The sequence below is a fragment of the Sceloporus occidentalis genome, unplaced genomic scaffold, assembly GCF_023333645.1.
Source record: "Sceloporus occidentalis isolate IW3139 unplaced genomic scaffold, rSceOcc1.0.p SCAF_1, whole genome shotgun sequence".
In the NCBI taxonomy this organism is placed as follows: Eukaryota; Metazoa; Chordata; class Lepidosauria; order Squamata; family Phrynosomatidae; genus Sceloporus; species Sceloporus occidentalis.
In genome coordinates, this window is record NW_028316981.1 from 18,643,225 (window position 1) to 18,787,403 (window position 144,179).

Consider the following 144,179-nt stretch of genomic DNA (forward strand, 5'->3'; position numbering starts at 1 on the left):
TTACGTTCCAAGATAGTAACCTAATTTTTTGTTAGCTTTGCCTTCTTTCCCTTAGTCTTCTTTGTTTCCCTTCTCCTGTTCTCTCTCCTCTTCACTATTGCAGCTCATGCTTTCCACTTCTATACTATGTCCTTCTCCTCCCGCTGCTCCATTTTCCAATTTCTTCTCCGATTAAATCTTCTTTAAAATCCACTCTTAATTCTCCCTTTTCTTCTTCCTTCCTTGTGTTTTCTTGTTCATTTCTGTTTTCTTGCCTAACCTTCTCGCTTTTTCCGGTGTGTCTATTTTATATTGTTTTTGTCTCCAAATAAAGGAAACTCCTTCCAGTGGTTCCCATCTATACCTCACATTTTTCATTTGGAGCATTTTCGGTAATGTTGCATATTCTCTTCTCCTCTGAAGTACCTGCACTGGGACATCCTTGAAAGTCTTAATTTCATTCCATTTATAGTCAATCTTTTTTCATAGTAAAGTCGAAGGCTTTCATGGCCGGCATCCATAGTTTTCTGTGGGTTTTTCGGGCTATATGGCCATGTTCTAGTAGAGTTTTTTTCTGACATTTCACCAGCATCTGTGGCTGGCAGCTTCAGAGAATGCTTTCCAGGCAAAGCATTCTCTGAAGATGCCAGCCACAGATGCTGGCAAAACGTCAGAAAGAAACTCTGCTAGAACATGGCCACATAGCCCAAAAAACCCACAGAATTTTTTTTTTCATAGCTTGCTTGGATTGTCTTGTCTATTATTCTTTCTCTCATAAAACAGACCACAATGTCCCTGGGCAGATTTTTATTTTTAGCTGCAGTGAAATTTATTCGAAAGATATTTATCCTCCTCCATATCCAGATACTCCTGTGAACATTCAATTTGCTATGGCTAGTACAATTTTTTCATATAGATTCTCATTACAGTGCGCCCGCATTATACATGGGCATGCCATAGGTGGCTTCCAGAATATGTTGAAAGCCTGCACCACAAGAAGCCTTGGCGCACCCAGAAGAAGTAATGGGGCGTGCCACGCAGCAAGCATTAGAAGTAATGGGGCTCCAGCATACATGTTTTTTCCTTTACGTGGGGGAGGGGGTCCCCCGCCTAAGGGAAGAGCGCACTGTATACTGTTATTTCAGTCCTCTTATTTTCATACATATCTTCCTGTCTTTTACGTCTTTCATTCTGTAAAGTTCTCTTTCCTGATCTTGTATTTGTGTCAGGCTGTTCGACACTTTTTCTACTTCCTCAGTTCTCATTTCCAACTCTCCAATTTTTTTACTCATATCGTTAACTTCATCTGCCATCCCTTTCATAGTCTCCTTTAAATCTATTATCTCTTCTTAAAAAAATTTCTGCAGCTCATTCCTTGATTCTTTAATTTCTTGCCTTATCTTTGTCTCAATCCTCTGCATGTTGGTCTCCATCCTCTGAAATGCTTCTAACACTTCAAGGTTAGGATCAGCTGTTTTTAACTCTATTGAAGGTTGTCTGACTATATTCTGTTTCTGATCTGTTAATTGTAACATCCTTCTTTCTTTTTCTCTTGATGTCATTGTTGTTGATGTATACATCTTACTCCTCTAGGTTTTCCCCTCCTTTGTTTTATTATTCTGAAAATTAGGTACTCTTGATACTTCTTCCTAAGTTTATATCTACACTTCCCCAAATCAAAGAAAAACAAAGGAAGGAAAGAAATACAATTTAGAGAACACCACAGAGAAAAGTATTAATTAATCTCCTACTCTACACCTTTTTCAGGCCTACAATATTAATATATCTTGTAATTTTGTAACTATGTCCTTTCCTATAGGTGTCGCTGTTGCTATTACTATATGCAAGTTCTCTGTTCTCTGTATTCTTACGTTCTGTCTCCCAACTACTGCAGTAGCTGAAAAAGTTCCAGTTTCTCTCTCTATCTCCAGCTTTACCCCTTTGTCCTGGCTTACTTCAATTGCTTCAGGCTGAGCTTCAAGTGCATAGGTACTCCATACTTCCCAGTACACTCAGGCAAAAGCAAGCACACTTCCCAGTATGCTCAGGAATAAGCAAACTGCTGCAGCCTTTCCGGGGTTTGTTCTTCCTCACTAACTTTGCCATTTTAACCACATTCTGATGTTGCTTGGCTATATGTGTCATGATTTCCAGTGGAGGGTGTGTGATTGCTATATATTTTCTTCAATGTAACAAACAATATGCTTCTGAATACTCGTTGCTGGGAAAGACAAGAAGTATGGTGGGAAGGTGCTCATGTGCTACACCTAGTTGGCCATTGTATAAACAGGGGCCTAGTCTGGACAGTTGGTCCAGTTGGTTTGATGCACCTTGGGCCTTCATGTATTTCTACACCTCACGTTTCACATGTTTTTTTTTTTTTAAATGGCTAATGAAATGGGAATATACTTTTAAAGCCTTCTTCTCTCTCCCCACTTTGCAAAGTCGAGGGACTTGTGTGTAATATATGCTCTTTCATTGATCTGGAATAGTGTAGAAAGCACAGTTATTCATGTGAGCCCAAGTTTGGGATGTTTTTGACAACAACCATTTATGACACAACTAAGATCTCTAGGTTTGCTTGATCTTCAGGAATAAGAACCTTAGAGTTTTTTGGGAGTGTTCTGTTGCAATCCAATAGTAGCATATCCTCCAACTGTCCCAGTTTTAGCACAGTCCCACTTTTCAGCTGCTTTGAAAATGTCTCAGTTTCTCTCTCCTTCTTCCACTTTGCCCTTTTGTCTTCCACTTACTTCAGTTGGTGCCAACTGAATTCAAAGTGCAAATGTAATTTGGACTCAACTCAGAGGGAAGGGAAGAGAGGAGAGGAGACGAGTAGGCAGAATCTTACCCTTCTCAGCAGACTCAGGCAAAAGCAAACTGCTGCAGCCTGTCTTAACATATGTTCTTCCCATTCAGAGCTTTTGCTATCTTGGCCACACTCTGATGTTGGTTGGCCACACATACCATGATTTTCATCCATGAAATGTTGGAAATAATGTAGTAGCCAGGTTTGTTTATGTCCACATTCTGTTCCACAACCATATCTGTGAGGGCAGCATTAGCTCTCTTCCTCCAGATTCAAAAGTGCAGCCCAGATATCTCCTTCCTTTTCCTGGACACCCGGGGGCCACAGCAGCATGCTCCTTGAAAACTGTCTTTCATGGGGGATTCAGGACTTAATGCTGTGCAAAGTGGGATAATAAGACATAAGCTCACCTAACTTGAGTTGCAGAAGCCTGTGTCACCAACAGGATTATGGACACTGAGGTTCAGGGGAGATAATATCTGTTGTGATGAAAATTATCTATTTAAATATCTACTTAATATATATTGTGGTTTTCTTCCAATATGAAACTTTAGGAATCTTGGAACATATGTTAAAACAAAATGAAATTAAAAATAATTAATTATATGGAACTTTAAAAAAATCAAATAAGCAACCCACATGGGCTCTGATTCTGCAAGTGCTTGGTCTGTGCTCTAGTCAAAGGCTCAAGGGCACTTCTGCTTCCAATCCATTTCCCCTTTCTGTACTCTATGCAATATTCTGTGCAAAATGCCATGATAGATTAATTTGCATGGCCATTTTTGAGCTAAGAAATGCATCACAGCCCCTGGATGAGTGCACATTTGGAAAGATGATTCTTACCTGATTGATATATTTACTGGGAAATGCAAGATTATATTTTTTCATTTAAGAATGCAACTGAAATAAAGTTCTTCCCATCCCCTGCTTGAGATTTTTACATGGCTGAAACCAAAGCAGCTGCACTATTGCCATATTCTTCTTCTGTGTCCATAGCTACACTGTCATCTGCATATCACAAACCTGTCCTAAATCCTCCCAGGAGTAGAAATAATAGGAACAAGGAGAACAAGGAGACAGAGAACTAAAAGAGAGTACACACACCTTTTTTCAACTCCAACTTCACACTCCCAAAATTCACAACCACTGTCACCATGTAATTGCCACACTCCTGTTCCTGAGTAGGAAAAGGGACCACTGAAGATCATCTAGTTGCCACTACTCACTGGTTTTACTCCATGAGACCCAACAACTCAGTGGAAAGTTACTGGGGGCTTTTAACTTACACTTTCCCTACTTCTCACTCTGCAGAGGCTTTCCCTCTTCCTCCTGCGTGGGAGATGACAATCCTAAACATATGCGTGCACACAAACTGAGCAAGGCATTTGAAAAGAATGTGGCAAAGTGGAGATCATTAAAGCTTTTATTCTAAGCAAGCAATCTACATTATCAAAAGAGTAGCTCATACATGAAGGTACTGTCCTTCAGGTGTTAGAGCAGTTAGAATGCTACAAACATATTCAGCCAATGTCAGCAAGAGCCATTATTCCCAACACAGTTAGCTAAACTTTACTATTATAGTGATGGAGTTCTAGGTCTTGGATGCTCATGCGAGGCAAGCTGTGAGTCTAGCGAGCTTTCCCTTTATGTCACACTGAAGATGGAGCAAGCTTGTTTTCTGCTGCTCCAGGGACTAGAACACAGAACAATGGATACAAGCTACAGGAAAAGAGATTCCACCTTAACATTAGGAGGAACATCCTGACAGTAAGGACTGTTTGACAGTGGAACATACTTCCTTGGGAAGTGGTGGAGTCTCCTTCTTTGGAGGTCTTTAAGCAGAGGCTGGATGGCCATCTTTCGGGGATGCTTTAATTTAGATTTCCTGCATGGCAGAATGGGGTTGGATTGGATGGCCCTTGTGGTCTCTTCCAACTCTATGATGTTTATCACACTATACTCTTAAAGTGCTACTAATCCACTTTGACTCCTCTAGCTGCCTCCTGTTTCATTCTGGGATTGGCAGTTTTAAGGAGGGGTATTTAGAATTCTCAGGCAGAATTGTTTGTCATGATCTCTTTGATGTTGACCCCAATAAAGGTAAATTAGCCCAAAACATCATTAACCCTTTGTCAACCTGGATCAGAGACTACTGCATTTGCCAATGCATCTGATGCTGTCCTATACACGGCCAAATTTACTACTCTCTATAGAATTTGTAGATCCTCCAGCAGGATTCTATGGCCAACATCCACCAGAGGTTGAGCACAGGATCACACTGGAGGACCTAGAAATGTCTAGACAAGTGTGTAAAGCACTAATGGAGTTTACAACCTTAAACACCAAAGTCAGGGTCATTCATGCCATAACATTTCTCATTTCTGTGTATGGATGTGAAAGCTGGGAAGAAGAAAGTTAACAGCAAGAAAACCAACTGATTTGAAATGAAGTGCTGAAGGAGAGTTCTGCTACTAAAAAGTACTTTAAAAGTACAATTAAAAGACCAATAGTTCTTAGAGCAAATGAACCCTGAATAGGGATGTGACAAAAGCTGTTCATTAATCATATGAGATTTGGGGTTTTCTCAATAGCTCAAGTATTTGGAAGCTCTGAAATCTGACACCTGCTTGACTGAGGTGTGGGAATTTGTGGACACCTTGTTTGTGAAAGAAGCAATGGGATAGCCATTTTATTCAGAAATTTGATGTTCAGGGCAGGGTTTGGGGAGAAGGTTACCTAAGTAATAGAAGTAACAGTGCCTCGGTCCTTCATTTTCATTGTGTGAGTCTCTGTAAAAGCATTTTGATGAGAGGGGGGATTTCATTGTGCTGATAAATACAAGCCATCCTTCCTCATTGGACCCTGTGAATGGAGTTTTATGATTCATGCCACCACTTGCAAGAAAAGTTAGAGAGGGAAAGCCAATAGAGTGTTTGATAGCCCTCATTCTTTGGGAATTTGTTAGGAATGGTTCACTTTTCTGTTTGGGGCAAACAAGCTGAAATATGTTATTCCCTATTGAGGAGCAAGAAGAATTACATGTTTTGCTTTCTTCAGGGATGGGAAGAATAAAGATATCTATTAATATCACTAATCCTAAACTCTCACTAGAAGCAATAATGACTTCACACATAATGCCCTACTTTAGAAGCATCATGAGATGATGAGACATGTTTTTAAAAGGACAATAATCCTTGATAAAGTGGAAAACAGTGAGACTCAGAGAGGTTTAGTACTCTGAGGACTCAACTAGGGCAATGGGAGACCAGGGTTCATATCCCCACTTGGCCATGGATATCCACTGGGTGACCTTGGGAAAATCACACTCCTTCAGGATCAAAGAAAGGCAACACCCCTCTGATCAAATTCTGCCAAGAAAACCCCATGATCATTTTGTCATATGGTCATCGTGAGTGTGAAATGACTACAAGACACACAATGAAGAGAGCAACAACAATGTGAGAGGCAGTCGGAAAAGAGGGAGATTGTACTACAAGTAGAGTGACTCAGTCCAGGACATCACTGTCCTGAGTGTGTAAGACCTCAGCAGGGATGCTGAAGGCTGTTGAAGACTGGAGCTTTTGGAAGTACTTCATCCATGGGGTCACTACATGTCAAAATCAACTTCATGAAACTTGATGACAATACAGAATTCATGGTAGTTTTTTTTATAAAGCAATATGTGTAAAAAAAAAAAAAATGAAACCCCTGTACCAAGATTACAGTCTAAATTTCAGCAGAGGGGTGGAGGAATGGAACAAAGTTGAAAGGGTAGAAAAATGAAGAAAAGGAAAAGGGAATGAAAGACATAAGACAGTCTTATCCTTTTTGGACTCACAGAGTTGTATCTCAAAAGTCATCCAGTCCCACCTGTTCTGTAGTGCTACAGAAAATATCCAACATCTGCTCGGTCAGAAATGAACTCTCATTTTAGTTTTAGAAGATAAATATAGGTCTGAACCAGTAACTTGACAAATCTAAGGCAGGAGTCTCACAAGTAATTCAGGTTGCATCTACACTGCAGAATTAATGCAGTTTGACACCGCTTTAAATGCTATGGCTTAGTGTTATGATGTTCTCAGAGTTGTCATTTTGGGAGATAGGTAACCCTTTCTGTAAGCAAGCTCTGGTGCCACAACAAACGACAAATCTCAAGAATCTACAGGATGGAATGGTGACAGTTAAAGTAGTGTCAGTAGCAGTAGCATTAATTCTGCAGTGTACCAGCATAGAATCATAGAATCATAGAATCATAGAGTTGGAAGATACCACAAGGGCCATCCAGTCCAACCCCATTCTGCCATGCAGGAACTCTCAGTCAAAGCATCTCTGACAGATGGCCAGACAGCCTCTGCTTAAAGACCTCCAAGGAGGGAGACTCCACTACACTCCAAGCAGCTTTAGAGGAAGAGAAATGGTACCAAGAAAGTGTTTCAAGAGGTCATTAGGCCAAATAATGAAAATAGGTACTTTAAATATAGATAGTGTCTACCAGAAGACATATTTATTAATATCCCATCACCAATTTACTTGTTCAGTCAAGCCTGGAAATGAGCCAGAAATGAGTTAGTGAAAGAGTTACAGATGTTTGGAAAGTTAAGAATACATAAAGACCAGAATGATGAGTTTCTCTGAGGAAGGTCTGCATGTGTCAGGTAAGAGGTCAGGTCAGATGCAGCATTTCACATGTCTCCTTTAGTCACTGCTCCTTCTGAAAAAATATGTGGGCTACTACCTAGAGTACTTGGATGGAGCTCCAGTATTACACTCGTCACGGTTGTTGCAGCAATAGGTGGTTTTTTTGGCCCCAAAAAATCCATTTAATGTATGGTTGCATTGAATATCTTCAGTGGTGCAACCAGCTTCCCAGTATACCCGTTCACCAACTGTGTGGAAAAAGTTTACAATGTTAAAAGAGAGCATCATCCCTCTTTAAGAGGAGCAAAAAGAACATCAGGGAAATATGGGGATGCAGGAGTGAAGGGCAAGGAAGAGAGCCCATGGTGTGATCCACCCATTGATTCTGGGCTACCTGGAACTTACAAGAATAAAAAGCAGTCCGGTAGCACTGCTGGTTCCCACATGCATAACAAGATGTCATGCCATGATATATTCCCAGATCAGGCCTCTGATGGCACCAGAGACCCTGGGCTGAAAAAAGAAAAAGAGAGAGAGAAATTATTATTGTACGTACCCAGGAACATCAAAACGTAATTTCTCTTGTTTTATACTATACAATAGTGGGTCAGAAAAGAACTATGAACTGTGTTTGTCAGGTATGGATTGGTAACCATATTCTAGGACACAATATTACAACGATTTGAAAAGGATTCTTTATTGTCCCCACCCCTTCCTTCACAATCACTATTTTTGACAGATTTTTTTCTGTGAAGGAAAATATGTTCCTTTGTGGTCTTCCTTTTCTGTGGTAGTTTCTGCTGCCACAAACTGTATCAGGGTACCTTAATTTACACAACTTTCTCTCTCCCAGTCTGTCTAGGTCTCTCTCTCTCTCTCTCTCTCTCTCTCTCTCTCTGTGTGTGTGTATGATAGACAGCACAGTGTAGTGGTTTGAGTGTTAGATTAGATCTTCAGATGCTCTGAATCAGGGGCTTTATGCACAGACCTAAGATTCCAGCTTTTTTTTTCTGCCCCCACCTCTAGGATGCCATCTTCCCTGCCCCTTTTCTCTGAATGTTTTCTTCACCCTGTACCTGGTATGTATGTATGTATGTATGTATGTATGTATGTATTTCTATGCCACCTTTCTCCCTGAAATGACCCAAGTCAGCTCACAAATAAAAACATTTTTTTAAAAATACAATAACATTTAAAGCAGTTAAAACTACATAAAATGTACAAAAGTTAAAAGCCATGACTAAAATACACATCTTACATAAAAATCACCCTGGCATTATTATACATTGAATGCCTACTTAAATAAAAACATCTTGGCTTGCTGACGCAAAGCAAGCAGGGGCACAGCCTAGCCTCCCATGGAAGGTCACTCCAGAGGATGGAAGCAGCCATCGAGAAGGCTTCCTCCAAGTGGTGGTGGGATCAAGAGAAAGCCTTCCCAGAAAAAATTTAGTGCTCTGGCAGATTCCTATGGGGAAAGCTCAGTTGAAAGTTCCTTAGTCATCCATCCTGATTTCTTGAGACATCTCCTATTTTTCTTCCGCATTGGAATTGTTTCAAATTGTGCCTTCAGTATCTCCCTTTTAAGAAACTCCCATCCATCTTGAACTCCCCTCTCTTTTAGCATTCCTGACCATGGGATCACCCTCAATACTTCTCTAAGTTTACTGAAATTCAATCTCCTAAAGTCTAGAATGTGTATCTGACTATGCCTGGCTTCTCCTTTCCACTGTATAACAAACTCCAGGAGAACATGGTCACTTCCACCTAAGGATCCCACCACTTGCACCCCATTAACCAAGTCATCCTTGTTGGTTAGGATCAGATCTAAAATAGCTGATCCCCTTGTTGCCTCTTCCACCTTTTGGACAATGAAATTGTCTTCCAGGCAAGTGAGGAATTTGCTAGACCTTGAGGGTTTTGCTGAGTTTGACTGCCAGCAAACATCAGGATAGTTGAAGTCACCCATCACTACTACATCTCTCTTTTCTGAGTGTGTGGTCATCTGTTCTAGAAAGGCATCATCCAATTCCTCCATCTGACTTGGGGGTCTGTAGTAGACTCCCACCATAACATCCTTGTTGTCCCCCCCCCCTTTAATTTTTATCCAGATGCTCTCCACCTGGCTTCCAGGATTGATGTCCTGGATCTCTTCACTGATGTAAATGTCCCTGACATATAATGCTATTCCTCCTCCTTTCCTGTTTGGCCTGTTTCTCTTGAAAAGGTTATATCCCTCTATTTCTTCATTCCAATTGTGAGATTAATCCCACCAGGTTTCAGTGATGCCTATTATGTCATATTTGCTTTGTTGTACTAGGAGTTGAAGTTCATCTTGCTCCTATGCTCTGTGCATTAGTGTAGAGACATCGCAGACCATGGTCTCCTTTACTTGCTGCCTGTGAAAGTTTTTTTGCCTTCCACTTTTGGGTCCTTGCACTGTTTGTCTTGTTCCCTCTATGACAGTTTGACTATTTTCTCCAGCCCTTTTGCCTTCCAGAATACTGTCTCCCTCCTCTACAGTTTAAAGCCCTCCTGATCAAATTCTTGAGACTATTGGAAAAACTGTTTTTGCCAACTGGTGTGAGATGCAACCCATCTCTTGCCAGAAATCCCTCCTCATGGAAACTCAGACTATGATCCAAAAATTCAAATTGTTCTTGGCAGCACCATCTGTGGAGCCAAATGTTTACATCTGCTATTTTCCTCTCCCTTCCTGGACCATGCCCTTCAATTGGGAGAAGAGATGAGATGACAACCTGTGCATCCACCTCTTTCAACTTCCTACTCAAAGCCTCATAATCCCTTATGATATTCTGAAGGCTGTGCCTTGCAGTGTCATTGGTTCCCACATGAACCAAAAGAAAGAGGTAATGGTCAGTAGGCTTGACAAGTCTTGTCAGCCTCTCTGTCACATCACAGATCTTTGCCACAAGGAGACAGCACACCTCCCGAGACATCTTGTCAGGCCCACAAACCACTGGTTCAGTACCTCTCAGCAAGGAGTCCCGCACCACCACCACACGCCTCCTCCGAGGCTTAGCAGCAGCTGTTCCCTTTGGTGGTACTCCCAGGGTCCCCTGCTGTGTCCCTGAAGTCTGTCCATGCTGCCCTTGCTCATCATCCTTGATAATAGAGAGAGATTCAAATTGATTCTGTAGCTGCAAGCTCACAGAAAGTTCCCTGTTTTCCCTACTTCTGTGTGTGACATTCCTCCAAGCATCTACTTCTGTTGTATGTGAAATGACTTCCTCCTCCCCATCAACCTCCTCTGAGTGTTTCCCATCCAAGATCCTTTGGTCTGTTCTATCAAGGAAAACCTCTTGCTCCCTAAGATGCTGAGGTGTAGCTACCTGGGTCTCCAGCTGCTGTACTTTCTCTTCTAAGAGGGCTACCAACTTGCACTTAGTGCAGGTGAAGTTCCCTACATCCCTAGGTAAGAAGACAAACATCCCACAAGTGTTGCAGGTGACTCCAGCAGGCCCTTCAGCGTCCATACTGAGAAGTCTTAAGGAGGCACTGAAATAAGACTGTGGGCTTCTCCAGCTAAACACCAGTGTAAAGAACCGCTACTAGCCTGGCCTTTCTCCCCAAGCTCTGTGAAAGAGCTCAATCAACTGGGACTATAGTTATGTAGAGAGTTTCTGGCTACTAGCTCCTTCCAGAGGTAAGTCTCTGACTCATTTCCTCTAAATACAAGTCCCCACAAGCCCCTTAAGGAAATGTTTTAAAAAGAAAATTTAAAGGAGCCCCTCTCCAACACTCTTCCGAGGCCACCTTCTCCTCTGTACCTTAAAACCTCCTTGACTATAAAAAAATAGAAGGAAAATTTGCACACCGTTCGGCTAGTTGGAGCTATTTAGAATTAGGCTTCTAGCTCCTCCTCTCAGTGACCCACAGAAATGGGTCACAATTTGAAAAGTTTGAAAACTCACCCCAGCAAAACGAACACAGAGAACTAGCCTTCCCTTTTTCCAAGAGAAGACTGGACTCATTAAAAAAAAATCTTCACACTGCACAAATTCTCAAAATTTCAGCATGGTATTCAGTATTCTCAGGGCAGGACACAAAATTTTCAGCACAGCAAATATTCTGTGCACAAATATTTTCTGTACAGAAATTATTGTTTCTTGTCCTGTTCTCACGCATGCACATGCATGCACGCACACGCACACACACCGTACTTAGGTTTTTGGAAAACTAGGCTTTCCAAACAGTATGGGTTCTATATCTCATTCTTCCTTTGTCTCCCTTGATGTGTTTGATTTACATTGACTTGGGTGGGGAATCTTAACAACTAGGGGTCAGCATGGTCAGGTATTGTGAAATTGATATTTTCGTTTGCTTGCTTGACTGTCTGTGATTCCGGAGTTCGAAGGCAACTTCCTCTTTGTCTAAAGTCTGTGTTATTGGTAGGGATTAATTCTCCCTTGGGAAGGTAAGCCCTCAACGCTTCTTCCCAAATCCGGACCAGACCTCACCAATACCACAATGCAAGGCCCTCTAAGCCATCCCCCAGCCTCCTTAGCTGCATTTTTCTAAAATTTTGGTGTGTGTGGTATTCCCTCATGATCTCAAATTGAGCTATCAGGCTGGTCTGCCATTATCCCCAGCAAGGGAACATGTACACATAAATCAGCCTCGCAAGACCCCCTTTGGAAATAATATCCTGCAGTTAGTTTGTAGTTTGAGAGTTGCTATCACCTCCAAGAATTAGGAAAATGTCATATTTGTTTAGAATCTCACACTTGATGAGCCGGTGATCAATTTAACTCCTTCCCTCGGCTGTTGTCAGACAGGACCCAAATAATCAGACACCTCTGTCTAGGTGTCATCCAAGCAATTACACACCTTTTGCCAAGGCTTAGGTTCTGCCTTTAAAATCTCCTAAATTTCCCCCCTCAGTGTGCTAGCCTAGATTGCAGGGGGAATCTATGTCTCTCTGACCTCTGGTCTAGCTCCCGGCCCAGTCATTCACTCCATGACTGAGTCTCATCTCCATCTCAACTAATTGGACTCTGGAAGAACCTCAACTTGTTTAAGTATGTCCTTAGTTCTGCCTCCATCTATTCAAACCTCCTCCCTGATTTCCTGAGCCTTGTATGAATGTGTGTGTGTTAGTGAATTGCTGTGTGATTTTCTCTTTTAATAAAAATAAGATTTTAATTGAAGAAGTCTGTCTCTGCTCCATTTCTTAGAAATTCCCCGATCTTCTCAGTATACAAATGGGAAGCGATTTTGCGGAATGCTTGTAGCCAGCCCCCTCTCAACTTTGAGCTAATTAAAATTTCCCCTAATTAGAACTTTGACTACAGCCTCCTGTTGCATTCTGGGATTTGAAGTTTAGGGAGGGGGCATTTAAAATTCTCAGCCAGAGAGTTCTTAGGCCTCACTCAGATACAAGCCCCAGAATGCAATAGGAGGCAGCCAGAGCAGTAAAAGTGGAATAGCAGCACTATAAGAGTGTAGTGCAGCAATCTACTACATAGGCTTTTGTGTTGGAATGCATCTTTCTTCTCTTAACAAAACAGGCCACCTCCATCACCAGATTCAGAGTACATTTTAATATGATGTGTTGTAGACATGGAAATGTCTACATGACATATCAGGCATGAAAATTCACTGGGTGACCTTGGGCAAGTCACACTCTCTCAGCCTCAGGGGAAGGCTATGGCAAACCTCCTCTAAACAAATCTTGCTCCAAAGGCTCCATGATAGGCTTGCCATAAGCCAGAAATGACTTGAAGACACACAACACACATACATGTTGTAGACAAGCAATTATGTTGTTGCTATTGTTGTTCTTGTTGTTTATTTGAATAGCGTCATAAATTTACATGGCTCTTTACAGATAGAATCAATTCAAAACATTTAAATCCTGCCAAAGGCATACAATCTAAGGATTATGTGGATAATTATGTGATCAAGCTTTTCTGTACAAATTTTTGTTTACTTATGTACAGTTTATATCCTTGTGTCTTTTCCGCCAAGCTCAGCTGATTTGCACTAGCAGAAATTCACATGCTTGCACAACAAGCTGGCAGGATGGGCAGATAGCTTCAGACTATAGGCAGAAGGCCCTATTTTAGTTCCCTCTCTTGATAAAATATAAAATATCATGCCAAATTGAAACTGCTGATTTTCACTTTTTCCAAGTCATTTTTAAAATGATGAAGAGTTTTCTGAATGAATAATCTCCAACGAAACCACTAACCCAAAGTACACTCCTATGCCAGCTTAGTTTCCATCATGCTAGTTATTTAATTGGTCATTATGTTAATTTGGCTGCTAAGGATGGGGGAAGATACTTATGAGATTCTCTGACATATTACTTGACTGGCTTTAACTACAGTGCACCTTGACCTGGGTGAAAGGGTACACCTTTTCCTGCTCTTGGGCTTCTCCAGAACGGGACCAGCCCCAGCCCCAGCCCAGGAGTCCACATGCCCTTGGTAAAACATATCGCTTCTCAGCCTTTTGGCTAAGATCAAGTGTAGTAAAACATTCTTGTCTCATGGGAGTTAACTTAAAAATTATCTTTGTCTTTAGAAATAGCCCATTCATACCATCTCCATCACATCCTTTTCTGTTTCCTTTCTTTTATGCCAGTTACTCACCCACAGAGCAGAGAAGCAGAGCAGAGAAGCCAAGCAGAAGAACTACATTCATCTTATTTTTGTATAGGTCTGACTTCATAGGAGAAGGAGGCTGAGATGTATTGAGGGAGGTGTGAGGTTTCAATTTATCCTCTGAGTTGGAGTGGTGTTGAGTAATGGCTGTGGGTGGGAGGTTGGCTCTACCTTCACTGATTCTTTGCTCCTCTTCTGCTGGAGTAGCCCTCCCCCTCACCAGGAAACATACAACTCTCTTTTGCAATATCTGACTGGCTCCCTGTTTGTTTTGAGGCACAATTCGAATTGATGACTATGACCTGATCAGCCCTATACAGTGATTCCATTGTAATTGCAATAGTTTCATCCTATGCAGTCCTAGAATTTGTAAGTTTGTGGAGGCACAGGAGCAATTTGGCATAAAAATTGCCAGTCTCAGGAGTCTACGGGATGGAACCCTGGCAGTTAAAGTGGAATAATAGTGATATAATTCTATAGTGTGAATAAGCTCACAGAGTTAGTGGCAAATTACAGGCTGAGTTTCCCTTATCTGGAATTCCATAATCCAAAATATTCCAAAATCCAAAATTGTCTGGATGGGTGGCAGAGATAATGAAATCTTTCTTATAGTTCAATGTACACAATTTTTTGTTTCACACACAAGATTATTTTAAATATTATGTATAAAATTACCTTCAGGCTCTGTTTATAAATTGTATATGAAGCATAAACATATTTCAGGTTTAGACTTTGGCCTCATCTCTAAAGCATCTCAAATATTCGCAAATATTACAAACCCACAAAACTCTGACATCCATTCACAGGGCTTCTCTTGGAAACTTCAAATTCCTGTTTCTTGGGAGCTGACCTTGGTGCGGAAAGTCCTGCTTACCTCCAGCTAGACCAGTGTAATTTGGGAAGTTGATGCAAGCTCTTTTTTGGGGAGGGGAACAAAACTAATTTTTCTTAAGAATTTGACATTTTGAGACCTTCTACCACTGACTTTCAGTGGCCTGTTCCTCAGCAAAGAAATTTCAAAGTCAGATTACAAAACAAAACAAAAAAATCAGTAGGCATCCCTGGAATTAGGATTAGTGTTGGAATTTTGTTCATTTCTTTATAGGGTATTATTTTTTCTCAGGTATTGAGTATAGCATTCTGTATTTAGAAAGAAATCAGGAACCTCAAGTAGGAGAGAAAAACTAACTTCAGGTAAGTACTTATGTAAAACAGGAGAAAGAGTCCCAATCGTGGGAAAGGAACAATACGACTGTGAGGTGAGGAGTGGAAGTGCTTTCCTTCTTTGAAGCTGGTTACTTCTGCTGGTGCCAAAACTACTTTTTGTGCAACTATAGCGAAGGGGCATGTCTGCCATAAACACTTGGGCAGATGGAGTGTGTGCCAAGATTTGAATGGACTATCCTTTCATAAATAATAAATAAACTGTTTATTTATAGCCCACTTTTCCTTTGCAGATCAAAGCGGGTTACACAGAAGTACAACAAATGTACAATAATGGCAGTGTGATTACAACAGCACACACACTAATGAAACGTTCCCAAGTAGACCTGTTCTGGGAAAGGATCTCAAAATTTGCTTTGCAACACTGTGTTCTCTTTTTCTTGGAATATCAGTAATCCTTATCATCCACATCGTGGTAGTCTTCCCAACAAAAACTTTATTGAAGAATTATGGGAACAATCAGTTTAGACAGCATTGGATTTCTTCCCAGAAAAACCAAATACCTCGCCTATGCACATTATGGGAAACCTATGCACTGTTAATGCTGATGTCGTTATACTGGATCAGTTTCAATCTGTAAGTACTAATGACATGGACAATTTCCTTGGTAGAGTGAGGAAAACAACTTGCCTTCTCGACCCTTGCCCTTCGTGGCTGACCATCCAGGGGGGAGATGCCTTGAGGGTGTTCTTAAGGGACATCATCAATGCATCCCTTAGAGAGGGTCATGTTCTATCCTGTTTAAAGGAAGCGGCGGTTAGGCCACTCCTGAAAAAACCTTCCCTTGACCCCCTGGATAGGAAGAACTACAGGCCAGTCTCTTTACTACCATTTCTGAGCAAGGTGATCGAGAGGGCGGTTGCTCTTCAACTCCAAGCTGTCTTGGAGGAAACTGATTATCTTGATCCATTTCAAACTGGCTTTAGGACGGGATTTGGGGTGGAGACTGCCATGGTTGCCTTAGCTGATGACCTTTGTCTGGGCATCAACAGGGGAAATGTGACCCTGCTGGTGCTACTGGACCTCTCAGCAGCGTTTGACACTATAGATCATAAACAAAGAGCAGCAAGCTTACACTGTAATAGTCCAAAAAGGAGGGGAACAACAATGATTGTATGTCGATGATTAGATAATTACAACAGAGACGTGTCTTATTTATCAAAACATATACATTTGTATTGACAATATTGTCTCTTCATAACACACATTGGAACAACTGTATATGCATATGTAACACTGTACTGTGTCCTTGTAATTGTCTCTAATGATCCAAGTCCATGTAATAAAGCTGCAGCAACCCAGTCCCATCAATCAAACTGAAAAAATCATCATTGGTGCTTGCAGCAACGAGGCATGAAAATATGGCATGTGGTCTTCACAGGTAGCAGACTCCTTCATTGATTCCACGTCTCCAGTTTGGCTTGACTGATAAAAAGATTGCTCAGTAAAAATTATCTGTCTCTCATTAGAGACAATTATAAGGACACAGTACAGTGTTACATATGCATATACAGTTGTTCTAATGTGTGTTATGAAGAGACAATATTGTCAATACAAATGTATATGTTTTGATAAATGAGACACGTCTCTGTTGTAATTATCTAATCATCCACATACAATAATTGTTGTTCCCCTCCTTTTTGGACACTATAGATCATGACATCATCTTGAATCGCCTGAGAAGGTTAGGAATAGTAGGCACTGCGCTTCAGTGGTTCCTTTCCTTCCTCTCGGGCAGATTCCAGAGAGTGGTGCTTGGGGACAGTTGCTCGGCAAGGAAAGAGCTTAATTGTGGAGTCCCACAAGCTGCCATCCTGTCCCTGATGCTTTTCAACATTTACATGAAGCCGCTGGGAGAGATCATCCGGAGGCATGGGGCGGGGTGTTATCAGTACGCTGATGACACCCAGATACACTTCTCCATGTCTCAGTCTTCAGCTTTGACTTCAGATGGCGTCTCATCTTTCAATGACTGTCTTAACGCAGTAATGGATTGGATGAGGGGAAACAAATTGAAGCTGAATCCAGACAAAATGGAGGTACTTATGGTATTGGCTCCGAACCCAGGTATTGGGATACAACCTCCAGTTCTAGAAGGGGTCACACTCTCCTCAAAGGACTGTGTTTGTAGTCTGGGGGTGCTCCTAGATTCGTCACTTCACATGACAAATCAGGTGAATGTGACGGTCAGAAGGGCCTGTTATCAGCTCCAGCTGATACGCCAGCTGCGCCCTTTCCTGGAAGTCAGGGACCTTGAGACTGTAGTACATGCGCTGGTAACCTCACGCCTTGATTTCTGCAATGCACTCTACATGGGGCTACCCTCGTGCTTGGTCCAGAAACTTCAATTAGTTCAGAACATGGCAGCCAGATTGGTCTCTGGTACATCCAGAAGAGACCATATAACACCAATCTTAAGATCACTTCACTGGCTGCCCATCAGTTTTCAGGACCAGTACAAGGTGTTTGTTATTACCTTTAAAGCCCTAAATGGCTGGGGTCCAACCTATCTTTGGGACCGCCTCCTTTCATATAATCCTCCTCGCACACTTACATCCTCAGGGGAAAAAATGTTACAGTCTTGTAAAACAAGGCTGTCTACGACCTCCCAGAGGACCTTCTCAGCTGTTGCTCCCAAATTGTGGAATGGCCTGCCAGATGAGATCCATCATATTACCACCCTAAATAGCTTTTAAAAAGCTATAAAGATGGATCTCTTCCGGCAGGCTTTTCCTGAATAGTTTTCCAGCTATCAGAAAGAAAATCTAATTGCAGACCTCTGACTTCACCACAGTTATTGTATTGTTTTTAAGTATGTTTTATGTTTTAAATTCTACATTGTTTAATTGTATTTTAGGGGGGGTTGAGGGTTTGGACTGTATATTTTAATCTTGTGAGCCGCCCCGATTGCATTTTGTAGAGAGGTGGGATATAAATAAATTTTATTATTATTATTATTATTATTATTATTATTATTATTATATGTTTGAATCACATGTTTAGCTATCATGCTTCTCTTTGTAATTTTCTGTGAAATAGTACCTCAGAGGTCAAATATGATTGAGGTTCTTTGGCAGCTGGATTTATTTTGGTATTTCCCACAATGCTTGCTAAGACCTGGGACCCTTTTATACTACACCTTTAGAGTACTAAAATTCCAGTTTAACTGCCATAGCCCCATTCTATGGGAAGGGATCTTGTAGCACCTTTGAGACTAACTATGAGATCCCTTTGCATACTGATTTTCCAAGCTAACATTGCTATACCTTTGCATTCAATCCTATAGAGTCTACAAAGCTGACACAAGGTTGATGACTGAGGGCCTCTTATTCATTGGGTCACCATAAGCCCAAGCTGACTGTGTGAAAAATAACAACATGCAATCATACAATATACGTATGTGTTCTGTTTCAGAAAAGAACCTTTGGCCTGTGCTGGATGCCCTCCTCCCTGTTTTTGTTCTGTTTACGAGAAATCAAGCAATATAATTGCTACCAATCTATTCCCAGAAGTTCATTATACCCCAAGGCATTAATTAGAAGCACCCCATTTGCACAACACTGTGTATCTTTCCAAAATGTAAGCATTGCCAAAATATCTATGCATTACTGCCAACCCATTGGCAAGTGTAGGGTCTTAGAGACAATAAATGGGAGGTACACTTCTACCTAGAATTACCTGAACAGCTCCACGTCTGTCAGGTATTCTGCTCTGTCTCTCAGTCTCCCTCCCTTCAGAAGCTGCAGATACTGATCAAGAATGAAGACGATCCTTCTTCATGGCATTTTTACTCTCCTCATCTACTCAGTTGGTAAGGTACTAGGTAAATGGATAATGAGAATATAGAGTGGGGGCTGGTGAAATTATCTTGTATCCCCAAGATGAGGAATAGGAAAGTTTTAATGCTTTGGACTGCATTTCCCATAATCCTCTGCCATTGGCCATCATAACTGGGACTTTGGGAAAGTGAACTCTAAAACATTTTAAAGACCAAATAGTCTCCTCCCTGCCAAGATTTAGGATGCAAGAAATTTTCATTTCAGTTCATTAAAAAAAACCCTACAGATTTCACAAATCTTGATTTTTTAAAAAAGTATTGATGGTAGAAAATGAAAGCATCTTCCTCTATGTTAATGCTGAACTAGAGTTGCATTTCATTTTCAGAAGGCCCTGCAGATTTAATACTGATCTGAGAAGCAAGTAGAGCATGGATACTTTGTTCTGGGAACAGCTTAAGTTCTTGAACAGGTCAGGTGGGTGGACATTTCATTTCCATGAATTTTTGAAGAATTTATCAACATTTTCAAATCACATATTTTGACATAAAATACTTGAATCTTTAAAAATGGCACTATAGATTTCCCAGTTCCTAGCCAAGATCCTCACTTGGTTGTCCCTACCTATAAGCTAACGGAAAAAAGCTGATGAGAGGCCATGCAAGTTCTGTGCTCTTTTTATTCTTCTTAGCCTTGATGCTGTGAATCCTAGCTGTGAGTAAGTAAGATATCAGAAAGCTCTAATGGGGGGCTAGAGATCAAAATGGAGGAGCTGCTGCTGGCTGGTTCCAGTAGGAGCTCAGTAAGCCTGGGCCTATGGCCTAGATAAAGGGTGACGAATGCCCTTAAATTTTGCTCATCCTTCTCAAGACAGCATATTTCTGAAACCAGTACTGTTTTAGGTTATTGCGTGCCTTCAGTGAATAAGGCGTATCTGATTAAGATGGGAGAAAAGTATGTCCTGCTTTGAACTGCAAAAAACTGCAATGTTTTGCTGATCACCCTGCCCTGAAGGAGACCTACCATATCACTGTGATTTCCTTGTCTGTAAAACATAGTTTGTCAACTTTAGGATGAGACACGGGGAGGCAGAGCTCTTTGCCTCAGGGTAGGTCCTGTATAGACCGGCACTTTGTGCCAACCTGTGGGCGGAGTCAGGGTGCAGCGTCATGATGCTGGACACCTTGACTCTGCTCCCAGGGTGTCATGATGCCACGCGGCATTCCAGATTGTGCGCGGAATCATCGCGTGACTCCGGCGCTGCATGCAGATGATGCGGTGCTGAAGGGGCACCATAGAGCTGCAACGCCACAGTTATGGAGCCCTCTGGAGAGCGCAAAAAGGAGCCACCAAAAGTGTGTGTGTGTGTGTGTGTGTGTGTGTGTGCGCGCGCGCGTGTCCACAAATGACTATTCCGAAAGATTGCCTGCAATTCTGAAATTTTCTTGCAAATCTCAACTCCTAGCATTTAACTTAAAACCTCAGTTGAGCACTTAGAAATGTAGTTTAGGTAGCCAAAGAAATGGGAGAAGCAGGGAAATGTGTACAAAGGAAATAAACAGTTTAAAAGTGTGGAATTTATTTATTTATTTATTTTCTGTCCCTTTTCACAATATGAGATTTAAGGAGACTTACAATAGTTAAAAGAAACATAGCTAAAAATATACCAAATACAAAAGTTTTTTTTAATTTAAAGAATCATTACATTAACCACAAATTAAACCAGTTTAAAAACACAGTAATTAAAAACCACCAATAAACACACACAGATAGGGAGTACAACCTAGTTCTCTAAGACCAAGTCCCCTTGAGTAGTAAGCCTCATTCTCTACAATGCTAGAAATTTGGAATCCAAAGGAAAATTTCATTGGGGAAACAGAATTCCTATGGGGAAAGGGTCAATGGACTCATTCGCCCACTCTGTAACTACTCCTTGCTTTCAATATGTCTTGGATCAGACAGATTCCAGCAGATCCAATTAGTCTGTCTGTCTGCCTGTCTAACCATACATATATATTCACAGACAAACACATAAATCTTGAATGGGATGTTCTGCAAATAATTTGGAAGCATTCTGTTTAGCTGTAAGTACTAGATGAAAAGGAAACTAGTTCTTTCGTTACTGGTCTCTTGACATACTGTGGACCTGGAGTATGGCTCAGTTTCAAAACAGTCTGGTTGCCAGCCATCATTTGAGAATTTTGTGGATGAAACTCTCTCCATCTGGTTTGCCAGGTAAAGCCCCCTTTTCTCTGTTGGATCAAATGCCTGAATTGATTGAAGGGCAAGGTGACACATACTTTAGGTTGAATATCCTTACATGGTTGGAGAATTAAGTACTGTTAAAGCATTTCGTTTTCTACAAGATAGTATAAACCTGAGTCAAGGGGTGATTATGCTGGCCATGAGGAACACAAAGCTAAGACACCAACCTTTCTACACTAAGGGGTCACCCTGAGACCCAGGGGGGAAAGGTCAGGGGGAATGTCAAGGTTGCTTAGGAGTTGAAACTGTGGACCAACCTGGAAGAAGGGATCTGTAACAGATATTTATTTACTTGACAGTTGGATGGGTCAAAAGAGAAAGTCAGTGTTGAATAATTGTGTATTGGGTGTTTGAACAGACTGGAGTGAAAGGTCTGACATAACTCAGATTGAATATTGCAATATCTGGAATTAAGAACTGGAATTTCTTCAAGTATTTACTATTCTACAGGATACAATTTGTTAAGTCTTTTTCTGACTGGCTTTTGTAACCCTAAATCAAGTGTGGGTCCCACTTACCAAAAAGAACACAAAGCCAACACACACACACACACACACACACACACACACGTCTCCAGTGAGGTTACCTGGATGCCCTGGAACAAGGGCAGGGTGGATTCACTAGGAGCTGGAGCTGCAAAACCAGCCTGGATAAAGGAATACGTCACAAAAATATTTTTGGTGATTCTAGTTGGTGGTTCTAGTACAGGGGACGGCAACCTCCGGCCTGCAGGCCGGATTCGGCCCCCGGAGGCCTTCGTTGCGGCCCCCGGGGGCGGTTGCTGCCGCCACCGCCAGGCAAAAAAATAACGGCGCCCAGAGCGGCAAAAAGCCATGCTGGGCGCCGCCATTTTTCGCCCAAAATGGCGCCGAACTCTCACGCGACCTTTGAGGTGGCGCGAAACTTCGGCGCCATTTAGGGCGAAAAAATGGAGGCGCCCAGAGCGGCAAAAAATGCACTGGGCGCCGCCATTTTTTTGCCCAAAATGACACCGAAGTCTCGCGCGACCTTCTTTGAGGTCGCATGAGAGTTCGGCGCCATTTTTTCGCCCAAAATGGCGGTGCCCAGAGGCGAAGTCTCGCGCGACCTCAAACAAGGTCGCGTGAGACTTCGGCCTCCAGGAAGCCCGATGCAGCTGAGGGAGCCCTCGAATAGGGCTCCGACGGCCGCATCGGGCCTCCTGGAGGCCCGATCCGGCCGTCGGAGCCCTGTTCGAGGGCCCCGGTGATGGCATCGGGCCTCCAGGAGGCCCGATGCCATCGTTGGCGCCCTCGAAGAGGGCTCCGATGGCCACATCGGGCCTCTGGAAGGCCCGCTGAAGCTGTCGGAGCCCTGTTTGAAGGCCCCAGCGACGGCATCAGGACTCCAGGAGGCCCGCTGCCGTCGCTGGCGCCCTCCAACAGGGCTCCAGCGGCAGCATCAGGAAGGCCCGATGCCACCGTCGCAGCCCTGTTCGAGAGCTCCGGCAGTGGCAGCGGGCCTCCTGGAAGCCCGATGCCGTCGGTGGCGCCCTCCAACAGGGTTCCAGCGGCGACAGCGGGCCTCCAGGAGGCCCGGTGCCATCACTGGGGTCCTCCAAGAGGCTTTTTTGCCGGCCTCTGACAGGGGCCTGCAAAGATGGGGAGGCCTGGCCCCCGGAGGGTGAAAGCTCCACCCCCGGCATGTGGCCTCACCCCGGAGGGTGGAAGCTCCACCCCCAGCATTCGGCCCCACCCCCAGAGGGTGGAAGCTCTACTTGCTTAATGAGACTACATGTGAAAGGGATCTAGGAGTCCTTCTAGACAACAAATGGAAAATGAGTCAACAGTGTGATATGGCACTGATTCTAAGCTGCATAAATAGAAGTATAGTGTCTAGATTAAGGGACATAATAGTGCTTCTATTCTGCTTTGGTCAGGACTCATCTGGAATTCTGTGTCCAGTTCTGGGCACCACAATTCACAAAGGATGTTGACAAGCTGGATTGTGTCCAAAGGAGGGCAAACTATGAGGAGAGACTTAGGGAGCTGGGTCTTTTTAGCCTGGAGAAGAGAGGTTTAAGAGGTAATGTGATATCCCTGTTTAAGTATTTGGAAGGGTGTCATATCGAGGAGGGAGCAAGTTTGTTTTCTGCTGCTCCAAAGAACAGGACCCGGAGGAAATGATGCAAGCTACAGGAAAAGAGATTCCACCTCAACATTAGGAGGAACTTCCTGACAGTAAGGGCTGTTTGACAGTGGAACACATTCCCTCGGAAAGTGATGGAGTCTCTTTCTTTGGAGGTTTTTAAAAAGAGTCTGGCCATCTGTTGGGGATGCCTGGATGGTGAGCTTTTGCATGGCAGGGGGTTGGACTGGGTGGCCCTTGTGGTCTCTTCCAACTCTTTGATTCTATTATTCTATTTCTCTCCCCAATTAAATACTAGTTGCCAGGAAAGACAAGGAGGAGAATGGGATGGTATTCATGTGTTGCATCTGGTTGGACACTGTGTAAACACGATCCTAGACTAGATAGGCCTCTGGTCTGATGCACCTTGGCTCTTGTATTAATAGACCTTGTGTATCACATTTGATTTTTTAAAATGGGCAATGAAATGTGAATATTCCTTTAAAGCCATCTTTTCTCTCCCCCCCCCCCCCATTTCTCATAGCCCAGGGACTCGTGTGTAACCACTGTGATTACATGAGTCTGGAATACTGTAAAGACCATACTAGAACATGTGAGCCCAGGTTTGGGTTGTGTATGACAACAACCATCTATAATGCAGGTAAAGTCCACTCGTGGGAAATTAGTAAGATGCTCAATTTGCCTAATTCACAGTCCTAAGAATTTAGGAGGTTTGTGGGAGTGCTCTGCTATAATATGATAGTACCATACCCAGCAACTGTTCCCAATTAGCAGAGACAATCTCACTTTTTAAGATGCTTTAAAAATGTCTCAGTTTCTCCCTCCTCTTTCCACTTCCTCCCTTTGTCCTCCATTTACTTTAGTTGTTGACAACTGAGTTCAAAGGGCAAATGTAGTTTGCATTCAAGAGGAAGAAAGGAAAGGAGAGGGGAAAACCTTGCCCTTCTCAAAGGGCTCAGACAAAAGCAATCTGTTGCAGCCTGTCCTAAGTTGTATGTTCTTCCTCATTCATAGTTTTTGCCATCTTGGCCACACTATGATGTTGTTTGGCCACACATGTCCTGGTTTTCATCTGTGACATGCTGGAGAGAATGTAGTACCCAGTTTCTTTCATGTCCACATTTAGGAAGGCAGTTTCCACTGTCTTGCTCCATATTCAAAAGTGCAGTCCAGATACCGCCTGCCCTTCTCTGGCCACCAGCTGGCCACAGCAGCATGCTCCAGCACTTGAAAGCTATCTTTCCAGGAGTGGGGAGGATGGAGAAATTAATGGTCTGCAAAGCAGGATAATTAAACATAACCTCACCAAATTCTGGTTGCAGAAGCCTGGGCCACCAAGAGGATTCTGCCCTTCAAGACTATGGGGAGATAATATTTGTTGTCACTAAAATATTTATTTAATTATCTGTTTACTTAATTTAAATTGTGGTTTTCTTCCAATGTGAAGCTCAAGGCACCTCAGATCATAGGTTAATACAAAATGCAATGCAAAATAATGTATGATACAGACCTTTTATAAATCAAATAAACAATCCAAATTTGAGCCCAGATTGTGCGAGCGCCTAGGTTGTGCACTACTGAAAGCTTCAATGGCACTTCTGCATACAATCCTTTCTCCCTTCCTGTAAGTTATGTGTTATTCTATGCAAACTTCCATTATAGATATATTTGTATTGCCATTTTTGAGCTCAATATGCGTCACAAAACCTGGTGAAGTACACAGACTACAAAATGATTATTATTTGATCCACATATTTGCTGGGAAGTGTAGACTAGATGTGTTCATTTATTAATGTGGGCTGAATCAAAGGTCTCCCCATCCCCTGTGTGAGACTTTTTCCTGGTAGAGACCAAAGCAGCTATTATCACTGCCATATTTATCTTCTATAACCATAACCATACAGGCTATGAATTGCCTCTCTTGATAAACTAGCCTAGAGGTACAAAGAGTGAAGCTACAATCTGGAATGTGATTCCATGGGAATAGGAACCAGTGAACTCAGTAGTTTGCATAAACATACATTAGATTTTGGAGTCATCCTGGTACCTGTGTGTAACTGCCACGGTTCCTGGTTTGAACTCACAGATTCTTCCTCATCAGTTGCTAAATATATCATCCCACAGCCTTTATGCTATTATGTGATAATATTCTCCATTTCCAGGGGGGGCGGGCGCTTTAAAATTCACATTGTCTTTCCCTCAGTGGACCCTTTGTGGAGTGGAAGTTAGACACATTGGTTAATATTTGGATTTGCCCTGGAAGGGAATCTTGTAGCTCCTTTGAAATGATGTTGAAGAAACAAATATTGACATTTCCTGTAAGAGCTTATGAAAGTTCCAGCAATGACTGGACTTCACTAAGGCACTTACAAATGCATAACCTAGAGTTTGCAGCACATAGGTATTGTGAAATTCCCCCAACTCCAACTTATCAGGTAGTAGATTCTGCTATAGATAGGGGTATTTTTCCCTGCCAATTGGGAAGCAACTGACTGGCATTCCTATCCATTTCTTGCCCAAATGATCTGCAGTATGAGGGAGGATTGCAAGAGGGATCCCATTTCTGCCTGTCACAATGAAGATCACTCACAGGAGGGATTGAAGACATCAGTCAGATGCTTTCTGATCAACAGGGGAACAGCCCCCCCCCATCGACTGCAGTACCTGTTCCCTGATAAGATGAATTGGTGGGTGGGAGTAGGCCAGGAGACACTATGGGGCTCGACAGACAGGTGGCTCAGTGTTGCTGCTTTTAAACCCGAATCGTTGCCATAGCAACCACATGCCACGGCAATGATCTGCTCCCTCTCAGGAGCAAAAAAAAAGGTGCTTTAAGCAGTTTCTTGGAAGGGGTGTCATAGTGGCACCCGTGCGCTTCCATGGAGCACCATTTGGGCATTGCACCTCCCATGCATCATAATGGTATGTCCTATGTGAGCGGGCATGCGCCATAATGGCACAAGTGCAGTGAAACTAGGGCTTCGAGCATTTGAATGCGCCTTCCTAGTTCAGCCCTATTCCTCCTGCAGGCTGGCACAAAGTGCTGGTCTGTACAGACTCTATGTACCTACCATGGTCATACAACTATGTAGCTGATAGAGAATTCCAGCTAACACTTTTCACTGTTGTTTTCACATCAGACCTTGGACGTCTTGATGGAGTTCAAATTGGATGTGCTGACGATCTGCATGACGAGCCAGAGTGTAACAGTGTAATGCTGATCGATACAAGCATTTTCATTACGAAGTGCTGCACAACTGACCGATGCAACAAACAAGAAGCTGCCCCTTTCCCACCTCCAGAATGTGATCGGCCATCCTTGGGAATGTGAGTGAGCAAGAGAAGCTGAAGGCAGTCAATCATTCAACATCTTCGACCCATTATTTCACTTCCTTTGAAAGAAGATTAAGGAAATATGCTCTTCTCTAGCTATCCTCTTTTATCTCACTTATGATAGTTATCATTATATTGAGAAAGTGAAAAGGTAAAACAATAAACATATGCCACAGGGAACACAATGTCTTTTCTTTTCTTGTAATTTTATAGATGAGTAAGTGGCTGTCTATCACTATCATCAACTGACATCCTACATCTGCTGGCATAACTATAATGAGGTGCCTCCATCATCATAGCTACGTCTGCTGATCCTACCCTCAAAAAATCTGCTAGGCCATGCCCCAACCAGAGGGTTTCTGTGGCACTGCAGATTGTGACACCGGGGCATGATGACAGCAGTGCTCTCTTGGTCACAGAGTGTATGGGGAGAGGCAGCTGGACAGACTGTTAGCCCAGGTCACAATTTCAGGCATTATCTTTATTACCAAAAGTGGCATCCAAGGTGGCTTAAAAGTTTCTCTCTGGCTTTGCTTCGTGAACGAAGATTCAGGAAGGACTCATCCCGCGCTTTGTACAGGCGCGTTGGTGACTAAAAAGGCCAATTCGGGATAGACAGGTCCAGCTGCAGAAAGCACAGCAGAAAGTCTGCTTGGGTGATGTTTCCAGGTTGCGGTTCTTTCTGCGTTGTTGTTTCTCTTCGAGGTTTGTTCGGCGTGAGCTTTCGAAGAAGGCTGCAGCATCATGTATAGTGCGTCTCCATGCCTCCCGATGCGAAGCCAGGGAGGACCATTGTTGGTGATCTATCTGGCCAAGCCTGAGATGTTGTTTCAGGGAGTCCTTGTATCTCTTCTTTAGGGCGCCCCTCTTACGCTGACCCGTGGCGAGTTCACCGTAGAATACTATTTTTGGGAGGCGATGGTCCTTCATCATAGAAACGTGTCCTGCCCAGCGCAGCTGCGTCCTCAATAGCATGGCCTCAATGCTGGTGATTCCTGCTTGCTCAAGGACAGCAACATTTGTCACATAGTCAGTCCAGTGTATGTTTAGAATTGTGCATAAACAGCGCTGATGAAAGCGTTCAAGGAGTCGTAGGTGTTGGCGATAGGTGACCCATGTTTCAGACCCATAGAGGAGAATAGACAGTACAATGGCTCTATACACGCTGATTTTTGTGCTTCGCCTCAAGTGTTTGTTACTCCAGACTCTTTTGTGAAGCCTTCTAAATGCGCTATATGCCTTTGCCAGTCTGTGATCGATCTCTTTATCAATCTTGGCGTCTGAGGAGATGATGCTTCCCTGGTAGGTGAACTGCTGGACGGACTTAAGCACAGATGTACCTACGGTGATGTGGGGATGGTAGTGTTCTTCCTGAGGTGCTGGCTGGTAAAGAACTTCCATTTTCTTCAGACTGACTTCCAGTCCAAAGAGCTCTGCAGCTGTAGCAAAACAAGATGTTAGGCGTTGCAGAGCTGCTTCCGTATGGGCAACGAGGGCAGCATCGTCAGCAAAAAGCAGCTCACGGACAAGATAGTTTAGAGTCTTAGTGCGGGCCCTCAGGCAGCTTAAGTTAAACAGGCTACCATCAGTATGGTAGCGTATATAAATGCCGTCTTCTTCTTTGAGATCTGCCGTAGCCCTTTGGAGCATCATGCTGAAGAAGATTGTAAATAAAGTCGGAGCAAGAACACAACCTTGTTTCACACCATTAGTTATTAGAAAGGGCTCCGAGAGAGCATCGCCATATCTGACTTGACCTTGCTGGCCTTCATGTAGCAGGATGATCATTTGGAGGAATTTGGGGGGGCATCCTAGTCCTTCCAGGATCTGCCACAGACCTTTTCTACTCACAGTGTCGAAGGCTTTGGTGAGGTCGACAAATGTTACATAGAGTCCTTTGTTCTGCTCTCTACATTTCTCTTGCAGTTGTCTGAGGGCAAATACCATGTCTGTAGTGCTCCATAGCAGGAACTAATCTGTTCAGCAGTATCCTTGCGAGGATTTTTCCAGCAATGGAGAGCAGTGTTATACCTCGGTAGTTCGAGCAATCAGATTTTGCTCCTTTTTTCTTGTACAGGGTGATGATGACTGCATCTCGGAGATCTGATGGCAGTTCGCCTTTTCCCCAGCAACTCACAAGGAGTTCATGGAGTTTAGCATGGAGTGCATGACCTCCATGTTTCCAAGCTTCAGGTGGAATTCCATCAATCCCGGCAGCCTTGCCATTCTTCATCTGCTGTATGGCCTTAATGATTTCTTCCAAAGTGGGAGCTATGTCCAATTTTTCTTCATCGGTTGTTGTGTCATCTGTTGAATAGCTGAGTCTTGGACTACTCGGTTGGCACCAAAGAGGCTTTGGAAATGTTCAGCCCATCGGTTCAGAATGGAAGCTTTATCTGTGATTAGTGTTTGACCATCTGTACTGTATAGGGAGCTTTGGGTCTGATATGTAGGTCCAAACACTGCTTTAAGAGCTTGGTAAAATCCTCTGGAATCACCCAGATCTGCACAATGTTGTGTCTTTTCTGCTAAATTGATCCACCACTTGTTCTGAATGTGTCTGAGTTTTTGTTGGAGTTGGCTACATGTGAGGCGAAAGGCTGCTTTTCTTACATGGCAGGATGGCTGGGCAAGGTGTGCCTGGTGAGCAGTTCTCCTCTTTGCCAACAGCTCCTGGATCTCTTGGTTGTTTTCATCAAACCAGTCTTGGTTTTTCTTGAGGGAGAACCCTAAGGATTCTTCCACAGACTGCAGGATGCTGTTTTTTATATGTTGCCAAAGCGCTGTAGGAGAAGAGTCTATAGGGTGGTCTTCAAGTTTTGTTTGCAAATTTGCCTGAAAGTTGTCTCTCATGGCAGCTTGTTGAAGATTGTTGACTTGGAGTCTCCTCTTTAGGATGCCACCCCTCTTAGGTTTAAACTTAAAATGAAGATTTAGTTTGCATCTTACGAGGCGATGATCTGTTTGACATTCTGCACTGGGCATCACTCGGGTATGACGGACATCGCGAATATTTCTCTGGCGCATTAGGATGTAGTCAATGAGGTGCCAGTGTTTGGATCTGGGGTGCATCCAGGTTGTCTTCAGGCTGTCTTTCTGCTGAAAGATGGTGTTTGTAATAGTCAGCTGCTGTTCTGCACAAAATTCTAGCAAGAGACGTCCGTTATCATTACAGTTTCCAACACCATGCTTGCCTAAAACACCTTTCCAGGCTTCGAAGTTCTTTCCCACTCTAGCATTGAAGTCACCTAGTATAATGATTTTGTCTTCTGCAGGGATTTTTTGTATAAGGTGGCTGGTGTGTGCCTTTGTCTCTTTGTCTTTGTTTGACCGCATCAGAAGATTCCCGTTGGCCGCGGCTAACCAACCGGGTTGTTGGGGATGAGCTTTCTTTAGGCCACCTTTTCTAGGCCCCTCTCCATATGGAGCAAGCAGTGCTCTCCTTAAAAAAGGCTGCTTGGTCATTCAGGATGCTGCCGAACAAGACTATCATCCCCGGTCAGTCTCGAGCGACCAAAGTCCTGAACCGCCTGCATGCAGGGTTGGGTCTGCGGCTTCCAGTGCATCTTTACACCTGCCGTTTCGTCCCTCGCCTATCGCTACAGGGCTTTTTCAGAGATTGGATGTGTCCTTCGAGCCAGTGCAATGGATTTTTCTGGTGGAGAGCAGCGTGCACAGAACTGGCCTCACCCTTTAAACCAGAGGTTCGTCTGCTGAGGCCTTGGCAAGCGTGGACAGTGGCAGCGAGGTCCTCGGGTCATAGGTTTGATTAGAGTTTCCTTCTCTGAGATGGTTGACATTGCAGGGTTAGACGAGCACCATCTGCCTGGGTTTGGGATTAGAGTTTTCCTTCTCCTAGGATGGTTGCCATAAGGCTAGAGAGCCCATCCTGCCCTTTGGCGCTCTTGGTCAGACCCTTTGGTTGTGACCTGTCTGGCATGGGGGGCCCTGCCGGTGGCTATTATACCACTGCCAGCATAGCTCACAGCTTCATTAGGGTATGCAAGCCTCTCCCCCACAACAAAGGGGCATCAATGGAGAGGGGCTTAAAAGTAAAACAAATACATTACAGTCAACTCTCCACATTCAGATTCTTTATCCATGGATTCAGCTGTCAATAGCATGAAAATATTTTGGAAATATATAAATTCCAAAAAACAATCCTTTATCTTGCCATTTTATACAAGTACTACTATTTTACTATGGCGTTGTATTAATCAGACCTGAACATCCACAGATTTTGATACCCTCAGTGCATCCTGGAACCAAACCCCCAAAGAACCATAGATCTTGAAGAGACTACAAGGACCATCCAGTCCAACTCCCTGCCATGCAGAAACCCACAATCAAAGCATCCCCAACAGATGGCCATCCAGCTGCTCTTTAAAAACCTCCAAAGAAGACGATTCCATGACTCTCTGAGGAAGTCTGTTCCACTGTTGAACAGCTCTTACTGTAGGGAGGTTCTACGTAATGTTGAGGTGGAATCTCTTTTCTTTTAGTTTGAATCCATTCCTCTGAGTCCTACTCTCTGGAGCAGCAGAAAACAAGCTTGCTCCATCCTCAGTATGACACCTAATGGAACATGGGCAAAAATATCCTGATGCACATCAGGCTCTACCAATGCACAATAGCACTCCTGAGCAGTTAGGGCAGTGGTTCTCAACCTGTGGGTTGTGACCACTTTGGAGATTGAACAATCCTTTCACAGGGGTCGCCCAAGCATGGCCTCGGGGGCTTGGAGGGGGCCTTCCCTCAGCCCGGGAGAAGTGAGCCAAGTGGTCACTTTGGTAGCTTCTGTACATAACGTAACACTAGCCCTTTATTGAACATGGACCATACATAACTGCCCAATTCTAATTCCTAGAGACACAAGTCCACTTAAAATGATGTAAGAGCCCAATGGGATTATTATCAATAATAATAATAATAATAATAATAATAATAATAATAATAAATATCCTGTAATAACAACCTGCCTTTTCTCCATTTGGGGACTCATGGCAAGTTACAAAAGAGTAAGTAAGAAAGAAAAAACCATGTTAAAACTCTACAAAGTGTTACATTAAGCTACCCCCAAAATTAAAACCAATTAAAAAAAAACCCATAAAAAGCACAACATAAATAATGAATATAAAATCCAGTACATTGTACAAGGCCCATCCCACCTAAACAGTCAGGTTTTTTCCTTTTAAAAAGATAATGACTGGTGTTTAATTTAAGACTGACTGAAAATTTCATATCCAGTGCCACATGACCCTTCTCCACTGTATAGAATACAGGAGGAGCACTTAATTGTTTTGTATTTCTGATATTAAAAAAGATCTTCCCTAGTTCATATCTTGAGAACTTTTTATGGGCTTCCAAGACAACGACAAAATAGAAAAGGGTTGGTATTTGGACACTTAATGATATATATCCAACACTGTTGGCTGTACAGGATTGTTGTTGTTATAATTATTATTATTTTACTCATTTATATCCTGTCTTTTTCCCAATAAGGAAACTCAGCATGGTTTACAGCTTATCATAAACAAAACAAAAAAAACCCCATAAATATAAAAGTTATTTAAAAATAATTAAATAATTTGCGAAGTCAGGGCCATTATAATTCATTTTAAAATCTATATTAAATGTGAGGTGTTCCAAAAATATTTCTCCAAAATTGGCATGATTCTTAAATGTTGGCATGTTACAGTAAACCTATTAAGCACAATATCATGGGGCTCGTACCTGGCAGAATTTTGGAACATAGAGATCTATTTATACTAAGTTTACTTTTGACTCCTACCTGTTTTGTATTCATGGTCCTTTGAAATAGAACAAGAGATTGCTTTGACATTGGGTTATATCCTGTGTGAGGTGCCAGTATTTTCTAATACCTTCCTGCAATTTATTGGCCACATAATTCATTGTTAGGTGACAGTTCCATGTTTTGAGAAGTTATATTATATGTTTGTTTACTGGACCTATATTCTGCCTTTCCTCCAAAACTGGCATTTAAGGCAGCATATTGCAATACTGAATAAAGAAGAGAATTAATACACAAAATAAGACCAAAGATAAAATAGAATTACATTAAAACAACATAGTCCAGCTTAAAGCATAATTTAAAAACAAATAATTAAAAAACCCATCACCCAACTAGTAACAAGTTCCTTCCTCAGCAAACAGTCAGTTATGAAAAGCCCACCAGCATTTAAATAAATAAATACATAAATAAGTTTTTCATGACAAGCTGAATGGCAAAGGGGAGGAATTCAAATTAAAACCAGCACAGAAGCGTGAATTCCCACAGAGTCTTGAGGGACCCTGACAAGAAAGTATATTTACATATATAGTGGGCCCTCCACATTCACTGGGAAAGAGGTGCAGGACCCCTGTGAAAGTGGGGAAAGCACAAATAATAAAACACTACTTTTTAAAATTCAAGAGAACACCTCTTTAGGAATCTCTAGATCTTCTAGCACAACTCTATGGTCCACATCCAACAGAAATTGACCATAAGGGCATGCTGAAGAACATAAAATATCTAGAGTTGTGTTTTCTCTAGGAATCTCTAGGTTTTCCATGTGACTCTATGGTAAACATCCAGCTGGAGAGCCTAGAGATTTCGAGAGAAAACATATTAATAAAATCCATGAATAATCAAATCTGCAAAAGCCAAAGCTGCAAATGGACGAGAATTTTGGCAACCCAAAAGAGGCTGCAGTAATTTGTTCTTGCCTGGGATCACTGGGAAGGGCAAGACTCTGTCCCATCGTGTCCCCTCCCTCCCCTCCGCCTCCAGATAAATTAAGTGGAAACTATATTTTCCATTTTGAAAGCAGTTTGCAACACCTGAAGTAAGACAAAGAGGGGAAGTAGGAAGAAGAGAGAGAAACTGTGACACTTTAAAAGCAGCTGGAAAAGTGGGATGATGGTGGATTAAATGGAAGCATCCCTGTCAAATAGGAACAGTTGGAGGATATGATATTACATTACACTGACATGATAATGTTAAAGGTTTAAACATCAAAACAGTTTACCAACCACCTGCATAGCATCTGAAGTAAACCAGTAAGTCCCAAATCCTCTAGTCATGAGCCATGTTTTTACTTGGCATCTAAGCAAAACCATCATTGCCACTAATTGGGCCTTGAAGGGGAGCACATTATACCATTGGGGTGCCACAGATGAGGAGGCCCTCTCTCACAAACTCACATAGTGTAATGATGACTTCACTGGTAGCACACAGCAGACCACAAATCTCAGGCAGGCCCATGCAGAGAGAGCTGCTCCCTCATGGAGAGAGTCCCAAGCTTCACTGTGTTGAAAAATTCTGGGGCCTCTCCTTTCTCCTCCCACTGAGCTTCACCCCACTCCCACCATCTGTTAAAGCATTTTAAAGGAAGCAGGTGAATGCCACAGCCCATTTCTGCCAAAAGGTAGGTATTTGAGGAACAGTGGTGTCACCCCTCCCTTAGGGTGTCACCTGGTGCAGACCGCAACCCCTGCACCCTCCGCAACCCCCTAGTGACACCACTGTCATCCACCATCCTGCTTAGATCTTGCAGACTCAGAGCCATGGCTTCTTTGGTTGAGTCTAGAAAAAACAGGTTATCTGACTGAAGGGGGTTGCAGCTTGAAGAAAATGTTCTAAATATATGAGCTTGTTGGTACAAAATGCAGGCCTGGATCCTATTCATAGTCCAAATTAAAGAAGAGCTGTTGAATGGTGATTTATGCAAATCTCATTGACTCAATGGGCCTACTCTAGAAAGAAAGAATATTAGAACTGGAAGGGATTACAAGGTATATCTAGTACAATCCCCTGTCAAGCAGGAATAGACAACTAAATCATTTACATGGGGCAACCCTTGTACCAAACTCGGAAGCTTCAATTAGTGCAGAATATGGCTGCTAGGCTGGTTACTGGATGTTCCAGGGCCAGCCATATAACACCAGTATTGAAAGATCTCCATTGGCTGCCTATTCACTTCCAGGCTGAATACAAGGTGTTGGTTATTACCTATAAAGCCCTAAATGGCTTGGGCCCAGGGTACTTGGAGGACTGCCTCTCCCCATACAGTCCGCCCTGCAGTCTCAGGTCGGGTGGGAAACATCTTTTGAGAGTTCCAGATGCTCGATTTAGTTCATCTCGGAGGGCATTTTCAGTTTCGGCCCCTCAGCTCTGGAACTCTCTCCCCCATGAGCTCCGTACAGTCACCACCCTTGATGGTTTTAAGAAGAACCTGAAGACCTTTTTATTTCACCAGGCTTTTCCCCCATGAGCCTGTTGTCATCTTTTCTCCCCTGGCAATGTAATTGGCAGATTCCATCTATCCAGCCATTTGTATGGGGTTGTTTAGTAGGGTTTTAATTGCTTTTAATTGTTAATTGTTGTATTTTTATGATATGATGTATGTTTTACTTGCTGTTGTACACTGCTGTGATCCCTGGAATAGTGGTATAGAAATAAAATTATTATTATTATTATTATTATTATTATTATCTCTGAAAGATATCCATCCAACCTCTGTTCAAAGACCTCCAAAGATGGAGAGTCCACCACCTTCTGAGGGAATCTATTCCAGTGTTGAACGATTCTTTGTAGTTGGAATTGAGAACTGAATTCAGAGCCCAGGAAGTTATATTTTTCTTCTCTAGAATAATCTCCCAGTGAAAGTGAAGTTTTCACACTGTCCTAAAAAAATTATGTTTATTCAGTTCTTTTTCCAGAACACATTCAGAGACAGACACCCCTTTTAAAATCAACTCCTTTTTATGATCAAAAAGAGAGTTAATGATATTCTGAACTAATTATCCTGCAGTTATATGACTCCCAGGAGAATATGGCTAAACTCCAGTAGAGTAAAGACATTCTGTAGATTAAATCTATACCTGCATAGCAATGTTGTGGGATGATTATGTTGCCCGTATACCGGACTGTGCAATTCTGCAACCAATTTTGCTTGCATTATATCACTAAATGCTCCCATTGTGCCATGGTAAACAGGGATCATGTTTATTCATTTATACCATTTCTTTAAAAGTACAACAATTTTTTAATGATTCAGGTAGTACAGTTCAGTTCAGGTAGTAAAGCAGGTGTTATCCCACATGTGGAAACATACTTTATATACTCAACTACAGTGTGCTCTTGCCTTACGTGGGGGATCCATTCTGGACCACCACTCCCGCATAAGGCAAATAGCGTGTATGTTTGAGCCCCATTGGATATAACGGGCTCATGCATGATGCGTGCGAGGAAGTCTTCTGCAAATACCATGTTGCGTACAACCAACACAAGTGTTCCTCTGCGTACAAAAAGGATGTGCTGGTTCCGATCTGTACTCTCTGCAACACTCCCATCCCAGTCAGAAAGGGGGAGATGCCAGACACTGTTGTTGGTGCCCATATGGACCGAGATTGTAAACCAGATTCTGCCCAACAGAAACAAAAGATCTTCACAAACAAGTGTTTCACAAACAAGTGTGCACCATTGTTTATCCTGTCACTCAGCTTTCAGTGTAAGCTGAAAGCCATGTAAAAGGCGCCCTGGTATGATGTGGGAGCACTGTATAAGTTGACCTCATGTATAAGTTGAGATCAAATTTGGGGGCCAAAATTATTGATTTTGCCATAACCTGTGCATAGGTCGAGGGTAAAACTTGGAGGCTCCTTCAGTGTGTGTATTTGTGTGCATGGCAAGAGAGACTCTCACTGAGGCTTTTTACCCTACTTAGCTTTCCATCATTTCTGCTTTCGTTTCCGCCAGACCTGAGGGAAATAGAGGGACTCTTAAACAAACAGCAATATCAGTCAATCACCCAGGACTCTTTCTGCTTGGCTACAGAGAGAAATAACTCCTCTCCGCACCACATGGGGAAATCGGAAAGAGCTGCTATCATGTTTCCATAGTGACCCATAAATAAGATGACCTGGGATTTTGGAGTCACTTTTTGGGCATAAATTTTCAGACGTATAGACAAGTATATAGGACCTTAACACAATGCCCTAAAACATGCAATCACTTAAGCAGACTTTTGCCAGTGTATGTCACCAAAAGAATGCTAGACCTTAGTCGCTAAAGGACAACACAGAAGCAACCTAGAAGCAGGTTGCAAGGTGTGATGGCATTCAATCTATGACATTTTGGGTACGAAAGATTTTTAGCTAGCAAGAGAAACCCATGCATGGAGAGAACAACTTTGGGGAAGGACTGTAGCTCGGTGGTCAAGCATATATTGCCTAGAGAAAGTCTCCAGTTAGGACTGAAAAAACTTGTGGGTGGTGAACATTTGGTCGTGAGTAGACTCTTGACATACTGAAACAGCCTGCCAGGGATCCCCAAACTCCCATGAGATATCTTGTCCAAATATGAGACCAAGATACACATTTTCTATGTTGTGTTTCCTGCAATTTGTACATAATGTTTCTGTGAAGAATGGGAATTGCTTCCCTCTGTGTAGCTAAGCATGTGTATGTGCCAATGCACAGCAATCACAAAAAGATTGGCTATCACACAAACAGATGCACATGTAACTGAGCTAAAGGGAAAGAGACTGTCTACGTGTCCTTGAATATTATCCCCCCTCCACCATCTGCTTGTAATTTTTTTTAAAAAAAAATACCAACCTTTACTTACTCAGTTTCACTTGTCCAGTAAATGGTTTGATAGTTCCTGTTCTAGAAATGTGTGATGTTTGGTTCTAAGTAGGGTAAAATAGGATTCCCAAAATGTCCTATGGTGATCTACTAATGTAATTATGATTTTATATGATGTCATATCATGTATTTACATGTTGCCTTTTTATGATTTTATGTAGATTCCCCAAAAAGACATTAGGAGTACAGGCTGAAATGTGTTGGGGTTTATTTATTTTTATTATTACTAAAAGTCTTTTGAGGTGTGTACCCAGTTTTTCCCCTCTAGTTTGGTAGCTGGCACATTTCTGTGGTCCTAAGAGGAGGCATCTTCCATCTGACGGTCTCCTTAGCCATTTGAAAGAAACCTAATGGCAAAATATCTTTCTTTCTTTCTTTCTTTCTTTCTTTCTTTCTTTCTTTCTACCATCCTAAAGTTAAGTATCCATTTGCATTCTCCAGTACCTGCACAGTGCACATCCCTCCAAAATCTTTTGTAAAGCACTCTGGGGGAGTGTGTTCCACTGTCAAAAAGCTCTTACTGTCAGGATGTTCCTCCTAATGTTTAGTTGGAATTTCTTTTCCTGTAACTTGCATCCATTGGAGTTTATCAGACAAGGGAAAGTGGAAGTATAATCCAATGGCAATCTGAATGCAATCATGGGGTTTAACGTTATTGCGAGATAGACTACCACATGCAAATTTGAGCAATGACATGGTATTGGCCAATGGGAAGCCAGTTCGAATGCAATTTGCATTCACGTAAATTCGCTGAACTAGCAAATTCACATGAATGCGTTCTGACTCCACTTTCTTTTCATTCAAAATAAGAGAAATTCCTCATGTGTGATAAAGTCCATTGTTCCATGTCCTAGGAGACTGTTACACAAAGCTTCCCTCCCGATGCTGTTCTGGCTTTTTAAACACTTGAAATGTGTGTGTTTGTGCAGTGAAACCTCTTTAAATTCTTTTTCTTCTACCCAATACATATTGCCTTCTCAGCAGTAAGAAGTCTGGCATTAATTAGGAATGGGGAGGGGTGCAGTGAAACCTGTTTAAATTTCCTTCTGTCTGAATTACCCCTGAATGATCCATGGCATATAATCCAATAATGGACTAACTGCAGGATTAACAGCTATTCACTGGATTTTCCCATTTATTAAAAGCAGCGGCAGAAGCATGGATTTACGTAATATCTACTGCCTAGTCACAATGTGATGCGATAAGATCAATCAGTTACAGTTTCAATCCTGCTTCTGTCCAACTATTGAAGAACTGTGCAATAATCTACCTAGTCTTTGGAGCAGCAGAAAACAAGCTTGCTCCATCCTCCACATGAATCCCTTCAAATATTTAAACAAGGCTGTCATTAGTGATTAGAGAAACCCATGTTTTTCTTCTCGTTAACTGAGAGCTTGAGGAGAACTTTTTAAAAAAATATTCGTTCCACAAATCTCCCTTTCAAAGGGTGATTTCTTCTCTCCCTTTCAGCAGCCAGCGAAATATTTTTCACAGATTTCTCTGAATGACAATAAATGACAAGGCGAATAATTACGCTAATTACTTTGCATTTCAAACTCAATTACCATCTCAAAAGGAAGTTTGGCAGAGGTTTAAAGCACATTCCTATGCTTAAAAAAACCTGAAGGCACAGACACAAAAGGCAAAAAAAGCCCAGTGTCAACAAATAAATAGTCCCAACAAGAAATGCTAGAGTTGAGGGGACCCTCAAGGACTATCCAGTCCAACCCCCTTCTGCTATGAAGTAATACATAGGAATACATGGCATACTATAGGACATGTATTATTATTATTTATTATTATTATTATTATTAACCTTTATTTATAAAGCACTGCAAATTTACACAGTGCAGTACATACAATCTTTTTAATCGGACGGTTCCCTGCCCTCACGCTTACAATCTAACAAGACACAACACAAAAGGAGAAGGGAGTAGTGGTGAGGAAGGGACCTCTCTAGTAGCATGTCCTAGAGGACATGTAGTCTGACCCCTGTTCAACATCAGGATGTCACTGGAAGATGGGACAAACTGAGGGTTTTCTTGGCATAAAGAGGAGTTTTGCCATGGGATGCCCCTCAAGCTGAGACAGTGTGACCCACCAGGGACGTAGCCAGGATTTTGGGAAGGGGGGGTCAAGACTAAGTGCCACCATTTTGAGAGGCTAAGAGTCCCCCCAAGACACAAAAAGAGGGTCAAGCGTTTACCCTTGACACCTCGATGGCACCACTTTAACTTCCGTTATGGCTTCGTGCTATGGAATCTTGGGATCTGTAGTTTTGAGGACCTGTTGAGTCATCTGTCAGGTTCCACAACAAACTACAAATCCCAGCATTTCACAACATGGAGCCAAGGGCAGTTAAAGTGGCCAGCTGGATTATTTTTTCAGTGCAGATGCAAACTGAGTCCTTCCTCTGAAGGTGTTTACATCAGATAAATTCATCTCGATCAAGCAAAGTGCAGCTGCTCGAGCAATGAGCGGCAGCCTCTCTGTTCATGCTCAGAGGCACTCTGCTCATGCTTTGAGACACTGTATTCCAACTTCTGAGCTGAGCTACGAACCCAGGCTGCATCCACACATTTCATTCCCACTTCCAAGAGGGATTTTTAATTTTAAGACACACACACACACACACACTTTTTAATTCCAAGACCTATCTATCTATCTATCTATCTATCTATCTATCTATCTACCATAATTTTTAATTCCAAGCCATTGTACGTTCCTTTCTTTTTATAATAAACAAACCCCTTTAAGAGAATCCTATTTTGGGAGAAAGGCAAGGTATAAAATCAATCAATAAAAAATTATAGTGCAATAGTCCATCAGTGCATGGCTTGCATTATAAGACTTTATACCTTTATATATTTAAAAACAATTAAAATCACAGTAGGCTCAGAGTGCTATAGAATCATGGAATCATAGAGTTAGAAGAGACCCCTAGAAGGGCCATCCAGTCCAACCCCATTCTGCCATGCAGGAACTCCCAGTCAAAGCATCCTCAACAAATTATGTAATGGAGGTGTCCATCTACATTGTAGAAAGATATACTATAGCCTTATTAGACTGCAGTTCCCAGCAGTCTGTGGTGCTCCTCTTTTTTGTTGTTGCAAAAATCCAGAAATGACTGTTTTTGAAAACATGAGTCCATTCTCAGGACAAATGTCCAGAGTAGAGTCTGAGTCTCCTTTCTCTAGACTTCTGAAACCTAAATTATCAGCTCAGTGTGCAGAAGCACAACATTATTTTAAAAATATTGTGCATTAAATTACCTTCAGTCTATGTCTATGAGATCCATATGAGACATACATGGATCCCATCTCCCATTATATCCCATTAGACATACTGTATAAAAATATACCAAACTCTGAAAAACTCCAAAATACATCTAGTCCTCAGCATTTTGGGTAAGGGATATTATTATTATTATTATTATTATTATTATTATTATTATTATTGCATGACCTTAGCATCACCATGAGAGAGGTGCAGAGAGAGAGAGTTGGTCATGTCTTGCCTCTGAGGCTGAGAGAATGTGACCCTCACAAAAGAGAATGTGGGAGAATGAGGATCTGCTGAACTTTTCCCCTGCCATTCGCTTCTCCTTTTGTCTCTTGTCCCTTTAGATTGCAAGCCTGAGGGCAGGGAAATATCTAGTAATTTGTAAGCTGCTCTGATAGCCTTTTGGCTGAAGAGCTGGGCATAAATTATTATTATTATTATTATTATTATTATTATTGGCAAGGAGAGTGCAGAATTTCCAGGAATGAGAGAGTGTGACTTACCCAATGTCACCCTGTGGATTTACATGGCTGAGCTGGGATCAGGACTCTAGCCTCCCAGTTCACCATAGAAATTCACTGGCTGACCTTGGGCAAGTCACATCCTCTCAGCTTCAACTCCAACTCCTAGGTATTCCTTCATGGTAGGTTTTATTCATGGCAGAATTCTTGCCATCACACCCTACTCTGCTCCTAATTGAGGATTCCTGCTTGGCAGAAGAGCATTGCCACTTGGCACCCGACCCCTCCCCTTCTCATCTGTGAGGGTCACACTATCTCAGCTTCAGGGGCATCCCATGACAAAACTCCTCTTTATGCCAATAAAACCCTCGGTTTGTCCCATCTTCCAGTGTCATCCTGATGAGACAGTGTGACCCACTTGGCTGTTGATGTTTGTTTCCTTCTGGTGGGCACTCTCAGTGTTTTGGGAGGACCCTGGCAAAACGGGGCAAGAAGGGGGGGGGTTGTGGGTTTTGTGTGTGTTTAGAGGGCTCTTGCAATGAGGACATGCCAGTGTCTTCCTCTGAGACCCAGAGAGTGTGACTTGCCCAAGGCCTCCCAGAGGGCTCCTATGGCCATCCAAGCCCTGAGCTCCCTTTCCCCATGACCTCTTGGAAACATGGCTGTTGTCGTGTGTTGTGACTTTTAGGACTCTCCTGGCATGCAAGGCTTGTTGGGGGGGGCAGTGCCTCCCTTTGAGGCTGAGAGTCTGTGCCAGGGATATAAGAAAACAACAACAACAACAATATCTGGGTATTGTAGTTTTGTGAGACATTTAGCCTTCTTTGTCAGAGAGCTCTGGTGGCACAACATACTACAAATCCCAGGAGTTTCCATAGCATTAAAGTATTGTCGAACTGGATTATTTCTGCAGTGTGCAGCCTTATTAGACTGCAGTTCCCAGCAGTCTGTGGTGCTATCAGAGCAGCTTACAAATTGTTAGACATTTCCCTGCCCTCTCTCTCTGCACCTTTCCCATGGTGATGCTAAGAGGTCATGCAATAATAATAATAATAATTGGCACATTCTCTCAGCCTCAGAGGCAGGACATGACAAACCTCTCTCTCCAGCTCTCTCAAGGTGATGCTAAGGCAAACCTACGTTTATTTTGCATTGTGTGTGTGTGTGTGTGTGTACTTGAATTTCTTGGCCTTGGAGAACCCAAATCAATGTCTCCACTGCAAGGTAGTCTCCAGATCATAGTGATGTAACTGTATTTCATCAAAGTGATTAGTCATTTTTTTATCATCAAAATACCTTTCTTAATCCAAAAAACTGTGGCCAAGACCTTTCCTGCTAAGTTTTGAGATTTGAAGTTATTCTCTTCTGTGAGAATTTGAATGTCAGAGCATGGCATAAAGGGCAGAAGCCTCACCTTTTGTTCTCTTTTGTTTTTCAATGCAAAGCTGTGATTAAGCAAAGTTGGAGCAAATCACCCTAACAAAGGAAATAGCCTCCAGGATGAATGGTAGCTTTTCTTACACAAAATATGCAAATAGTGGCCATCGAGAGTCAGATGAAGGATTCTTCTCTCCCCCTCATTTCGAAATGACTAACCATCAAGATTCTTACTCATTGATCGAGAACTGCTCAGAATTTCTCCTCTCTAAAATGTTATCAAAATTGTCGAATTAGGCATATTTCTCCTAATTTTCGAATTTTGGAGAATATTCTTTACATCCCTAGCTGTCATATCATCTCTTAGCCATCTCTTCTACAGGCTAAACATACCCAGCTTTCTATGTTGTTCCTCATAGGGCATGGTTTCCAGACCTTTCACCATTTTGGTCACCCTCCTCTGGGCATGCTCTAGTTTATCAACATCCTTTTTGAAACCCACAAAAAACTATGGTTGCCGGCCATGAAAGCCTTTGACTTCACACTTCTTTAATTGGTTTCCCATTAGTGATGCAAATATTTTATAGTTGTTGTTTAACAGATATATAGGTTCATAATTTTTTAATCTAATCTACATGAAAATGATTTTCCATGTTGACCTGCTTAATTATTGTTGGATCAGGTCCTTGACTGCCTAGGATGCCAATGTTACCCTGAAAAGTTGAGGGTCCCCACCAGCAGTGTCAGTGTCTCCTTGAAGTTTTGGGACAATTATAGCTCAAACGGAGGCCTATGACAGGAAGGTAATGTCAAGGATCTTTATGTCAGTTGAAGAGAACATGCTTCCTCCCAGAGTCTGAAATAATTCCAGGGTTCCAGTAGCCAAGGAAAAATGGATGTTCAGCTGTTTTTGGATGAAATGTTGATTGGGTACTCATTAGTTGAGTACCTTGGGATTGGATTCTTTATGGTTTAGGAAAGAACTTAGAGAGAGGAGTAGTTATTGACCCTCCTCCCTCGAGGATGTGAGCCTGAACTGGGTTTGGAGCATAGAAGATCCTGCAAAAGTGAAAGATAAGATAAGTAGGCACTTCTGCATCCACTCACTTCTGACTTTACAATGAAAAAGGAGGGTTTATTGTGGTCAACTGAAAGAAGGGGTTTGGCTTAGTAAATGGATTTGTAATTGGTTGACCGGCCAAACCCAAAGGGTGCTCAGCAATGGTTCCTTTCCATCCTGGAGAGAAGTGACCAGTGGGGTCCCACAGGGTTCTGTCCTGGGCCCAGTGCTATTCAACATCTTTATCAATGACTTGGATGACAGAATTGAGGGCATACTCATCAAATTTGCAAATGACACCAAATTAGGAGGAGTAGCTAATACCCCAGAGGACAGGATCAAGATTCAAAATGACTTTGATAGATTGGAAAGGTGGGCCAAGGCTAACAAAATGAATTTCAACACGGAGAAATGTAAGATACTGCACTTAGGGTGGAAAAATGAAATACACAGATATAGGATGGGGGACACTTGGCTGAATGAGACTACGTGGGAAAGGGATCTAGGAGTCCAAGCAGACCACAAATTGAACATGAGTCAACAGTGCGATGTGGCAGCTAACAAGGTCAATGCAATTTTAGGCTGCATCAATAAAAATATAGTGTCTAGATCAAGGAAAGTAATAGTGCTACTATATTCTGCTCTGGTCAGGCCCCACCTGGAATATTGTGTCCAGTTCTGGGCACCACAATTTAAAAAGGATGTGGAGAAACTGGAGTGAGTCCAAAGGAGAGCGACTGAAATGGTGACGGGTCTGGAAGCCATGTCCTATGAGAAAGGACTTAGGGAGCTGGGAATGTTTAGCTTGGAGAAGAGAAGGTTAAGAGGTGATATGATAGCACTGTTTAAATATTTGAAGGGATGTCATATTAAGGAGGGAGCTAGCTAGCTTGTTTTTTGCTGTTCCAGAGAACAGGACCCGGAACAATGGATGCAAGCTACAGGAAAAGAGATTCCAGCTCAACATTAGGAGGAACTTGCTGACAGTAAGGGCTTTTCGACAGTGGAACACACTCTTTCCTCGGAGGGTGATAGAATCTCCTTCCTTGGAGGTCTTTAAACGGAGGCTGGATGGCCATCTGTCGGGGATGCTTTGATTGAGAGTTCCTGCATGGCAGGGGATTGGACTGGATAGAGTTCTATGATTCTATGTTCCTAACATTAATAGTTATACATCTTTGTTTATTTAATTGATTTTTTATTTTTATTAATTTCTTGTTCTATTTCCTTCCAAAATTCTAGTAATTTGCAATACTCCCACCATCCTTTTTCATTATTAGTATATAATAATGTATTGGAAATCCTAGTTTTCTTTTTACTTGAAAGCCATTTTTTTTACTTTTCTAGCCTGATTTCTTAACATCATTCTAGGTATTTCTTCTGGAATTGTTTGAAAAAGAATAATAATTTAGGGAGAATCACCATCTTCAGTGCCCTAATCCATGTTAGGATATTCCAGTATTTATTTTTCCATTTACTTATTTGCTCATTTATTCTCTTCCAAAGTGATGTACTCTTCCTGATTCTGGAAGAACCAATCTACCTCATGTGTGGCTCTTCATTGGAGCCTGAGGGGGAAAGGTTAGATTTAGCCTCACTGAGCCTGACCATCTTACCAGCATTTTCCAATCTGGTGATTTGATGATGGACCCAGCACATTAAAACAGACAAAAAGAGAACCAGAATTATTTGAAAAAACAAAAATTAGGACAGTTGGGTGCAACATTCCATTACAGGTTCTGGTAGCCTTAGGGGAAAGATTCTCACCATGAATGCTTTCCTGTGGTGGCAATCTGTGTGGAAACAATCACAATTTCTTTACTGTTCTGAGAGATGACCAAAGCAGCTTTGTCTCCTGCTGCTTTTATTTTTCAGAAGGTATTCTTTGAGTTTTTTGTGTGTAAGAAGTTGGTAAAACAACTCTATTCCTAGCCCTAAAAACATCAGGGTTATTTAGAAGCATAAATATGGGGATAGAGCCATTTCTCTGATTCAAACGCAGTGGTGTAATTAAAGGTGCACCCATTTACAGTTGAGAAGTTATAGAAGCAGCAGTTAATGAGTTGTAACTGAAAACTAGGGAGCATTACAAACCGCCATAAGGGATGTCCTCAGGATGTCCTAGGTTTAAAAAGGGGCGTCACTTCTTGATGCCCCCAAGCCTAATACGTCCTGAGAACGTACAAGATGGCGGTGCCCCATCTACATGGGGGCCGCCATCATGGCATCACAAATGCGCTGCCTCCAAATGAGGCGGCGCGGACGTGACGCTGTCGCACCGCACGAGGGTGCTTAGTGCGCCCTTTCGTCGGAACAGGAAGGAGCTGCGAAACGGAGCTCCTTCCTGGTCTTGCATCGCTGGGCACAGCCTTTAGATGGCTGCGCCCAGTGACGCAGAGGAGAAAGGGGCCAAGTGGCCCCTTTCTCCTCCTCCCCGCCACCGCGGGGTGTCCTTGGGGCTTGAAGCCCCAAGGACAACCCTTTCCAGGCCTCAGGGAAGGGGCCTTTTGCCGCTTCCCCGCAGCCTGGAAAGTGGCGGATCGGGGCCTCAGCGGCTGCCGCTCTAGCTGCTGAGGCCCCAATCCGGCGGGAAAAGGGGCAGGTGCAGGCCACCGCTTTTCAGCGGTCTGTAACGCTCCTATTTAAGGGAATGGTATGCATCCTTACACACACACACACACTTTTTTCTAGTATATATGATTGTGAATTCGGTTTGATATTTTATATCATATATGCAGTGGCATCACTGAGATTGGTGTCACCTGATGTGGGGGGTGAACTGCCTTGCTTTCCCCTTGTGCCTGGTATGCATGCTATTGCAGATGGCGCCACCCCACCACCTTCTTAGTCTGACATTGGACTTGGGATGCAGCTGCCACCACCATCCTTCTATCTGGGACCAATGCAGTGACAGCTGCCCCCTCCCCAGTGTACACCCTGGGAGGCAGCCCCCTTCCCAAGTGTACCACTCCACTGAGAGATATTCCCCTCTAGGTGTCACTTGGTGCAGTCCATCACACCTCTAGTGACACCACTGCATATATTCACTGGCTACCTACATCATTCCCAGGTGTATCAAAATCCATGGTAGGTTCTGCCAGGATGGCATATATGTTCTGGATTAGGGATATAGGTGCTGGGATAGGTTGGCATTTCTTTGTATGAGCAGGAGTGGCAGTCAGGCTTGATAGTTTTCTCCTGGCCTTGAGGGTCTGATTCACTTCAGCCTGTGCAGAATGGAAGGTGTTGGGCGTTTTTCCTTTTGCAAGCTTCAAGCTTGGTAGTGCTTTTGGAATGGCGAACAGGGGGGCAGATAGGGGGATATGTAATTGTTAGAATTAGCTATGGGAATGTAGTTTTTGCATGCCAATTTAGTGGGAGGGATTTTAGACATTTGGGGTTTGTATATTGTTTTAGGGCAGGGAGTGGTCAGTTTCAGCTTAAAAGCTGACTTGGAAACTTCTATCCCTTTGTACTCAATAGTGCCTGGCTATTACAGATGAAGCCTCAGTTTTCCTAGTGCCAGCAATCTTCAACACAAACAGTTTGCCAGTTGGATCCAGAGATTGTGGCCCAGCAGTTCATGTATCTAGAATACACTACATTTCCCGGGATAGTCCGTAGTTTTAAGGGTGAATGGGTGGCTGTGGCAATGAAGAATCTTGGATCAGTTAAAGTAAGTATAACATATTTAGCTGTGTCCAGCAAACTTTCGGTTCTATTTCCTCTTTTCTCAAGTTTGGTTTCATTGGTTCTCAAATTTCTTTTAGTTTGTTCCCGTTGTCAGCATGCTGAATTAAATCTTTTGTTGTCATTAAGGTGACTATTCAAGAGTGTGAGAGAATTTCTCTCCATTAATAATTCCCAATCTATTAGCAGAGAGCTGATAGAATGCTGGAACATCAAACAGGTTACTGACAAATTGTTTTAATGACTCACCCAGCCTTGAAATGTCTCCTGTATTGTAAGTCAGTTTGTTTGCATCAACCAGAGACATGCTGACTTTGATAGTCACAAGCCAATTTCCCCATACCCTCTTTACTCTGAAAGATCGGTGTTTTCCTAACTTCAACTGGGTGGTCCAGCCAGCCTCACTGGGTCTAAACAGCTCCAAAAAACAGAACCATGAGCAATGGATTCAAACTCCAGGAAAAGAGATTGCATTAGGAAGAATTTCCTAACAGTGAGAGCTATTTGAGAAAGGAATAGGCTGCTTTGGAGTGTAGTGGAGTATTATGCTTTGAAGGTTTTTAAACACAGGCTGGATGGCCATGTGTCAGGGCTGCTTTGATTATGTACTCCTGCATGGCAGAATGGGGTTGGACTGGATGGCCCTTGAGATCTCTTCCAATTCTGTGATTCCATGATTCAATAAAATCATAAGACAGGGCTTACAATCTTGTAACTTTGGCTTTCACACTTATTGTCATTCATGACACAATGTGTCCTTCAAAATCTCCCTCTGAAGCCAGGCAGCCCCCAAACTGAAGGGTTTCTAAAATGCTGCAGATGGAGTGCTGGGGAATACTTACAGTTGCAGGGCACACTGTAAGCCACTTTGATTGCTTATAGTAGAAAAGCGGGATAAAAACAAAAGTTTTATTTATTTATTTCTTATCACACTGGGACAGTGAGGCAATCAGCTGCAGAAAGACTGCAAGGGGTCTCTCCAGCTGCTTGTCTCTAAGCACCCTTGCGTCCAGGAGAGCACTGCAGTCACCATGCCCCATTGCCCCAATCTACAGTGCCACAGAAAAACCCTTTTCACTGGGGCAAGGCCTAGCAGGGCTTTGGAGGGTAGGATCAGCAGACGTAGCTATGATGATGGAGCTCCATCATTATAGCTATGTCTGCAGATGCAGAATTTCAGGCAATAATGATGGTAGTGGTAATAACAGACAATTGTTTACTTGTCTATGAAACTAAAAGAAGAGAAATGGCATTATATTCCCCGTGGCATATGTTTATTTTTTTAACTTTCACTGTTTCTCAACATAATGATAGCTAACCTAAACATGGTGAAAGAGGATAGCTAGAGAAGAACAGATTTCCTGGTCTCCCTTCAAAGGGATGGAAATAATGGGTCAAAGATGTTGAGTGAATGACAACCTTCATTATCTTCTGCTCAGTCAGATTCCCAGTGATGGTTCATCACACTCTGGAGGTGGGAAAGGGGTAGCTTCTTTTTTGTTGCATCGATAAGTTTTGCAGCATTTTGTAATGTAAATACCGTTAGCAATCCACAGTGTGGTACCACACATTTCATTTACAGATAATTGATTAACACATCCAATTTCAACTCCATCAAAACGTCCAGTATCTGAAGGGAAAACAACAGTGAAAAGTATTGTCCAGAATTCTCTATCAGCTACATAGTTACCTAACCATGATAGTTACACAGTGTCTCCCAGTCTGACTCTCCTGCCCTGTTCTTCCTTTTTGGGCAGCAGGCATGATGAAGGGTCTGGAAACTATGCCCTATGAGGAATGACTTAGGGAGCTGGGGTTGTTTAGCCTGCAGAAGAGAAGGTTAAAAGGTGATATGATGTTTAAATACTTGAAGGGGTGTCATATTATGGAGGGAGCAAGCTTGTTTTCTGCTGCTCTAGAGACTAGGACCCGGAACAATGGATGCAAACTGCATGAAAAGAGATTCTACCTCAACATTAGGAGGAACTTCCTGAGAACAAGGGCTGTTCGACAATGGCACAAACTCCCACGAAGTGTAGTGGAATCTCCTTCCTTGGAGGTCTTTAAACAGAGGCTTGATGGCCATCTCTCAGGTATGCTTTGATTGAGATTTCCTGCATGGCAGGGGGGTTGGACTGGATGGCCCTTGTGGTCTCTTCCAACTCTACGATTCTATGATTCTATGAATCAATGGGGGTGGCAGTGGTGTCTGTTCCCCTATTGATTAGAAAGCAGTGGAGTGATGTCCCCACCATCCCTTGTGAGTGATTCATTGTGACAGGCAGAAACTGGGTCCTTCTTGCAATCACTGTTGTACCACACAGAACACTTGAATAAGATGTGGGTGAGAATCTCAGGCTGCTGCTTACTGATTGACAGGGGAACAGACCCCCATGAACTGCCCTGAACGTGGGAATCGGGGGGGGGGGGGGGGCTTTCATGGTCTCTATATCTTCTCCAAAGTAGGGGATATATATAGGGATCATGAATACAAACGAATCCCAAACCCGTACTCTAAGCTACGCATTCTAAACTGCATAAGTGAATTCAAGGCATCGTTTGCCATGAATATTTATAGACTCTTACAGGGCAAATCCAAATATTCACTCTACAATGCTTCCATTATGTGAGAGGAAAACAAGTGAATTCAGAAGCTCTCTTTTTTCCTGGAAAAGGGGAATCATCTCACAGAAAAGGATAAAGGTAGTAGGATGGTATATTAAACAACTGATGAAAAAGAACCTGTGAGTTCAAATTAAAACCTGTGACAATTAGATACAGGTGCCAGGACAGCTCTGAAGTCTAATGAATCTTCATGCAAACTACTGAGTTCTGTGGATCCTTTCTGCATGGAATCACACTCTGGATTGTGGCTTCACTTTTTGCACCACTGGCCCAGCTGGTCCAGTGCAACTCCTAGTCTGCAGTATATATGCACTATAGCTATGACCATAGAAGTTGAATATGGTACATCCGCTTTGATCTCAGACAGGGAAAAGTCTCAGACAAGTGAATAAGGAGACTTGTCATCTGCATTCTTAAATGAAAAGATCTAATCTGCGCTTCCCAAGCAAACATACAAATCAGATAATCCTCTTTCAGACTGAGCTCGTCTCCAGGTTTTGTGCTGCATTTCTCAGCTCAAAATCTGCCATAAAAACTGTCATAGAGCTTTGTATAGAATAACACATAGATTACAGGAAAGGGAAAGGATTGTAGGCAGAAGTACCATGGAGTATTTTGCGAGTGCACAAACCAAATCCTTGTAGAATACAGTCCAGGATTTTGGGTTTTAAATTAGTGTTTTAATAGGGTTGCTTATTTAATTTTTTAAAGTTCCGTATCATATATTATTTTTCTTGCATTTTGTTTTAGCCTGGGCTCCCTCCCTGCTGAGCTAACTGAGTGTAAACTACATTTGCATTTTGAATTACCTTGGCAGCTCTTGAAGCAAACTGAAAATAAAGGGGGGAAGTGGAAAGAGAAACTGAGGCACTGGACAGATGGGCCCTACAAGTCACTGTCGTTACACGTGAGGGACAGTGCTTCCAGACATGATTCACCCCTCGCACGTGACGAGGGCATCAAAATCACAGCGCCCTGTACATATGGGAGCTATAATTTTGACGTGATGGACGTATAGCGTCCGCACGTCCCAGCACCTTTGTGATGCCGCAAGTGCACCATTGGCACCTTGCGGCATCACAACGGCGCCGCAGAAAGAACCTGCTTTTTGCAGGTTCTTTTTGCTGCACAAGGGAGCTGCACGGTTTGTCTGCTGCGTCTCCTTCGCACAGCAAATCAGGGCGACGGGAGAACACCCTTTTTGGGCATTCTGTATCCCACCTGAGACATTTTAGAAACAGGAGAAAAAGTGAGATGACAGAGGATTAATTAGGGCTATCTCTGCTAATCAGAGATAGTTGGAGGGTATGGCACTGTCAGAGTACAGCAAAGGGTACTCACAAAACTCCTAGGTCCATTAGACTGTAGATCAAGAATACCCAACATGGTGCTGATTTCCCATGAATGAACCTTACCTGAATTATAGATGGTTTGGGTGTAACACTTCCCATACTCAGGCTGACATGTTATAGTGTTGGTTTTACAGAATTCCGGGTCCATTTTAGCGCATTTATTACATACTAGTCCATGGGCTATGAGGAATTAGGAAAGAGAAGATGGCTTTAAAGGAATAGTCATACTTCATAGAATCTTTTTAAAAATCAATGTCAGATGTGAGAAATCAGAATATAACAGCCATGGTGGATTAGACCAGAGGCCTATCTTGTCATCACACCATTCACCTTGTTTTTGCTGGCAATATTCAGAGGCATGCTGCTTGTTATACTGAAGAAAATACATAGCAATTACATGCCCTCCATCATTTCACAGATAGAAATCAGGACATATTTGGCGAAGCAGCATCAATAATTTGGAAGAAAAAAGGCCACAATTTTATTAAATATAACAACAACAGTAAGGAGTGTAAAGGGTTGGCCTGAAAGCATAAGGTCTGGATCTGTCATCTACCAACCCATGTTGATCGATGAACCGAATTGCCTGGGCACTACCAGGCCTCGGGATGACAACGGGGGAACTGGCGTTAGGTGCCCAATCTCCTCGTGAACCGGTTATGCACATTTGTCCATCTTCGCCCCTTGTCACCAGAGGACGCTGACTCAATGCTGCCTCCGCATTGGTGACATCGCTATCCCCTCAGCACCCCTGGGTCCCAGGGGACTCCCGATCCCATGCTCCGCAGCACAGGAAACCACACCCAACAGATCCAAGACCTATGCTGCTGCCACGAAGACGGGGCCCCCATGGGCCCGCCTTCCGCCAACCCTTCTCCAAGAACAAAACAAACTCAGTGTCCCAACAACAAGACAAACTCAATGTCTCTTGCGTCCATGCCCAGCCCCCAGGCAATCCTCCTTGTGGGGGCAAATGTACCCTGCAAACGCCCCAGATTTCCACCTGCCCATCCACTTAATGTCCTGAGCCGGCATACCACATTGTGCTGACACTGTTGCAGCCCCAATGGAAAAGAGTGGCTGCCAAATTCCCTGGCGGGAAAGCCTGATTGCTGAAGAGCCAAGTGTAGTACTGCCACCACCTGGTATCTCGTAAGTGGTGAGCCATCTCCGTGCACAAAGAGAGAGCTGCCACGACAAGGGTGAGATGACAGGAATCTTTCCAACATCCGCACTGGGCAAAGGCTGTGCCCCTTCAGTCTCCGGAGGGTGATGGTGGACCCTTTTCCTAGCTGGTCGCACTTGGACCGGCGAAGAGCTAAATAAACAGTGTTGTGCCCAAAGGAAACATCTCCTACCCGAATACAGCGACCAGAATTGTCCGACTTGGAGGCTGGAACCAACTCGCCCACCCGCAGCGCCCCAAAGACTGCTGTGACAAATGCAACTCGGAGCAGGCGAGTTTCGGCCTTGGACTTGCACACCGTCTTGAGGCGGGAAGTAGTTTTGCAAAGAATATTGAAGCAAATAGGTCTCCTGGCATTCTGTTTTGGGGGGGGCATCCTTCTCCAGCCATCCAGGGTCCTCCTAACCAAAAAGGATGAGCAAGGGTCCCGGAATCGCCCCACCTTAGAAAAGAAGGAGATGCCTGCCAGGTAGAACGCCATGGTGCGGGGGGCATTGCTAGTCTCCCTGAGCCAAACCAGGAACTTTAGTACAGTATTGGCTTGGAGTGGCCACCAGGGGCATAGCCCATTGGCTTGAAAGAATGTCTGCAGCTTGGACACTGCTCTCTTGTATGACTGTAGGGTGGCTGGGGCCACCGAAGCCATGATGCCCTGGTTTATAGCAGATTTCCAATGTCCCACAATTCCTCTGGGAAGGGGGTGGGCATGGGATTCGCTCCTGGTGCCAGCGAATGGAACCTGTCTACATGGAAACGAGAAAGGGCGTCTGCAATATTATTGTCGAGTCCAGGAACAAAACGGGCCCTGAAGGTGATGTTGTTAAGAAGGCAATGGAGGACAAAGGGATGCACAAGTAACATGACCCGCTCAGATTTGCAGGATTGGTGATTGAGGACCCTGACTACTGCCTGGTTGTCGCACCAGAAGCAGACCACCTTGTTGGCCAGCTCGCTGCCCCAAATGTGTATGGCCACTAGAATGGGAAAAAATTCCAGGAAGGTAAGGTCCCGAAGAATCCCTCCTTCTGCCCAGTGCATTGGCCATCGCTGCGCACACCAGTGGCCCTGAAAATAAACCCCAAAGCCCAGACTACCTGATGCATCCGAATGAACCTGCAGGCCCTGGCCCAGTTTGAGGGGGTGCTGCCAAAGGGAAATCCCATTGAAATTGTTGAGGAACCTGTCCCAGATGAGGAGGTCCTGCTTGATGCCCTTGGTGAGACGAACATGGTGGTGGGGAGCCCAAACCCCCGCTGTTGAGCGAGCTAGCCTGGCACAAAAGGCCCTCCCAGGGGCAACCACCCTGCATGCGAAATTTAGGTGTCCCATGATAGACTGGATCTGCCTGAGTGTAACCTTGTGGGCAGCAACGGCAGCCTTGATCACTGTATGAAGGGTGAGGAGCTTGTCCTCTGGGAGGCGAGATACCCCCAAAACTGAGTCAAGTTAGATGCCCAGGAAGGTGAGGGATGTCGTGGGGCCCTCAATTTTGTCTGCTGCTAGAGGGACACTGAGCTCGGATGCTAGGGACTTGAAAGTGGACAAGAGTTTAGAACAACCATCACTATTTGACTCACCGATGAAAAGGAAATCATCAAGATAGTGTGTGACAAGTGGGGAGGTGGCCCGCCGCTTCACCTCCCATTCTAGGAAGGAGCTGAAGGTCTCGAAAGCCACATAACTGACTGAGCAGCCCATGGGCATTGCTTTGTCAAAATACCACTGATTATCGACTTTGAAACCTAGGAGACAGAAATCATCTGGGTGTACAGGCAGGAACCTGAAAGCTGACTGGATGTCACACTTGGCTATAAGGGCTCTCGGGCCACATGCTCGTATGAGCCTGACCGCTTGGTCAAATGAGGCGTAGTGGACCGAGCACAGCTCAGGCGGGATGACATCATTGACTGACCAACCCGGGGGGTAGGAGAGATGATGTATGAGGTGGAACTCTCCTGGGGCCTTTTTTGGCACCACTCCCAGGGGGGAGACCTTAAGATTGGGCATGGGGCAGGGTGGAGAAGGGGCCCGCCACTCTGCTGGCCTGGCATTCCTTGGCAACTTTGGACCTGAGCACCTCGGGCATGTCCCTAGCGGACTTGAGGTTGTGGGCCTCGGAAGCCTCCCTCGGGCCCACTGCTGGGATTCGGAATCTAAGGGTGAAACCCTCAGCTAAAAAGGAAGCAGCCTTGGGTCAGGGTAGTCCTGAAGGAGCCTGAGCGCGGCTGCTGAGCGCACCGGTGTGGGGGCTAGCGGGAAGGATAGTGGGGCAGCCGGATCAGATTTACATAGGACCCCCCGCCCCCCCCCCCCCGGCTCCAGTGGTGGGGGTGCCATCTCTTTTGCCGGAGGCTGCAGGGGCGGGGCGTCCCTGGCAAAAGGGCTGCTGAGAGGATGAGGGGCGAGAACATACGAATTTGGCATGCGGTCCTGAGCAGTATTCACAGCAGTGCTGGAAGTTACAAACAGCACGCACACACTTGCCTTGATTGAACTTTCAGCAGACCAGCCTGTGCTGATCTTTTTTGCCCTGCCACCTGGGATGTTTAGTGGTGTCAGCTCTGCCCTTTATGTTGGGACCCACCATCAATAACCAGATCTCACTGTTTATGAGGTCCCATCTATCAAGGTCACTCTAAGAGGCACGCTTCCGGAAGGTCATGTCATAAGCTATGGCCGCTGCTTCACCTGCAATTGTCCTGGCCTTGTGGACATTGGTCAAGTGGTTAGCCAAATGCCATGCCCTCTCCGGATAGGCCATGGCTACAACACCGAGGAAAATAGAAAAACCCTCTGTCCAATTGACAAAAGTGCGGTCTACATTGTGGGACTTGTGATCCCACTTGTCACCCTTTTTGTGAGCTGCAGAGGCAGCTTCATCATCCAGAGGCTGCAGAAGAGTGAAAACATCCACAAACTTGCCCCTGAGGATCTTATTTCTGACCTTTTTTGGCAAGTGAAGGCCCGGAGGTGTTTCACCGAGAGTAAATTTTGGGAAAGAAGGGGCCTGAGGATCTGTCCAGACTCCCTCTAAACCCAGGAGTCTGGCCCTGAACTTTATGGCCCAAGAAGGCAGACCTTGGACTAAAGCCCCTCCCAACCAATAATCGTCCTTTGTGTGGGCACTCATGGAGGACTCACCATCGCCTGTCTTGAGCCCCGAGGAGGCACAACCACGGCCCTTTTTGGTCTTCTTATTTTTTGACCGCTTCTTCCTTTGCGACGATCTGCGAGAGGATGAAGAATTCGAGCTATGTGAAGAAGAGTTGGACGAGAAAGATGAGGAAGAACTGGTAGAATTATCACTCGAGGATGAGGCCCTTGAGGTACTAGTCTCTGGAGAGGTCTCTTGACGCCACTGTCTTCTCTTTTTCTTTCTTCTTCGGCACTCCATACGATCCATGAATGATGGGACTGGTTCACTTGGCCTCCCAGGGTGAGACGCCGAAGATTGGAGCGCACCCGGTTGTTGTAGCGCCAGTTGACATAAACCTTGTTGCAGCTGGGTAGATTGGTTTGGCGCATGTAGGTGTGGTGGAGGTTGGTATGGCTCAGGTTGGTGAACCGAAGGTTGGAGTAGCACAGGTTGATGAAGTAAAACAGATTGTACAGCTGGTTGCTGTATATTAGGAGGTTGATGTGACACAGGTTGATGTTGTAGCTCTGGTTGCCTAGCAGGTTGATGCATAGCAGGAGGTAGGAATGGCACAGGTTGATGCATATCTGGTTGCATAGTAGGTTGCTGCATGGCTGGAGGTAGGAGTGGCACAGGTTGATGTTGTACATCTGGTTGCATAGCATGAGGTAGCTGTGGCGCAGGTTGATGATGTATCTCTGCTTGGATATTAGGCTGTTGTATAGGAAGTGGTTGATGATGTAACTCTGGCTGTGTGGCTGGTAGGTTTTTTTGGAGGGGGTTGGGGTGCAGGCTGTTGTAAAGCAGGCTAGTGCAAGTCTGGTTGAGCATTTTGTAGGCACCCGATGGTTTGGTTGGGGGCAGGATGGGCAGCTGGTTGCTGTTGTGCAGGCTGTGCCGGCGGACAAAATGGCACTGAGCACCGGCTGGCGTGGCCCAATAAAGGGCAGACAGCCAATCACTGGCCAGGAGGTGAGAGATGGCCCGCCTCCTGACCAATACCAGGGCTGCAGCCTTCCAACTGCGGGCCACCTCCGCTCCCAGGTGCTCCTGGGAGTTGGAGTTCCGCGCGGGAGCGGAAGTGGCTCGCAGCCAGGCCCAGCGCCCCGCAATTCCACCCCAAAGGATTCTGGGAAATGGAGTCCCTGGGCGGCCAGGAGCGCCTGCTCCAGCTCGCGCCACCACCGAGCCTCCACGGCGTGAGCCATCATGCTGCCCTCCTTCCAAGCAGCAACTGGACCAGCCCGGTGAGCCGGGTGGTCCCATTTGGGATTGTCCCTACCACATTGGGCCAATTGGAGGAGAAGCAATCATGGTAAGTAGACAGTAATAATGTTATTATCCTGATGTTTTTCTAATCTCATTTAAAAACTGCTGCAGTTGGTGGCTATCATTACATTTCATGGTAATAACCTCTATGGTTTTAGATAGGCAGAGTCTGAATTTAAACTGCCATCTCTTTTTGTCAATCTCCCACTCTTTAGTTTCATTGTATGATCCAATGGGATGACTATTGTTCAGTTCATGTATTTGTGAAGTCACACCAAATTGGTGTGAATATAATCCTTATTAGGCATTCAGGCTAGGCTTTCTCTGGCATTTTGCAAAGATGTTATCTAACCTACCCCAACCCCAATAAAATCCAGACAAAAATTGCTTAGATTAGGGTAAAATTTGTGCAAAAATGTTGTAAATGAAGAGAGGTTGGGGGGAGGGGAGGAGGAAGAGCTTGCAACAAGCATGGAAATTGGTTAAAATACATAAAGGTTTGTACATATGTAAAGACACAATTGAAGAAGGGGCCTAGTCTTGGAAGCTAGCTGGGGACAGATTTATCCTCTCCCACTAAAGAGGCAGGGAGAATGGGGAGGGTTTTACTGCCCAGGTAGAAAAATCTAGGAATCAAGGATGGTGATGAGAGAGTTTAAAAGTCCACCAAGACCTCCTCCTCTCTTCAAGAGATCATCCAAGAAAAAAAATGTTTCCATTCCATCAACTGCTTAGATCTAATCCAGGACCTACAGAAACATGTTGTACATGTCACATTTCTAGTATCTGGTTTGAAATTTTGGTGCTGCACGATTTTCACAGCATATAATTGGAGAGCTACTAGCCAGCACTCATACAGAAGTGCTATAATAACCATATTCCCCCTAAACAATGAAACATTGGACAACAACAGGAAACGGGGTTGCTCAGTGTCACAGCAACTCCTCCAAATAAATCTTGTGAAGAAACCTCATGACAGGGTTGTCTTGAGTCAGAGGAGATTGTCACACAGGCAAAAAAGCTGGGAGAAAAGACGTAATCCCGACATAATCATGTGATCATGCTGAAGATTATCAGGTGATGTTGTGCTCATCCAGGACTTATCCTGTGAAGATCCAGGAATACTCCAGCAACAAACCATTCATGAGAAAGACCTGTGAATGGCTTCTCAATAGCATGAATGAAGCACAATTGTGAGAGTGTGAAAGTTCATCACGCTTTATTTGCGCTATTACGGAAGCAACCAGAGACATTTCTCCAGACTGCATTGCAATGGAGACAATCCATTCTCATTGCCAGGATCAGTTTTGCAAAGAATTTCAGTCTTCTTTTGAGATAGGGGGCACAGTTTTGTTTACACTGGATTAAAATAATGTGGTGAAGGAGTAATAGATTTTATTTTTTTGTCTTTTATTCTGTGTGGGATGGAAACATGATTTGCAGACATTCACCATAGTGTCAAAATAGCTCATGCACAAAACAATCAATTTCAATGTACTGATTCATTCATGGATGTGTGTGGAATGCAATTGCGATATTAAATGGTATTTATGTGGCATTATTGCACAACTGTGGGACTGTGCAAAAATACTGAGTGCTATAGCACTACTGTTGCATTAGCTTTCATTATTGCAATTATTGCTGACTTAGCCCTAGTGTGGTAATTTCCAGAGTTAACTGGAAAGCACAGAACAGCAAGAGCTATTGCCCCACAGTGGGTAGATGGCCTTTCTCAATAGTTTCTGAAAGAGTAAGTTGGAAGACAAAGAAGAGACAAGGGAGGAAAGCTATATCTGGAGTAGCAGAGATTCCAGGAAAGCAACTTGCAAGACTGGAAGCAAACAGAGCAGGAAAGGCCACATCCAAAGTTCTCCAGCCAGAACCTTGAAGTAGAAGAAATAAGAACAGGTTCACTTAGGTATAGTGTCAGGAAGGAGAAAAAGCTGTCAGTTGGAGGAACACCTGGGTTTGTAAGGGAAAAAAAGAGGATTTTGTTCTGGAGGGGAGCTCATGTTGGGTGGTGAGTCTGCCTATGTGTGCAGAAGACCACTCAGGTGTGGCCCGGTGTGTGGGAAGGGAAAGAACAATGAGTTTGTGGTTGGGATTAAGCGGTTTAATGGCTGTGCAAAGGTAGATATGTCTGCTGCGACAGGAATAATAATCATAGTACAGGATGGTTGTTAATATTGCATCTGTATTTTTGCCTTCAAGTCACCTCTCAACCAATAGCACCCTCGTGAATTTCATCAGGTTTTCTTAATCAATGAGTACTCAGAGGTGGTTTTGTTAATCCCTTCCTCAGAAATATAGGCTACAACACTTGGTGTTCATTGGCAGATTCCCATCCAAGTACTAATCACAGCTGACCCTGCTTCGCTTCTATAATCCAATGGTATCTGGTGCCTTTAGGATATTTAGGCCCTGGCTGTATATATTACAGCAAAGGAAGTATTTTGAAGCTGTTTGCACAGGTAAATAACTATGGAACAGCTACATAGATTTACATGTGGGTGAATGCAATTGATTCAGTGTCTTATGTATAGCTAAAAATGAGAATTACAATTGGAATCAGCATAAAAATAAATAAAACAATCTAGTAGCTTCTTTCAGACTTACTGAGAACTGGGAAAAATCTAGCATAAGCTTTAATGGACTGAGGTCTATTTCTTCAAATACATGACATTTAGGCCACTGTTGGTTTTCTTGTTGATTTAAAGAACACGTTTTTCAGCATTAAGAGATACCATTTAAAGTTTTCATACTTCAATACTTACATCTAGGACTCAGAATGTTACAGGGGACTTCTTCCAGCCCACAGAACTGGCCTCTTCTCCTCTCTTAAGATTAGTGATATTGAGCCTGGATACGTGCTAGAGTTGCCTCAGGACGTCCTTTCCAGATGCTCCACAACCCTAGCACGTAACCATGGCATGGTAATGGCGGCACCCTGTGTACATGGGCGCCGCCATGACGACGTCATGGCCGTGCCGCCTCCAAACTGCTGCAGGGAGCTTGTGGCACTCTTTCAGTGGTGCTGGAAGGAGCTCCGAAACGGAGCTCCTTCTGCCACTTGTATCGCTGGCACAGCCTTTACACGGCTGCACCAGTGATACAAAAGAGAAAGGGGCTGAGTGGCCCCTTTCTCTCTTTCCCTGCCACTGTCGGGGTGTCCTTGGGGCATGAAGCCCCAAGGACACCCCTTTCCAGGCTGCGGGAAAGCGGCTTTTTGCCGCTTCCCCAAGGCCTGGAAAATTGGTGGATAGGGGCCTCTGGGGCTGACGTTGTGGCCGCTGAGACCCCGATCCATCAGGGAAAGGGGAGGGTGCAGGCCGCCCCAAAGGGGCGGTCTGTATCCCACCATTGTTTCTTTAGGTCTCTGAGGAGAGGGACGAACTGATAATCTAGACTAGGACCTGGAAAATCTGTTCAAATGTATGTAACTACCGAATGATGTGATTTACAAATTTGGTAAAATCTGCAAAAATGACTTGAATGAATGTTTTTTCTCATCTGAACTGGTCAAATTTGGGATGTTCAACTCTTCCCTGCATGGAGAAGAGTGTGCTGTATCTGCCTGTTATATGTGTTAAAAGTGAGGAGCCTATTAGTAGATGAGTTCAATTCAGTTCAGTTCATTTTTATTGTGGCCATGTGCCAGCACACAGAAGATGAGGAGCCCTGGTAGCGCAGTGGTTAAATGCCTGTACTGCAGCCATTCACTCAAAACCACAAGGTTGTGAGTTCAAGACCAGAAAAAGAACTCAAGCTTGACTCAGGCTTGCATCCTTCCAAGGTTGCTAAAACGAGTACCCAGATTGTTAGGGGCAAATTAGCTTACAGTCGTAAACCGCTTAGACACTGCTTAGGCAGTATGAAGAAGTATATAAATGAAACTTGTTTGCCTATGAGGGGGCTGGCCTAATCTGGCACTAATCTAATTGAATACATAAGGATTCAAACTTTGACTTTTAAAAGTTAGGCATGCAAAACCTTTGGCCTGAATGGATGTAGCAGTCACTTTCAGTTTGCCCTACCAAGTTTTCTTTTTCATTCCTTCCTAAATTCTTTCTATTTTGAAGCTGGAGAAATGTATTCATTTAGAACAACAACAACAACAACAACAACAACACACACACACACACACACACACACAATCTGACATGAGCTCTCCCCCCACCCAATTTTGGCTGGATGGAGCACCTTTAGCCCTTCATATGATTTGGATTTCTGTTTCCAAAGGTGCTGGCCATTATGGGCAATAGTAGGGGAGTCTAGGAATTGCAATCCAAAACATCATGCGGGATCATAAAGGTTTCCTGTGTTTGGTAATGCGAGATAGGATTGTGCTAAAGGACTCCACTCAACACCCTGTATTGTTATCTCCCCTCAAACCTTCTTACCTGTAGCAAAAACAAGCAGAGCAGAGAAGCCACGGAGAAGAATCTTCATTATTCTGTAAGGATCTCTGTGACTTCTAGAAAAGTTGGATGGAAAGTGACAGCAGTGGATGAGCGCCTCCCATTTATTCTCTGTGACCTTCAGATATTCACCAATGGGAGAAACAATGATGCATGGATGGCACAAATGTGTCTTGTGCAATTAGTGTTTTGGGGTGTGGAAATCTTCTGGGAAAGGAGTGATGAAAATTATAATGATTGGTTTTCTCAAAAACAAATGAAACACAGGTGGAAAAGGGGCCAATAATCTTTCCCACTACTATTGCACACTGGGGTGTGCTTCTGTGGAAGACTAGGGGACCACTTTAGTCCTCCAGGAGATCTTGGAGGGCCACACTCCCAATTGCACCTGTTCCTGCAACAAAAATGCAATTGTTTTGCCCCCAGAGGGGAGCATGGGGGCATGTTTTATGCTGTTCTTCCTTGCCTGTATGGGGCAATGGTCCACAAGGTAATGCACCAATGACACCGCCTTTCCATGGTGATGGGATCTGTGCTGCTGGAAGGCAAGAGGCTATGCAAGAACAGCACTGCTGTTGGTAGCCATGTCAGATGGCTTTTCCCATGGCAGCAGCAGTAGTAGAGGGTGACACTGACATAAGATCTCTCAGAGACAGTGGCACAGTGGCAAAATAGCTAATACTTGTTAGTACTGAACAGAAGGAATCACAGTAAACCTTTTTGAATCCCTTTTACCATGACAGTCCTATGAAAGTCCAAAATGAAGCAAGAGATAGTGCCAGAAGATGAAACTGCCAGGTTGGATGGCACTCCATAAGCTACTGGGGGACAGCAGAAAATAACTACAATTAGTGCTGTGACTAATGAGGCAACTGGATTCAAGCTGAAAGGATGTTCAGCTGTTGACATGTTCAGAGATGAAAGGAAAGCCCAGAGCTGCACAATACATATAAGAAGATGGAAAGTAAGATCGGAGGGAAATATACCTAGCAAAACAAGAAATGGAATGTAAAAGTATTGCAATACTTGGAGCGAGTCAGCTAAAGTGGACAGGAATGGGACATACTGAGTGAGACAGTTACACAGTTTTACTTAAGAACTGAAAATATAAGGGAAAAATGGGGTACCATTCATAGTGAGGAGATATGTAGCCAAAGCAGTTAAAGCATTTGTTGGAAGATATTCGACAGCTGAATACGCCGTGTGAATTTAAAACAGCATTCAAGACCAGTCTCTTCCAGCAGACCTACCCAGATTATTTTTAAAATGTGAATTTTTAATTATGAATATTAAACTATGGACTGATTGTTCTAATATGTAACAATCTTATATGTTCTTTCAAACGGATGTTATGTTTTTTAACTGGTTTATCTGTTTTAACCAATGTTATGTGTTTTTATTGATGTGCTCTATTTTAATCTGCTGCTGTTCGCCACCTCAATCCACAAGAAGAGGCATGAAAGAAATTAAATAATAATAATAATAATAATAATATCAATATTATTATTAAGTATCTTATCTAGCACCTTCAAAGATTCTGCATTTAAATTGCTGACTAAGTCAAAGTTTAGAAAACCTTTAATAATTCCGAAATCATCCTCATCAGCCTTGAGGCATTGTAAATTTTCTGAGGCCATTATAGTTATTTTCCTAATATTTAACTGTAGCCCTGCTTTTATACTTTCTTCTGTAACTTCCATAAGTAATTGTTCCAACTCTTTGCTATTTTTTCCTAGTTTAATATAAGGTCATCTGATAATCTTAAATTGTTGATATTCACAACCCTGCAAATTTTTGCAAGTCCTTGTCTTGGTCTGATTCTGCTGTTGATATTGCATGTACTGCAGATGAAGTAAACATATAGGATAATAATGACAAATGGTGAGTGCTGGTTTTCTCATCTACAGTAGAAAAGTGTGAGAAGGGGAATCCAACATAGGCCCAAAACCATTCCCACTAACAGAACACACACACACACACACACACACACACACACTGCAAGCACAGTAAAAGTAGTTCAGGTGGTGACAACAGCCATGACGCAGTGAACATATCTGAAGTACAGACAGTCATCACAAGCAGTCATGAGTCCCGAGATGAAGGCAGCTGTTTTGAGCTATACAGAGATCTTTTTCATTTGCATCAGGCTTTTTATCATGCTAGTAGACCATAACTGCCTATTCAAAGCATGTCAAAATATTTTGTATTATATCAGGAACAGCTTGCAACAATGCACAGACCTGAATATGTTCTGACTACAATAGACCTATTGACTCAGTTGGATTTATATATCTTTTACCTCACTATTCAAAAACCAATTAGGTGGATCTATTCTTGCAGAATCCAGCAAATCCCTTCTAGGGAGAAAGGCAAAATGATGATGATGATGATGACAATGATGATGACGATATTGTCATATTGTGGGAGTGGCAGGCAAATGAGAGTCCATTTCTCCCCAGCTACTTTACGGATTTTAGCTTTTATATCACATTTATATCACATTGATCCCTTTCAGTCTGGTTTCCGCCTAAGGCATTCCACAGAGACAGCTCTCACTAAGATCTCGAATGACCTTTTACAGGCCAAGGCTAATGGCCTTTACTCTGTTCTCATCCTTCTTGATTTGTCTGCAGCCTTTGACACTGTTGATCACTGTCTCCTAATTGACATACTCTCTGACCTTGGGTTCTCAGACTCTGTTCTCGACTGGTTTAGATCTTACTTGTCTGGCAGATCTTTTGTGGTAGTTGCAGGGGGTCAGACTTCTTCTCCTGTTCCCTTATCTGTTGGAGTTCCCCAGGACTCTGTTCTGGGTCCCCTTCTGTTTTCTCTCTACACACTGTCCTTAGGTAAACTCATTAGCTCTTTTGGTTTTTCCTACCATCTCTATGCCGATGACACCCAGTTATATCTTTTCACCCCTGACCTTTCTCCAAGGCTTGAACAGCAAGTCTCATCCTGCCTCACAGCTGTCTCACAGTGGATGCGCCATCGGCGTTTGAAGCTCAACATGTCCAAGACAGAGCTTCTTGTCTTTCCTCCTAAGCCCACCCTTCAACACTCCTTTTCTGTCTCTGTGGACAACATTTCTATTCAACCAGTCCAGCAAGCCTGCAGTCTTGGTTTTATCTTTGACTCTTCTCTGTCGTGTATCCCTCAGATCCAGACCACAGCCAAGGCTTGTAGATGCTTTTTATACAATATTGCCAAAATCCAACCATATCTCTCCGCCTCTACTGCCAAGATCCTGGTCCATGCCCTAGTGATCTCATGACTTGATTACTGTAACATCCTCCTGGCTGGGCTTCCTCTTTCTCACCTCCGTCCTTTAATTTCTGTCCAGCATTCAGCTGCATGCATTATCACTTCCACCCACCGCTCTGACCATATCTCTCCTGTGTTGGCATCCCTTCACTGGTTCCCCCTCCCTTTCCGCATTCAGTACAAACTCCTGCTGTCGACGTTTAAAGCCCTCCATGGGCTGCCCCCCCCTTACTTATCAGACCTTATTTCTCCTCACCTTCCCACCAGGGCCCTCCGTTCTGGAAGTCAAGGCCTGCTGTCACAGCTCAGGATTTCCTCTGCCCCATCCCAGATTCGCCCCTTTTCACTTGCTGCCCCTCACTCCTGGAACCTTCTTCCCCCGCGAGCAAGAGCCATCACTTCTTTAACCAGCTTCAAAATGGAGTTGAAGACCATTCTGTTCAGGGCAGCGTTCCCAGGCATTGCATAATTGTCACTTGCTAGTTGATGTTCTTTTGTTGCCTGTTTTATTGAATCATTTCCTGTACTGCTATGTATTTTATATGTATTATCCTACTAGAGATGCCCCTTCCCCACCACCACTCCCTTTGTGTCGTGTCTTTCTAGATTGTAAGCCTGAGGGCAGGGAACCGTCCAATTAAAAAGATTGTATGTACAGCGCTGTGTAAATTTACAGCGCTTTATAAATAAAGAATAATAATAATAATAATAATAATAATAATAACAACAACAACAAGGGTGCTTTTGTACCACACAAATGTAGTGCTACATCCAGTGCTGCATACTATGGATTTTCACACATGTGCATTGATGTTTAATTGTTTTGACTTTCTTGAACAAATGTGCATCTATTCACATCTATTCTCCTTCCCTATAACAAAAATGAGCAACCCTCTGAATCTACGCAAAGTAGGCGGACAGCCACACATTCAATAATGTGTATTCTTGTGGATATTAATGGATACTCTGCAAAAGAAAAAAAATGAATCCTTTTTCTGCAGAGTTTCTACAGAGATTTCCATCCAAAGTCCAAACTCCCCTGAATCACATGTGGTTGGGGGCTATTTTAATAGTATGAGGAATTTTTTAAATTATGCAGACAAGCCCTTGGTGCTCTAAATGTAGTGTTAAAGGGTCCCAGGCCATAGAGACAATTGTGGGAAATTCCAGAACAGAGCTATCTATCAAGTGACAAACAACTTCAGTCATATTTCACTTCTGAAAAACTACATGACAGGAAAATTAGGAGGAGACACAGTATATCTAAATAGCTCTGTGATTCCAACGTCTCATTAAAAGTTCACAGGTGTCCGACAATGTGCGTAGGTGAGGCATTTGGTTCTTCTGGGAAGAAAGGTAATATTGTTTAAACAGACTGTTCCCATAATTTTGGAATTATGCTTTTGCTGGGAAAATCTTCACAAACTGGAGGAACACACCTGCTGGTATTCTGAGAAAAGGGAACACAATTGTTACAAAGCAAATTTTGAAATCCTTTCCCAGAACAGGGAAAGTGCCTGTGCTGCTAAAATCACATTGCCATTATGAATGGGTGATCAATTCAAACCTCTTCACACCCTCCATCTGCCTGAATGTTCATTACAAGGATGTCCCTTCAATATAGTTGTACGAAGAGTAATTTTAGGACCAGCAGAAATAACCAGCTTCAAAGAGAGGAGGCATGTTTGCTCCTCATCCATGCCTGCATTGTTCCTCACCCTGCTATATGAGACTTTTTCCTCCACTTTTACTCAACCACCCACTGACCTGAGGTTAGTTCTTCTCTCCTACTTGAAGTTCCTGATGTCTCAGTACAGGATACTAAAATCAATACTTCAGAAAAATATTAACCTGTAAAGAAAGGAACAAAATTCTAACACTATCCTTATTTTCTGCTGATTTTGGTGTTAATCTGATCTTGACACTTGAGAGGGAATTTGATCAGGCACAGGCCACCTTAAAGTCAGTGGCAGAAGGTCCCAGAAGGTGACATTCTTTAAAGAAACAAAAACAGTTTGCCCCCCTCCCAAAAACAAGAGATTGCATCAGTTTGCCAAATCACCAATGCCACACTGTTTTTGCTGGAGGTATTCAGGTCTTTCAGCACCAAAGTCAGCTCCCAGGAAATCAAGGGATTTGCAGTCATCAGAATGGCAATTTCAAAAAGAAGCCCTGCTAGTGTATGCAGCATCAAGAGGAAAGCAAGAGGGGGAAAGTAATCTAGCAGCACCTTTTAGGCTAACCGGATTAATTTAGTGTGAGCTTTCATTTCACTTATTCAGATGCACAGAATTGAGGACTATTGAGGAGAATATTTAAATAAAGGGAAAATGGAGGAAAACAAATACACCCAGTTATGTGGCTGAAAAATGCCTAAATCCTGTGATTTCGCCAAGATATGAATCCTTGCAGGACTCAAATGAGACAAAGGATCCAGCAGTGGATGAGGCAACAGCAAAGCTTTATTACATGCACAAATACATATAAAAGGTCCCATCTTTGCTAGGTGACATGCAAGTGAATAAGAAAACATAGCTGTTGTATACTCCTCTCTTTTAGAAGATAGAAATAAATTTATTATTATTATTATTATTATTATTATTATTTATTCGCCCGTCCCAGCTGGTCTCCGAGGAAAAGGGCCACGGCAGCAGCCTCTCTCTTCGGAGCCCAGCTGGGCGGCAAGTCTTCTAGGAGGCAGAGCCACGCAGGACCTAGCCAGTGGGCTCGATCCAGAGGAAGCCGTGCGGCCATGGCCTCCTCCTCTGGAGCCCAGCCCACTGGCTAGGTCCTGCGCGACTCTGCACCGAGCCCTCCTTCCCAGCAAGGCCTAGCATTGGAAGCTAGGCCTTGCATTACTGCTGCTGCCACGCTAAAAGTGCGGCAGCTAAGAGGAAGGAGGTGGTGGCCGGGAGTTCCGGGAAGGCTGCCATACCTGGGATGGGACGTTCGAAACGGTTGAAAAACTGTGAATGTCCCACCTAGAACCAGTATATGGCAAGCCTACCTGAGAAGCATATGAAAATAGATGTACTAGGCTGATTCTTTTCTTCTCCAAACCTAACCCTCTGACCCATCTGTTCCTACATCAAAACAACAAAGACAGATCCTTCCTGAAAATCTACCAGAAGGCCTATGGTGGAGCATTAAAGGTACCAAAAAAGGCATTTCTAAACAAAATCATTGCAACTGCACAGAACCATTCATCTTAGCTGTTTCGAGTTGTCAGGGGTATGATACAATCTGGTCCAGAAGGAAGTGTAAGCCATTCAAGAACTTGCTGTGAATAAGTTAACTCCATTTGGCATATAAAATCATTCAGATTTGCTCTGATTTAGGCCTGAAACAGATGAGCAAAAAGTGTGACCTTCGGGCCAATCCAGGGGTGTGGTGTGCAGATGACACACACCCATGGATTGGCCGGAAACTGTGCTGAGGCTAGCTAATGTGGCCCAAAGCCAGACGCAAAAGGAGCAGGGAAAAAACTGCTCCTTGCCAGTGATGTGCCCCAGTCTGCAACAGCTCCAGCTTTGGGACCATGGCATCCCGTCATCACAGTCAGCCAGGGCTGGAGTGGCCTCCACTCCGCTCCAAGCTGCCAGTCTGTCTGACCCCTTAGAATACAATTCCAGTGGCTATAACCTTTGCTCCTGCTTGTCCAGTGTTGATGGATAGCTTTCCCATTGCGCAGCCTGTGTAGTATCTTTGGAGATACTAGGGCCACCACATTTTACTAGATCATTGTCCCTTCTGCATTATTAAACACAGAAGATGCCAGACTGAATGGGTAAGGCAAGTGAATAATGCTTCTTTGAAACAAAGCAGGGTCCCAGCACACTTGGGAGCAGGCTGTGGCAAAACCTTTACTGAAAAAAACTTCTCTGGATCATGCTATACTTGGTAACTATAGGCCAGTCTCAAACCTTCCATGTTTGGGTAAGGTGCAGGTGGCTTCTCAACTCCAGGGGTTCTTTGATGAGACAGATTGTCTAGATTCATGTCAGCTCGGTTTCAGACCTGGTCATGAGATAGATACAGCTTTGGTTGCCTTGGTGAATGACCTTCACAGGGAACTGGACAGGGGAAGTGGGTCCTTGTTGGTTTTGCTGGATTGCTTAGCAGCTTTTGATACCATTGACCATGGGATCCTTCTGAGTCAATTCTCTGGAATGGTACTCTTCTACAGTGGGTCCATTCTTTTTTGGAGGGGTTCTCTCAGAGGTTGGTGCTGGGGGGTTCCTGCTATACCCTTTGGCCATTGGCCTGAGGTCTCTCAGAGTTCATGATTCATTTCTAACTTATGGGGCTGAATGTGTGACTCACCCAAGGTCAGCAGTGGGTTTCCATGGCAGAGCAGGGAATTGTAACCTGATCTGCAGAGTTGTAGTCCAAACTTCAAACCACTTCACCACACTGGCTCTCAAATTATATAGTTTGCCCCTGACCCTGTGAGCTCATTCACATTATAGACTTATATCATTATTATTCCATTTCAACTGCATGGTTTCTACAAATGCCGGCTCTGACCACCTGCGGCCCCCTGGAAGCCTGCTGAGAGGGAGTTGAACCTGGAGATGGAGTGTAGCACTCCACAGGTTTTGAACTGTCTTAACTGCCTAACTATTTCAAGCCGAGGTGAATGTTATTACTATCTAATGCTTGTGGGAGTTTAAAGGGACTATGTTCTCTTATTGCTGTATTGTATCTTTGTATTGCATTTCTGTTATTTTGCTGCTAGGAGAGTGTAAGAAATTCCCATTTAGATATTAGGCCTCTATTATTACTATGTTATATATTTTTTGGATTTTGTGCTTTGTATTTTTATTAGCCAGTATGCTAAATTATATACTTTGGAGTATATTTGTTGTATCTTTATTATTTATCAGAAGGTTATTTGACATTGTAACTGTAACTTTATATTGTTCTGTTTTATGATTGGGATGGGGGTGGGGAAGGGGGCTTGTTTAATTTTATTTGTTATTTATTTTCATTCTATGTTCTCAGATGTTGTAGCCCGCCTTGATTCTTCATGAAAAGGTGAGCCATAAAATAATAATAATAATAATAATAATAATTATTATTATTATTATTATTATTATTATTATCATCATCTCATAGAATCCTTGCAGTTTCTCATCCAAAGTGCTCTTGTGTCTCCCCAAATACACAAACTCCAGGAGTGTATAAGATCAAACCATGGCAGTTACAGTGGAACCAAGCTATATAGGGCTAATCAGGTCATCGTCATCATTTTGAATTGTGACTGGAAACAAGCAGGCAACCAGTGCAGATATTGCAAAAGGGATTTGTATGCTTCCTGTAACCTGTGCAAGACTCTTGACTAGTGTCCCGTGGGGCTGGTGAGAGGGAGTGCTAATTCAGCAGAAGAGAAGCAAGAAATTACTGGAGGTGGAGCCAACCTCCCTCCCACAATCATTACCCAACATATCTCCAGCTCAGAGGATAAATTGAAATCCCTCACTTCACTCAGTACATCTCAGCCTCCTTCTCTTGTGAAGTCAGACCGATTACAACTAAGATGATTGGAATTCTTCTGCTTTGCTTCTCTTCTCTGCTTTTCCACCCTGTGGGTGAGTAAGTAACTGGCACAAAAGGAAGGAAACAGAAAAGGGTGTGATGGAGAGGGCACCAATGTGTCCATTCTAGACAGAAATTCATTCCTATGAGACAAGAAGGTTTTACCAAGGGCACTAGGCCTCTTGAGCTTGGGTTGAAGCTGGTCCAGATCGGGAGCAGTCCAAGACATTTTGCTGACAGGAGCAGAGCAACAAACGATATAGTGCATAGTAGTCTGGGTCCCAAACAGGCTGCCGCCAGGAGCACACTTTTCCAGGCTGCCTTTGAGTGGCTTCTGGATGCTTTGTGGGCATGCGTCATTTCTGACTTACATAATTTTGGTACATAAGGCAGAGAATCCCATAAGTATCTCCCCCCCTCCATGGAAGCCAAAATAGCATAATAATCAAGTAAATAAATGGCATGATAGAAATGTAGCTGACAATGGAATGAACTTAGGTTTGGTGGTTTCATTGGTGGCGAGTCACATTCTGAACAACCATCACTATTAGAAAAATGCCCTAGAAAAAAATGAAAGTCAACATGAAGACAAACATCTGCCAGAATTGTATCTTAGTGTTCTAGTTTTCCATTTGACAGAGTATTGCATACAAAGAGTATCCCAAAACAGGATCTTCTGCTTGTAGTGTGAAGCTATCTACCCATTATTATCCCATAGAATTTGTCATGAAACCATATGAATCTCCACTAAAGGGAGCCAGCTGAACTTGGGGGGAAAAGATCTGAGGAAATAAACTGAAGAGAAATAATAATAATAATAATAATAATAAATTTGTTTTATTTATATACCGCTATTCCAAAGATCATAGCGGTGAACAGCAAGTAAGCTAATTAGCAAGTAAGCTAATTTGCCTCCAGCAGTCTGGGTACTAATTTTAGCGACCTCGGAAGGATGCAAGCCTGAGTCGAGCTTGGGCCCTTTTGCTGGTCTTGAACTCGCAACCTTGTGGTTTTGAGTGAATGGCTGCAGTACAGGCATTTAACCACTGTGCCACCAGTAGGCAGGAAATTGTATTGACCATGTAATTGCTTGTCTACAACACATAGTATTAAAACGTACTCTTAATCTGGTGAAGGAGGTGGCCTGTTTAGTTAAGAAGAGACCTGTGCTGAATCAGCCCATCACAAAGGGGTATGTAGTATAGCATTCTTTTCATGCTTGGATGGGAGCAGGGGGAGGACACACTTCTCCACACAGTTCCTAACCTTAGCATGGAGTGGCGGCATAACAATGGTGGCGTCCTGTGTACATGGGCACCACCATTGTGATATAAGCGTCACGTGGTGTCTGCACAGCACCGCGTGTCACCTATGTTGTGAGTGCACCATTGGCGCACTCGTGACATGCACACTGCAGTGCTAAAAGAACCTGGTTTTTCTGGATTCTTTTTCCTCCAGAGGGAAGCGTAGTTTGGCAGCTGTGGCTTCCCTCCAGAGGGAATTAGGCTGCCAGTAGGCCGCCCTTTTTGGACAGTCTTCACCACGCCTTTCATAGCTTACTTGAGGAGAGACTGTTTTTGCTTTGTTCTACTCACATTCCACCAAATGAGATTCAAAAATGTAGCATAAGGAAGTAAGGGAGTGATGAGAGAATTTTTACCAGCAGTCCAAGTAGTGCAAGCACTTTGTGATCTGGCCTGTTAATGGAAACTTCTGCCTTATACCCCTATACTGGACCTATCTCAGCCCATTTCTATTTTCCCCTTCCTAACTGTATAGATCATGAAAGACATGGGAGTGTCAACATATCTGATAGTCCTGATGAGGAATCTGTACTTAGGATAAAAGTCTACTGTCAGAACAGAACACAGAGAAACATAATGGTTCCCAAATGGCAAAGGGATCAAGCAAAGCTGCATGTTTTCACTGTATCTGTTCAGCGTGTATGTTGAACATATTATACAAAAAGCAGGATTGGACACTGAAGAAGGAGGAATGAAAATAGGAGGAAGGAATATCAACAATCTAAGATACCCAGACAAAACCATAATAGAAATCCTAAGAAGACTGGAGAGGGCAGCAATGAAAAACTAGAAAATATCTTAAAATCTAAAGATGTACAACTGAGCAAAAAGTTTGAACTGTACAAGCCATATATGACTCAGGTCCAAGCTATTTGGCAGAGTGTATCTCCAGATATGAACCGGCCTGGGTTCTGTGATTCTTGTGAGAGGGCCTTATCTCCATCCCAACACCATCACAAGCACAGTTAGTGGCAACACAAGAGAGGGCCTTTTCTGTGGCTATCCATAGAACATGGAACTCTCTGCCTAGGGAAGCCAGAATGACCCCTTCCTTGCTAACCTTCCACTGGCAGGCTAAAACCTAACTGTTTATAGACAGGCTTTCAAAACAGAAAGTTTTTAAAACATGGCATGGCAATTATTGTTTTAAAGTATTTTTTAACATTTTTTTATCTTTTTAATTGTATTTTATTCTTTTTATATGTAACTTGTTTTAATATTGGAATAATTTTATTCTATTTTACTGTACTATTTTATATACTTTTAACTGTACTTTTTTTCAATGTTGTGAGCTTCCCTGAGTCCCAGTTTTGGGGAAAGGGTGGGATAATAATAATAATAATAATAATAATAATAATAATAATAATAATAATCCCTATTACCACTTATGGATGTGAGAGCTGGACAGTTAAGAAAGTGGATAGGAAGCAAATCAATTCATCTGAGATGTGGTGCTGGAGAAGAGTGCTAAGGGTTTTCTGATGTTTGCAAAACCTTACATGACCCTACAAGACCTTTGCAAAAGCCTATAGGAAGCTGCAAGGCTGTTGTGAGATTCTTTGTGTTTCAGAAAATATTCATATGTACCGAAATACATGTGGCTTTTCTATGCAAAATTGTATTTTTCCGTAGAAAAACCAGATATATTTTTTGGACAAAAATGTGTTTTCTGCATAGAAAACATGTTTATACCTCAAAACACCAGGTGTATTTCTGCACAAAATATACTTTCTGCACTCTGTGTGTGTTTGAATTCAAAGCCACGTTAGTCTAGAAAATGAGCATGCAAAGGGATCTTGTAGCACATTTGAGACTTGCACCTCAATATTTCTCTCACAGGTGCTACAAGATCCCTTTGCATTCTGTGTGTGCTTTATATTTATTGTGATGTGATGTGTCTGTGAGTTGTTGCCAACTTATGATGCCTCTAAGGTGAATAAATTAAGGTACCTAGAGACAGCCACACCGTGGCAGCAGAAACTATTACAGGCTGGAGCATAATTCCCTTGTTATGCTTCATGGAAAATGTCTGTCATCATAGATATGGATTGGGAAGGCAGGGGTGGGAGTGAAGAAATACTATCCTAGAATACAGCCCCTAGTCCATACATGACAAACACAATTATTAGGTCTGTTTTGACCCAGTATTATAGATGTATAAAACAAGAAATATATGTTTTGATGTTCTAGGGTACAAACAATAAAATTCTTCTATTTTTTCCAGCCACAGGCCTCTGGTGCCAGCAGAAGCCTGACATTATAGCTGAAACCGCAATAGCTTGTTATGCTTGTGGGAAACAGCAGTGCTACCGGACTGGAATTTACTTTGGTAAGTTACTAGCTCACTTAAGTTACTTACTTAACGTCCAGAACTGATGGGTGGATCATACCATCGGCTCCCTCCCTTCCCTTCCCTTCCCTTCCCTTCCCCTCCCTCATCCCCATATTTCCCTGCTAATCTTATTGCTCCTCTCAAACAGGGATGTTGTTCTCATTTCACATTGTTGACCTTTTCCACACAGGTGGTGAACTAATAATGTGGGAAACTGGTTGCACCACCAAACATGTGAAATGCAACCATACAAAAACAACATTAATCCCAGGACTATTTAAGCCCAAGAACAAGGTTTTGAGGGAAGAAGTCACCTCTTGCTGCAACGACCATAACGAATGTAATCATGGACCTCCAGCAAAATACACTGACTCTTACCCATATCTTTTCAGAAGGAGCAGTGACTAAAGGAGACCTGTGAAAAGCTGGGTCTAACCTCACTCTTATCTGACACATTCAGACTTTCCTCAGAAAAATTCATCATTCTGGTCCTTATCTACTCTTAGGTTTCCCAACACCCTTAACACTTACTCCATTTTACTTTTGATACCTTTCCAGGCTTGATCAAGCAAGTAAAATGGCAATACAGACATTAGTAAATATGTCTTCTGACGTACACTGTCTCTCCCTAAATACTCCTTCTCCATTACTAACATTAATTACTTCTTCCCCTGAATCTCTTGACAGAATCCAGCCTTTGATCTGTCAAGCCTCCATTCAGTCCGATTCTTATCTTCTAACACTATAATGAAAACTCCTTTCTAAGGTAGATGCTGGATGCTTACCTATCTGGATTGCCAAAGCAATACCATTCTTGCATTAGTAAACCAAGTGGACAAGATAGGTATCTTTTCAAGTACCTTACAACTCTGTGAGCCCATAAAAACTAAAATCTGTTCTGCCTTTCATCCTCTTTTCATCTTCTTCCCATCTTTGTCTCTTCAGCTTTATTCCATTCCTCAGCCCCAGTGCTAAAATTTAAACTATAACATCTGTTCAGGTATTTCACTTTTTATTGTTACATATGTATGTTACATGGTATAGTGGTCTGAGCATTGGACTATAACTCTGAAGACCAGAGTCTGAGTCCCTCCTTGGCCATGGAAATCTACTAGGTGATGTTGGGCCAGTCACATTCTCTCAGCCTCGGAGGAAGGAAAAAGTAAATTCCGTCTGGACAAATCTTATCAAGAAACTCCCATGATAAGTTCCCTTTAGTGTCGGCATAAGTTTGAAATGACTTGAAGGTGCACAGCAACAACAAATGTTACCTACTATAAGCTCTTTATTTTTATTTTTCATGAAGCTGACTTCAGCTTATGGTGATCCCATGAATGAGGCAGTTTCCACGAGTCCCAGTCATCAGCAGCCCTGTGGAAGTCTTGCAAACTCAGGACTGTGGCTTCCTTGATTGAGTCACTCAGCCTGTAGTATTGGACAATGAAGAAAACAGATAGGAAGAAAATTAATTCATTTGAGATGTGGTGGTGGTGAACAGCTCTGAGGATACCGTGAATGGCCAAAGAGACAAACAAATGGGTCCTAGAACAAATCCAGCCTGAACTCTCACTGGAAGCCAAGGCCCCATACAGACAGGCCTTCGTCTATGACCTAAAGCTGCTTCAGGTCACTTTGGAGGTATGCTGTTTAAATGATGCATGTGTCCTAAGAGTCCAGAAGCCACACCAAAGCCACGATCCAATCCTAAGGACTGGAGTGCAGCTTTGGCACAGCTTCCAGACTCTTAGGACACATGCATCATTTAAACAGCATACCTCCAAAGTGACCTGAAGCAGCTTTATTTTGGCAGTCTGTATGGGGCCCAAGATGACTAAATTGAGGCTGTACTACATTGGCCACATCATGAGAAGTCAAGACTAATTAGAAAAGACAATGATGCTGAGGAAGATAGAGGGCAGAAGAAAGAGAGTAAGGCTGCATGCCATATTGACAGACTCAGCCAGGGAGACTATGGGCATGAGCTTACAGAACTTGAGCCGAGAAGCAGAGGATGAGGACTTGGAGACGTCTGATTCACACAGTCTCCATGAATTGAGGTTGACTCAAAGGCAGCTAACAACAAACATATAGTACAATCTCCCTCTTTTCCTACTGTCTTCTGCTTTGTTTTTGTTGTTGTGTGTCTTCAAGTCATTTCAGATTTATGGTGACCCTAAGGCAAAACTATAATGGGTTTTTCTTGACAGATATGTTCAGAGGGGGTTACCTTTGGCTTCCTCAGATCCTGAGACAGTGCAACTTGCCCAAGGTTACCTAGTGGGCTGCCATGGCCAAGTGGAGATTCTAACCCAGGTTTCCCAGTGTCCTAGTCCAACCTTCAAACCACTACACCTTGCTGGCTTTACTTTACTATACTTTAGAATCGTAGAATCATATAGCTAGATGAGATCTCAAGGGCCTGCAAGTCCAACCCCCTGCCATGCAGGAAGGCACAGTCAAAGCACCCCTGACAGATAGCCACCCAAACTCTGTTCAAAACCCTTCAGAAAGGAGATTCCACTACCCTCTGAATGAGTGCATTCCACTGTTGAACAGCTTTTACTGTCAGGAAGTTCCTCTTAATGCTGAGGTGGAATCTCTCTTCCTGTACTTTGCATCCATCCTCAATATGACATCCTTTCAAATATTTAAACAGGGCTATCATATCACCTCTTAACCATCTGCAAGCTAAACATACCCAGCTCCCTGTCTTTTCTCATAAGGCATGGTTTTCAGACCTGTCACCATTTTGGTCGCCCTCCTCTGGACACACTCGAGCTTGTCAACATCCCTTTTGAATTGTGGTGCCCAGAACTGGATACAGTATTCCAGGTGGGGCTTGACCAACACAGAATGGAGTGGTACTATTACTTGCCTCAGTCTATTATTATTATTATTATTATTATTATTATTATTATTATTAACCTTTATTTATAAAGCGCTGTAAATTTACACAGTGCTGTACATACAATCTTTTTAATTAGACGGTTCCCTGCCCTCAGGCTTACAATCTAAAAAGACATGGCACAGAAGGAGAAGGGAGTGGTGGAGGGAAAGGCTAAGAGGTCCAGCAGTTCCTCTCTACCTCTAAGGCCTGGACCAAGGTAGACCAGTGGCATCCCTAGGGTTGGTGTCACCCAGTGCTGTAACTTATGATGTCACACACACACACACACCCCATTGACCTCCTCCCATTTCACACCATACAGAATCCTTAGTCAGGCTTTTTTGCATTAATGTTACTAGTAAACTGTAATTCCCACATACCACTGAATGTCATACTAATAGTTGTGACATAAACAAATAGCAAAATTAATTATACCTTCAAATTACAATATCATACCACAACCTAAATGTATTTACATATACATAGTGAAGATCTGGTTAAAATGTGATGTTTTTAAAGAATATTTTTAAAGAATTTAATTTTTTTTTAATTTTCAATTTTTTTAAAAATTAAAATTTAAAATTTTGAAATTGAAATTTTAATTTTTAAAAATTCTGGGGCCTCTCCTTTTTCTTCCCACAGAGATTCACCTTGCTCCCACCATCTCTTAAAGCATTTTAAAAGAAAGCAGGTGAATGCCACAGCCCTTTTTGCCAAAGGTTAGGTGTTTGAGAGCAATGGTGTCACACACCCCTTTGAGTGTCACCTGGCATGGTCCGTACTCTCTGCACCCCCCTTGTGACACCACTGATCTAGACACAATACTTCTATTGATGCAGCAAAGAATCACATTGGCTATCTTAGCTGCCACATCACACTGATGACTCATGTTCAACTTGTGGTATGCTAGGACTACTGTCTTTTTCAAAATCGTCACATTGGTCCACAACACACTGCAGAAATAACCCAGTTTGAGAGCACTTTAACTGCCATGGCTCAGTGCTAGAAAATTTTGGGAACTGTAGTTTTGTGAGGCATTTAGCCTTTTCTGTCAGAGAGCTCTGGTGCCAAAATAAACTGCAATTCCCAGAATTCCCTATCACTGAGCCAGGGCAGTTAAAGCGGTCTCAAACTGGATTGTGCATTTTGGACCCTTGTCTCATGATACATCTAAAGTAGGACAACCTTGGTTTATTCACTGTTGCTTCTAATGACAGTTCCAGTTTGATTTACTTTAAGACCCATTTGTCTTTTTTGCAGCCCTTGGTATTGTAGAACTCTTCTCCAGCAACACATTTTAAGATAGTTTTCTTTTTGGTAGCTTTCTTCACTGCCTACCTTTCACACCCATATGGAGAAATGAGCAATACTATGGCTTGAATTATCCTGACATTGGTATTCAATTATGTAAACTATCAATGCTTTACAAATATACTAATTCCAATAAAAGTGTGTGACTGTGTCCTTCTGCCATCACTCAAAGAATGTGAGACTTTGGAGTTTATCAGACAAGGGAAATTGGAAGTATAATCCAATGGCAATCTGAACGCAATCATGGGGTTTAACGTTATTGTGTGATAGACTACCACATGCAATTTCAGGCAATGGAAAGTCAGTCCGAATGCAATCATGGACTTTCATGTTATTGTGTGATAGACAACCACATGCAATTTTGGGCAATGGCAAGCTATTTTCGGGCAATGGGAAGTCAGTTCGAATGCAATTTGAATTCACGTAAATTCTCTGAACTAGTGAATTCATGTGAATGTGTTCTGGCCCCACTTTCTTTTCATTCGAAATTAAGAGAAATTCCTCACACGTCCGACACCTGAATTCTGACATGCCTCCTAAAGTGCTTTAGTGGCATGCCTTTGATTCTTTCTCTTTTTTTCCAAAACCACTCATTCATTCTCAGTCACTCAGTGGCGGAGTTCCCCATTTGCCACAGCATTCCCTTTTAAATACAAATGTAGGAGTGGCAACCGTATGCTGTGGCCCCGATCTGGCAAAAATGGAGGCTGCTGCATGCCGCGGCCTTGACTGGGCCTTTCCGCTGCACAAAAAGGAGCCACAAAAACTGCTGCCTGTGGGTGACTGCTCCTTTCTGAACCAGGCTCCAAGCACTCAGCCAATTACTGGCCAAACAGCCAGGTAGGACATCTATCTCTTTGGCAAGGGGATAAAAGCTGGGTGCTGGCCCACCACCACTGGAAATGCCACCAAAGGCTGTGCCCCTTCAGGGGAGGAGCAGGGGTGAGATACCGACCTCTTCTTTTGAAGGAGTGGGTGAAATGGGCTCGATGTAATCTTGACCAGCAGTAGAATATGTGCAACAAGGAGGGCATGGGAGGGGAAACAGTCCATGGAGCTGCCATTATTACAGCAATGGGCAGAGGGAGATATGGTATGGGGAGTCAGCCCTATTACTCTGGTAGAAAGGAGAGCAACAAAGTGTCAGAACTGGCTATGGTGACATATGCCTTGATTACATCTTGTTTGGACTACTGTAATACACTTTATGTGCGGCTGCCTTTGGAAACTGTTCAGAAACTTCAGCAGGTGTAAACACCACAGCTAAAAGGCCAGCTACAGGAAGTATATAACTTCCCTGTTGAAACAGCTTCATTGGCTACCGATTCATTTTTGGGCAAAGTTCAAAGTGCTGGTCATACATATCCTATAAACCCCTGTATGGCTTAAGTCCACACTATTTGAGAGACCGTATCTCCCAATACAAACCTGCTAGAGCCCTAAGAGCCTCAGGAGAAGGCTTTCTCTTAGTCCCGCCACCCTCTCAGGTTTGCTTGGTGAGGACATGAGAGAGGGCTTTTCAGTGGCTGCTCCCACCCTTTGGAACTCCCTTCCACAGGAGGCTAATGTGGCCCCATCTCTACTTGCCTTTAACCAGCAAGCAAAAACGGATGAAGGCAACAGCAGCAGCAGAAGCGACAGCAGTTCCAGATGCGACAGAAGTGAAAGTATCCCCTTGTCTGACTGAGGGACTGTCTCTTGCCTTTCTTTACTTATTTCATAATCTCCAACATTTTCACACATGAAACATAGGATGTGTGTGTGTCCAAACTACATCAGGGTATAGACAAGAGGACAAAAATGAATGAGGAAGAGCAAACAGGAGCCCTGGTGGTGCAGTGGTTAAATGCTGTTACTTCACCCACAAGGTTGTGAGTTTGGTCCCAGGGCTCCAAGGTTGACTCAGTCTTTCATCCTTTCGTAGGTCAGTAAAATGAGTACCCATCTTGTTGGGGGCAATTGGCCTACAGATTATAAAGTGCTTAGAGAGTGTTGAGTTCACTATTAAGTGGTATAGAAACATAAATGCCATTGTTATTGCTAGGCAAGCTAGGAGAGCCTGCCATAGTTTGCTTTTCCCTGAGCCTACTGGGAAAGCAAGATTCTACTTTTCTGTCCCTTTTGCTGAATTATGTGAGAACAAACTACTGTTCAAGGTTCAGCTCACTTTGCAGTAACTGAAGTATGCTGAGGTTGAAGAAGGAAAATGGGAAGAGGATATTTTAAATGGGACGTTTTAAAAGCAGCTGAAAAAGTGGGATGGCAGCGGATTACTCAGGATGGTCCCTGCCAAACTGGGACATTTGGAGGATATTTATATATCTGTTCCCCACCTTTCCCCCCCAAAAAAATTGTACTCAAGGTACCTTGCAAAAATAAATACAGATAAAAGCACATAAAGGACAGTGGCTGATCCCACCCTTCATGGTAGGCTAGCTTGGCTCCCTCTCTGTTTTCTTTTTGACAGCTGCTAAAGTCATTTTTATTCAAGCAGGCTTTTACTATCTAATTGTTTTCAGGAAGGATTTTATATGGGTCCTCTATTTATGTATTTAGCTTTTATTTGTTTTAAGTAATCTTATATATTTTAGTAAGATGATCTTAACTGTTTTTGAATTTTGAATTTAGAAATTATTTTACTTGTGAAGCACGTTGGATCCATTTCCAGGGAAAAGGCATCAAATAAATAAAACGATCAAATGAATGAATGAATAAATAAATAAATAAATATGAATTTATTATTATCTATCTGATTGAACACTTGCCTACTCCAGGTAACATTTGCTGATTCCAGTTGTATGTCTCATAGTGAACAAGGCATCCCAAGAGCTACTTCACAGGCCTAACACTGAGACCAACCACAACTCTGACACCATTTACCTTCCAAGTAAACTGATGTAAAAGTCTCCTTTTAATATTCCCTATCCTCCCTTAGATTGGAATAAAAAAGTCCCTCCAAAACTTGGATGTTGGCCCTAGCTGTGCAGCTCTGGCCTTTCAACATGAAAACAATATGAGAAAGCCACACCAAGGACCAGCCAGACTAAAATGACCATCTCCTGTCATCCTTGTAGAGAGCCTTTCCTTTCTTTAGTTCCTATGATTTCTGAAACAAGCAAAGTTGTAATGCCATGAGCTCCCTGGAGGAGAAAAAAAGGAAGGTGTATCAAGAAAGTGGGATGGACGACTAAAGCACTTTCAACAGAGCTAAGTTTTAAAAGGGGCAAGTATAAGAACTGGAATAGGGGGGAAATACCAAAGAGGAATTCAAACAAGTAGCTAGCACATGTAGGGGTAAAGTCAGAAAAGCTAAATCTCAGAATGAGGTAGGGACTGCTAAAGAGGTTAAGAACAAAAAAGAGGGGCTTGGGGGGTATGTCCATAACAAAAGGAAGAAGAAGGAAATGGTAGGAGAAGATGGCAAAATACTTAAAGAAGTCAGAGAAAAGGCCAAACTACTCAGCACCTTCTTTGCTCCAGTCTTCTCACAAAAGGAAAAAGGTGCTCAACCTGAGGAAAATGGAGCAGAGGACACAATAGGGGAAATGCAGCACAAAATAAGTAAAGAAGTAGTACAAGAATACCCAATTAATTTAAATGAATTCAAATCTTCAGGGCCAGATGTCCTACTTCCAGGGGTATTAACAGAACTGGCAGAAGTATTCTTAGAGCCATTGACAATAATCTCTGATAATTCCCGGAGAACAGGATAAGTCCCAGCAGACTGGAGGAGGTCAACATTTTTTCCCATGTTCAAAAAGAGGGGGAAAGAGGACCAAACAATGCCTCCCCCCCCTCCCCCGTTAGCCTGGCATCAAAACCAGGAAAGATGCTAGTGCAGCTCATTAAAGAGAGAGTTTGTAAGCATTTAGAAAGCAATGAAATCACAGAAAGTCAACATATGTTTCAGAGAAACAAGTCATGACAGACTAATTTGATCTCTTTTTTGGATAAAATTAACAGTTTGGAAGATGAAGCGAATGCTGTGGATATAGCATATCTTGATTTTATTAAGGCCTTTGACAAGGCATTAAGGCATGGCCAAAGAAGTTGGGCTGGATGGCCCTTGGGATCCCTTGCAACTCTAGCATTCTATGTATTCCTGCATGGCAGAAGGGGTTGGACTGGATGGCCCTTGGGGTCCCTTCCAACTCTAGGATTCTATATAAAATGCAAGAAGTGCTCTCTAGGACTTATCCCTTTGCCCCTCTGGTGCTACAGGACCATATATCTGGTACAGGGGCTGCAGAAATAATAGTGTGTGTGTGTGTGCATGTGTGCATGTGTGCGCTCGTGCACACACACACACACACACACACTATTATTTCTGCAGCCCCTGTACCAGATATATGTGTGTGTGTGCACGTGCGCACACATGCACACATTCAGGCATCTTCAAGAAGCCCGTGAATACAGGGAGAGGTGGGATACAAATAATAATAAAATTATGGTGATGATTGATGATGATGATGATGATGATGATGAATGTATGGAGAGCCTGTGAATTTCCTAGGGTTTTCTTAGGTGAAGAATCCTGAAAGGTAATTTTGCCAGTTCCTTCCTCTGAAAGCTACCTACAAAACCTGGTATTATTCCCTGGCAATCTCCCATCCAAGTACTAACCAGGGCTGACCAACCCTGCATGGCGTCCAAGTTCCGGATGTTGTTGGACTGCAGCTCCCAGCATTCCTCAGCATTGGCTACCCTAGCTAGGGACTGCTGGGCCTTGCAGTCCAACAATAGCTAGACTCCATAACTCAGTTCAGTGCAATGTATGTGCTGAAGAGACCAGGGCAGAGAAAAAAAATTAGAGCTTGGAAAAAGTACTTTGGACTACAGCTGATACAAACTCCCAGGACTTGTAGACAAAACTGAATCTCAACACCTCATTGGCAGGACAGCTTTATATTCACTAGTGTGTGAAAATGCATGCCCTCTTGCACCCCTGCCATTTTATTGCAATGATGCCATAAAGTAAACGAACAGCTTCAAAAGAAATTTCCTTCCTCTGATTGGAATGGCTGATCATTCTCTGAAGATGCCAGCCACAAATGCTGGCAAAACATCAGGAAGAAACTCTTCTAGAACATGGCCACATAGCCTGAAAAACCCACAAAAAACAACTTCATAACTGTCTTGCAGCCATTCATATTCTTTCTGATAGGGTTTCACAAGCACCAAGAAACCCTTTTCTCAGTTGAGAAATAAATAGCAAATGGAAATTCATTGCATCCCTTGTGTTGAGTTGACTACCACCAGCACCACCAGCAGCAGCTTGCAATCTCTTCATCTCTAATATAGAAAATATGGACTGGGGAAGAGTTTCCAGTATCATCAGCCCAGATGACAAAGTGCTTTAAAGGGGATTAGGAATCTCTCACTACTTGAATTGCTGGTTTAAAAAAATCATCTTATCACTTCCATACTTCCTTATGCTACAGGACTGAATCTCATCAGGTAAAATGTTTGTAGAACAACGCAAAAGCAGTGTCTCCTCCAGTAACCTATCTTCTTATTATCCTTATCAGACAAAAGTAGTGCAAGTAGCTAAAACCTAGCGTACTACAGTTTTAAACACTTGTGTGTGTTGTTGTTTGTTTAAAAAAATCAAAATTTCATTGCCATTTAAATACCCCAAAATACCTATATTACATATTTGAAATTTGGCTAGGTTAATATGTATTTTACGGTCTACCACATCTCCAAACTGTATGTTGAGTTCTTGAAAACCAAAATAAAATAAAATAAACAAATAACTAAGATTAGAATCATAGAGTTGGAAGAGACCGCTAGGGCCATCCAGTCCAAACCCCTAGAAATCCAAATCAAAGTATGCCTGACAGATGGCCATCCAGCCTCTGTTTAAAGACCTCTAAGGAAGGAGACTCCACTACACTCCAAGGAAAGAGTGTGCTCCACTTCAAACATCCCTTACTGTCAGGAAGTTCCTCCTAATGTTGAGGTGGAATCTCTTTTCCTGCAGCTTGCATCCATTGCTCTGCATTCTAGTCTCTGGAGCAGCAGAAAACAAGCTTGCTCCCTCCTGAATATGACATCCCTTCAATTATTTAAAGAGGGCTATCATATCACCTCTTAACCTTCTCTTCTGCAGGCTAAACATCCCCAACTCCCTAAGGCGTTCCTCGTAAGGCATGGCTTCCAGACCCTTCACCATTTTAGTTGCTCTCCTTTGCACATGCTCCAGTTTCTCAACATGCTTTTTGAATTGTGGTGCCCAGAACTGGACACAATATTCCAGATGGTGCCTGACCAGAGAAGACTAGAGTGGCACTATTACTTCCCTTGATCTAGACACTATACTTTTATTGATGCAGCCTAACATCGTATTGGCCTTGTTAGCTGCCGCATCACACTGTTGACTCATGTTCAATTTGTGGTCTACTTGGACTCCTAGATCCCTTTCACAGGTAGTTTCATTCAGCCAGGTGTCACCCATCCTATATCTGTGCATTTCATTTTTCCACTCTAAGTGTAGTACCTTAAATTTTTCTGTGTTGAAATTTATTTTGTTAGCTTTGGCCCAGCTTTCTAATCTATTAAGGTCATTCTGAAGTTTGATCCTATGCTCAAGATCAGGAGTAGGCAGCCTTTTCGAGCCGGGGGCCGGGTTGCTGTCCCTCAGACAACTGGGGGGGCCGAAGCCAAAAAATAAATAATTAAATATTTTTTTTAAAAATTAAATATATATATAAACCAGGACAAATGTAGGACAAAATTTTCAAATGGAAGACACTTTTTTTTAAAAAAAAATGGAGGACACACGAAAAAATTTGCTGATTTTAAAAAAAATGTTAATATAAATGCATGTTTCTGAGGCTTCTATAGACAATTGCCCCCCCAAAGGCCCCGGATTTGAATTTATAAATGTTTAATTAACAAATAACTATTGCTCTGGACTGAATCAGGGGCCTTATGCACAGACCTAGGATCCCAGCAATTTTTCCCCTCTGCCCCGACCCCTAGGACTCCATGTCTCCCCCCCTTTCCCCCTTCTGAATGTTTTCTTCTTCCTCTATCTGGTTTGTAAATCTTTACTCCACAACATTACAGCCATTCAGGAAAGTTGTTTCTTGTTTCTACAACCAAATATATTTCTATTTCCGAATCTAAACTTTGTACATTTACATTTTTAACCTGAGAGCTGAAGAAATTTAACCCAACTGACATTCAGAAAGGTACTAGCTGGCCACTGTGAGAAACAGTGTGCTTTAGTGCATTGTTGAAAAAATGAACAGGCACCAAGAAAGGGGACAAAGGATGTCAAAATTTGTATAAACTTTGCACCTGCTAATTTAATTTAATTTGGACCTGCTAGTTTAAATTAATACATGCAAATAGCAATCTAATGAAAAATTACTAGAAACACTATACTATCTGACACATGGCAGATGGCTTTGAATAGGTAACTGGGGATGGAAAGTTCAAACAAAAATCCACCAAACACTGATACCTTTATTGGCCAACCAAAATGCACAATGTACTTGTTGCAAGCTTTTGAAGCTCCACTGGCTTCTTCATCAGGCAAGGTGTTACAAACCAAACAGGAGAAACATTGGAGATGTTAGTAATATGCCTGCATTTTGGTGTTTCTTTTCTTTTTTTAAAATAAACTTTTTGTATAAAACTCAAAATTAAAAACGTACAAGCAGAAAAAGACATTCACAATTGACATATACAAACATATAACAAAAACAAAAGCAAAAACAAAACAAAAACACAAACAAAAACAAAGCTTACTTCCTAGCTGTGGCTATGAACGCGTTAATGCATTTTTCCTTTATTACTATCTCTTTTAAATATCTTTTACTATTATCTAGAGAGTGTCCTCTTTTAACCCTTCCCTTCATGTGTCAAGTTTACATCATTATGTCTGTGTCTCATCCACGATTTTCTATCTTATCAATCCTATCTATAATTCATCCTAAAAGAAATCAAATAACCTGAAAACATCATATATCATATTTAGAAAAGATTACTTCAATATAAACCTTGGCTCTTTTAGTGAAGTTACTGTCTTAATATTTCATCTATTCCTTCTTTTCTTATCTTCTTAATTCCTATTATCGTCTCAGCTATCTAATTTGTTAAAGTTATCCAGCGACTCTTAACGCCTTCTGATTTTACATATTCAAGCCACGGATCCCATTCTTTATAAAACCTTTGTAAAGATTGACTTTTCATAATACATGATAATTTTTCCATAACAAATATATCGTACAATTTAAGTTTCCAATCTTCTATTAGTGGGGTCTCTTTCTTTTTCCAATTTTTCGCATAGACCATTCTGGCGGCTATTATTGCAAAGAATATCACTTTACCTCCTTTTTTCTCTAAATCCTCATCTTCAACCATATTTAATAAATACATTTTTGGGCTCACACACTCTTTTATATGAAACATCTTTTTCATTTCTTTATGTATTGTTCTCCACAATTTATTTGCTACCTCACAATTCCACCAAACATGCAAATATGTTCCCAATTTCTCCCCATGCTTCCAACAATTTCCATTCACATTTTTAAACATTTTAGAGATTCTATATGGTGTAAGGTACCACCTATATATAGATTTATATAAGTTATCTCTCATTTCTATACTACTTGTGTATTTAATTCTAATTTTCCAGGTTTTTTCCCATTGACTCATTTCAATTATTTGGTTCAAATCTTTAGCCCATTTAATCATATAATCTTTTACCATTTCTTCTTCCATTTCCCAATTTAGAATCAAATTATAAAATTTTGAAATTCTTTTATCTTCTCCCTTTATAATTATTTTTTCTTTGTTTTGGTTGCAGAAACAAATTCTTGTCCTAGTTTATGACATCATAAATATTTCTTGTCTTTATTTTTAATTCTAGTCTCCTGCAGGCAGCATATATCTAGTTTCATCTTTCCTAGATAGTGCAATATTTTCTTTCTCTTCTGGGGAGTGTTCAAACCCTGTACATTCCAAGTACAGATTTTCAAATTAGTGTGTGAGCCCATTATGCATTTATGAATATCTTACTACTGAATATTCAAACTTTACTAGTCACAGTCTTAGTTCTCAAAGTATACTTCAAATTGATTATCTTCCTCTTCCTGATGTTGTTGGTCACTCCAGTCTAAATCAATTAATTCTTCTGAATATATCATCTGTCCATCCAAATTCATTAATAATCCATTTTGCTCAGCTCTCAATTCTTCTCTTTTATCTTTTTCCTCTTCTTCATCAAAGGTTGGCTCATCTTCTATAGGGTGTTTTAGGTTTAACTCTCCTGTTGTCTCTCCTCTTTCTTCCTCTTCCTCTTCTTCTTGCTCATCTTTACTTGGATCATCAATTGTGCATTTTGTTGTTTCTGTCCTTAGTTAAGATAGCATGGGGAGGACAAATTTTGCAGACTTCATGAAAAAGTGGCCTGGGACAGACTGCCCAAAAAGAGCGGCCTGCCAGTGGCCTTTTTTCCTCCAGAGGGAAGCCGCAGCCATCAAACCATGTGGCTTCCCTTTGGAGGAAAAAGAACCCAAGGAAAGTGGGTTCTTTTTAAGCTGCAGGGATGGCATAATAAGTGTGCCACTGCCGCACTCGTTATATAAGTGCCGTGCAGCAACATGTGAACACTGTGCGGCACTTATGTAACAATGGTGGCACCCGTGTACACAGGGTGCTGCCATTGTTATGCTACCCATACGTTCTAGAGTTAGGACCCCTGCGGTTGCCACATGGTCCCTAACTCTAAAATCGGTGCTGGTATGTCACTTTATGGTGGTATGTACCACACCATAACAACTCTGAATCAGACAATATGTATGTGTTCTGGTTCAGTCTTTGGCTTATGCTGGATGTCCTCCCCCTTGCTTGTTCTATTTATGAAAAATGAAGAAGTATAATTGCTAGCACCCTATTCCCAGAAGTTTACCACATCCAAGGCACTAATTAGAAGCACCAAATCTGCCCAAGCCTGTGTATCCTTCAAAAACGTAGGCATTGCGACACTTCAATGCATTATCGCCAACCCTATTGGCTAATTTAGAATCTGAGAGAGAATAAATGAGAGGTACATGCCTACCTAGAATTATCTGAACACTTTCACATGTCAGGTATTTTGCTCTGTCCCTCAGTCTCCTTCCCTTCAGAGGCTGCAGATACTGATCAAGAATGAAGATGATTCTTCTTCATGGCATTTTTACTCTCTTCATCTACTCAGTTGGTAAGGTAGTAGGTAAATGGGTAAAGCCAGAGCAGAGTGGGGACTGAGAGAATCATCTTGTGTCCCAGGATGAAGAATAGGAAAGCTATAATGATTTGGACTACATTTCTCATAGATCTCTATCATAAGCCATAATGACTGAGGGGCTATACAGACCACAGGTCCTCCTTTACTGGCCAGATCGGGGCTGTGGCAACCTAACAAAGTGTTCCTGATCCAGCCTCTAGAGAGCCACAAAAAGTAGCTCCTTTTTGTGCCCTCCAAGGAGTGCCATAGCAGCGGTTGCACAACTTTATGATGCCCCCTTCCTCATGTGGATGCAGCACCAGAGCAGCGTCATCATGGCACACACACCATCTTCCCCACATCTCAAGTGCAAGGAGATAAATTAGAACCCCTACTAGCTTGCCAGATAGGGCCCTTTCTTAATTTTTAAAAATGTATTGCATACATTGAAGTATTTGAATTGATTTACCGGCTTGTTGCAAGCTATTTACTTTCCCTTTCCCTTTCCCCTTCCCTTTTTCCCTTTTCCCCTCTTTCCCTCTTTCCCTTTTTCCCTCCCCCTTCCCCTTCCTTCTTTTTCCACCTTTTCTTTATAATATCATTTTTTTCCAGTTTGTATCTTTATTTGTATTTTCTTGAGTAAATACAGAAAAGAAGAAAAAAAAGAAAAAAAAGAAAAAGAAAAACAACACCAGCGTATCGTACTTCTTTTCTCATTTTTAAAGTGAAGAAACAAAGGTGTATTTCCTATTTTTCCATGGTAATAATCTATCTACAATATTTCCCATACAAAAAATTCTACTACAGCTTTGTCCTTTTTTCTTATTATATATTAGCTGAGATAGGAAGTTATATCATATTATTTCCATTTAGTTCGTAGTTGTGTCTCTCATTCTTAACACCAACTCTTTATCAGTTTCCCCCATTTCTTTTCAAATTCTTGTTTTGTTTTCCCTGCGATATACATGGACATTTTATCCATCTCCTTAAGCTCCAATACTTTTAATTTCCACTCTGTTAAATCTGGAATCATTTTTTGTTTGCAATGTCTTGCAAAAACCATGCGTGCAGCCGTTGTGAGATATAATATTGTACTAGTCTGTATTCTATCTAGTTTTTTCTGTGGAATTTCTATCATATTAAGTAAAAATATTTCTGGAGATAGTGATATTTTTATTTCCATTATTTCTTGTATTTCTTTATGTATTTGTTTCCAAAATTTTTGAATTTCCTCACACTGCCACCATACATGATACATTGTTCCCACCTTCTCTCTGCATTTCCAACATTGCCCGTCTACATTTTTTTTTTCATTTTTGCAAGTCTGGAAGGAGTCAGGTACCATCTGTATAAAATTTTATAGTAGTTTTCTTTCAAAGTGTTTCCTTTTGTAAATTTTTGAATATTCCTTCATGATTTTTCCCATGTTTCTAAAGGTATTGTTTTTCCTATGTTTTTCATCAAGTTTACCATTGAGACCTTAATCATTTCCTCTTCCTGGTCAAGTTCCAATAACATTTTATAAATTTTTCTAATTGTTCCTTTTTCCTTGCCCATTATGATTTTATCAAATTCTGTTTTTTTCCATTTCTATGCCCTTCTCTTTTATATCTTTCTTTATTTCTATTTTCAATTGTTCATATTGTAACCAATTACTTCTTTCCCCTTCTCGTTCTAAATCTTCCTTATTTTTTATTTCCGTCTTTCCTTTTTTATTTACCACACAGTCTTCATGTTTTAACCATTTGTGGTTTCCGGGATATTCTCCTTTGTGAAAAGCCTCTTGTGGAGAGGACCATTTTGGAATTTTAGTATAGAAATTTTTTTTATATTTTTTCCAAATTTTGAGTATTACCTTCCTGATACTATGTGTATTGAATCTTGTTTCTATATAGTCATACATTAGAAAGGCGTGCCATCCTGCGCTCATGTCCACCGCTTCTAATTCTAATTGTTTCTTGTTTTCTAATAGTATCCATTCTTTGGCCCATATAAGTGCACAGGCATTGTGGTATAATTCAAGGTTAGGTAGGCCCAGGCCACCTTTTCCTTTCTGCCTTGCAGTACCTTTAGTTTCATTCTGGGTTTCCTCCCTTGCCATATGAACCTTGTTATCTCTTTGTTCCACTGTATGAAGGGAGCTTTGTTGTCTAAGATTGGGACTGTTTGAAACAGAAATAACAATTTGGGTAAGACCTGCATTTGTATTGTTACTATCCTTCCCAGAAGTGAGAGGTACTTATTAGAATCATAGAATCATAGAATCGTAGAGTTGGAAGAGACCACTAGGGCCATCCAGTCCAACCCCCTGCCATGCAGGAAATCTCAATCAAAGCATCCCTGACAGATGGCCATCCAGCCTCTGTTTAAAGACCTCCAAGGAAGGAGACTCTATCACCCTCCGAGGGAGTGCATTCCAAGTGTCGAACAGTCCTTACTGTCAGGAAGTTCTTCCTAATGTTGAGGTGGAATCTCTTTTCCTGTAGCTTGCATCCATTGTTCCAGGTCCTGTTCTCTGGAGCAGCAGAAAACAAGCTTGCTCCCTCTTCAATATGACATCCTTTCAAATATTTAAACAGGGCTATCATATCACCTCTTAACCTTCTTTTCTCCAGGCTAAACATCCCCAGCTCCCTAAGTCGTTCCTCATAGGGCATGGTTTCCAGACCCTTCACCATTTTTGTCGCCCTCCTTTGGACACGCTCCAGTTTCTCAATGTCCTTTCTGAATTGTGGCGCCCAGAACTAGACACAATATTCTAGGTGGGGCCTGACCAAAGCAGAATACAGTGGCACTATTACTTCTCTTGATCTAGACACTATACTTCTATTGATGCAGCCTAAAATTGCATTGGCCTTTTTAGCTGCCGCATCACACTGTTCACTCATGTTCAACTTGTGGTTTACTTGGACTCCTAGATCCCTTTCACACATAGTTTCATTCAGCCAGGTGTCACCCATCCTATATCTGTGCATTTTATTTTTCCGCCCAAAGTGCAATACTTACATTTCTCTGTGTTGAATATCATTTTGTTAGCTTTGGCCCAGCTTTCTAGTCTATTCAGGTCATTTTGAATCTTGATCCTGTCCTCTGGGGTATTAGCTATTCCCCCTAATTTGGTGTCATCTGCAAATTTGATAAGTATGCTCCCAATTCTGTCATCCAGGTCATTGATAAAGATGTTGAATAGCACTGGGCCCAGGACAGAGCCCTGTGGGACCCCACTGGTCACTTCTCTCCAGGTTGAAAAGGAGCCATTGTTGAGCACCCTTTGGGTTCGGCCGGTCAACCAATTACAGATCCATTTAACAGTTCCTTTGTCTAGCCCACATTTTACAAGCTTGTTTGCAAGAATGTCATGGGAAACCTTGTTAAAGGCCTTAGTGAAATCAAGATATACTATATCCACAGCATTCCCTTCATCTACCAAGCTGGTAATTTTATCAAAGAAAGAGATTAGATTTGTCTGGCATGACTTGTTTCTCTAAACCCATGTTGACTTTTTGTGATTATGGCATTGCCTTCTAGATTTTCACAGACTCTCTGTTTAATGATCTGCTCCAGAATCTTTCCTAGAACTGATGTCAGACTAACTGGACGATAATTGTTGGGATCCTATTTTTTCCCCTTTTTGAAGATGGGGACAACGTTTGCCCTTCGCCAGTCTGCTGGGATCTCTCCTGTTCTCCAGGAGTTTTCAAATATGATTGCCAATGGCTCCGATATTACTTTTGCCAGTTCTTTTAATACCCTTGGATGGAGTTCATCTGGTACCGGAGACTTAAATTCATTTAGATTAACAAGGTGTTCCTCTACTATCTCTTTACTTATTCTGTGCTGAAATTCCCCTATTCTGTCCTCTGCTCCATTATCCTCCGGTTGAGTACCCTTTGCCTTTTCAGAGAATACTGAGGCAAAGAAGGTGTTGAGTAATTCTGCCTTTTCTCTATCTCCTGTTAGCATTTTGCCATCTTCTCCACGCAGTGGCCCTACCGTTTCCTTCTTCCTTTTGCTGCAGACATATCCAAAAAAGCCCTTTTTATTGTTCTTAACCTCTCTAGCAAGCCTGAGTTCATTCTGCGCTTTAGCTTTTCTGATTTTACCCCTACACATGCCTGCTATTTCTTTGAATTCCTTTTTCGTGATTTCCCCCTTTTTCCATTTCTTATACATGTTCCGTTTCAAACTTAGCTCAGTTGAAAGTTCCTTAGTCATCCATCCTGGTTTCTTGAGACACCTCCCGTTTTTCTTTCTCACTGGAACTGTTTGAAATTGTGCCTTCAGTATCTCTCTTTTGAGAAACTCCCATCCGTCCTGAACTCCTTTATCTTTTAGTATTTCTGACCATGGAATCGCCCTCAATACTTCTCTAAGTTTACTGAAATCTGCTCTCCTAAAGTCTAGGATGCGTGTCTGACTATGCCTGGCTTCTCCTTTCCACTGTATTAAAAACTCCAGGAGAACATGGTCACTTCCACCTAATGATCCCACCACTTGCACCTCATTAACCAAGTCATCCTTGTTGGTTAGGATCAGATCTAAAATAGCTGACCCCCTTGTTGCCTCTTCCACCTTTTGGACCATGAAATTGTCTTCCAGGCAAGTGAGGAATTTGCTAGACCTTGAGGATTTTGCTGAGTTTGACTTCCAGCAAATATCAGGATAGTTGAAGTCGCCCATCACTACTACATCTCTCTTTTCTGACTGTGTGGTCATCTGTTCTAGAAAGATATCATCCAATTCCTCAGTCTGACTTGGGGGTCTGAAGTAGACTCCCACCGTAACACCCTTGTTGTTTCCCTCCCCTTTGATTCTTATCCAGATGCTCTCCACCTGGCTTTCATGATTGATGTCCAGGATCTCTTCACTGGTGTAAATATCTCTGACATATAGTGCTATTCCTCCTCCTTTCCTGTTTGGCCTATTTCTCTTAATAAGGTTATACCCCTCTATTTCCACATTCCAATCATGAGACTCATCCCACCAGGTTTCAGTGATGCCTATTATATCATATTTGCTTTGTTGTACTAGGAGTTCGAGTTCATCTTGCTTATTTCCCACGCTCTGTGCATTAGTGTAGAGACATCGCAGACCATGGTTCCCTTTTACTTGCTGCCTGTGCAAGTTTTTTTGCCTCCCACTGTTGGGTCCTTGCACTGTTTGCCTTGTTTCCTCTATGTCAGTTTGACTATTTTCGCCATCCCTTTCGCCTTCCTTAATATTGGCCTGTTACAGACAGGCCAAAATAAAGCTGCTTCGAGTCACTTTGGAGGTATGGTATTTCAATGATGCATGCGTCCTAAGAGTCCAAAAGCCACACCAAAGCCACGCGCCAGTTCTAAGGACTAGAGTGCAGATTTGGTGCGGCTTTTGGACTCTTAGGATGCATGCATCATTGAAATACCATATCTCCAAAGTGACTCGAAGCAGCTTTATTTTGGCCTGTCTGTAACAGGCCATTGTCTCCCTTCCCCTCGGAACTCATTTTAAAGCCTTCCTGATCAAGTTCTTGAAACTGTTGGCAAAAACATTTCTTCCAACTGGCGTGAGATGCAACCCGTCTGTTGCAAGAAGTCCCTCCTCATGGAACCCCAGCCCATGATCGAAGAATCCAAATCCTTCTCGGCGGCACCATCTGCGGAGCCAGTTGTTCACATCTGCTATTTTGCCAGTTGTTCACATCTGCTAGACCAGTTGTTCACATATGAGCCAGTTGTTCACATACATCTGCTAGACCAATTATTTAACTCTTCTTTAATTTTTTCCATGTCTCTTCATAGTTGTTTTTATACAATTCCTTGTTGTTATTGGTTATTATTATCCCCAGGTATTTAATTCTGTCAATTAGATTGAATTTGGTTTCCTTTTTTAGCTTAACTAACTCTTTTGGGCTTAAATTCTTAGTTATTATTCCGCTTTTGCCTTTGTTTATTTTAACTCCTGCTATATTACCAAATTCTACCAAAATTTCCTCTACTCTTTTTATGCTCCTTACCGGGTCATCAAGAAAGATTACTATGTCGTCTGTGTATGCGCATGAATGATACTGATAATTCTCCGTTTTTGGGACCCTGATCTTTTTTCCCATTTTTAACTTTCGACATAGTATTTCGATTATCATAATGAATAACAGTGGGGAGAGTGGTCATCCCTGTCAGGTCTCTTTAGATATTACACACTTATTTGTTTTTTCCCCATTAACTATTATTTGAGTTTCTTGATTTTTATAAATTTTTTGTATCCCTTGCAAAATTTTACCTTGAATTCCACATTCTTCCATTAGAATCATTAGAAAATCCCAATTTACGTTGTCGAATGCCTTTTCTAAGTCCAAAAAAAGTAATCCCAATTTTAAGTCCTTATGATTGTTATAATATTCAATTATATTTAATACCGTACGTATATTATTTCTTAGATATCTCCCTGGGAGAAAACCCGCTTGTTCCTCCGAGATCCATTCTCCTAGAAATCTTTTTATTCTCTCCGCTAATATAGAGGCATAGATCTTATAGTCGATATTCAGGAGTGTGATTGGATGGTAATTTGCTATATTATCGGGATTTTTACCTTCTTTTGGAATCAATACCGTTAGTGATTGTTTCCATGTTTTGGGTATGTCCCCTGTGTCGATTTGTTTGATAGTTTTATGCAACCATGGGGATATTTCAGATTTAAATGTTTTATAATATTTTGCCGTGAACCCATCTGGGCCTGGCGCTTTGTCTACTTTTAATCTTTCTATTGCTATTTCTACCTCGGATAAAGATATGGGTGAATTTAGATTTTCCAATTGGTATTTGGATATTTTTTGAAGGTTGCATTCTTTAATATATTCCCTTTTTTTCCCTTTCTCATTTTCTTCCCCTTTTATTTCGTTAAACAAATTTTTGTAATATTGTTCTGTAATCCTGATTAATTCTTTTTGCTGTGTATATGTTCTGTTATTCTCTGTTAATTTCAATATTGTTTTTCCTGCCTTATCCTTTTTCAGTTTATTGGCCAGCCACCTTCCCACCTTATTGGCGTTCTCAAAATGATAATGTTTGCATTCTTTTATATTATTCAGAACCTCTTTTGTTATTTTCTGTTCTAATTGTGTTCTGATTAATTGTATTTCTTCTCTTAATCTATTATTCCTGGGATTTCTTATATGTTCTCTTTCTTTACATTTTAGTTTTTCTGTTAACTCTTTTTCTTCCTTTTTTTTTAGTCTTTCTCTGTCTTATCTCTTGTTGAATTAGATACCCTCTGATTACTGCCTTCGACACATCCCATATAATATCCATTGGGGTTTCTTGGTTATCATTTTGTTTGAAATATGCGTTGATTTCTTGTTTAATTGTTTCTATTATTTTTTCATCCGTTAGAAGGTAGTCCTGAAGTCTCCAGGAGTATTCTTTTTTCCCTTCACTCAACTGCAATAGGATTGGATTATGATCAGAAATGATCCTAGACATAATTTCCATTTTTGTTACATGTTTACATAGTGATTTGGATATTGCTATGAAATCAATTCTAGACCAAGAGTTAAATTGTCCAGAATAATAAGTAAAGTCTTTAACCTTTTCATTTTGTTCTCTAAATAATTGTCCTTTATTAAATTATATGCTGCTTTTTGAAGTGTTCCCTGTGTATTATTTCTTTTAGCCTGGGTTAATCTGTCTGTCTTTGGGTTCAATACCCCATTCCAATCTCCTGTAATTATTATTTTATCATAGTCTAGTTCTTTTATCTTTTGTCTTATTTCATTAAAGAATTTAGCTTTTTTTTCCTGTGGAGTATAGATATTAACTATTAGTATTCTACCAAATTGTAACTCCACCTCCGTTGCTACATATAATCCGTTATTGGAGTCCTTAAAAATTTCTTTGAATTTAATGTTGTTTTTTATATAAATCGCCACTCCTTTCTTTTTAGATTGGATACTAGGGGCTGAATATAAAGTTCCTAAACTTTTGTTCTGTATCAGTCTTATATCTTTCTGTCTTAAATGAGTTTCTTGTAAACAAATTATATTTGCCTTTTGCTTCTTCAAAAAGTAAAATACTTTATTTCTTTTCTCTTTAAGATTAAGTCCGTTAACAGTCCATGACAACACTTTGAGAGCCATTATAAATGTTATTCCCCCTTACTATATCCTTCCTCTACCTCTTATTTCTCCTCCTACTTTTCTTCTTCCTAACTGTCTCTGAGTAGGGGTAACTTTCCTCCTCTTCCTTCTCTTGATCTGAGTGGGACCTGTTTTCTGCCAGTTTTCTTAGTCTTGTATTTATGCGTTCTGTTCTTGTGTTATTTTTCCTTTTCCCTTTTTCTTTCCTATTTTCTTGTTCTTCCTCTCCCTGTATTTCTCCTTCTTCTAGTTCTTGTGGTATGATTTGCTGTTGCGTTTTTTTCTCAGGATCTTCCTCTTCTTTGTCGAAGTTTATCCTTAAATCTGGTTCTGATTTCCTTCTCTGTTGTTTTGTTTTTCTGTAATTCTGTTGATTAGCTCTTTGGGCCACAGTTTGTTCTGGATTGATGTTGGCTTCTTCCGAGGAAGTACTCCCTGTAGACTCACTTCCTTCAAACTTTTTAAGGAATGCTCCTGCTTTTTCAATGGTATCTATCCAGTATTTCTTATTGTCTATGGAGAAATTTACTCCTTCGATCTTCCCCCATCAATATTTAATATCATTTTCTTTACAAAATTCCATTAGTCTTACATAGTCCTTCCTTTTCTTTAAAATTTGTGGAGGTAAATCCTTGAATATTTTGATTTCCTGAGGGTGATCTTCCATGAAGAATTTTTTTTGATAGTTAATTTCCAAGACTAAATCCCGCACTCTAGTTCTCACAAATTGTATTATAATATCTCTAGGAAGTCTTTTATTAGTCGCAATCCAGGAATTTTGTCTGTATAATTTGTCTGCTTCTAAGTCTAGTTGTTCTGGCACCCAGTCTATGTAGTATGCTAATGCCGGGATCAGCTGAGTATTTAGATTTTCATTATATTGTTCCAGAAGTTCTCGAATTTTCAGGGTTTTTTCTTTATTTCTTAATTCTGTTAAGATTTTAGATTTCTCCTCTGACATTTGTGTCTCTTCTGTCTGTTCTATCTTCTCTTCTATTCTGGATGCTTTTCCTTCTATTTCTGAAATTCTTTTATGATTTTCCTTTATCTCCTGTGCCATACAAGTTAAACTCTCTTTTAGCTCCTTTATCTCTTTCTGTATTTCTGTTTTTATCTCCTCCTTCCATTCTTTAATTTCTTGAAGGATTTCTGCCCTGATTTCAGTTCTAATGTCTATCCTTAGTTTTTTAATTTCTTCCAGAATGATTGTCCAGGTAATAAGTTGTGACTGGATGAGAATCTAGTGAGCAGGCAGGTGTAGACCATGGTAATGAGCCAAGTAAACCAGGTGATTGTGTTAACAAATTAGAAAGGTATAATTGCCTGGTGGATCTACTGGGTCTTGGGAGCATTCATTGAATCCTGCTCTTCATGGTGCCCTCATGGTAATGTATGCATGCTGCTATACTAAGATTTTGTACTGTGCTATCCATATTGTTTTGCTTCAGTTTTTTGAGACTGCTGTTAAGTAAAGTTTTGTTAAATTTCCTCAAACCTCTGCTGTCATTTTTTCTTTAATACTCACACCCCAACAATGGTTATGGGCCCAGAGCGCCACCATGGAGGTGTTGTAATTTGGAGGAAATTAGAAGTCTGAGGAGTCTGCAGTTTTTTCATCTTCTGGGCAGACAAGAAGCAAAAGGGCTTGCTGAGCACTTGATATTTGTTTTTTGGATAAAAGTGTTGAAGATCAGCAGCCATGGCCAGTACAGTGATTGGTGGTCTACCACTTGAGAGGCTCAATGACCATAATTATGTGACTTGGTCTGTGAAGATGCAGTGTTTTCTTGTTAAAGAAGGTTTATGGGAAGCTGTTGAAAATCCCCCAGCACAGCCTGGCAGAGGTCAGAGGATAGCTGCCCAAAAGGCTCACTCCTGGATTGTTTTGGGAGTAGAAGAGAGCCAGCTCAACCATATAAGACACTTGCACACTGCAAAGGAGTGTTGGGAGGCTTTGCGAGGAATCCATATTCGCACCTCTGCTACTTCCAAGATGGCCCTGTTTAGGAAGCTCTACAGAGCACGTCTGGAGCCAGAAGGGGATGTTTTGCAGCATTTGCAGCATATGCAGCAGCTTTTTGTTGAGTTGTCGGAGAGGGGCAGATTTTTTGAAGAAAGTGACAAAGTGTTTATTGTTTTGAGTTCCCTTGATGATTCCTGGGACAACTTTTCCCAAAGTCTGGAGGTTCTTCCAGAACAAGACTTGACAATGCACTACCTCACCGGTCGTCTGTTAGAGGAAGAAGCAAAAAGGAAGGAATGCCGAGTGGAGCGGGCAGTTTCCAAGCAGCATTTCAAGAATTCTTCGGCTCAGTCTCAGCGTAATGGAGAGGTGAACAGCGGTGAAGGCGTATTTGCTGTAAAGAAGTGCTATCGCTGTGGTTCCACACAGCATCTTCAACGCTTCTGTCCAGCCTTGCAGAGACACGGTGGTGCAGAGAAGAAGAAAAAGCAGGGAGTCAAGTCGCAGATTGTTTTGGCTGCATTTTGTTCAAGCCAGCCAGAAGGGAACTGGTTGATGGATTCTGGTTGCGCATGCCACATTGCGAACCAAAAACACTTTTTTGAGTTTTTGGAACCTGCAAGTATGGATCATGTTAAGTTGGGAAATGGTCTTAAGGTTTCCGTTGAGGGTATGGGAGAATGCTATGTTCCCTGTTTATCCACAACACTGAAAAATGTATTTTATGTGCCAGAGCTAAAATTTAGTTTTTTGAGTGTAGCCTGTCTGACTGAAGAAGGCTATCAGATATCTTTTGTTGGCACAGGTTGTGAAGTCAGGAATGGAGGGGAACTCTGTGCTAGAGGGATTAAAAGGGAAGGTCTTTATTATATGACTCCCAGTGAGCAGAGTTCTGTGGGTGCAGTATATGATAATAACCTTCCACACGACAAATGCATTCATTTGTTGCACAGGCGTTTAGGCCATGCTAGTTTCAAAGTGATAGAGAAAATGAGGTCTCTATATGAGGATAACAAAGTGAAACAATGCAAGTTATTTCTTGACTGTGCCATATGCAAACAGTCAAAGAGCAAAATTCAGCCAATAAGGAAGAAAAGCAACAGGGTGACTGAAAGGCCATTTCAGTTAGTACATTCTGATGTGGTAGGGCCATTACAAGCCAGTTTAGGTGGAGCTAGATATTTTGTTACTTTTGTAGATGACTACAGTCGTTATAGCTGGGCTTATGTTATGAAAAACAAAGGGGAGGTTTTTCAAATATTTAAGAATTGGGTTGCCTATGTAGAAAGGCAATTTGGCCACAAGGTGGCACAATTACAATCAGACCGAGGAGGAGAATACTTGTCAAGCTATTTTCAGCAGTGGCTGAAAAGAAGAGGCATCCTGCATAGACTTACCAACCCTTTTTCACCTTGGGAAAATGGCATAGCGGAACACCATGGGGGAATGCTCCAGGTAGTAAAAGACTCACTACTGTGTGACTCAGGTATGAGTACTAAATATTGGGCTGAAGCTTTACTCACTGCAAACTATCTTGTAAACAGGATATGGAGCTCTGTAATCAATAACACCCCATATTTTTTGTTGTTTGGTAAGCAACCCAACCTTACACATTTAAGGATCTTTGGGAGTTATGCCTGGGTGCATATTCCAAAGGCACAAAGAAGAAAGGGGCAAGCTAAAGCTGCAAAGCTAAGATTCTTGGGTTATGCCACAGGGTGTAAAGGATATAGGTTTGATGCAGGCTATGGGAGGGTGGTAATATCTCAGAATGCAAGTTTCATTGAAAGCAACTGGAGGCTTGTTCATGCTAATTCAGAAATTCTTCTACCTGTGAATGGGAGTGATGGGATAGACAGTACTGGTGTTACACCTTCACCACCTCAATCTCCTCTTAATGAAACCATTTCATCTAGTGGTCAACAGGTAAAAAGTCCTGAGAAAAGCCCTGGGTATGTTAAAAAGGAGGGGCAGGAAAGCCCAAAGGTTTCAATTCAGCAAGACACTACTATTCAACCAAGGAGGTCTCAGAGAGAGAATAAAGGGGTTCCGCTTGAAAGGTTTTCAATTCCTAATGTTATTAGAGTTTGCAATATTATGTTAGAGCCCCAAAGTTATGAGGAAGTTTTGAGTTTGCCTCCCAGTGAGAAGGCAAAGTGGGAAGAGGCAATGCAAGCTGAAATGAAATCCATGAATGACCACAAGGTATATTCTGTTGTGAATCTGCCAGCAGATAAAAAGCCTGTAGGGTGTCGTTGGGTATACAAAATCAAACATTCTAGTTCAGGAGAAGTAAAGTACAAGGCTAGGCTTGTAGCTCAAGGTTTTTCACAAAGGAAGTTTGAAAGCTATGATGAAGTTTTTTCACCTACTTCTAAGGCTGAAAGTCTGAGGTTAATCCTCACTATAGCTGCACAAACAGGTGCATTAGTTCACCATTTTGATATAACTACAGCCTTTCTAAATGCACAACTGGATGAATCAATATTCATGGTACAGCCTCCTGGTTTTCAAACAAGTAATCTGAATATGGTTTGGAAACTGAATAAGGCTATCTATGGGTTAAAGCAGTCAGCTAGATGCTGGAACAAATGCCTTGAAGCTGAATTACTGAGACATGGTTTCAAACAAGGTATTGCTGATCCCTGTGTCTTTACCAAAGGGACAGGTAAAGATTTACAAATAGTGCTTGCATTTGTAGATGATATTTGTTTTGTTGCTCCATCTATAAACCATGTAAATAAGTTTGCAGCAGACCTGAGAGAGAAATTCCAAATAAAGCATTTGGGAAGTATTCACAAATACTTAGGTGTAGAAATTGAAAGAACAGCTGATGGAAGTTTTCTGCTCAGTCAAAAGGAAAAAATTAAGCAGCTTTTGCAGAAACTACATATGGAAGACTGCAAAGGTCAGGCTACTCCCATGGTAGTAGACTTTGTTAAAAATGAATGTGATATAATGTTTGATGATGTTGAACTATATCAGTCAGTAGTAGGGAGTCTACTATATCTGGCACATTGGAGTCGGCCAGATTTATCTGCAACTGCAAACATATTAAGTCGTTTTTGTTCAAAACCAACCAATGCAGCCTGGCAAGCTGTCAAGAGAGTCATGAGATATTTAAAGGAGACAATTGGTTATGATTTGTTAATTTCGTCTTCTGTATCAAATGAATTATGTTGTTATGTAGACAGGATAGAAAGTCTACAACAGGCATTGTTATGTTTTTTAGCAAAGTTCCTATAATATGGAAATCTAAGAAGCAGAGTTTTGTGTCAGTTTCTTCAGCAGAAGCTGAATATGCCGCTTTATCTGATTTGTGTTGTGAATTAGTATGGTTTATACAACTCCTGAAAGATCTACAAATTGAAGTAGAGAAGCCTGTCACTGTTTACAAAGATTCTCAAGCATGCATCGAGATGGCAACAACAGAAAGGGTAAAAAGTCGCACTAAGCATGTTGATGTAAAATATCATAATGTAAGAGATGTTGTACAAGCCAATGTAATACAACTAATATATTGTACATCACAAGAAAATGTAGCTGATGTGTTCACCAAGCCATTGGTTGCTATAAAACATAAACAGATGATGTCCAGGCTTGACTTGATTCAAAATGTTATATAAGTTGGTTATGCACTTCATCCAGTGCACAAGGAGGGGTGTCCAGGTATTAAGTTGTGACTGGATGAGAATCTAGTGAGCAGGCAGGTGTAGACCATGGTAATAAGCCAAGTAAACCAGGTGATTGTATTAACAAATTAGAAAGGTATAATTGCCTGGTGGATCTACTGGGTCTTGGGAGCATTCATTGAATCCTGCTCTCCATGCTGCCCTCATGGTAATGTATGCATGCTGCTATACCAAGATTTTGTACTGTGCCATATTGTTTTGCTTCAGTTTTTTGAGACTTCTGTTAAGTAAAGTTTTGTTAAATTTCCTCAAACCTCTGCTGTCATTTTTTCTTTAATACTCACACCCCAACAATGATACTATTGGAGTTATGGATATTCGGAGATTCTTTCCCAATAGTAATTTCCCCTGTTGTGTTTCCTTCTGCTTCTTGGAGTGGGTTTTGTTGTTGATCTTCCATGTCCTTACTACTCCCTTCACAGCCTCTTATATTTATAATTTCAGTCAAAATCCAAACTAGATTAAATATTAATGTCAGATAATCATTAACTTTAACAATTTTTCTCTAACCGTTCTGTTACTGTTTTCCCTAATTATCCTCCCCTCCCCCGTTCTTCACCTTCCTTTCTCTAAAATAAACTTTAAAAGGTGGGCATCACTTTTGCCCTTAGGCCTTAATAATGTAAGGGTTACTCCCATTAAATTGTTAACTTTACTAATGTCACCATCTCTTGTTTCTAATTGTTGGGAGAATTACAAGGTTAATTTTGCTAGTATATTCTTGGCGATTAATCTTCTCTTACTTGAGGATTTCCTGTACAATTTAGTATAGTTATTTAAAGCCACAATTATTTCAAAATAAAAAAGTAGAATTATACAGTATTTCTAATATATTTCTAACCTTGGACAGCCTTACTTGACTGAATTGGAGAATTATTCCCAATTCAGATTTCGTTTCGCCATTCACCTGAGACGGCAAAACCTGCAGAGCCTACTTGTTCCCTTCCCTCGTTAATATTATACTGTCTCTTGTCCCCCCCCCCCCTACTATTGCGTCTACAATATTTTTCGGTAAAGCAAATACGTTCAGTAGTCACTAGCCTCTATCACTGTGCTTACATAGTGTAAGGGGGTATAACCCAGAATAACACTCTGTCTCTCGTCGCTGCTACTGCCGCACAGCCGCACCGAGGCTGCTGTTCCTGGGCCTCTTTATGGGGCCCTGGGCGGAGCCCTTGCCTTCTCCGCTGCTGCTGCGGCTGCCAGGTGGGAGGGGAGATGTTCCTGGGGCCAACAGAGCCCCTGATGCTTGCCTCTCTCCACCGCCGCTGCCGCGCCAAGGCTGCTGTTCCTGGGCCTCTTTATGGGGCCCTGGGCAGAGCCCTTGCCTTCTCCGCTGCTGCTGCGGCTGCCAAATGGGAGGGGAGATGTTCCTGGGGCCAGCAGAGCCCCTGACGCTTGCCTCTCTCCGCCGCCGCCACCGCCACCGCCCTTTTATTTATAATATCATTTTTGTAGTAATATTCACCTAAAGCAATTTTGTCTGGAGTTTGGATGGGCTGGGTTGGATGACATCATTGCAAAACTCCAGAGAACCACGAATTCCAACTAAACATTACATTACACAGCCTAAATGTATTTACATGTACATAGTTTCATGTAGTAAAAGTGAAAATTCAGCACCACCTTGCAGTGGTGGCAGTGGTGTTGTCATGAGTGGGGAAGGCTTCTATCCATTTGCTAAAGGGGTCTGTCACTGTTAAGCAGTACTTGTGCCGTGGGGTGACTGGTAGGGGGCCTATGAAATCTATCTGAAGCTTGGACCATGATCCGTCTATGCGCTGGTGGCGTATGGGAGTCTTAGGGCCACTGAGGTCTGCATTTACCATTGCACAGGATAGACAATTGTCTACCCATTGGTCTACATCTTCTTTCATGCGGGGCCACCAGCCTGTCTCTTTTACTCTTTCTATGCCCTATATTGTGCACAAACTGAATTAGGTCTCTGCTGACCTCTAGGGGGATAATCCAGTGGTGGGCTCCTTCTATGGCCCACCAGGTTCCTTCCTTCTGTTCTATACTGTATTTTCCTGTGGGATCTTTCCCTGCGGCAGCCAATGCCTTTATCTCGCTGTCTCCCTTCTGGAGCTGGGCTAAGTCTAAGGTGTCTGGCAAGGTGGGTTCCTTGGGTCTCACATTAATGGGGGCCATGGGGATTTGGGCTGCTTCCTTTGCTAGGGTGTCTGCTCTATTGTTCCATTGGGCCTCTTCTCCGGTGCCTTTCTGATAGCCTTTTACATAGGACACCCAGGTGGGGGCTGTCCATTTCTGAACCAGGAGGGCTGCTTCCTGCCATTTGTCTGCATGGGTGACCGGTTTGTTATCGTTCGTTTTCCAATCTCGTGACATCCAAATGGGGAGCCAATCGATCGCTGTGTTCACAGTCCACTGGGAGTCCGTGAATATGGCCAAGGGGGAGTCTGGGTTTTCAAATGCTAGGACGGTGCAGAGGGCTTCTACATCAGCTGCCTGGCTGGAGTGGGGTCTAACGGGGCCTTGCAGGACCTGCTGGTCATTGACGCGGATCGCTCCATACCCGGTTAAGCGGGTCCCTTCACGGCAGGAGGAAGAGCCATCGCAAAACCAACTGTTGAAACCTTCTCTTAATGCTTCTTCTAGGTGTCTGCCTTCTTTCACTGGCCAATTACTCTGGGAGGGCAACGGAAGAGGGCACTCATGAGTGGCACTGGTGCCTACTAAGTTCACTAGCCAAGTGGTGGTACTCGGTACCACATTTCAGCAATTCTAGGGTCCATTTTGTTATCCTTGCACTGTGTACTTGTCCATTCTGGACTTTCCCTGACAGGATGTACTTGAATGGGGTGTACGGGGTCTGCACAATGATGCGGGCTCCTCCGATGATGAATTCCCATCGGGTCAATGCCCATACTAATGCCAAACAATTGTTCTCGCACGGGCTGAACTTTACTTCCGTGGGGGGAAAGGTTTCGGGATGCGTATGCGACTACTTGGTGTACATTGTTCCTTAGCTGTGTGAGGACTGCTCCTACATGGCTGTCTGCAATGCCTAGCTGGATGAAGAAGGGCTGAGTTACATCTGGATGAACTAATGCCGGGGCTTTGGACAAATCTACTTTCAGGGTGGCAAATGTTTGCTGCTGTTCGGGTCTCCAATTCCAAATTGCTCCTTTCTTTAGCAGGGAGTATAGAGGTTTTGCCTTTACTTCAAAGTCGTCTATGAATTCCCGGGAAAAGTTAAGAGTGCCTAGGAGGGCTCTGAGGGAGGCTACATCTGTGGGAGCGGGGATCTTGCCTATGGTCTCTACTCTCTGCAAATCTGGGGTCCTACAATTTTTCTGGAGGTTCAGGCCGAGGTATTTGACCTGCGTCTGCACTAGCTGGGCCTTCTCTCTATTTGCCTTGAATCCTGTGTCTTGTATGATCTCTAGCACTTCTCTGGTGATGTCTGCTGTCTTTTCCTTGGAGTCTGAGTGGACCAAAATGTCGTCTACATAAGACAAGATGTGGGGGCGCAACGTGGAGTGCAGCTGTCGCCACATTTTAACTACATGGGCATGGCAAATACTGGGACTGGAGTGAAAACCTTGTGATGTACGCGTGAAACACATCTGAATGCCACGGAATTCAAAAGCGAACTTGTAATAACAACTCTCATGGAGGGGGATGGAGTGGAAGGCATTGGCAAGGTCTATCACATTGTAATAGCGGGTTCCAGCAGTAATGGCTGCCAGGATCTCATTGTACTTGGCGACTATGGGGGCTCCTGGGGGAGTGACTGCATTTAGGCCTCTAAAGTTGACAGTCATTCTCTAGGTGACTCCAATACTCTAGGTGACTTCAATACTGGCCATAGGGGCGAATTGCAAATGGACTGCATAGGCAAAACTACATCCCATTTCAGCAAACCGTCAATCGTTTTGGCTATTCCTCCTTCTGCTTCACTGGGATACCTACACTGCTTGTGGGGTGGTGGGTCTTTGCCTTCTATGAGCACACATGCTCCTTTTACTCTGCCACACTCCATTTTGTCTTTTATCCAAACTTCTGAGAAGTCAAGAGTCCAGGGATCATTTTCTATGGGGAAGATGGGAGCTGGGGCCTTAAGGGCTGCACAGCAGTGAATGGCAGTGAATGGCGGAAACCTACTTCCAGTTGCCTCAAGAGACTGTTGGCCAAATCTATGTTGAGCCTGTTCTTTCTGAGAAATCCTTCTCCAAGTAACCCGTCATCCTCCCATTGATTCTCATATGCCTTGATCAAATCCAGAATGGGTCCTAACTGCAGGGGAATGTCTGGCCAAATTGCGGCTTGGTGCTTCCCTTTTTCAAATCCTACTAATTCCATGCTGTCTGGGGTTTTATGTCCTGTAGCGGCTAGTTTAGGGTTCATGGTGTTGACTGCGGCACCAAAGTCTACTAACATGTGGGTTGGCTTGGGTTTGGATGGGGGACCGACTTTCACACTTACAGTGGGGCGGCCCCACATGTCTGGCTTCAGGGTGGCTACAATCTGCTGACATGGCTGCTTGGGAGTGGATTCTGGAGACACGGGGGGGCGGTCCTGGGGGATAACTGCAGAAATGGGGAGTGAGATGGCCTTAACGGGTCTTGTTCTGGGAACGCTCTGGGGGGGCTCTTTTTTCGGGCAGTGGGGGTGGCAGCCCAAGGGATCCTATGGTCTGCCCTTGCTGTCTGCGAGTGAAGGGATCCCAGGCGTTCCTAGCCTGAGTGTCCTGCATTCTGGGGGTTTGGGGAAGCTGTGGCTGCTGCGAGATTGGGCACTTCAGGGAGAAGACCTGGGAGACTTCCTGTTTCTTCTGCTAACTTCTTGAGTTCCAAAAGGGGTTTGCCATGGGTCTCTTCTCTGGGAAACCCACGCTCTCTGAGCTGTTTCCACACTGAATTTCTAAACTCTTGGTACACATCTATCTTTTCTGGGGGTCCGTTGCGACTGCTTTTCCGGAAGGGGTTGTTAATCCCAAAACGTCCGGGTTCTCTATTGGGGGGTTGTGAATGTGGCCCATTGTTCCGGTATGTAACTGTGTGAACTGGATCACTGTCTGCCTTTTTGCCTGCACCTCTGGTGCTGCAGCCTGAAGTGGCGGCGAGCAAATTCCTAGCCAGGTCTCTCTGCGCTTCCTTGGTCCAAAAGATTTGGGAGGCTGTGCAAATGTGGCCCAGGAAATCTTTCCAGGAGAGGTTGTTGAGTTTTTGTGCTACTGGCCCTAGGTAAATCTTAGCTGTCTCATTCAATCCCTGGTATACCTCTTCAATGAATGCTGAGTCGTTCAGGAGGGGCTGCCCTTCAGCGTTTAGGCCCACTTCTCCCGCTAAGATGGCTATCACTTTCTTCCTAGCTACATATGTGTCTGGGGCTTTATCGGGGAGTTGTATCTCATTCTGGTACTTGGGCCACATGGTGGTCCCTGGCCACAAAACTTTCACTACTACTGAGATCCATTCCTTCATGTCTGCAGTTGCTAGGGAGTAATTGGAAACTATGGCTTCAAACGGTCCTGCGTAAACTGGATCTAGACACAATCTAGCTATCTGTGTGAGCTCTTGGCCCTTGGCCTTGGGGTATGTGTTGATGACTGAGGCCATCCATTGCACACCGGTCTGGGGGTTCAGCTTCCCTAGCTGATCTGCAATTGTCTTGATTTCGGACAGTGTCCAAGAGACGGTTTCCTCAACCCTCTTGGTAACTGTGCCATCCTCTGCGGTTTCCTTAGTCTCTACCATGCTGCGGGTCCTAACAGGGTGAATGGGGATTCCTGGAAGACACCCCTCCATGGGTTCATTCCCTTCTGGGGGTTTCCAATGGCGGTTATAGGGAGGGGGTGTCCAAGCCTCTGGCGGCAAGGGTTTCTCCCTGATAACATTCGCCTGTACAGCCATTTCCAATATACCTGGCTGCACAGTGGCCACAATGGCGCTTCTCAAATTAATTTGGCTCTCCAGTTCCCTAATTCTTGCTTTGCACTTGATGTGGTCGGCTTGGGCTGCTTCCTCCATCTGCTGGGACAAAATGAAGTCTGCTGCCTGTTTTGCTTGGGCCAATTTTGCTTTGAGCTTCCTGTTCCGAATTTTGAGCTCTTGGTTCTCTTTCTCTGCCTTATCTGCTCTTTGTCCAGCCTCATGTGCTGTCCTATTTAGAAGGGTGTTTTTGCTGACCTTCTCTCTAATCTGGGTGACAATTTCTCCTAACTGTTCCATGGACACCTCTGCTTCTAGCCTGTCCTTCTCGTTCTCTTCTACTGCATCATGGACTAACACCCAAAGACCCCACATTGCTATCCTATCCTTCTCGGCCTGGGGAACGCTTTTCAATCCCTTCCTCGCTGTTTTGAGGTTGTAGGCCTCCAGGAGGGTTGCGAAAGTATCGTCCATTTGGAACCCATCGGCAATTCACGGATTGGGCTCCTTCTTGGCTATCCACTTCTTTAGCCTGTCCTGAGCTTTCTCCTCCTTCCACAAGCTCGCGATCTCCATTTTCTCCTCTCTCTCTCTACCTCCAAACTACACTCCAAAACTAAAACTGAGGACCACCTTGCCCCTGTAGCCAACCTGTGAGACAAACCGCCCGTTGACTACGTTTCTTTTTCAGCCTATGGGAACCAGTCGCTCGCCGATGCCTGACCTATGGGACCGACTGCCCGTCAGACCTAACTTGGGACCAACCACCCGTTAACTCATGGGTCGGAGCCGGTACCTCCACTGCTCACTGTCACGGCAAATACCGGGTTGCTACTGCAGATAGTGCCACGTGTCAGATGCTGCTAGACCCAGGCTCAAGGATCAGGTTAGTTCACTGGGAAGTTCAAGTGTGGCCGTCCTGTCAGGTTGACCTCCCCATATAGTATCCTTAGCAGACATTTTCCCTTTGAACCCCAGCTAGATCCTTGCCTTCTGTTTTCCTACAAACTTCCTTGGGCAACCAACCACCCGGTATGTGGGACCAACTGCCCTGCTGGATTCAATGGGAACCAACCACCCTCCAGCATACCCGCCTTGCGTCTAGGATTTACAGCCTCCGATGGGACATCTCCCTGCCTTCACCTACCTCAGCACTAACAAGGGATCTCTGTGACTGCACTGATGTGTGTTGTGAAGGGGAAATTCAGGGGAAAAGGCTGCCTCTTTTCTCCCAACCCAAAGATAGTGGAAACAAGAAGGAAAAGTGGATCCCACCCACGATAGATGCCCTAATGGCCAGACAGACAAGAAAATGCACACACTCCTATCTCCTCTGAGTCTCTGGGGTGGATTTGGCGACTGCTCCTACATTCCAAAATCTAGTCCGTCCAGTTGCGCAGGCTGGAAAGTTCAGATTTCAGGGGACCGATACTGCCTGCATTCTCCACCAAAATGTTAGGAAGGATCGAATTAGGGGAATTTACGAGAGGTGTGTCCTAACAACGCACGCAGCAGGATCGTGTCCCTATATGTATACCAGAGGTCATCTAGTCCACCCCAGAGAGAAAGAGACTCAAAATACCAATGAGTTGATAAAACATTTATTAAAGCCACACAACAATAAGGGATCACACACACACACACACACATTCAATGCTAAAGCAAGGGAGGGTTGAGTTTGGGAGTAAAGGCAGAAAGGGATAGAGGCACAGTTGGAAATATATACCTTCGAAGTCTTCTCCGAGGCGACAAATGAGAGGGATGATGGATGGTGAGACACGGCCGCAAGAACGGAAAAGAGCGGCGGCCGTGGTGGCTATGAGCTGAGTTCCAGCGGGTAAAGCTAACTTAGAGGCCTAGAGAGACAGCGAGCTTTGGCTTGGCTCAAGTGATTTCAGCGGAGTGCTAGGCTCAACGAATGCCAGCTAGGAGCAGGCTGCTTGACCGGCAGGGTATGAGGTTTGGAACTCGAAGGTCAACAAGTCCAAATGGGGGCTGAAATGTAGGTCCTATTTATACTGCAAAATATATCTGCAGGTTATAGCTATTTGCTAAACAAAGGTCTTGATGGCTATCTTTTGTCTAAGCTAAAACTTACACAAAGCATAGGTCTGACACCTTTAAGGGGAGGATAACGGTCTAGAATAGATGGCAGAGCAGTTGATTCAATCACTCACTCATTGAGAAGGAAGCTGTTTCCTTTGTCTTCTCTTTTTGGATTGCCTGCGAAACTTGTATGGCAACTCCCAGAACTGGTTTGCTTAAGGTTTAAATCTACCTTTTCCTATAGCCATGCCTTGCAAGAGTGGCTGGCTACATGGTCAACTCGCTTTTAGGATAATGGTGGCTTGTGATGGGATCAGTCAGGGGTCATGATCTTTGATCGCTTGGCACACAAAATTTATATAAAACCAAACTCGATAACACCTGTCTTGGGAATGTATACAGCCATGACATCTTGTTATGCTTGTCAAAACCAGCAACGCTATCGGAAAGCATTATACTCTAGTAAGTTCCAGGTAACTCAGAATCAATCGCTGGATCATACCGTGGGCTCCATTCTTCCCCTCCACTCCACATCCTTATATTTCTCTGCTCTTATTGCTCCTCTCAAAGAGGGATGGAGCTATCATTGCTGACATTTTCCACACAGGTGGCAAACTGATAGAACAGCTAGCTGGTTGCACCAATTAAGATATTAAATATAATTCAAAGACAGAAGATTTTTGTGTGAAGAAGTCCCCTACTGCTGCAACATCCATAGTGGATGTAATGGTGGAGCTCCATCCATATACTCTGGAAACTAGCCCATATTTTTTTCAGAAGAAACAATGACTAAACCCCACTCTTACCTGATACATTTAGACTTTCTCCAGAGAAACTCATAGTTCTGGTCTTAATCTCACTTTTACTTTTCAGTTTCAAAACATCCTTAACTCTTTCACCAACTCACTTCTGATTCATTTCCAGGCTTGATTGATCAAGTAAACTGGTGATGGGGTATTAATAAATATCATGTATATTGTATATCCTTAAGTACCCTTTCTCCATTATTAGTCCTAATGCCCTTGTGAAACACTATCTTGGTAAGATGTCTCTTCTTTAATGCTGCTGCCACAATGCAGAATTAATGCAGTTTGATACCATTTTGCTCTCATCGCTCCATCCTGTGGAATCCCTGGATTTGTAGTGACACTAGAACTCTCTGACAGAGAAGGCTAAGTAACTCACAAAACTCCAAATGCCAGAATGTCATAGCACTGAGCCATAGCAGTTAAAGCAGTGTCAAAATGCATTAATTCTGCAGCATTGATGCGACCTGAATCTCTTGTCAGTATCCTGCCTTTGATCAAGCCTCTGGTTCAGTCTTATATTTATCTTCTAAAACTAAGATGAAAGCTCATTTTTGAGCAGATACTGGATGGTTTGCTATCAGGTTGCATTAGCAAAGCAGTGGACTAGGTGATGTTTCAGATACCTTATAACTCAGTGAGTCCATAAACATTAAGAGTGCCTTATGTCTTTCCTCTTTCTCCCTTCTTCTCCCTTTCACTTTATTCCATTCCTCAGCCCCACTACTGAAATTTAGACTGTAATTTTGCTGCAGGGATTTTATTTTTTGCTGCTACATATTTTACTCTATAAATACCATGAACTCCTTTTTGTTATTTGTCATCAAGCTAATTTTGACATGAATGAAGTACCTCCAAGAGCCCCACTCACACACAAAAAGTCAACATGGGTTTCAGAGAAACAAGCCATGCCAGACAAACCTGATCTCTTTGTTTGATAAAATTACCAGCTTGGTAGATGAAGGGAATGCTGTGGATATAGTATACCTTTATTTCAGTAAGGCCTTTGACAATGTTCCCCATGACATTCTTGCAAACAAGCTTGTAAAATGTGGGATAGGCAAGGTAACTGTTACATGGATTTGTAACTGGTTGACTGGCCAAACCCAAAGGGTGCTCAACCATGGTTCCTTTTCTCCTGGAGAGAATTGACGAGTGGGGTCCCGCAGGACGCTGTCCTGGGCCCAGTGCTATTTAACATCTTTATCTATGATTTGGATGACAAAATTGGGGACATACTTATCAAATTTGTAGATGACACCAAATAAGGAGGAGTAGCTAATACTCCGGAAGACAGGATCAAAATTCAAGATGAACTGAATAGACTAGAAAGCTGGGCCAAAGCTAACAAAATGGAATTCAACATGGAGAAATGTAAGGTTCTGCACTTAGAGCGGAAAAATGAAATGCATGGATATTGGATGGGTGACACGTGGCTGAATAAAACTACATGTGAAAGGGATCTGGGAGTCCAAGTAGACCACAAGTTGAACATGAGTCAACAGTGCGACACAGCAGCTAAAAAGGCCAATGCAATTTTAGGCTGCATCAATAAAAGTATAGTGTCTCGATCAAGAGAAGTAATAGTGCCACTCTAGTCTGCTCTGGTCAAACTCCACCTGGAACATTGTGTCCAGTTCTGGGAACGTCTTAGGGAGCTAGGGATGTTTAGCCTGGAGAAAAGAAGGTTAAGAGGTGATATGATAGCCCTGTTTAAATATTTGAAGGGATGTCATATTGAGGACGGAGCAAGCTTGTTTTGTACTGCTCCAGAGAAAAGGACCCACAACAATGGATGCAAGCTCCAGGAAAAGAGATTCCACCTCAACATTAGGAAGAACTTCCTGACAGTAAGGGCTGTCTGACAGTGGAACACACTTCCTCGGAGTGTAGTGGAGTCTCCTTCCTTGGAGGTCTTCAAACAGCGGCTGGATGACCATCTGTCAGGGATGCTTTGATTGAGATTTCCTGCATGGCAGGGGGTTGGACTAGAGGGCCCTTGCAGTCTTTTCCAGCTCTATGTTTCTATGATTCTATTATTCAAAAATCATCATCATCATCATCATCATCATCATCATCATCATCATCACCATCATCATCATCACCATGCTCAGGTCTTGCAAACTCAGGGCTGTGGCTTCCTTGATTGAGTCACTTTACCTGTTGTACAATCTCCTTCTTTTCATACAAGCTTCCGTGTTGTTGTTGTTGTTGTTGTTGTTGTTGTTGTTGTGTATTCAAGTCTTTTCAGACTATCATTGGGGTTTGGGGGGTTGTTTTCTTTTTTGTTTTATAGGGTTTTTTTGGCAGAATTTGTTCAGAGGGATGTTGCCTTTGGCCTCATTCACACTACGATTTAACCTGTTTTTATGAGCTGAATAAATCTGAATCGCATCATCGATGCAAAACACAAATTGAGGTTCACACTATTTTGCCACGATCAAAGCTCTCCATGTTAGTCTAACCCAGTTCAAGTTCAGATTTACGTTTGAATAAATTCAAATGGAATCTCCAATCTTGGAAAATGTTCTATCAGTGCTTGGCTGTAGTTTCTAAGTGTCAATCATACAGTGTGCATCTTCATCACTGTGACCTATCACAGATCTTGTTCAACAATAAACAGCCACGAATCTATGCATGCCAGAGAAGAATCCCCTTTTCCTTGTTGGCCAGAGAGGGAAGGGAAGGTAGTGTGATATAGTTTATGAGGAGGATACGGGGAAGAAGACAAGCTAAGATCAGTTTGGACTACAGGTCTTATAGCTGGGGGGATTGTGGGAGCTGTAGTCTAACCTATTCCATGCACTAATTCTTTCTAATTCTGTACATTCTTTCTCTCTCTCTCTCTCTCTCTCTCGGCCCCTCCCTCTCCTTTTCCCTCTCCCCATCTCACTTCAGTGCAGACTGTCATGCACTGGAATGAACAGAGGATACAAATGTGAGGCACATTAGTGTCCCATTCAATATGCAGCTTTCCTTTTTTGAACCCAAATGGGACTCATTTTGAGCAACTTTTGGACCACTGTGTTACTTTATCAATACATATTACCCTCCAGCTACTGTTGGACTGAAAATCCCAGCAGCCCCTAGCTGGTGTAGCCAATGCTGAGGAATTCTAGGAGCTGTAGTCCAACAACACCTGGATTGTGAAAGCTATATAGAGTCAGTGAGCCATGGTTAGTACTTGGACTGGAGACCATCAGGGAATACCAGGTGCTGTGGGCTATTTTTCAGGGGGAGGAACTGGCAAAACCACCATTGAGGGTTCCTTGTCTGTAAAAACCATATGAAATTAATGGGTTCACTATAAATTGATGGGTGACTTGAAGGGGCACATAAACACACATTTATAATATTTGCAGCCATATCTAGCCCTAATACATATCTTGACCCAAGGCAGTAAAGATAGGGCAAAGAGATGAGTCCTACAGAGCATTTATTGCATTGTATGCATTCCTATTCCTCTGCCCTCTCACTATGGGCCCAAACACACAGGCCAAAATAAAGCTGTTTTGGGTCACTTTGGAGATATGCTTTTTAAATGACACACACACCTTAAGAGGCCAGAAGCTGCACCAAAGCTACACTTTAGTCCAGGGGTAGGCAACCTGCGTCCCACAGGCCGGATGCGGCCCGGCGAGGCCTTGGGACCGGCCCCAGCCTGGTCCTGCCACCGATTGCCGCCGGAGCCTTTGGGGGACAATTGTTTATAGAAGCCTCAGAAACATGCATTTATATTAACATTTTTTTAAAAATCAGCAAATTTTTTCGCGTGTCCTCCATTTTTTTAAGAAAACTGTCTTCCATTTGAAAATTTTGTCCTACATTTGTCCTGGTTTATTTATATATTTATTTTTTCAAAAACTATATTTAATTATTTATTTTTTGGCTTCAGCCCCCCAGTTGTCTGAGGGACAGCAACCCGGCCCCCGGCTCAAAAAGATTGCCTACCCCTGCTTTAGTCTTTAGGACTAGAGCATGACTTTGGTGTGTTTTCCCCAAACAGCTTTATTTTGGTCTGTCTGTTTGGTCCCTATATCCCCCCATATCAATCCTTTGGTAGCAGAAAGGGTGCCCTGCATATGGCGCACTGCCAAACCACCTGGGGCACATGTGTCCTCCTAAATCTGTTTTTTTGCCCCCTTTAACTCTCCAGTCTTTCCTGGATGCACTTCTGCAGCCACAATAGAGGGTGAAGTGTCTCTTTTGAAAAGCTCCAGCAGCAGCACATTGCCTTTTTTAAAATAATTGTTTAAAATAAAATTTATTGAAAATATATCATACAAAATCTTACAATCATAAGTCAATGGTATAAAGAATTTCAAATCATTGAAAATTCTTCCTTATTAAAAATTAATAAGGTATTCCTTATTAATGTTTTACACAATTTAAATTATTTAAAACAAATCTGACCATAGAGAACAGTGGCTAGATGGAGGAGAAATGGATATAAAATTTATATTAATATAATCTATAAGGAGAGGCCATTTTTCCTGAAAGGGTCTTTGATTTTGTTGAGTTATATTTCATATTTTCTGATAATTTCTCCATTAGCCATTGATCCCAAACTCTTTTCCACCAGCTATTGAGGGATACAAGACCTGTTTTCCAATTACTAGCCACTTCTAATCGAGCAGCTGTCAACAAAAAAGAGATCAACTTTCCATTTTTTAAGGAATTATTACTTCTTGTGTATATTGAAAATAACAAAAGGGCTGGGCAAAAGATTATTTTTTGTTTTGTAATTAAAGCAATTTGGTTGATCACGTCATGCCAGAAGTGGTTAATTTTAAAACAGTCTAAGCACATATGGATATAAGTCCCTAATAATAATAATAATAATAATTATTATTATTATTATTTATATACCGCCCTGTGGCAAACCAATCCGGGCGGTTAACAACAGTAAAATATAAAATATAACAATTAAAAACACTTTATCCCTCCCCCCCTTAAGACAATATTAAACAGTATAACATATTAAAAACACAATATCAGCATAAAAACAGCAATTAAAACTAAAAACCCTGATATCCCTCTGTTGATCCTAAGACTGGACAACCTCTCCAACATAGGGGTGATATAGAATTTCTCACCTGTGGTTTTCTAATAGGAGTTAAATACCATTTATGTACTAGCTTTAGAAAGTTCTCTCTAGTTAAAGCTGATCTTGTTAGGGAATAAAGTCCTAAGTATAAAATGTCCAGATGTGATCAGTGACCATGGGGAACTGCAAGTCACTGTCAGCTTGCTATCAGGACATCCATCCATTATAGTACTCGCTATAGGAAACCCTGCACCGGGTATGGAGATTTGTTCACCAGTCCTGGATGGGGTCACACTTCCTTTAAAGTACTGTGTCCGCAGCTTGGGGGTACTTTTGGATTCATTACTTCGTCTGTCTTCCCAGGTTGATGCGACAGCTAGGAGTGCCTGTTATCAGCTTTGGCTGATATGCCAGCTGCTACCCTACTTGGAGCAGAGGGACCTAGAAATGATTGTACATTCACTGGTATCCTCTCGTTTTGATTTCTGTAATGCGCTCTACATGGGGCAACCCTTGTGCCATGTTCGGGAGCTGCAACGGATTCATTATATGGCAGCCAGGTTGGTTATAGGTAAAGCTAAATTCAACCATATGACACCTATATTGAAATCTCTTCATTGGCTGCCTATTAGCTTCTGGGCTCAGTACAGGTATTGGTTGTTACCTATAAAGCCCTACATGGATTGGGTCCAGCATACTTGAGGGAAAACCTCCTCCCATACAATCCTTCCTGCGCACTCAGGGCCTCTGGGAGGAACATACTCCTGCCAAAGAAAACAAGACTGGTGGTGACTTCCCAGAAGACCTTGTCAGCTGCTGCTCCTAAAATACGGAATGACCTGCCAGTAAAGATCTGCCATAAAATCCTAAAATCCTGGCTACGTCCCTGCCAGAGTGTAGCTTCACTCTTTGCACCACTGGGCCAGCTTGCCAAAAAAGGCAACTCATAGCCTGCAGTAATATGGCCATGACAACTGAATATGGCAATGCTCCAGCTGCTTTGGCCTCAGCCGTGGAAAAGTCCCACATAAGGAATGGAGAGAAATTTATTTTAGCTGCATTCTTAAATGAACAGATCTAATCTACATTTCCCAGGTCCTTAGGACTGGAGCGTGGTTTTGGTGCGGCTTTTGGACTCTTAGGACGCATGCATCATTGAAATACCATTACTCCAAAGTGACTCAAAGCAGCTTTATTTTGGCCTGCCTGTAACAGGACTGAGACATTTTAAAAGCAGCTGTAAAGGTGGGACTGTCTCTGCTAAACTGGCACAGTTGGATGGTATGGTACAGATTATAGCAGAGCACTCCAGGGTTCTTAGGACTGTAGATCAAGCAAACCTATGATCTAGGAGTGGACCTTACCAGCATTGTAAATAGTTGTTGTCAAACACATCCCATACGTGGGCTCACACATCAAAGTATTTTTTACAGTATTCCACATCAATGGACGGGCATAGATTACACACAAGTCCATGGGCTATGAGAAGCAGGGAGAGAGAAGAAGGCTTTAAAAGAATATTCAGACTTCAATAGCCATTTTTAAAAATTCAGATGTGAAATGTGAGGTCTAAGAATACAAGAAGAGACAAGGTACATCAAACCAAAGGCCTATCCAGACCAACATTCTGTTTCCACAGTGGCCAACCAGATGCAGGACATGACTACCATCCCACCATACTACCTGTCTTTCCCAGCAATTAGTATCAGAAGCATACTGCTTGTTTTATAGAAGAAAATACATAGCAATCACAAACCCTCCAGCATTTCATAGATGGAAGTCAGGACATCTGTGGCTAATGAACATCAGAGTGTGGTCAAGATGGCAAAGTTAGTGAGGAGGAACATACAAGCTAGAAAATGCTACAGAAATTTGCTTTGACTGACAAAAAGACAAACAGGGGACATGGCCCTGCTGGACAGAGCAGGACAGAGCAGGGTTGGCAATAAGGTTTCCAAATGAATACAGTAAGCTCCCTCTTTCTGCGGGCTTGCCATCCATTGATTGTAGCATCCACAGGTAGCCTTGCCCTGTTGTTCCCAATTTGTCATGCGCATGCAGCTGCACCAACCTGGTCACATGCACATCAGAAGCCATTAGGAAAAATGTGACTTCTGGTCCCACAGATTTTGCTATCCATGGGAACTGAACACTCATAGAATCAAAGAGTTGGAGGAGACCACAAGGGCCATCCAGACCAACCTGCTGCCATGCAGGAAATCACAATCAAAGCATCCCCATCAGATGGCCACCCAGCCTCTGTTTAAAGGCAAAGGAAGCATTTTTAAACTAATGCTCACGATCTATCCCTTCTTGTGATTTCTGTAAATTGCTTCTTTGTTTTGTTATTTTAATGAACTGAAATGAAATTTGTGTGCATCCTGAAACTTGGCCAGGGTGGAGACTATTTGGCCTTAAAATGCTTTAGAATTCATGTCCGAAAGTGCCAGTCATGATGGTTCATGGAAGAGGATTATGGGGAATACAGTCCAAATCTTTAAGGCTTTCCCATTCCTCATCCTGGGGACAGAAGATGATTTTGCCAGTCCCCATTCTACACCCTGTTTATCCATTTACTTACCACCTTACCAACAGAGTATATGAAGAGAGTAAAGATGCTATGAAGAAGAATCATTTCCAGTCTTGATCAGTATCTGCAGCTTCTGAATGGAGGGAGATTTAAAGACAGAGCAAAATACTTCACAGATGTGAAGCTATTCAGATAATTCTAGGTAGACGTGCACCTCCCATTTATTCTCTCTAAGACCCAATACTTGCCAACGGGGCTGGCAATAATGCATGGGCTTATGGCAATCCCTACTTTTTGGAAAGATACCCAGACTTGTGCAAATTTATCCTTGGGATGTGGTAAACTTCTGGGAATATACTAATTATATTGCTTGATTTCTTGTAAACAGAACATGGGGGGTGGGGGGTGGGGTGGCATCCAGCACAGGCCAAAGGTTCTTTCCTGAAACAAAACACATGCATATATTGGATAATTCCCAGCCGTTACTTCTCATGAAGTCAGAATTGACTTAAGATGACCCTATGAATAAGAGACCTCCATGGACTCAGTCATTTGACCTGTGCTGGACTTGCAAACGCCATAGAATGGTGCTATGTCAGTTAAATTAGAATTTTAGTGCTCTAAATGCACTCTAAATGTGTTGTATAAAGAGGTAAAAAGGTCATAGATAGCATTGGGGGCAATTCCAAAACAGATCTATCTGCCAAAGAACCTCAATCATACAGTATCTGACTTCTGAGCCAAGTTGACTTCCAAACCACCTTGAGTTCTAATTTTGGGGGAGAGATATGAATAAATATAATGATACAATAATTCTGCAGTACTACTTCACAGGAAAATTAGGGAGAGACACAATACGGCTAAACAGCTGTGTAATTCGAACATATCATTAAAAGTGCACACGTGTCTCGTAATGCGCGTAGGTGAGGCGTTTGGTTCTTCTGGGAAGAAATTCAGTGCTGTCTAAACATGTTGTTCCCATAATTTTTGAATAATGTTTTTGCTGGGAAGAGTACCATGACGTGGAAGAAAAGGATTGCTGATGTTCTGAAATAAAGGGAATGTAGTTGTTGCAAAGCAAATTTTAAAATCCTTTCCCAGAACAGCTCCAGGTGGGAACATTTCACAAGCGTCTATACTGTCATAATCACACTGCCATCATGAAAGGGTGGTTAGTTCAAATCTCCATCTTCCCAAATGTTCATGGCAGAGACACCACTTTACTATAGTTGCACATAGAATAGCAGAAGTAAGCAGCTTCCAAGAAGGTAGGCACGTCTACCTTTCCCTTTACGCCCATATTGTTCCTCTCCCCCCACCCTCAGTATTGTTTATTGTCTTTTATTCAACCAACCACTTGTCCAGGGTTAGTTCTTCTCCATCACTTTAGGTTCTTGATTGCTGAAATCAAAATTTGAGAGAATAGTATCCTGTAAAGCAAAGTACTCCAGGGCTATCTTTGTTTCCAGGAAGGCCTGCAATTCTTGTTTTGTAATCTGACTTTGACGTTTCTTTGCACAGGAACAGACCACCATAAAGCCAGTGGCAGAAGGGCCCAGAAGGTTGAATTCTCTAGGAAAATAAGTTCTGCCCCCTTTTTCAAAGCAAGGGATTACATTAATTGGCAAAAGCAGCTCTGCTGCACCATTTTAGCTGGAGGGAATCAGGACTTTCAGAACCAAGGCCAGCTACCAAGAAACTAAAACATTTGCAGTCCGCAGAATGGCAATTTCACAGAGAAGCCCTATAAGTCTGTTGCTGGATAAATAGGAAGCTGTGGGAAACCTAATATCACCTTTAAGGTTAACTGTATTATTTTACTGCGATGTTTCAGTTCACTTCCACAGACACACGGAACTGAGGACTGTGCGGAGAAAACTAAATACAAAGAAAGTGGAGAAAAAGAAATATACCCAGTTCTGAGACTGAGCAAATCGTGATACTGTGATTTCCCCATGAACCCAATCCTTGCAGGATTCTAATCAGACAAAGGACCCAGAAATGGCAAAGGCAAAGCTTTATTGTGTGCGTGGTCCCCACTGACCAGAGTAAAGTCTGTGCTAGGGAGGGGCAACAGAACAAAGAAACACAGAGACCTTTCTAACTCCTCTATTTCAAGACCTCCTTATGATGAGATTTCCACATTGACAGTAGGCTTTAAATTACCCTCTTAGTAAGGCAGTCCTGACACTTGTTTGTGAAGATTTTGCCAAAAGTATATGAAAACAGATATTCCAATCTGATTCTTTTCTTTTTTAAATTTTACCCTCTGTCCCATCTGTTGACCTTTCTTCAGGCACCAAAACCACAAAGGCAGATCCACCCTGTACACTGTCACTTTCACACTCTATGTTCTTAAGTATATCCCCCCAAGATCAACAACCTACTTTATGTCCACATTTAAGCAAAAAATTATATGCTCCAAAGTTTGGACTCACAAGTAAAATTCCATATCAGATTTTTTAGCTCATGCCACCTAAAGCATCACCAAGTATGGCTTCTTCCAAATTGTACCAACTCCCTTTGTGACTCCATATTCTCACATCCTTAATATTGTACATCTGAGGAAGTGGACTGAAATCCACAAAAGCTAAGACCAAACTCATTTGTCTTAAATGTCTTGCTGGAGTTCTTCCTCCCTACCTTCTGTTTTCCTTTTTGTAATCCTAACATGTGAGCCAAATGTAGTGGCAAATAACATGGGATAGTCTATGACATGCACTAACTACACACATATAAACATACTAAACTGATTCCTAAATTAAATTAAATATCCTATTTGGCGTTGTTGTTGTGTGCCCCCAACTCATTTCTGACATATGGAGCCCCTTCACATGGTTTTCTAGAGCTGAGAGTGTGTGACTAGCTCTAGGTCATTCAGTGGGTTTCCATGTCTGAATGGGGAATCGAACCTTGACCTCCAGAGTTGTAGTCCAACACTCAAACCACTACACCACATTTTCTCTGCTACTATATGCATAATGAGACATCCTTATACATAACGAAACATCCTTGGAGATGATCCCAAGTGGAAACAAGACATACATTTATGGTTCATATGCTCTGAATAAACATAACCTGAAGGTAATTTTATACAAAACATTTTTAATAATTTTGTGTGTGAAACAAAGTTTGCTTACATTGAACCATCAGAGAGCAGTGATGTCATAATCTTGGCCATAAAGAGGACAATTTTGGATTTTGGAATATTTTGGATTACAGAATTCCAGATAAGGAAGACTCAGTCTGTAATTTGCTACTAACCCTTTGAGCCCATTCACACAATAGAATTATAGCACTATTATTCCACTTTAACTCTCATTTTTCCATCCCATAGAATCTTGGGACTGGCTGTTTCTCAGCCAAAGACCTCCTGTGTCTCCTCCAAGTTACTAATTACAGGATTTCATAGGATGGAACCATGGCAGTAATAGTTGAATCAAGTTGTTTAGGACTGATCAGGTTGTAATGCTGCTGTCTGTCCCTCAATAAACCCTTGATATGAAACCTTCATATTAAAAGGCAGGCCAGTCATGTAGTTTCTAGAGGTGTCCTAGAGCAAAACCTGGTATCTGACATCTGTTGAAAATTTGAGAATTAAACCAGCCAGATGGATCTGTCACCCAGCTTTGTTTAGTATGGCTACGTTTTATGGCCTAGTTGGTTACAGGGGCTTTCCTCTTTCCTATCCATGGAAATTCCCACCACAAGTTTCTAAAAATCTGCCCACAAAGTGAAAAGGCATAAGAAGGAACAGGCTGCTCTTTGGTGAAGCCAGACAGTCATAATGTTTGATTTCATCATAGACTGCTCAGATTGCTGACCATTTTCCAGGCCACAATCTGACTCCAGTTTTCCCTGCAATTTTTCCTCTGATCTGGTCTCCTGGTCTTCTAATCTCTATCCTATCATAGCTATTCCATGAATGTGTGAGTGTGTGCCTTGTATGAATGTTGCAATCTCTTTACTGTATTAATAAAATCACACTTTAATCTTGCATTCTGAAATCTAGTTTATCGGAATTGGTATACAAAGGCTAAAAGATCACTGTTTTTTAAAGTTACCTAAAAGTCTTCTATCTGCTCCCTTGAGCTAATTCATTAATTCCTCTATTAAAGGCAATTTTGGGGTAATTTAGGTACCAAGGTCATCGTCATCCCTTTGAATTGTGCCTGAAACCACACAGGCAGCCAGTGTGGGTATTGCAAAAGGGAGTCGTCTCCTTCTTGTAACCCGTCCCAAACATTTGACTAGAGTCTCATGGGGCTGGTGAGGGGGAGGGATGCTTCAGCAGAAGAGGAGCAAGGAATCACTGGATGTGGAGCCAACCTCCCTCCCACAACCATTACCCAACACCTCTCCAGCTCAGAGGATAAATTGAAATCCCACACCTGCCTCGGTACATCTCACACTCCTTCTCCTGTGAAGTCAGGCCTATGAAAACTAAGATGAATACAATTCTGCTGCTGTGCTTCTCTACTCTGCTCTTCTGCTTTATGGGTAAGTAACTGGCACAAAAGGAAGGAAACAGAAAAGGGTGTGATGGAGAGTGTGTTCATTGTGTTCATTCTGGACACAAAGACAATTCAGAGGTTAATTCCCATGAGAAAATAAGGTTTTACCAAGGGCAAGAGGATTCCTGAGCAGCCCAAGAGATTTCCTTGTCAGAGGCACAGCAGCAAAAGGCACACCCTAGGTCAAAGGCACAGACACAGTCACACACACACACAACCATCTAGAGACACCCCCCCACCCTGCTTTTTGGGTTTTCTTGGCAGATTTATTCAGATGGGGTTTGCCATTGCCATTTTCTGAGGAGGCTGAGAGAGTGTGACTTGCACCAGGTCACCCAGTGGGATTCCATCCCTGCCTTCTAGAGCCATAGTCTAATGCTCAAACCAAGTACAAGGTTGCTTTGGACTGATTTGGTGAATTGCCTAAGATATGGTTTATTGTTTATTGTGTTTTTAATATATTGATGTTTTTATATTGTAAGTTTTACATGTTGTTAAACTGCTTTGATCAATGGAAAAGCGGTATATAAATAAAATTTTATTATTATTATTATAACGTAAAATGAGGGGCAATGCATGCACAAATAAAGTGCATTGCCTAAATAATGTGAAATAAGGGGTAATGAATGAAAAAGTAATGTGAACTGCATAATAATGTGAAATAAAGGGTGATGAATGAACAAATGAACAAATGAAACAAGGCAAAACCATGGGAACTGGAGGCAAGCCCCGCTGGAAGTGTAAAAAGGTCACGATCCGATTCTGCCCTCACTGCGCACGTGCAGGGATGCTAATTCGAATTCTAGACCACAAAGGGTACGTATTCATATGATAACTTCTTTTGCATTCGCACTACTTTGGCTTTGCGGTGGGCGCTGTGTTCTGTGCATTTGACGACCATTTGCGTAATAGCGTTCATTTTTGAACTGGCTCTAATTTCTTTCCTTTTTTTCGAAATTGGGAGACATTCCTCTTGTGTGATATTGTCTGGAGGTACTTGCAATAGGGACCCCCAGTCCGGGAATGGAGATATGCCAGCCAATTCTGGACGGGGTCACACTTCCCCAAAGGGCTCTTTTCACAGTCTGGGGGTGCTCCTAGACTTGTCTCTCCATCTGACGGCTCAGGAGGATGCGACAGTCAGGAGCACTTGCTATCAGCGGGAAGACCTTGAAACACTGGTACATGCACTGGTAACCTCTCGGGTTGACTTCTGTAACATGCTCTACATGGGGCTACCTTTATGTCGAGTTCAGAAACTTCAATTGGTACAGAATATGGCAGCCAGGCTGGTTACTGGCAAATCTAGATCTGCCCACATCAGTTTTAAAATCCCTTCACTGGCTGCCTATTAATTTCTGGGCAAGATACAAAGTGTTGGTTTTAACCTTTAAAGCCCTACATGGCTTGGGTCTTGAGGAGTGCCTTCTCCCATATCATCCTCTCTGCACTCTTTGTTCTGCTAGGAAGAATCTACTTCAGCCAAAGAGGACTAGACTTTCTGCAGTGACCCAGCAATCCTTTTCAGCAGCGGCTTCTAGACTCTGGAATGACCTGCCGGACGAGATCCGTCAGATTACCACCTTGGAAACCTTTAAGAAGGCTATTAAATGGATCTCTTTCAGGAGGCCTTTCCAGACTAGAATATCCTTGTTCACCTGCCTCCCCACTATTTTTTTTCCATCCCATTATCCTCCATCTTTATCTTTTACTCTACCTGGACTCCGCTTGAAAAAAAAAATTCATATTAATTTTTATTGTACACTAATGTGTTTTTTTTAACTTTTCTACTTGGTTTAATCTCTTTTTAGTGTTTATGATGGGGAAAGGAATGGGGATCTTGAGATTAAGAGGAATACAAATAAATAAAAGTATTATTACATACACATACACACAGGGAGAGAGAGGAGGATGTAGACATTAATATAATAATAATAATAATAATAATAATAATAAATTGTTTATTTATAGCCTCCCCAATCATGAAGAATCCGGGCGGGTTACAGCAGTAAGAAAAATACATCACAAAAACAATAGATTAAAAATCACATAACAAATTACAATAATAATAAATAACAAGAAGAATGCATAGCAAATAACAATAATAAAAACTGCATACCAACAGATCAAATCAATACAACTCAAAATTAATCCCCAGAATACATAACAAAAAAAACCCCCAACAAATCATAATAGCAATAAATAGCAAAAACTGACAATGTTTAACTCTCTCCTGGCATCAGAAATACAATACAGTGCAAAATGCAAGATGGCAATAATAACAAAAGATTGGTCCTTAATACTCCCTCAAGCATTAACTAATAATCACATTCCTCTCAGGCTGGAGCAGTCTTCTGGAGGGCTGGGGAGCCGGCATTAAGTTGCTGGCCTGGTGTCTCTCAGCCTCAGTAGCTGGCCTGGTGTTTCTAGGGGTGGGGCAGCTTTATAGAGTGTTGCTCCATGCCATGCCCTGGTTGCTGTGCCTCTGCTGCTGAATCCTGGCAGATGTTAAAGGAGACAGGTACCTTCCCAGCCTGGTGTCTCTTAGCATCAGTATCTGGCCTGATGTTTCTAGACGTGGGCAGCCTAAGCCTACAGTTCGCTCTCGCTATACACAGGGGATCTGTTCTAGATCCCCTTGCATATGCTCAACTTCCATTGACCTCAGTGGTGGCATGGCTACATGGTTGCGCGACCACTGGAGACAATGGGACTTGGCCTTCCCAGTCACCCGAAGCCTACCTTGCCTTCTCTTCCTCTGACTCTTCACCCTTCTATTGTGAGCCTGGAGGGAGGGAAGCAGAGCAGTGGAGCCTCAGCAGGTTCAGAGCCAAAATGGACCATGAGGTCATCCAGCTGGGCCCTAGAGCACTGCCCTCAGAGCATCCAGCTAAGTCCTTTCTTTCTAGCAAGAGAGGCCCAAGCCTTGCGTTTCCTGCTGGCTCCATCAGGCCTGGGCGAGCGCCTCCAACTGCCCCAGTTGGAGACCTGGGACCTAGCTGGAAGGAAGCTCCGAGGGCAGTGCTTCAGTCAGCGGGCCACAAACAACCTCCAGGAATGGGGACTTAGGAGTGTTGCCCTCAGAGCTTCCTTCCATTCAGGTGCCAGGCTTGGGCCTCCATTGGCTTGAAGGAAGGAACCTGGAAGGAAGGAATCCCCGAGGGCAGCGCTCTGGAGTGCCCATTCCTGGAGGTGCCTGGGGAGCCTCAGCAGGTCTGGAGCTGAAATGGAAAACAAGGTCATCAACAGGCCCCAGAGCACCCTCCAGGAATGGGCACTCCAGAGCGCTGCCCTCGGAGCTTCTTTCCTTCCAGGTCCCTTCTGTTAGGAAGAATTGAATTTCTGAATAGGGGAATTTCTGAATTTAGCTCATTTGCTGGGAGGTAGGGTCCTAACAACAACCTTCCGAGACCAGGTCCCAAGATGTCTAAGAGAGGTCCACAAGAATCCCTTGAGAGATGACGCTGAGACAGACTGCTCCAATTAAGTCCAAATATTTATTAAAAAGGGAAAAACAATCACACAGCAAAAGCGGGCACAAACACTCACACACACACACACACAATTCTCAATAAAAGTAAAGGAGGGAAATCGGGAGAGAGTTGAGAGAGGCAAATTATGGGAAATACTCCCTTCCGAAGGCTTCTCCAGGAACCAGATCTGGATATAGAAGATGAGATGACACGGCCGCTGAAATGTGGGGGAAATGGCCAAGGGAACTAAAATCAGAGCTCGGTCTGACATGAAGCCAGGCTGTATTCTGAATGTAACACACTGGTGTATGCTTAGACTGAGGCTTATATAGGCGGGTTACACACCGTCATTTAGTACATATTCTATACGTACTAGGGTTAGGAAGGGGCGGTGCTTCCGCACCCCCCTAACCCTAGTACGTATAGAATACATACAAGATGGCGGCGCCCTGTTCATACAGGCGCCGCCATCTTTACATATCGGATGCATAGCATCCAGATGTGTTGCGGCGCCTATGACGTCGTGAATGCGCCAGCGGCGCCTCGCGACATCATAGAGGCGCCGCAAGAAGGAGCTCCATTTTGGAGCTCCTTTTTTGCTCCGCGTGGGAGCTGCGCGGTGTGACTGCTACGGCTCCCACACGGAGCAAGCGACGGTGGCGACAGACTGCCGCAAAGCGGCGGTCTGTAGCCCGCCAAAGATAATTTGTAACCCCTGGCTATGAGCTTGATGGCTTAACTTCAGCCAAGACAAAGGGTATGAAGACCTGGGCTTTTGTTAAACCAAGGTGAAGAATAGACTGAGCCAATGCACTTAGATCTGAAAACAATCAAGGAAGGCAAACAGATGAATAGATGACCAGTGACTTATTCACTGGGCCATTAAGAGTGAGGCTAAAACAAAAGCCTGTATTGTACTGGTTTTGGAGGTGATGTTCTTGTCTAGCAACTCCCAAACCTTTCTATGGGGAAATTTCAAAGTGTTGCTTTCCAGGGGTCTTGTGAGTCTGACTCATCTGCCTACCTGACCCACTGCTTTCAGGATTGTGGCTGCCAGCCTGGCAGGTCAGTTTGGGATCATGAAGGAACTCCACACACACTCCAAAATTTATTAAAATCCATATGTGGTAACAATTCCTTCCAGTGCGGAGAAGCCCCTTCTCTGGGCTATGTCCCGTGGGTGGCTTCCTCCTCCTCTCTGCCACCTTTTCTTCCTCCCTCCTCCTCTTTCCCACCGCTGCCTCTGCCTGCCCCCTCCTCTTCCTGTTCTTCTTTCCTGCCGCCTCTTCTTCCTCCCTCCTCCTTTTCATTTTCCTTTTCCCACTCTTACCTCTACCTCCACATCTTCCTTTCCCTCCTCTTCCTCTCTTTTGCCATGCTGCTCGTTTTTCTTCCTCCTTTTGTCCTTCTGTCCCGCCCCATGGGCTTGCCATCCACGTATGCTCAAATCCGCACATGGCAAGTCCGCGTATAAGGATGGCCCACTGTATTTTCCTTGTTGTCCCTCATAGAAAAAGTCTATCATAAATATTAATTGGGAAGGCAGGGTGGGGATGAAGGAATCCTACCCAAATAGTTGTAATACTGTGTCCTGGAATGTGGCCCCCACTCTGTACATGACAAACATGGTTCTTAATTCTTTACTGACACAGTATTGTAAGTATAGTATTAAACAGGAAACATATCTTTTGATGTTGCTGGGGTACATGCAATAATATTCTTCTCTTTTTTTCCAGCCCAGGGCCTCTGGTGCCAAGTAGAGCCTACATATGGGTCCAATGGCTTGGTAGCTTGTTATGCTTGTGAGAACCAACAATGCTACCGGACTGGAGTTTATAGAAGTAAGTTTCTTACTTATTTGGTTACTAAATTCCAGGTAGCCTAGAATAAATGGGTGGATCATACCATGACCTCCCTTACTTCTCTTCCCTTCCACTCCCTCATCCACATATTTCCCTCTGGATGTTATTGCTCCTCTCAAAGAGGGACAGTGATCTCACATTGTTGATCTTTTCCACACAGATGGCTACTTAACAAGCTGGAGAGCTGGTTGCACCACTGAAGATATTAAATGCAACCACACAGAAAAAGAATTAGTCTCACATGCCATTTTTCACAAGATAATGATTTTGCGTGTAAAAGTCACCACTTGCTGCAACGACCGTTTCTGGTGTAATGGTGGACCTCCTGCCTCTTACATTTCCTCTAAGCATTTATTTTCAGAAGAAGCAGTGACTAAAGGAGACATGTGGCACACTTAGTCCTTCCCCAGAGAAGCTCATTGCTCTTGTCCTTTTCTACTCTTAAGTTTCCAAACACCTTTAATTCTTCCACCAACTCACTTCTGATACATGTTCAGACTTAACTGAGCAAGTGAAGTGGCAATACAGATATTAATAAATATGTACACTGTCCTTAAATACTCATTCTCCATTACTAGCCCCAATGACCTCTTCAAACATTTGCTTGGTGCCATTTCTTTTCCTCTGAATCTCTTGTCAGAATCTAGCCTTTTATTTATCAAGCCTTTGGTTCAATCCTATTCTTATCTTCTAAAACTAAGATGAGAGCTCCTCTCTAAAGCACATACTGGATCCCTTTTTTAACAAGATTGACATAGCAGTAGCATTCTTCCACAAGTAAAGCAGGTGGATTTGAAAGGTATCTTTTGCAATACCTTACAACTCTATGAATCCATAAAGAATAAGTGTGTTAGGGCTTTCCTTCTCTTTTTCTCTTCTTCCCTTCCCTGTTCCTGAAACATTTTTCCATTCCATAGTCGCAGTGGTATATTTAGACTGTAACCTTGGTACGGGGTTTTCATTTTTAGTTTTTACATGTGTTAGGTGGTATAGTGATGTGAGCAGTGGACTACAATTCTGTTGACCAAGGTTCGAATCCCTGCTTGGCTATGGAAACCTGCTGGGTGATGTTGGGCAAGTTACATGCTTTCAGCCTCAGAAAAAAGCAAAGAAAACCTCATGATAAGTTCACCTTAGGGTCTCCATAAGTTGGAAATTACTTGAAGGCCCACAACAACAACAAATTTTGTTCAGTAATGTGCCATAAACTCTTTATTGTTGTTTGCCATCAGATTGACATCAATTTATGGTGACTCAATGAATGAATGAATGAATGAATGACTTCCAAGAGCCTCAATAAACAATAGTCCTGCTCAAGTCTTGCAAATTCACAGCTGTGGCTTCCTGGGTTGATGTAGTACAATCTCCCTCTTTTCCTACTGCCTTCCATTGTATTTTTGTTGTTGATGTGTGCCTTCAAGTCATTTCAGATCTATGGCAAGCCTAATGTTAGTTATTATAGAACATGCTTTATAAGTTGATGATGTAACACAATAGAGATTGGTTACATCACAAAAGTAGAGTAAAGAAATCAATAAAATTTATATCTAGAATTAGGCAACACATATAGCCAATATGTTAATAGCTAGAAGGCCTGGACATGAAATAGGATAACTTAGCAGGTCAGAGACATTTTCATGGCCTCTTCATTGTGTCTCTGGTGCCTGAATGTCTACATTAAGCAAAAATAAGGAATGTCTAAAATGCCAGGTAGGAATAGTGAGTTAAAACTGTCCTGGTAAGGGGGATTGATGGGTACCCAAGTGGGGTTCATATACCTATGTTTAAATCCTATATTCCAATCAATGTACAACTTAAGAGTTCTTTGTCTGAATCCCTATAAAAGGGAATTGCACCTGGAAATCAAGGCTTCAGGCTTTGGAAATTAATCCTCTGAAGTGAGCTGGCTAATAAACTTGTTGATTTCTTGCAAACATCTGGTTAAATTTTCTGGAATATCTACAATAGATATATACTTTAACTATCATACACACATTCATTTAAAAGCAATAGCAGAATGTGACAAGAATAAGAAATGCAAGCACTACCAATAATAATAAAGGTGAGGGCTGGCAACAGCAATAAGAAATATCATCAACAATAATGGCCACATGTGAATGGGGACAAAAGTAACTGAAGAATGCAAGTAATAAGATGAACCAAAAATGCAATGGTGATGCAAGCAGCACAGCATATTAAACACAGTTAATGTGTTTTCCTTGCTGCAATGTAAGCAGCAATGATGAGTCAAAATAGAAATGTGGGCAATGATTGAAAGCATCCAACAACAATGCAATTGCTATGCCAACAAAAACAAATTCAGGACACCAAGAATGCAAGCATCAAGGATAATTTAAAAATGCAAATACGGGCACAGATACAAACAATACAAACATGTGTGAACGTGAACATTGCCTCTTCATTGTTCTGACCAGATATAGTAGATAAAGTATAAATTAGGAAATAAAGATTTTGATGGCCCTGGGTGCATACAATAATATTCTCCTTTTTTCAAGCCCATGACCTCTGGTGCTATTAGAGGCCTGTCTTGGGAATGTATACAGCTATGATATCTTGTTATGCTTGTCAAAACCAGCAATGCTATAGGAAAGCATTTTACTCTAGTAAGTTCCAGATAATTCAGAATCAATGGCTGGATCATACCTTGGGCTCCATTCTTCCCCTCCACTCCACATCCTTATATTTCTCTGCTCTTATTGCTCCTCTCAAAGAGGGATGGAGCTATCATTGGTGACATTTTCCACACAGGTGGCAAACTGATAGAACAGCTAGCTGGTTGAAACACTGAAGATATTAAATATAACCACATTCAAAGACGGAAGATTTTTGTGTGAAGAAGTCCCCTATTGCTGCAACATCCATAGTGGATGTAATGCTGGAGCTCCATCCATATACTCTGGAAACTAGCCCATATTTTTGTCAGAAGAAACAATGACTAAACCCCACTCTACCTGATACATTCAGACTTTCTCCAGAGAAACTCATAGTCCTGGTCTTAATCTCACTTACTTTTCAGTTTTGAAACATCCTTAACTCTTTCACCAACTCACTTCTGATTCATTTCCAGGCTTGATTGTTCAAGTAAATGGTGATGGAGTATTAACAAATATGTCCTCTGATGTATATTGTATATCCTTAAGTACCCTTTCTCCATTATTAGTCCTAATGCCCTTGTGAAACACTATCTTGGTAAGATTTCTTTTCTTTAATGCTGCTGCCACACTGCAGAATTAATGCAGTTTGATACAATTTTGCTCTCATCGCTCCATCCAGTGGAATCCCTGGATTTGTAGTGACACTAGAACTCTCTGATAGAGAAGGCTAAGTAATTCACAAAACTCCAGATGCCAGAATATCATAGCATTGAGCCATTGCAGTTAAAGCTGTGTTAAAATGCATTAATTCTGCAGCATTGATGCAACATGAATCTCTTGTCAGTATCCTGCCTTTGATCAAGCCTCTGGTTCAGTCTTATATTTATCTTCTAAAACTAAGATGAAAGCTCATTTTCGATCAAATACTCAATGGTTTGCTATCAGGTTACCATAGCATTAGCAAAGCAGTGGGCTAGGATGCCCCCCCAAATTCCTCAAAATGATCATCCTGCTACATGAAGGCCAGCAAGGTCAAGTCAGATATGGCGATGCTTTCTCAGAGCCCTTTCTAATAACTAATGGTGTGAAACAAGGTTGTGTTCTCGCTCCAACTCTATTTACAATATTCTTCAGCATGATGCTCCAAAGGGCTATGGCAGATCTCAAAGAAGAAGATGGCATTTTTATATGCTACTGTACTGATAGTAGCCTGTTTAATTTAAGCCGCCTGAGGGCCCGCACTAAGACTCTAAACTATCTAGTCTGTGAGCTGCTTTTTGCTGACGATGCTGCCCTCGTTGCCCATATAGAAGCAGCTCTGCAGCACCTAACTTCTTGTTTTGCAACAGCTGCAGAGCTCTTTGGACTGGAAGTCAGTCTGAAGAAAACGGAAGTTCTCTACCAGCCAGCACCTTAGGAAGAACACTACCATCCCCACATCACTGTAGGCACATCTGGGCTTAAGTCTGTCCAGCAGTTCACCTACTTGGGAAACATCATCTTCTCAGATGCCAAGATTGATAAAGAGATCGATCACAGACTGGCAAAGGCATATAGTGCATTCGGAAGGCTTCACAAAAGAGTCTGGAGTAACAAACACTTGAGGCGAAGCACAAAAATCAGTGTGTATAGAGCCATTGTACTTTCTATTCTTCTCTACGGGTCTGAAACATGGGTCACCTATCGCCAACACCTACGATTCCTTGAACGCTTTCACCAGCGCTGTTTCCGCACAATTCTAAACATACACTGGACTGACTATGTGACAAATGTTGCTGTCCTTGAGCAAGCAGGGATCACCAGCATTGAGGCCATGCTATTGAGGACGCAGCTGTGCTGGGCAGGACACGTTTCTAGGATGAAGGACCATCGCCTCCCAAAAGTAGTATTCTATGGTGAACTCGCCACAGGTCAGCGTAAGAGGGGCGCCCCAAAGAAGAGATACAAGGACTCCCTGAAACAACATCTCAGGCTTGGCCGAATTGATCACCAACAATGGTCTGCCCTGGCCTCGCTTTGGGAGGCATGGAGATGCACTATCCACGTGTAGGCAGGGCCAGTGTAGCTGGCTGCATGCTTGAGTGGAAATGCCCCTTCCCTCACCAACCTCTCCTCCACATGGGAAACAAACTTACAATCACAGTGCAGTGAAACAGTAAACTTTAATGTTGACTTCCCAACTCTTTCCCCACAAAGCCAAAACAGTGTCCAAACCTTCAGGTTTTCAGGCCCACCTCCTTCACAGTTCCCCTAGCTCCTGGCCCGTCTCTTCCGCCCTGCTGGGGTTCTCATCAGGTGAGGCATGGCACATTCGTCGTCCACCAGTGTATTTCTCCAAGGGCTCCAGGACTGACTTTTCTCGGTCCTGGGGAATGGGACCTACTTCCCACTCCTTACCCTTTGGGTCCCACCACTCGTCCTCCAGGTCCCTTTCCACTCTCGAGCCCCACTCCTCTGAGTTGGAGTAAGCGAAGTCACCTTCCTCTCGGGGGTTCCTCAAACGCACTTCCTCGTGCGGGCCTCACCGTCATACCCCGGCCCTTCGCTGCAGGGACACGGGGGTGCCGGCTCAGTTTGGGCTCCATACCACCTGCTCTCTCCCTCGCACGTCTGCTGCTCCCCGACCCCCTCTTCCGCATCCTTCACCTCCCCGCATGACTCTGCCCCTCCTCTTTTATATTCCTGGGCCCCGCCCCAGCAACCTCCTCTGATTCCTCCTCCCAAGCTCCTTCTGCCTGTTCTCCCACATGATTTCCATTAGCCTCCCCAGCTCTCTAACCACACCACAATGCTGCAGCCTTTTTCGAAAGCTCACGGTGAACGAGTCTTGAAGAGAAATGACAACACAGAAAGAACCACAACCCAGAAACATCACCCAAGGAGACTTTCCGCTGTGCTTTCTGCAACCAGACCTATTTATCCCGGATTGGCCTTTTTAGTCACCAACACGCTTGTACAAAGTGTGGGATGAGTCCTTCCTGAATCTTTGTTCACGAAGCAAAGCCAGAGAGGACTAGGTGATGTTTCAGATACCTTATAACTCAGTAAGTCCATAAACATTAAGAGTGTCTTATGTCTTTCCTTTTTTAAACCTTCTTATCCCTTTCATTTTATTCCATTCCTCATCCCCACTATTGAAATTTAGACTGTAATTGTGCTGCAGGGATTTTATTTTTTGCTGCTATATATTTTACTCTATAAATACCATGAACTCCTTGTTGTTATTTGTCATCAAGCTAATTTTGACATATAGTAACCCCATGAATGTGGGATAGACAAGGCAACTTTTGCATGGATATAAGAAGGACCTCTCTACTGCCTGCAAAGACCTTTCCTGCTGCTCCCAGAATTCTCCACAGGAACAAAGGCAAGAAGGACCTCTCTACTGCCTGCAAAGACCTTTCCCGCTGCTCCCAGAGTCCCACAGGAAGCAAGGCAAGAAAGACCTCTCTACTGCCTGCAAAGACCGTTCCTGCTGCTCTCAGAGTCCCACAGGAAGCAAGGCAAGAAGGACCTCTCTACTGCCTGCAAAGACCTTTCCTGCTGCTCCCAGAATTCTCCACAGGAACAAAGACAAGAAGGACCTCTCTACTGCCTGCAAAGACCTTTCCTGCTGCTCCCAGAGTCCCATAGGAAGCAAGGCAAGAAAGACCTCTACTGCCTGCAAAGACCTTTCCTGCTGTTCTCAGAGTCCCACAGGAAGCAAGGCAAGAAGGACCTGTGCTGCCCTGAAAGACTTTCCTGCTTGCATTGGACTTTTCCACAGGAAGGAAGAGCAAGTAAGACTTTCTGCTCCCTCAGGCCAACCTCCTGCTTGCATTGGACTCTTCCTCTGAAGGCCCGAGCTGGTAATTGACTCTAACTGCTTTAACACCTCAGAAAGAGAGCCAGCTACACATCTCCCTTTTTTCTTTCCTGTCTCTGCCTTTGTCACACCTTCCCCCGTTAATCACTGGACAGTGAATCCTATCCTTCCCATGGCTCCCCACATTTCTCCTAACCTGATCCCCATTCAGCCTCTTCCTGTCTCCCTGCTTCCATTCCTCTGTTCCCTCTGGAACTGCCGCTCTGCTGCCCCTAAAGCAACAGCAATTCATGACCTTTTTCTCTCCAAATCCCTTAATCTCCTCGCTCTCACCGAAACCTGGCTCCCAGCCCATGATACTACAACCTCCGCTGCCCTTTCTTTTGGTGGTCTCTCCTTCACCCACTCCAGCCGCCCTGAGGGTCGAGGAGGAGGGGTTGGTATCTTGCTATCTAACTCTTACCAGTTTCAAGCTCTATCTTTTCCCCCCAGCTATCATTTCCCTTCCTTTGAGTTTCATCCTATTAGACTCTTTTCTCCTCTACAGCTCCGGGTTGCAGTTATCTATTGCCCTCCTGGCTCTGCCACCCAGTTCCTCTCAGACTTTGAATCATGGCTGACATTCTTTCTTTCAGATTCAGTCCCCACTCTGATCCTAGGTGACTTCAATATCCACGTTGACGATTCCAATAACCCAACAACATCTCGCTTTAACTCTCTCCTGGCTTCTTTTGGCCTCCAACCACATTCCAACTCTTCAACTCATTCTCTCGGTCACTGTCTTGACCTGGTTCTTGCTGCAAACTGCGCCATTTCTGACTACCTGGCACTTGACTTTCCACTTTCTGACCATCATTTAATCTCCTTTGCTCTTACCTATACTCCTCCTCCTCGTCACACTATTCAACGCCATTTTCGTGATCTTCAATCAGTTGACTCTAACCTTCTTGGTCAGACCCTGGATTCATCTCTCTCTTCCCTCAATCTTGGGGACTCTGCTGACTCAGCAATGTCTCTATTTAACTCCACTCTTTCCTCGACTCTTGACCGCTTTGCCCCTGTCTCTGTACGCACTTCTTCCTCTAAGACTAGGTCTCAGCCCTGGCTTACTCCCATCATTAAGTTTCTCCGGTCCTGCTCTAGAGCGGCTGAACGTCTTTGGAGAAAGTCCAAACAGTGGGCTGACTTTATCCATTTCAAGTTTGTTCTTTCTTCCTTCTCACGCGCCCTGTCTATAGCAAAACAGAATTATTACAAATCATTGATCTCTGCCAATGAGAGGCGCCCGCAGCGTTTGTTCTCCACCTTCAACACTTTGCTGAAACCTCCCTCTCCTCCTGTCTCTTCATCATTCTCTCCTAATGACTTTGCTAATTATTTCATCTCTAAGATTACCACTATTCGCTCTGAGATAGTCCCCCCCGATTCTTCTTCTGCTCTTAATCTTCTATCGCCCTCGCCTAACAAATTTTCTGTGTTTCCTCCTGCCTCTTTGGATGAACTCTCTACACTTCTGAACTCTTCCAAACCTGCAACTTGTTCTCTTGATCCTATTCCTACTCCTCTTCTAATCTCTATAGCTCCTTCTTTTCTCCCCTCGCTTCTCCATATCTTCAATCTCTCTCTCTCTCTACAGGCTCCTCCCCGTCAGACTTCAAACATGGTTTCATTTCCCCAATTCTGAAAAAACATTCTCTTGACCCCTCCTCTCTGTCTAGCTATCGTCCGATTTCTCTTCTTCCCTTTCTTTCTAAGGCTTTGGAACGGTTGTTTATTCTCGCTGTCTTGAGTTTCTTGACACCAACTCCATCCTCGATCCCTTTCAGTATGGTTTCCGCCCAAGGCATTCCACAGAGACAGCTCTCACTAAGATCTCCAATTACCTTTTACAGGCCAAGGCTAATGGCCTTTACTCTGTTCTCATCCTTCTTGATCTGTCTGCAGCCTTTGACATCATTGATCACTGTCTTCTAGTGGATATACTTTCTGACCTTGGGTTCTCAGACTCTGTTCTCGACTGGTTTAGATCTTATTTGTCAGACAGATCTTTTGCAGTGGTCACAGGCGGTCAGACTTCGTCCTCTGTTCCCTTATCTTTTGGAGTTCCCCACGGCTCTGTTCTGGGTCCCCTTCTGTTTTCTCTCTACACACTGTCCTTAGGTAAACTCATTAGCTCTTTTGGTTTTTCTTACTATCTGTATGCCGATGACACACAATTGTATCTTTCTACCCCCGACCATTCTCCAAGGCTTGAACAGCAAGTTTCATCATATCTGGACTGCCAATCATGTAGTTTCAAGATGTGTTCCAGGGCAAAATCTGGTATCTGACATCAGTTGAAAATTTGAGAATTAAACCGTCCAGAGGGATCTGTCACCCAGCTTTGTTTAGTATGGCTACATTTAATGTCCTAGTTGGTTACAGGGGCTTTGCTCTTTCCTATTTCCCAAAGAGGGAAGAGATTTAACATTGGTTAAGAATTATAGACCTATCTCTCTGTTGAATAATGACTACAAAATATTTGCAAGCATTCTAGCTGAGAGAATCAAAAAAATAATCCCAGTTGTGGTATCCCAGAGGGGATTCATTCCGAAAAGATACATAAAGGACAATATCAGATCTAATTGAATACCATGAGGTCAATATTGATAAAAAAAATTGCAGCTTTTTTCCTTGACATTGAGAAAGCTTTTGATAATGTATAGTGGGAATTGTTATTATGTGTTATAAAAAATATGGATCTGGGAGAGAGATTTTTCCAATGGGTGGAGGCCATTTATTGAAAGCAAAATGTCAGATTAAATATAAATGGAGAAAGAACAGAGCCTATAAAAATCTGCAAAGGGACCAGGCAAGGGTGCCCCTTATCACCTCTACTTTTTGTACTTGTTACGGAAACCTTTCTCCAAAACTTGAGAAATAATTCAAAGATTAAAGGAATAAGAATCAAAGGGTCCGAACATAAGGTTAAGGCATTTGCAGATGATCTTCTTGTGACTCTATGTGACCCTATTAATGATACTAGAGATCTAGCAAAAGAATTTAAAAAATTTGAATTGGTCTCGGGAATGAAAGTGAGTAAAGAGAAATCGGCAATACTTATTAAAAATTTGAATATAGATCGTGGGAAAGAATTGGAATCCATCACAGGATTTAAAGTAAACAGAAAGGTTAAATATTTGGGAATTTGGGTGTCAAATAAAAACTCCGAATTATACTCTAACAATTATGAAAAGCTTTGGCAAAGCGTTACGAAAGATCTGATAACCTGGGAAAGATTAGATCTATCTTTATTGGGAAGGATAGAAACAATAAAAATGAATGTACTTCCAAAGTTTCTTTTTTTGTTTCAGACCATCCCAATTATTAAAAATGACAAACCATTTAAAGAATGGCAGAAGGGACTGCAAAAATTTATTTGGAAGGAGGGAAAAGCGAGAATTAAAATAAGGTACTTACAGGATTCCAAAGAGAGAGGGGGTCTCGCTCTACCAAATCTTAAGTTATATTTTGAAGCGGCATGCCTAACGTGGATAAAATATTGGTTAACCTTGAAGGATAAAGATCTCTTAAATTTAGAAAGTGTAAATCTGCGTTTTGGCTGGCACGCATGTCTTTTTTATGAAAAAGAAAGAGTAAATTGAGATTTTAATAATCATTTTCTGAGATGTCCCCTTCTCAAAGTATGGAAGAAATATAAAAAACGAATTTGCTTTGAAATCCCCCTTTGGGCATCCCCACATGAAGCCTTATTCAAATTTAACAGTTTAAGAGACAAAAAATTGGTTGAAGTATGAAAATTTCGTTCAGTATGGTAATTCTGGTTATGAGATGAAATCTTGTGAAGAACAAGAAATTACCTGGTTTTTTATAGACAGCTAAGAGAGCGTTTTATTATGGATAAAAAACAAGCTGGTATAAACAAAGCAGACTCAGAATTAGAATGAGAAATGATGTCAAATAAACAAGCGCCGCTCTCTAGATTATATAAGTGTATTTTGAAATATTATCTGGAAGAGGAAGCAATTAAAGATAATATGATCAAATGGTCCCAAAATTTTGGTTTTGCTTTACAATTAGAACAATGGGAGTACACATGGGGGAAGAGATTAAGGTATACTTGTAGTCAAAATGTAAAAGAAAGCTATTATAAAATCTTCTACCAATGGTACTTAGCAACGGAAAAAAATAGTAAGATGTATAGCAATTGTAATAATTTGTGTTGGAAATGCGAAGTGACTCAGGGATCAATGTACCATATGTGGTGGACCTGTAAAAAGGCTGTACACTTTTGGAAAATAATTTACATTGAAATTAAGAAATCTCTGTCATTGTCACTTAAATTTTCTCCTGAAATTTTCTTGCTTAATATAATTGACTTAGAGTTGGAAAAAAAGTTCGGTAAAATCTTATTCTATATGCTATCAGCAGCAAGGATCCTATACACTCAAAGATGGAAACTGAAAGAAACTCAGACGAAGGAAGATTGGTGGTTAAAGCTTCTAGATATGATGAAACTGGATAGACTATCTAGAGGAATAAGAAATGAACCAACAAATCTTTTGGTACAAGATTGGGAGAAAACAATTAAGTATTTTGAAAACTGTTGGGGGGACATTGCCAGTTTAGGCTCAGTATTATTATAAGGGGAAAGTTTATTCTTTCTATTCTATACTTTCTTTTTAAGAACTGGGAATTTATATACGGTTAAAACTAAGTTAAACCAAATGATGTGTATATAGATGCTAGATGGAGGACTAGTGTTCAATCTAATTTGAGAATGAAGATATCACTTATATTAAATAGAAAATAGACGGTGAGCGACTTTAATTTAAGATAATTAGAATAGCAGAGTCAATATAAAAGTAAATTGGTGGTAGGGAAGTAGCGTATGAGGATTGTATGTGGGGGGGGGAGGGAGGGGAATGGGGTGAGGGGAAAAGGGGGGAAGGAGTAATTTAATTTTGATAAATCCATGGCTTTGTACTCCTTGCATGTTTGATTAATATGTTTGTTTTTAATCTGTTATTTGAAATGTTGAATTAAAAAATTATATAAAAAAGAAGGAACAGGCTGCTCTTTGGTGAAGCCAGACAGTCATACTGTTTGATTTCTTAATAGACTGCACAGATTGCTGACCATTTTCCAAGCCACAGTCTGATTCCAGTTTTCGCTGCAATTTTTCCTCTCATTTGGTCTCCTGGTCTTCTAATCTCTATCCCATCATAGCTATTCTATGAGTATGTGAGTGTGTGCCTTGTATGAATGTTGCAATCTCTTTACTGTATTAATAAAATTCCACTTTGATCTTGCATTCTGAAATCTAGTTTCTCAGAATTGGTTTTTTAAAGTTATTGAAAAGCCTTCTAAATGCTCCCTTGAGCTAATTAATTAATTCCTCTATTAAAGGCAATTATGGGGTAATTTAGGTACCAAGGTCATCGTCATCCCTTTGAATTGTGCCTGAAACCACACAGGCAGCCAGTGTGGGTATTGCAAAAGGGAGTCATCTCCTTCTTGTAACCCATCCCAGACATTTGACTAGTGTCTCATGGGGCTGGTGAAGGGGAGGGATGCTTCAGCAGAAGAGGAGCAAGGAATCACTGGAGGTGGAGGCAACCTCCCTCCCACAACCATTACCCAACACCTCTCCAGCTCAGAGGATAAATTGAAATCCCACACCTGCCTCGGTACATCTCACACTCCTTCTCCTGTGAAGTCAGGCCTATGAAAACTAAGATGAATAGAATTCTGCTGCTGTGCTTCTCTGCTCTGCTCTTCTGCTTTATGGGTAAGTAACTGGCACAAAAGGAAGGAAACAGAAAAGGGTGTGATGGAGAGTGTGTTCATTGTGTTCATTCTGGACACAAAGACAACTCAGAGGTTAATTCCCATGAGAAAATAAGGTTTTACCAAGGGCAAGAGGATTCCTGAGCAGCCCAAGAGATTTCCTTGTCAGAGGCACAGCAGCAAAAGGTACAGCCTAGGTCAAAGGCACAGACACAGTCACACACACACAACCATCTAGAGACCCCCACCCCGCTTTTTGGGTTTTCTTGGCAGGTTTATTCAGATGGGGTTTGCCATTGCCATTTTCTGAGGAGGCTGAGAGAGTGTGACTTGCACCAGGTCACCCAGTGGGATTCCATCCCTGCCTTCTAGAGCCATAGTCTAATGCTCAAACCAAGCACAAGGTTGCTTTGGACTGATTTTTAGTTGGTGAATTGCCTAAATAATGTAAAATGAGGGATAATGAATGCACAAATGAAGTGTATTGTTTAAATAACGTGAAATAAAGGGCTATGAATGACTAAATAACATGAATTGCCTAAATCACGTGAAATAAGGGTAATGAATGAAAAAGTAACATGAACTGCATAATAACATGAAATAAAGGGTAATGAATGAACAAATAATGTGAAACAAGAAAAACCCCGGGAACCAGAGGCAAGCCCTGCTGGAAGTGTAAAAAGGTCACAGTCCAATTCTGTCCTCACTGCGTATGTGCAGGGATGCTAATTCGAATTCTAGACCACGAAGGGTACGTACTCATAAGATAACTTCTTTTGCATTCGCACTACTTTGGCTTTGGGGTGGGCGCTGTGTTCTTCTGTGCATTTGACAACCATTCGCGTAATAGCATTCATTTTTGAATTGGCCCTACTTTCTTTTCTTTTCTTTTTTTCGAAATTGGGAGACATTACTCTTGTGTGATATTGTCTGGAGGTACTTGCAATAGGGACCTCCAATCCGGGAATGGAGATATGCCAGCCAATTCTGGACAGGGTCACACTTCCCCTGAAGGACTCTTTTCACAGTCTGAGGGTGCTCCTCCTAGACTTGTCTCTCTGTCTGATGGCTCAGGAGGATGCGACAGTCAGAAGCACTTGCTATCCGTTTCGACTGATACCCAGCTGCGCCCCTTTCCTGGAGCGGGAAGACCTTGAAACACTGGTACATGCACTGGTAACCTCTCGGCTCAAATTCTGTAACATGCTCTACATGGGGCTACCTTTGTGTCGAGTTCAGAAACTTCAATTGATACAGAATATGGCAGCCAGGCTGGTTACTGGCACATCTAGATCTACCCACATCACACCAGTTTTAAAATCCCTTCACTGGCTGCCTATTAATTTCCGGACAAGATACAAAGTGTTGGTTTAAACCTTTAAAGCCCTACATGGCTTGGGTCTTGAAGGAGTGCCTTCTCCCATATCATCCTATCTGCACTCTTCGTTCCACTGGGAAGAATTTGACGGGGAGAGGGATGGGGGATCTTGAGATTAAGCAGAATACAAATAAATAACAATATTATTATTACATGTAGGATGTAGAAATTAAGGTAATAATAATAATAATAATAAATTATTTATTTATAGCCCGCCCAATCATGAAGAATCCGGGCTGGTTACAGCATCTGGGAAGAATCTGCTTCAACCAAAGAGGACTAGACTTTCTGCAGTGACCCAGCAATCCTTTTCAGCAGCTGCTCCTAGACTCTGGAATGACCTACCGGACGAGATCTGTCAGATTACCACCTTGGAAACCTTTAAGAAGGGTATTAGATGGAGCTCTTCCAGGAGACTAGAATATCCTTCTTGACCTGCCTCCCCCCTCTTTTTTCCCTCCCATTATCCTCCATCATTATCTTTTACTCTACCTGGACTCCGCTTGAAAGTTTTTTATTTCATATTAATTTTTATTATACACTAATGTTTTTTTAACTTTTCTTCTTAGCTTAATCTCTTTTTAGTGTTTATTACAGGGAGAGGGATGGGGATCTTGAGATTAAGCGGTATACAAATAAATAAAAATATTATTATTACATAGACATACACACAGGGAGAGAGAGGAGGATGTAGACATTAAGATAATAATAATAATAATAATAATAATAATAATAATAATAAATTATTTATTTATAGCCTGCCCAATCATGAAGAATTTGGGCGGATTACAGCAGTAAGAAAAATACATCACAGTAACAATAGATTTAAAATCACATAACAATAGATAGTTTGGGTGTAACACTTCCCAAATTTAGGCTGACATGTTATAGTGGTGGTTTTACAGTATTCCGGATCCATTTATTACACACTAGTCCATGGGCTATGAGGAATTAGGAAGGAGAAGATGGCTTTAAAGAAATATTCATACTTCAAATAAATTTTTAAAAAATCAATGTCAGATGTGAGAAATCAGAATATAACAGCCATGGTGGATTAGACCAGAGGCCTATCTTGTCATCACACCATTCACCTTGTTTTTGCTGGCAACTAATATTCAGAGGCATGCTGCTTGTTATACTGAAGAAAATACATAGCAATCACATGCCCTTCATCATTTCACAGATAGAAATCAGGACATATGTGGCGAAGCAGCATCAGAGTGTGGTCAAAATAAGAAGGTTTTTGAGGAGAGGCTAGAAAGGCTGCAGCAGTTTGGTTTTGCCTGATCCTCCTGGGAAGGACCAGATTCCACAGCCTCCTCTTCTCTCCCTCCTATGAATTGAAGACAAACTACCTTTGCACTTCAAACTCAGCCTGAAGCAATTGAAGTAAGCCAGGACAAGTAAGCCAAGTAAGTCAGTGAAAGGCAGACAAAGAAACTGGGATACTTTAAAAGCATCTGAAAATATGGGATTACAAAGGAATAATTGGGATTGTCCCTACCATATTGGGCCAACTGGAGGAGAAGCAATCATGGTAAGTAGGCATTAATAATGTTATTATCCTGATGTTTTTCTAACCTCATTTAAAAACTGCTGCAGTTGGTGGCTGTCATTACATTTCATGGTAATAACCTCTCTGGTTTTAGATAGGCAGAGCCTGAATTTAAACTGCCATCTCTTTTTGTCAATCTCCCACTCTTTAGTTTCATTATATGATCCAATGGGATGACTATTGTTCAGTTCATGTATTTGTGAAGTCACACCAAATTGGAGTGAATATAATCCTTATTAGGCATTCAGGCTAGGCTTTCTCTGGCATTTTGCAAAGATGTTATCTAACCTACCCCAACCCCAATAAAATCCAGACAAAAATTGCTTAGATTAGGGTAAAATTTGTGCAAAAATGTTGTAAATGAAGAGAGGTTGGGGGGAGGGGAGGAGGAAGAGCTTGCAACAAGCATGGAAATTAGTTAAAATACATAAAAGTGTGTACATATGTAAAGACACAATTGAAGAAGGGGCCTAGTCTTGGAAGCTAGCTGGGGACAGATTTATCCTCTCCCACTAAAGAGGCAGGGAAGATGGGGAGGGTTTTACTGCCCAGGTAGAAAAATCTAGGAATCAAGGATGGTGATGAGAGAGTTTAAAAGTCCACCAAGACCTCCTCCTCTCTTCAAGAGATCATCCAAGAAAAATATTGTTTCCATTCCATCAACTGCTTAGATCTAATCCAGGACCTACAGAAACATGTTGTACATGTCACATTTCTAGTATCTGGTTTGAAATGTTGGTGCTGCACGATTTTCACAGCATATAATTGGAGAGCTACTAGCCAGCACTCATACAGAAGTGCTATAATAACCATATTCCCCCTAAACAATGAAACATTGGACAACAACAGGAAACGGGGTTGCTCAGTGTCACAGCAACTCCTCCAAATAAATCTTGTGAAGAAACCTCATGACAGGGTTGTCTTGAGTCAGAGGAGATTGTCACACAGGCAAAAAAGCTGGGAGAAAAGACGTAAT

At 42.5% G+C, this 144,179-nt stretch overlaps 1 pseudogene; it reads left to right on the plus strand.

Moving 5' to 3' along the window:
* Positions 1–13,887: 13,887 nt before the first annotated feature.
* LOC149321033 (U2 spliceosomal RNA) lies at positions 13,888–13,986 on the plus strand (annotated as a pseudogene).
* The last annotated feature ends 130,193 nt before the right edge of the window (positions 13,987–144,179 follow it).